The 144,179-nt window shown below is 39.1% G+C and overlaps 1 protein-coding gene and 1 long non-coding RNA gene across 7 annotated transcripts; one reads left to right on the top strand and one right to left on the bottom strand.

Moving 5' to 3' along the window:
• Positions 1-30,663: 30,663 nt before the first annotated feature.
• On the bottom strand, positions 30,664-114,489 carry LOC131678720 (chondroitin sulfate synthase 1). Of its 6 annotated transcripts, none has more exons than XM_058959006.1 (9): positions 113,670-114,489; positions 56,227-56,699; positions 33,456-33,644; positions 33,085-33,399; positions 32,908-33,020; positions 32,531-32,843; positions 32,314-32,471; positions 31,859-32,171; positions 30,664-31,803 (listed from the first exon to the last, which is right to left on the bottom strand). In XM_058959006.1, the coding sequence occupies exons 2-9, from the start codon at positions 56,360-56,362 to the stop codon at positions 30,746-30,748; spliced, it is 2,595 nt and encodes an 864-aa protein (XP_058814989.1). In that variant the 5' UTR covers positions 56,363-56,699; positions 113,670-114,489; the 3' UTR covers positions 30,664-30,745. The 6 variants fall into 6 exon arrangements, with proteins under 6 accessions (XP_058814989.1, XP_058814982.1, XP_058815020.1 ...); XM_058958999.1 differs by lacking the exon at positions 113,670-114,489 and adding an exon at positions 69,956-70,789; XM_058959037.1 differs by lacking the exon at positions 113,670-114,489 and adding an exon at positions 69,956-70,789 and having other exon boundaries at positions 32,314-32,459.
• Positions 114,489-122,050, top strand: LOC131678758 (uncharacterized). The gene is made up of 3 exons (XR_009303730.1): positions 114,489-115,046; positions 115,764-115,969; positions 121,406-122,050. It is a non-coding gene; the product is annotated as an uncharacterized LOC131678758 (long non-coding RNA).
• Positions 122,051-144,179: the final 22,129 nt, after the last annotated feature.

The raw sequence follows: 144,179 nt of genomic DNA, 5'->3' as shown, positions 1-144,179 counted from the left end.
ACAAGACGTGACAATCGGCTTCTTATTTTTCCTTCGACATTCTTCTTTTCGCACATTTTCACCCTGCCGAAATCTTCTGAACAGTGTTGCTATTTTTATTAATGAAAATGGAGTCTTGTTAATTTATTTTATACCGACAATATTTTATATCTTGAATCCACTATATTGATGAAGGGAACAGATTTTCCATGTCATGGGTGTTTAGTAAGGTTTGATGACGCCATTTTCTGATTAATTTTAGATTCTAGTGCGGTTTCTGTCGTATTTTTGTTAAACCACGTATACGGTAAATGCGTAATAATCATTTGTTTCGCTTCGCCGCACAATTTCAGTTCAATTTAGTCATTTTAACTTTTTTAACGATAATAATTTTATTTATCAAAAGTAATGACAATCTTTACCTATAAATATAGCAACACTGCCAAACATCATTTCGATATCCCTGCAGTAACATTGCATACGGTGCACAAAGTCAGAATCAACCAATCCGGAGCTGGACCATTCTGACGTAAAATTGGAACAAAAACATCCACCCTTTTGTCACGTCTAGTCTTAGATTTTTCTTATTGCAGTATTTTTTCACTTTTCGGATCGAATTTTATTTCTCTGAAAAATAATTTTTCACTATTTTTAGAATGTACACTGTGTTTCTAGATGTTTTCTATGCACTTTTATTGTCATCGGGAATCGACGGCCCGTAATGCGGGTAAAAGATTTTTTTCATTTGTCGGAATTCGATTTTCACAAACAGAGATGCCAGATTTGCAGACAAGTCTGCAAATTCGCAGACTTTTAATTTAAGCTGCAGATTTTTTCGATGACGCAGATATTTGCAGATTTTTTAGTTTGGTTGCAGATATTTGCAGATTTTTCAGTTTTGTTGCAGATATTTACAGATTTTTGAATATAAAGGCTTTTGGTTACACTAGCTTTCCTGACATTTTTGTTCTTCCCAGACTTTTAAAATTATTATTGCAGACATTTGAAAAAAGTACCTGGCATCTCTGTTCACAAACTGTCACCACTCGCTTCAGTCGAAAATATGCCGAAAAATGTGTTTATAAGCCACTTCACTTTGTATAATCGTTAAATTGCACCGTTATTCACACTTTCGATAACCGGGAGGTAATAAACTGTGCCGAAAATGATGAAAATTAACCGACCTGAAGGGAGCTCTGCGAGAGTCAACCGCTCGCGACGAAGATACTTAATCGATCTTTGCGCCCCAGGGATGGTAAAATGGATGTTAAACAAAATTCGTTTAAAATTTTACACATTGATCTCAGCGGGGCCGTATCTTTCTGATCACTAAGGATTCCAAAGAATTCGAAAGAATTAACGCAGAAATATTCGACCGTAACAGATATCTCGAAGGACGCCCATGATAAGCTCAGAATTATGATTATCCTGTCTAACATTACTGGTAGCTAGGGTGCGTCGCGGTTGCGGTAATTACCGCAACTGCGCGGAATTTACCGCACCCGCACCACAAAAACTGCGGTGCGGTGGGGCACTTTTTCCCGCGGATGCAGTGCATAAAATGAGCTTTTACCGCACGGTATTACCGCACCGCATAAATAATTGCTTAGTCTACAGTCTGCATTAAAAAGTAAATTAAAACTAATAATTTTACCATTTGAGAAGGTCGCTACTAGATTTATTTTCTTAACGAATGCTTAGCAATGTCATTAATAGGAAAATCCCTCTGTCAGAACGTTCGAATCGCATTATTTTTGCGACATAATTTGATCACTATTTATTTTATACTTCAAAGTAAAAATTTACAAACGAACCTTTCCAAATACATAAAACGCACAGTCCAATCATTGAAAAACAATTGAATTGTACTGTTAAATCCAATTTAAAAATGCATCAATTTCATTTCTTCTGATTCATCTTGGCAATCGTGGAATTATCAATCGTTTTCGATGACATTTTCTCAACAGTGAATTTTGATTAATTTGGAGAACTTAGAGATGAACTAATAATACTGAGACCTAAAAACAAACCAAAGAATGTAATTATCTTCATCAAACCAAACAAATTTGGAGGAATTGGCAGTAAACAAATGTATGAAAAGCGTCCAAAATAAGAAGAGGCTGATTACCTTATCATTCGTTCTTAAACATCGTACTGTAATTTTCTTTAAGAATTAAAGGTTATTTTTACTACGTAAATGCGAAAAACATTCATTTCATTTTCATGTGTCAAAGTCATTGCAAATATTATAATTGAAAGAAGAAATATACAACTTCATTATTCAATTTTTTTCAATTAACTGAAGGATAATTAAATTAAAAGCTTTCCTATTAATTGCTGCGGAAGAACGTATTTGTAAGTATAATGATGAAATACAGCTACATTTTATAGGACTTCAGCGCTATGCTAAAATTTAGAGGAACGACAATGTTTTACCTTGTTTCGAAAGTATATGTCTCAAAATGTATAGTATTTTATTAATAAAAATGGAAAAAAGTTGTGTTTTTTTTATAAATGTTACATTATGAGCAGTCCGTCAAAGTTAATTTTTGTGTAAATAAGAATAACATTTTATTATATATGGTTATACAAAATAAATGAATAATTTTTCAACACAATTTTTGAAAATACATGAATTTTACCGCATTTACCGCATTACTGCGCGGTGCGGTGCGGTAAATGCAGTGCGGTAAGCGGTGCGGTTTTATTATCTTTTTGCGGTTGCGGTGCGGACTATCCATTTACCGCCCACATCCGCACCGCGACGAACCCTACTGGTAACAAGTATTCAATGAAGGGCTATCACGTCTAACTGCCCGTCCACAAAGTTGAGATGGATGGTGTGGTCACCAAGTCGAGTTTGTCATGCGTGGATCTGCTGAAGATAAGGGTTAGCTGAAGATTGTAGTACTGCCAGAAACATCAAAAACCTCATGTAGGTCAACATTTTAATCAGCGATTCATCTGAACTGATTGGGTCTAGGTTAAGCACAGACAACTTTGTGTTCCATTTACTCTGTCCCATTTAGGTTGCTATGAAAATTAGAAAATGTACAATAGTTCGCTATTTTTTAATTTGAAATACATAAATAATGTTCGTTATTTATTCTTCTATCCCCTTTATGTTTGAGAACAATACGTTGGTGCATATCTGGAAATGGCACACTTATCCGGATTTATTTTACGATCTATCCTGACCAATCTATAAATCAGATCAAGATTTCAGCGCCCCCTAAGGTTGGCACTCTTGACGAGGGCCAACCCGGCGAACCGCACGGTACGAACCTGGCGTGTACTGCTGCCGGACATTGGCGGTAACATCTGGCGCATTACGGGGCCTACCTCTCATTGATGCTCTTACTGTTCTCCTTGGCGTTTTTCATCAATCGAACTTGATGTAGCCACCTAGTTCGATGAAAGCGAGCGAATAAGTCTAGCAAATAGGTACATTAGCCTCTCTCGTTCATGTTTGTATTGTTTGAATTCTATCGACTTCTTATGCGCTCTCTATTTCCGCCGAGCGCTATATCCCATCATTTTATGTAGGTACCTCTTGTGATCTCATCGTTATATATGCAATCAGGGAGGTTATGCTAGGATTGACACTATACTTAATCCTTCGGAAGTTGCACAAATGGCCCACTGAACGAGCAGCCGCTGGTGCGCTAAGACGATTTCGATAGATTTTCAGCTCAGCGTGCACTCAGTGCACTGGCACGACTTCCGGAAGGCTAATGAGGATAATGTTCAGAGCCGGATCGGCGTAAATCGAGAATGGTCCATCAAAACCAAGTACACTTCTATTTTGGTGGAGTTTCGAACGTACCCGGAGGCGCACGGCAACGTTTTATCAGATTGGAGGCCACAGTAGAACAAGTTAGAAAAGAGAGTATGGAGTGTTTTTAGTGGTGCCTCGAAAGTGAGTCCACGCTAAGCTTACCCTATGTAACGTAACAAGCTGTTTGAAATCAAATCACATAAAATAAACATCAGCGTCCGAAAGGGGCCACTAGATACGTCCTGCAAAGCTCGTAAAAAACTGGGTCAAACCAACCCCGGAATGAATCAATTTAATTATCCCTTTTTCCCCATTTTTCACACATGCTTTGCACATTTTCCGTAATGGAATTCCAATTTCCTAAATCATCATCGTCAACGCAAACGCCGCCGGTAGTAGCAAGTGCGTTGATCGTAAAACTGGAGGAAATTTTCTTCGCCCACTGGCCGCTCGAATTATGGCGATAATCACGGGCGGAAATTGTGTGTTTATTACCTTCTAAATTGAACCAGGAGAAAAACTAATAATTTTCCGATTCACACGTCACACGGCGGGCCGAGTGATAATGCGTATGGCGTTGGGTTTTGGGGTTTTACGATCGCACGCGATGTCGTGTTTCGGAAAGTAATCCGGGACTTTTTTCGGATAATATCTTGTTTTAATTTCGGCCAATCTTTACCGGAGGGCAGTTCCAGAAAGTGCGCCATGCTGTCATAAAAGTTGGCAATATGGTTACGGTGCACGCGATTCCGATTTGGTGTTTGCTCTTCTGGGGATCAGGGATTTGCTTTATGTGTTACCAAAGACGGTATACTGATTGTTTGGTAGTGATGAGATAATCAGAGCTAGATTCGTAATATATTTGAAGCAAAATGGCGCTTTATTCTACATGGATAACATACTTTTTCTAAAGAATGTAATGTATATTAACACGAAATAAATTGGAAAAAAATCGAATGTGCGAGGAAAATCTCCTAATAACATTCTCAAGACTAAAAATCTTTTCCTATATTGCCCGAGCTGGTAAATCTCCATAGGCATCACTTTAAATGGTAAAAGGTGGGTGTCACGATATTTATCTTATACTATTATTTCTAAATTCAGATCAAAAGTATACTCGAGCGATTATCTCGACATCAGAGTATCTATAGCATCAATAGATTCGGTATCCTTTGGTTAAAAAGTGCGACAGCAAAAAAACTCCTCTCTACTTTATCACAACAAAAAAATTAAACGCCAGCATGATTCCCGATCCGATAACCGGCGGATGATAAATTAACTGATATTTAATCACAATAAAAAGCCATTAAGGCTTTGTCTCCTGGCGACACCCCGCCGGCGGAAGCACACACCCTTCCGCAAATCAGCTTCCACTACTGGGTAACAAGCTGGGTCAACCTGGCAGATCCCTACCAGTGCAGTGTGTTGTCACCCCACAAAAACATAGCCCATCAAACGAGAAAAAAAAATCGCCACCCAGAAAAAACATATCTTAATTACTTTGAGTTTAGAGTCAAGCTGAAAAAAAGAATAGGAATAAATGGAATCATAGTTAACTTTATCCGATCAGGATCGTTATTCTTCATTTTTCTGTTTTCTAAATTTTCGTAATGATCCAAATATGTCTCTCAACATATTCGGCCGCTCGCTGTGTCGCCTATCCGTCCCCTTCGATTACACTGGATTCAGCTGACAATCCTGACAGTCAGTGTCCTTCCCGGAGACCGCCACCGCGACCGGATGCCTGTTTACATTGCAATTCACCATCCCTCGGTTGGGACTCGGTGCTAGAACTACACGCTAGATGGGTTGTTGGTAGAGCGGAGGGACACAAAAAAGCCTGCCAGGTGTTCGTCATTACTTCCTTGTGTACATCGCCACCACCACCACCGACGACCCTCGACAATGGACTTATTTTTATGACCAGCTTGACACCAATCCCACCCATGTCTGCGTGTGCTTTATTCGATTTTTTTGTTCTGTTCGGACTGTTTGATGGAGAAGTTATTAAATTTTGCCTTTTTTATTTGGGGATTTTTTTACTGCACGGATCTACTGCATTGGGTGGGTATGTTAAGAGCCTAAATTAATCAAACAATGAAAAGTGAATACTCTTTTCCTTTTTCAAGCACGATTCGGAAGGATTCTGTAAATTATGAGCGAATCAAAACGCACCCATCAAAAATAAAAGAATATTACAATATGAAAATATATGATGATATGAAAATGAAATGAAGGCTAAAATTGCAGAGCTGTAAATTTATGTGTTGCTAGCACAGGTAGGCAGTAAAAAAAAGAAAGATATTTAACCTCTACAGAACATTTTTAAGGTGGACATAAAAACTCGCACATCAACAAAATATGAATCTAACCGGTGATTGCATATATGATGCATTTTAGCAAATCATAATTTACGAAACGACGAATTATCATCATTTTCCATTTAATTTGGCACTGAATGATATTTGAAAATACGATAACATGATGTACATGGTGCTAAGTTAGGGAATTGGTGACAGACCTTGATACCTACCGGTCGGCTCGTTTTGGAAGCTAGTTATACCGTCGAGGACTACATAGAGTAGATCGCGACGAAGCAGGGAGCTAAATGGCTCCTGATATCGTGACAAAACTGGGAGCTAACTGGTTCACGAAACGGACATCGATACCGAGCGAAATTCCGCCACATTCTGTAGTCCTTGACCGACGGCGCACCTTGACAGGAGAGGGTGCGAGAAGCATCCCCATAGCGACCACCAGACGATTCGCTACCGCATCGGCCAACGGAACCCTGCTACTGCACGGAGAAGGACGCCCGGCAGGCTAAAGTGGAAAACGAAAGCATTCAACAAAGACCTCTTTCTTGAGGCACTTCGATTGGACAGCGGGATCGAGAGCGTTGGTGCGGCTAATCTAACAATAAGGATTGTGACGGCTTGGGACGTTACAATGCCGTGAAAACTGGAGCCACGCAGTAGACGGCATTCAAATCGAGAAAGCAAGATCGAAAAGTGAGAGAGGCAGTGGCGTTGTAGCGAGGGAGGGGGGGGGCGGTCGGGGACAAAACCCCCTTCCCCCTGAAATATTTGGAAGAAATTTGAAAAAATTGAATATGTTCAACAAAAATATGCTTAATATTTTAAATGGAATTCTCAAAGTTTCATTTGCAAAAGTTGTCTTGTAAGAATAATTCCTTGTAGTGAAAATTGGCGGCAGACCTCGACCCCTACCTGACGGCTCGTTTTGGAGGCTAGTTCTACCGCTGAGGACGACATAGAGTAGATCGGGACGAAGCGGGGAGCTAAATAGCTCCTGGTATCGTGACAAAACTAGGAGCTAACTGGTTCACAAAACGGACCGATACCGAGCGAAATTCCGCCACATTCTATAGTCCTTGACTGACGGCGAACATGGACTGGAGAGTGTGCGAGAAGTATCCCTATAGCGACCACCAGGCGATTCAATACCGCATCGTCCAATGGAATTCTGCTGAAGCACGGAGAAGGACGACCGGCAAGCTAAAGCGGAAGACGAAAGCCTTTGACAAGAACCTCTTTGTTGAGTCACTTCGGCGAACAGCGGATTCAAGTACGTTGATGCGGCTGATCTAATAAGATGATTGTGGTGGCTTGTGACGTTACAATGCCACGACAACTGAAGCCATGCAATAGGCGGCGTGCAGCTTACTGGTTAAATAAGTAGCTCAGTATGCTACACACTGCTTATCTTAGAGCCAGAAGGCGTGCTCAGCGAGCAAGATCGGAGAGTGAGAGAGGAGCACAAGCGACGTTTCGAGAAGTAGAGACGATTTAAATCATAAGATCAAACTTAGTAAGCCAGTTTGCCATAAGTAACTGTGCTGAGAAGTAGACGCTAATCCCTGGGTGACGCGTACTGTGTCGTCATGGCAAAGATGAGGGCCCGTCTACAACAGCTGAAATATCCCCGAATAAGCTAAAGAGGGCCTCTTCCCGAACCACGATTCAACGGCACGGAGAAGAAGAAGGAGCTAACACAGCACAGTGGCAAGCGACTACGAGCTTAAAGAAGCGTCGATGTGACTAAAATCAAAGAAAACCCTCTGTCTGGATGGAATACCAACCGTGGCGCTGAAAGTTGCGATCCGGACATGTTCAGGATGCTACTGCTGAAGTCTTTAGATGAAGGCAATTTCCCAGAAATGTGTAAGGTACAGAAGCTGATGTTGCTGTCAAAGTCAGGGAAATCTCCGGGCCATCCAGTCTCGTATAGGCCAATGCCGCAAAGCTGCACAAAATAATGAGCCAGATCCTGAAGAGCTACTTCCAGAGTAGAGTACTGCTGTACTAGACGAACAAAGGACAGAAGGCAATGCGAGTCTCAGCGTGCGTTCCTCTCTGTCCAACTCTTTGGAACGGAATGTACGATGGGGTCTTAACAGTGCGGCTTGCCAGGAAAGTGAAAATTGTAGGTTTCGTGGACGCCGTGTCACTAACGATGATCAGTGAGACACTTGAAGAAATTGAGGTGTCGGTGACGGAGACAATAGACGCGATAAAGAGCTGGATGAACGGGTCAAGCTGCAAATAGCTCACCACAAGACGGATTTGTTGTTGGACAGCAACTGCAAAGCGGTTCAGCGGATACAGATCACCGTCGAAGGGCTTGTGATTGCATCGAAACGTGCACTGAAGCAATTGGGAGTGATAATCGACGACTGATTGAGCTTTAACAACCACGTTGATTACACCTGTGAAATGTCGGTCTATTATCTAGTGTTTCCTAATCGATACTGCGATATGGGGCTCCTGTCTGGAGTGCGGCGCTGAAAACCAAGCAGAATCGCGAAAAGCTGAACAGGACGTTCCGGCTTGTGGTCGCACGAGTTGCGATTGGGCAATGGAGGCAGTATGCGTTATCGCCGAGATGATCGCCACCTGCATCACCCTTGCGGAGGATATCAAGTGCCACCATCAATGAAACATCAGATACGTGAGAAAAGTGATGAGAATCGATTCGATTGTGACGTGGCAGCAGGAATGGGACAATACAGAGAAAGGAAAGTGGACCTACCGGTTTATCTAAACCTGTCGACGTGGGTCAATAGAAAGCACTGAGAGATCACCTTCCACCTGAAACAGCTGCTACCGAGCCACGGCTGCTTTAGGAAGTATCTTCATCGATTCGGGTACGCAACGTCACCATTGTGCCTGGAGTTTGAGAACGTCAAGGAGACACCGCAACATGTGGTCTTTGAATGTCCCAGGTTTGAAGCGAGCTACTTAAAACGGGAGGACCGGACATCGACCCGGATAATATAGCCTACAGAATGACAAGCGACGTAAAGACGTGGAACGCAATAAACAGAGTTATGATGTAGATCATGACCGTCTTACAGCGGAAACGGCGTGATGAACATCGAGTAGCGGTTTCGGGAGAGCATTCACCGCCAGGGAACTCTCCGCAGGAATAAGCTAGATCTACCGACGAGGACTAGTCGAGTAGATTGCCACCGTACACCGAGTATGAGTCGTCTAAATGCCAGCGAACCGGACGCCACCCTCCATCCGGAATCCACGGCACCCCACTGGTTGTTCCGATAGAAATATTGCGAAAACCAAAGAAGAATCGGTATTGGGAGAGCTTTTTTCGCCATCGTAGGCTAGATTTACTGCTGGGGACTAGACTGAGTAGACTGCGACGAGACATCGCCAGTCGTGGGTCATCAGGACGCCAGTGAACCGGACGCCCTGCTTCACCGGAATCACCGTACCGACTCGGCAGTGGTGCTAAATGATACAAAAAGAGAACTAAAGGGCTTAAAGGAGTTGCGGCGCTAAATGGCACCGGTCACGGAGCCAAGGCGCTCAAGACGTTGTGGTACTGAAACCAAAGGAGAATCGGTACCGGGAGAACTTATTTTGCCGGGAGAACTTTGTAATGCCGGAGAGGAATGAAGTTTCCGTGCAAGATTAGTTGTATTAGCGGATCGGGCGACCACCCAAATCCATTCCCTGAGTTGTTGGTTTTTGTACATTTTTTCCTGCTCAGATTGCTTTTGAACTTTTTTTTCATATAAACAAAAATATCTATATACCCCCCACGCGAAAAATTTTCTTGCTACGCTACTGGAGAGAGGAGGGTAAGGCGACGTTTTCGGAAGCTAGGGCTGCTTCAAAACGAGAGATCAAACTTAGAAAGCCAGTTTGCCATAAGGAGCTATGCTAAGTTGTAGACGTCAATCCCTGGGGCGATGCGTACCGTGTCGTGATTACGAAGATGAGGGCCCGTCGACGCCAGCCGAAACGTAGCCTGGTATGCTAAGATTAATCGATTCTCTTCTCGAACCACGATCCAACTACCTGAATACGGACACCGTATGGCGAAGAAGAAGGAGCAAACACAGACGATTGTTAATTGACTAACGACGAGCTCAAAGAAGCGTCGATGCGACTAAAATCAAAGAGAGCCCTTGGTCCGGATGGAAGTGTTTAGATGATGAAAATTCCCCCGAAATGTGGAAGGTACAGAAGCTGGTGTTGCGGCAAAAGCCAGAGAAGCCACTGGGCGGTCCGGTCTCGTCTGCTAGACAAAAATTGCGATTGATTTATTGGAAGGAGATTCGTGAACACTCCCGTGGTACGTGTAAGCAAATTTCTTACCGACCACCCAACTCCTTTCTGGCCCTTCAAACAAAAACATGTTGATTGGGGTCAGTGAGTAATACTTGATCAAATTGTTGTGTTGGGACTACTCAGTGCTACGGGCGGGGTACAATAGGTGGCAATAACACATCACAACACAGCATATGTCTGCCGGGCGCACTCGGAAAACTTCTGGAAAGAATTCCCAACAAACAACGAAAGCTGAACAAGCCTTTGATCAGAGAGAATAAGCTGAACAATAACTGTTGAAGCCATTATCCAGCTAAATTGTTTACTGGGTTATCCTTAACAGGCTGACAAAACACACGGAGAGTGAGCGCGGACTGTCCAAGATACAGTTTGGATTCCGCAACGAAGTATCGACGTTGTAGGTAATTCGGGCAATGCTCGGGAGTACTGAGAAGGCATCTAAACAAAAGCGAAGAGGAGATTGATCTGCGCTGTAGTTACGATAGATGTGAAGATTCCTTCAACAGCGCCAGCTGGGAAGCCACCACTGTAGCGCTGCCCCATTCCAGATCCTAGAGAGCTACTTCCAGAGTAAAGTGCTGCTGTATGAGACGAACGAAGTCAATGTCGAGTCACAGCGGGCGATCCTCAGGGCACCATTCTTGCTCCAACTCTTTGGAATGGGATGTACGATGGGGTCTTGACATTGCGGCAGCCCAGGACGTCGGTTTCGCGGACGACGTGTTACTAACGGTGAAGGTGTCAGTTACGAAGGCAATATACGCGATCGAGGACTGCATGAACGGGGTCAAGCTGCAGATAGCTCACCGGAAGACTAAGGTTTTGTTAGTCAGCAACTGCAAAGCGGTTCAGTGGATGCAGATCGATGACGTACGTGATTACATTGAAGCGTTCACTGCAGCAATTAGAAGTGGTAATCGACGACCGGTTGAACTTCAACAACCGCGTCAGCTACGCCTGCGGAAAGTCGGCGATGTCAATGAACGCAATAGCGAGGATCATGGCAAACGTCGGCGGTCTGAGAAGCAGCATGAGACGTCTGCTAGCTAGTGTTTCGTCTTTGATACTGTGATATAGGGTTCCTGCCTGGGATGTGGCGCTGAGAACCAAGCGGAACCACGAAAGACTGAGCAGGACGATCCGGTTGATTGCTGTACGAGTCGTGAGTGCGAATAGAACAATATCGTGGGAGGCAGCTTGTGTTATAGTCGGGATTATCTGCATTGCCCTAGCGGAGGACATCGAGTGATACAATCGAAGAAATACCAGAAACACGAGGAAGATAGTTAGAATCAATTTGATGGCGAGATGGCTACAGGAATGGGAGAATACGGAAAAGACAAGTTGACCTACCGGCTCATCCTAGACCTGTGGAAGTGATTCAATAAGCAAAGCACGTAAAGGTGAACTTCCACCTGACACAGCTCCTATCGGGCCACGACTGCTTTAGTATCTTCATCGGTGCGGACACGCGACGTCACCATTGTGCCCGGAGTGTGAGAGCACCGGAGTACGTGTCTTCGAATGTCCGCGGTTCGAAACAATACGCAGGGAGATACTTGAAAAGGAAGTGCCAGACATAAACCCGGATGTCGTCCACAAAATGATAAACTACGTAATCACGTGGAACGCGGTCAATAGATTGGTGACTTAGATCATGACTGTCTGACGCGAGAGCAATCGCCGCCAGGAAACTTTCTGCCGGAGTAGACCAGATCTACCGTTACGGATTAGTCGACAGAGCACCGGGTATGGGTCGTCGAGGCCCCCGCAAACCGGACGCCACGGTCTACCAGCAGTCGCCGGCGTACTGGTAGGCCCGAGACAAAAAATATAGCGAAAACAAATAAAGAATAGGTGTTGGGAGAACTTCTTCTGCCGGTGGACTTTCCGTCGACGTAAGTTAGATTCACCGTCGGGGCTAGACGGAGTAGATAGCGACGAGACACAACCAGTCGCGGGTCGTTGGGGAACCAGTGAACCGAACACCTTGCTCTATCGGAATCACCGTACCATCCTCGGAACCTGGCTAGTGCGCACGGTTTCATGAGAACTTCTCTCGCGGGGGAATTTTTCGTTGGGGTTAGCTAGGTCCATCGTCGATGACTAACCGAGTAGTTTGCGAACAAGTCGAGAGCTCAATGAGGAAGTGGTGCTAAGTTACACAAGAAGGGAACTAAATGGTTTGAAGAAGTTGCGGAGCTGAATGAAACAAGGGAACATAGTCGTAGTTTTGAACGGTACAAGGGAGCCGAAGGCCTCAGTAAATTAGACGATATGGAGAGTGCCGCACAGATTGTCCTCGTTTGCTGCTGCGTGTTGACATCATTTTCTTTGGCGGTGAATAATTTATTACGATATCCATCGCAGCTTGGAGGTCATTCGGTCTGTCTACTTTCGCGTCATCGTTCATGTCGGTAGTGTTTTATTGCTGTTCACAGTCAGATGTTTTTTTTTTAATTTCTTGTTCCAACAGGTCACTGTTGTAAATCCGTCTTCATCAGGATTTGCTTCTTTATTAGGGATGCTGGTTAATGTTTTGAAAGCGCTTGTCGTTCTCCCTACACTGTTGGTTGATTTGGCGGCGATTTTAGTTCATATATAATGGCTGCTTGTTGGAGTTATCTGTAGCAGATGAGTTTTGACTATTTGCATCAGCGCATGTTTTTTTTCCATGGTAGGCCATCTGGTTACATAACTGACATGTAGGGGTCTGCCCGTGGAAAATGATCAGCATTCTTTGCTTATAGTTTACGCCATCTTTCGGAAATTTTCAGCGATAGTTAAATAAGAATTTCACAACATGAACACCGTTGTGAATACCGGTGAAAAACTGGCCAGGTGTCATTAGCTCTGCGGCACTCGCGCCGTTGTATTTTGTACAACACCTTCCAAAGCGAAATCTTCTTTCAGCACCAGCAGCTGCTCATTCGGGGAGCCATTCGCGCGAGTGCCGGATTATCATATCATTTGCCGGGTATTTTGGTGCTGATGTTTATTCGATGTCGTGTTGCATGTTGTTCCTCGCAATAAAGTTGCGTTAGTAAAATTTCTAAACGTAATCAAAATACAATTTTCAACGTGGTGCAGTTGAATGTAGGTCGCATTAGGGGTGCGACTCTACACAAGCAGTAACAGGTCTCCAGCTTAGGAGGACCAACAAGATTGAGTTCAAGAGGAAAACGATAAAGCTGTTATAAAGAACAAGAACAATTTCTACACTAGGATCAAGCAACTAGTGACGGGTATCAAGCCCGCCATGTAAGCCGTCGAACGCAAGCAGAGCATGCTCAGGATGCGAGCTAAGAACGCCTAAAACGCTTACTGAAGCCCAAGGGAAAACAGTACCGTAAGAAGCACTGGCGACGCCGAAGGATTACTGAATTTCATGTTCGAAGAGAAAAAAAGAGGTAGCGAAATAGGAGAACAAGTGGTTGGCAAACTGTCGTAAACCATACAGAACGAAAACAAGGAAATATGCAATCCTCGAAAAAGTTCAGGGGAATCGTACATTGTCGAGGTGGTGGAGAGAGTTTGTCCTTATGTCGTTACTTGACTTGAAATTATTTTCCTATCCTAATCTATCGTACCTGAGTATTTGTGCTGGATAATACTGTATATTCAAAACAGTTCCAAACGTATTTCACATGAAGCAACACACCCAAGTAACAATTGAAGTTTCATAGAACGGTGCAATCTAAGTTCTGTGAGTGGCTATAAAACGTACATTAAACCCAAATTGTTGCTAGGGAAGAGAACGGGGTGGTTCAAAATAATAAAGGTTCCGCTGGGAATTTGATTGTTTCAGTTCCAATTCCACTTCGAAACTCCCATATAAACACTATACTGCTTTTTGAACATACCCTAAAATTATCACAAAGAATCGCGACGAATTAATTAATAAAATAGTATAATTATTATAATGCTATTTATAAAAAAAACAATGCGTGATACAATGCACACGCAGTCTATTTTTTGCATTCAAGCACATTTAAATATCCTTAAACGTGACACACACCCTTATCTTCAACTCACCATCCTGCCGTTAGTCAGCATGCAATCAACCGTGGCAGTTGAATAACTCCAAGTGTTTCTATATACTTTGGAACATACTCGATAGTTTCGACCTCACCCTTCAGAAACAAACATATCCTCCCGCACTCCATAATTCATGAAAATGGTTCGCAACTTGCAGCCCGCATCTAAATATTATGCATCATCTGCCGCCATCCCACAACGCTCACGCTCGCTGCCAGTCCAGCCAGTGACCACTATCGTACCGACCGCCGAAACCACCACCACCACCAATCAAACGAAACAATGGTTCCACCGCGCATTGATAAAAATAAACATTCATTGTGTGGCTGTTAATAATATTTATTGATACACCATTCACGCAAGCACGTGGAAAAATCGCTCCATTTGTGGTAATACCGCACTAGTCCTTTGTATAGTGAGATGAAACTATGTTCATATCAATGGGCGTCTGCCTATTTACCCTCATCTGACAGTGACAGGAATGCCATTCGCTGATGACAGAGGAGACTGGACGTAAATTTTCCAGGTCAATGCTCGAAATTTGGCCTGCTGCCCGCAAAAGTATCGTAAGTCTATTTACGAAAAAAAACGTGTTTAATCCACCTAACAGTGTGATGAGACATTTCTTATAACTCTTATCACTCTTCGGATATTATATCGTTTGAGAGCATTTAGAACTTGATGCTTCGCGATGGTTTTGATAACACATACTATATGGGATAGTGGCAGGACTCAGAGAATCGCTCAAATCAGCATAGGACAACATAAGTCTAGAAATCTCAAACCAAATCAATGGGAAAGCGAAAAAATGGCCCATAAAATAGACATACCAACGAATTATTGTTAATGCTCTGTTAATAAAATATCTATATTGTGGTGGGAAAACTGAATTTTCCTAAAGGGGTTATATATTGTACTGAAACAAAAAAACGAATTTTTTTTGAATCGATTTGAAGTTTATATTTTACTCAAATTTCCAACGCGACTGAGAACTAAGAAATCAACGCCTTTTCTTGAAAAGGGCGATACTAGCAGTGATACCATTCAAAGAAAATCAACAGTGTATATTTCCAGACTTGGTTTTATTTTCTATTTAAGAACTATTGTATTTTTTTGCATCCTAGATTGCATGATTCAGTGATCGAAACCCAAAACTTCATAAAGTATTTGAAATTATTAAATTAAAATTTGTTTTTGCTATTGAAATTGACAAAATGATAGTATCGCCCCTTTGGCGATTGTTTACTTTTTCGGTCCCATCTATCAGCATTGAAGTATCGCCCTTACGTTTTTTTACAATAACTACCAATTTACACCACCGATTTCGTCCGGGTTTTTTCAATAGAGATCATTGTTACTATTTACAGCTGGTATCAGTTTGATAATCCTAAAAAATACGAAAATAACAGTTTCGCCTCTAAACTGCTAGCAAAAAAAGTATCACCCTGTTTGTTTGCATGGAGCGTGGAGGGCGAAACTTTAAATAAACAAACAAAAATACAGTTTCGCCCGTTGTATTTTTTGCTGTAGTTTAAGAAAGCAGTATCGTAGAATCCAAATTTTTAGGTTAATTTGTTGCGTTTCAAAGCCCTCATTCGCATGTAAGAAAAAAGCCCTATGTTTACATTTGTAAGTATCGCCCTTTTCACAAAAAAGCGTTGAAATGAAATCGCAGCTCCTGATATCACGCTATCTCTGAAGTACATGCGTGCATAGTTTCAAATTTTAATTCGACATCGACTTTTTCTAAAAGTGACTTCCCAGTAGTATTCTTGATTTAAATTATTATCGCTAATCCTAATGCAAAAGAACAAATAAAACCTCACGAAAACGAACCGTTTGGGAAAATCATCATCATTACTGGAATTTTCATTTTCACGAAACTTTTCGATAACCTTCCGTCACTTGCGTTAATGCACTGAGTGCACAGTAGGGTGACAGGAAAAAAATAACCCCTATCGGCCCACCTCTGCGTCGATTCCTAGTCCCACCAGGAGTACTTGCACCAAATTTGAAGCAAATCGGACAAGTCTAACTACCGGACCAACGGGCCTGAAATTTGTATGGGAATTTTCAATAATTTACATGGAGAAAACCCACTAGCACGCATTTTCGCCGCTAGGTGGCACTGTATGCATCGTATTATCACTGTAAGGAAAATAAGAAGGATAATTGAATTGTCTACAACTTAGTCGAAGACTGCAAGTAAATCCGACTTTGTTAAAAGAAGTTATTAAACTTTTAACGAAGTGATGTCTGAGTCAGTTTTGCATGGGGCCTAATAGTACAATAGTGGTTGTGTATCAGTACTCGATTCACACGAACTAAACATTTTTGTGAAATAATCGTTAGGTTTAGCTCAATGGTATGTTCAGAAGAATTATAGTAAATAATACGAGTCATGCTTTGATTAGAAAATTTTAGTTCCACCTGTTACCGCACAGAGGGCGCCAACACTAACTTTTCAACGGAGAGAGATAGAAATTTGGTGTCTTCTACAAAGTTATAGAACAGGTATTTTTCAGTATTTTTTCTGAACATCTTGATACTCTATCTCTCTTCTATGAAAAGTTAGTAGTGGCGCCCTCTATGCGGTCAAAGGTAGAACTAAAATTTTCTAACCAAAACATAACTCGTATTATTTACTATAATTCTTGTAAACATACTATTCGGCTAAATCTAACCATTATTTCACAAAAATATATAGTTCGCGGGACTCGAGTACTGATACACAACCATGCACTGCTAGGCCCCATGCAAAACTGACTCAGACATCACTTCGTTAAAAGTTTAATAACTTCTTTTAACATAGCCGGATTTACTAGCAGTCTTCGACTAAGTTGTAGATAAATAAAATATCTTTCTTATTTTCACTTACAGTGATAATACGATGTATACAGTGTCCCCTAGCGGCGAAAATACGAGCTAGTGAGTTTTCTTCATGCAAATTGTTGAAAAATCCAATATAAACTTCAGGCACGTTAGTCCGGTAGTTAGACTTGTCCGATTTGCTTCAAATTTGGTACAAGTACTCCTGGTGGGACTAGGAATCGATTCAGGGGTGGGCCGATTGAGTTTTCAAAAATTCATCATTTTTCTGGACAGTCTAGTGCACAGTGCTCTAAAAATCTAGCGAAATCGTCTTAGGGCACCAGCGGGTCTGTAAAGAATACTAAAAATTAATTTCTATTCCATAATTTTCAGTTCAGCTATTCGAGAGATCGTGCTCACCGCAAGCCATGAAAAATAGACTACGTTGTGAAGTGATGGTCACTATTTATTAAAAAATCACGGTTGAATAAAAAATAAAACTATTAAAAAATTTCAAATAGTTTATAATTTTCACAAACTTATTAGGAAAAATTGTATAATAAGCTTTCGTAATATTGTGTAGGAAAAAAGCTGAAAATTTGAAAATAAATCTGAGGATTGATTACAGAACTCTGGAATTTTCTTTTGGAATGTTTTCAGGCAGGAATTTGATATTAATGTATTAGACAACTGTGAAATCAAGACCAATAGATCAGTTACATATCAAGACCCCATTCCGACAATTTATCAAAAGTCCTCATGATGTTTACAACAACAAGTTATCAATGTACGGATCAGATAATTGTTATTGTAATATTGAATTAAATCAGTTTGCATCAATAAATTTTCAACTCCAATCCAATATTTTTTTTGGTGTGGTGGGGGGGGGGGCTGTATGGTGTTAAACCCCAAAACCTTCTCTTGGCTACGCCGTTGCTTGGAGTTATTTATTTCGCTTTTCATTTTCCGAAAGGTTTCAGATCGATCCGATGGTCATAAGTTAGAAAAATTGCAGTCAGAAGGTTCGCACAAATGAACATTTTTGTACTGATAAGTTATCAAGTTCCTTCCAGACAACTTGGAAATGTTCGGTGATTATTTCTAGCGGTTGTAGATAGGAAAAAAATGAAATACAAAATTCGATTTATCGAAATAATGTTTGGCTTATTTCAATGGATTATTACTATATTGAACAATAAATAGGCGACGAAGAGTAATCCACAAACAACAAGCCATAACTTTTAAAGTATTCAAAATAGATATTTGAAGTCTTCAGTAAAGTTATTCGCAAAAGTAAGAGCTACAAATTTACTGAAGGCATCATTTCGATATAATCACTTCCAAGAAAATTTGTGAAAATATCTCACTCATAGGGGGATTAATTAGTAAAAGCACAATACCAAAAGAAAGGGCATATTACTTCCATTAAATTCTCCGAAGATACAATTGACCTAAAATAAGCCGTTTTGGCGTTAATAATAGATTACATGTTTTTGGTCATATTTCTGGCAATGGGAAATGATAATAATCTTTCGTCCGCATTTAATGTTAAATATCTCTTTTGATTGTAGTCCGATTTCAACAATCTATAGCTTGTTCGAAAGGTATTCGTTAAAGCTGTCTAAAACCATATAAATTGGTAAGTTGTATTGTCAATTCCGGCAGATAATTTAAAAAAAACTGCAAAAAACTCAATTTTTACGCATTCAAACATTCATATCTTAAAAACTAAACATCAGAATCAAAAACAAATTAATAGCGTTCATACTGTTTTTTAGTTCTTTCATTTAAAATTGGTTTGGATAAGATCGGTTCAGCCATTGCTGAGAAACACGAATGAGAATTTGTCCGTTACATACACACACACACAGACACACACACACACACACACACACAGACATTGTCCCAAATCGTCGAGCTGAGTCGATTGGTATATAAGACTCGGCCCTCCGGGCCTCGGAAAAAATCTTGAAAGTTTGAGCGAATTCTATACATTTCTTTTATAAGAAATGTAAAAAGAGATATATGCGGACATTTATACACCCTATTACTATTCAGCGGTCGACTAACGGGGAGGATTGGGATTAAGGATGTCCGTTTCGGTGACCAAAAGGGGGAAAGCACGCAATAATTATGATTTACTGACTGACGCGCGCTAATTTATGAGCCAATGTGGGCCGGTCCGACAAGTGTCTAAATTCGCTGGAATACTATGGGTGATTTTTTCTTGTGTTCGAGTAGAAGCTAAGTGGATCATTGCGTTTATACGCCCGACAGGGCTGCTTCACGCATTGTGGCTCATTCATAGCTCACCGCGAGAGCGCGCTTTAGATGATAAGAAGTTTCGTAGCTTGCCATACAGCATGTTTTAAACGCAATTTTTCGAATTATCAAATTCTGCAATTTAATTTACTTCAATTATGCTGTTTCTATTATCTTTTATTCGTGTGTTTCTCGAAAATCTAGCGAAATTGTTTTAGCACGAAGTTAATTGTTTTAGTTTTTTGTAAGTCCTATTCATCTGATTCATCTGATATCTTTAGTTTGTCGAGTAAGTAACGACCGAGTAAGTAGTTTGTCGAGTGTCTAAACGACCTGTGATACAGCCAGAAATTTGCTGTGGATGTACGTAGGAGTTTAAATTAATTCAATGTCTTTCTCAAAAATCAGATCAAAGTTCTTCAAATTCGAAGAACTGCTATACAGTTTACCAAAGACATGTATCCCTTCTAATGCAAATATTACAGACTGATGCACCATTCCCGCAGTGCAGTGAAAACCCAACTGTTATCAACTGGCAAAATAAGGGAAGTGGACAAGATCGGGACATAGAAATTGGAAGCTATTAAAATATTTTATTTATAGTCCCTAGACAGACTGTTTATACTAATCATTTAGTATAAATTTCCCTTAAGGGAATCCACAGCACAAAAATTTAAAAAAAAAATGGTTTAATTATTGCATCTTTTGCATGGTTAAGAAATGAAACATATGCTGAAGAAAGGTTCACTCGAATTCAACTTGGCTCGTCTGTTTGACCTCATCAAACAGATTTTTATGCTAGGCTGATAAAATTGGGCCAAAAAGCTGACAAAATCGAGAGCTTATATAAATCACTGGCCAAATGCTACCTTTAAGCGTGCAATATAGTTTTTGAGATTTTACGACCAGTAGTTTTTGTACGACAGCCTATTTAACCGTTATGTATCTGACGCGGTACTCGGGTACCTTTTTAGGTTTCAATCAATGAAATTCCTATGTTTTATCCATAGCTGGAATTTGAAACTTTGTGACATTTTAGAACTTCACTAACTCAAGCTTTTGGGTTAATAATATTGTTGATATAGTAAGGGGGGGGGGAGTTAGAAGGGGCTCCTGATTTTTTTTACTACGTAACAGGCCGACGTTGGGTACCCGGCTACCCTCAAAACTGAAATACCAATAACTAAGGTAATTTCTAACCGATTTTGATGCTTCTGGGTGTTTTGGATTCAGGAACTCATCCGCTTTAGGACTTATGAATGAATCGGGTTACTTCATTCGATTCCCGGGAATCCGGATTTCCGGAAGCAGGTTCCAGTGCTGGGATACTATTTGTGAACTTCAATGGAATACTAGCAATATGAGTATCAAAGTTCTTGGAATTGCATCAGTAGGCTGTATCTCGTGGTTTTGGAATGATTTGGTGATTTGAACCCGAAACGGACATTCCGGTTCCCGTGGGGCTGTGAGTGGTCATTCCATTCCAATTCCATTTTTTAAATTGCCATCGGGTCCCGTAACAATAAATAACAGACTTCCGAGAAAATTTGAAGAGTTTTGATACTCATGTTGCTAGGACATTATTAAAATTTACAAATCATACTGGTATTAAAACATTACTCCGGAAAATCCGGATTACCAAGTACCAGATCCATTCATCCGGGATAATTTGACAAATCAAAAAGTGGACGAGTTCTTGAATCCAAAAAATCTAAAAGTGTCCAAATCAGATAAAGGAAGCCATAATTACGAGCATTTCAATTTGTGGGTATCCGGGTACCAACGTTGGTCTGTTAAAGGTGTTTTTTTTAGTTGGACACATAACAGTTAAATTGACATGTTGTGCACCTCGTCCAGTACGGACATTTCCAGCAACGCACGGATATTTACGGATAGCACTTTTTTATCTAAAAGGGTCATACTCAGCAGCGATTAAAACCGTACTCGATCCTGTGAACAGTGAAGCCTCGCCGTTATGTACCGTAGTAAAATATTAGGTTGCTGTATTCAAACGTGGCCATAATGACGGTTTTGACGAGAATCGCTCGACCCAAACGAGCTACCATGAACAAAAACATTGTTAAAGTTCATGATCTATTATTAAAGGGCCTTGGACTTGAAGTGTGTGGGATAGCTAAGTGTGCAGGCTTCTCAAGTGTGCAGTAACATAACATTTTAACAGCCGATTTATATATTAACAGTTATGTGTCCAACAAAAAAATACCTTATATCATTTGACTGTGCGTGATAAGTTGGGCTTGACGTTTCGAATCCTTCTGATCACCTTGATCGCGATATAGACGTCAAGCCCAAAAAGGCAAACAATGGATTTCAATGTCAAATAAAGTTAATTAGTTTTTATTCTACGGAGCTACAACAGTACTAGAGATGGGCGGGTATGGGATTTTTCGTACCCGGACCCGACCCGAACCCGGGCATGAAAAAAAATCCGAACCCGACCCGAACCCATTCATTTTTTGAAGGAAATTCGCTTATTACGTTCGAAAGCTGTTATCCATGAATTTTACAGAACAAAATGAAATGCAATATATGAAAATATATTTTATATAATTTGAGGTAAAAAATGAGAGCCATTGTCATGTGCCTAATTCAATCGAAGAAAAAGGAACTCCGCCAACTTTCGCCTTCCGCGAACTAGGCCCAGGATCTCCTATTATTACACTAGTAAACAAAATAAAAATAAAATTCTGAACTTCAATATATCACTTCCATCTTCGATGTATATTTGTGTGCTGAATCCGAACAAGAAGTTCAAAAAATTACTATACATTTTTTGAACTTCTTGTTCGGATTTAACAGTTTTAATAAAACGGCTAGAAGTTTGTAATTTGAAATTATACTGGATTCACATAGGCTTTTACGACGTATCGATTTCACTGCACTGATCCACAAAACTTCTATATTAAAATACATTACAGAAGTGTTACGTGCGTGAGTACGCTACAATAAATTTTAGGTTCTTCAAATTATTTTCAACTTCACATTTTCAGGTTTTAAAACTAAAATGAATCTTGATCGAACTGCTAGATGTTCTAGGAAAAAAAAATTAGGTTTACAAATAATTAGTCTTACAACACTTGTAGTATGTATGTAGTAAAGTTTGTATTATCATTACACAAAACATAGTCCTGCAGCTTGACTTTCAAGATACGAACTTTATGACGTGTGAGGGTTGAGTTTACAACGAATTTTGTATCATAAGAGTGTTATTTTCTGTATAACACAACAGAGTTCTTAAAGAGAACGGTTCATATTTTATGAGTCCTAGAAAAATTCGAGACGGTTCAATAAATTGACCCAGAGAAACTCAAAAAAGTTCTATTTTACAAAAAAAAAAATAACTTACGCAATTTTCATCTGATTCAAACAAACAAGTGTTTTTTTTTTCCTTGGATGTTAGCAAGCTTTCAGTTTCCCTCAAATTTTTTTTTGAATTGCTTTATCTTGCCCAAAATTTTTCTAAAGGAACGAGGAAAAAATAAGAAAAAGTTCAACAAGCTCGTAAAAACGGCCAGAACTATTAGTCGCATTAAAAGAGAATACTCGGACAACCAAAAATACATGCAATTACCCTAACCTTAACATAATAATATTCCATGTCGATACACTTTAACCGTAGATATTTGTGCTTTACTAAACGTACATTTTATTTTAAAGATGAAAATTATTTCCTCACCCTAAGTCGAAAACTGTTCTACGGTTAAATTTTTGGACTTTTTGGATTCTGGATTCAGTATATGATTTTACATTGAAAATGACTATCAATTTATTGAGTTCAGAAATGCTTATCTTTCGGCATAAATCTTTACATGTGAACGAAACCAGAAATGCCACAGTTCCAGATTCCTCTCGGCAACAGCAATTGACATAGAAGCTGCCACTAATTACGGTGCAGTTAGTGAGATGCGTGGATATTTTTACGAAACTATTTTACCTTTAAATCAGGGTATATTTTAGTTTATATGGGCTTCTTTTAGTAAATTTTCGATAAGATAAATTCTTCAAAAAACATCTAAACAAACATCAATTTTATTCTAAACGCGCTAAACTTCTGGCCATGATTGTTTTGTATGTTATTAAGTGATCTTACAATTGAAAAGGGTACAATTTATCTGCTTATTTTTGATTAATCGAAATAATCTCGTGTATAAATAAATTTTGTAGTAACGCTAAACGTTTTTGTCAATAAAACCCTTAAAAATCTACATTTTTTATGTTTGGTTGTTAATTTAAACTTTTTTCCTTAAACAGGTCGATAGAAGTCATATCTTTCCCATACACTTGTTTTTCTTTCTGAATGTTGGAAAGATAAAGGAAATATACAACACTAATACTTCGAAAATGCTCGAGGAACTTCACAAAAAGCAATGTTTCCCCGTTTAATGATACAGCAAAATTTAGATTATGAACTTCCAGTTCAAAATCTATGGATAGTCCGGTTCATTCAATACAAGCTGACCTGTAGGACGACTGTATGACAAAATGGGAATATAACGCTTGTTTTAATATTTTTCTACGAGGATAAGTTATCACTTTTTGATATTGGCGGGAAAAGGTCACCCAAACATTCAAAAATATTTTTACGGGTAAATGCGAAATATTTCGTAAAAACCCGACGCGACCCGTACCTGGAATAAATATTTTTTTAATGTACCCGACCCGACCCGTACCCGGTGATAACAAAACCCGAACCCGCCCCGATTCCCACGGTTTTGGGTCGGGTATAAGGTAAACATACCCGTACCCGCCCATCTCTAAACAGTACGCAGTAACATTGTCCCGGTTAGAGTTGTTCGGAACCTTTGGATTATGAGCAGTACAACGTTTCTGATGTGATGAAACTGGTCAAAGTCGTCATCCAACTTCAGAGAAAGCCACATATTCTCTTCCTATTCCACTTCGCCGAATCTTGCCACTTTTGAAATCAATCGATATGATGTTGAGCGCGTATAACGCCTTGAAGTTCATTCATGTTCCATCCTCGCTGTAGGAATAGAAATAACGGTTCTTTGCAAATATTTCCTTTTTTGTGGAATTTTTTGTTGTGGTAGTTTTTTTGTTAAATTGTTCAATAGAGGTTTGGTACACTCGTTCATTATAAGGGGTGTGGAAAGGCGTAGGAAATGAGCTAAATGATACATTTTAACTAATGACAATCTACCTCCTCACATTTTATAGGTGGCTAACCAATGAGCCTGAATAATTGAAGCCATCCTTCGTAAGGGAAGTGGATCATATTTCGACTTAGCGATTATCGTTTGGCCGTAAACTGAGATTTAACATATATGAACTATGGTGTAAAATTAAAATCATTTTATTTCAAGATCACAAGGTTTCTCCATAATCAGAAAAAAATTATTATTAGTGACAAGAAGAATGGGCTCGCTCCTTTTAAGCACGATATGGCGAAATTCTGAAATGTTTGAAGGTGGACCTCTCTTAGGCCACAAGCAACATAATTGGTTCTGTACCAGTTTAAGAGAGGCCAGGGATAGTGGAAAAGCAAAATTCAGAATTGTTGAATTGTTCCACATCCGCAGAACGCTTGCCAGACACAGATTTGTTGGCCATCATCTTCTGTTTGTCGCTACGGTTCGGTCCATTCCGAACTTTGTATACTTGCAGTCCATAATATGTCATTGGTTTTCCTTTGACTAAATGGAAACTTGAACCGAAATGTTCGTGTTTGGTTCAGTGCCATCCTGACCTTGCGGTTATGCGTTTCTTGCCGCTAGAATCATTCCGCTTGGATGTCTGATGCGCTTTGAAGGTTTAATCACATAGGATACTAATCAATGTACGATTCCAAACGACTCTGCTACCGATTCAATGCCAGTATCAACTTTCAACTATAAATAACTTTCAATTTAAATTTCTCCTCTATTAAAAACGCACTGAAGAGTTACAAATATTCGAGTGTACCTTTTTCGAACACAGGCGTTAAGGTTGAACAGAGAAAGCGCAAAAATCGAAAACGAAGAAAACAGTTTTTTCCATACCGTATTTTAGATCTTCATAAAAATCAATCAGCAGTACTGTAACAACATTCTACATAAGCTGATTGATTTTTATGAAGATCTAACACACGGTGTGGAAAAAACTGCTTTTTTCGTTTACGATTTTTGCCCATTCTCTGTCCAACCTTAAAAATCGGACAGATCCTTCAGCATAAGAATCGCTTAAAAATTGTTCACCCATAAAACTCGGCAAGGATGAACCTCCAGTAAAAAAATTGGTTAAAAATAAATAAGTCGTTCACAGGAGCATTCGTATATCGTGATGTTCAGTATTAATAGTCGACTAACAAAAACTACATTCAAGAGTTTTAACGTCGCAAAGGCTTAGTGTGGAAGTTTTCCGTGACTTAACTTTTTGTCGGTTCCGACAGCATGAAGTACAAAGTTACTTTACGCTTGTCCAGACATGCCGCAGACTCAGGTGATTCGCATTTCTAATGCCAAAAGATCCTGACTCCTGCGGTAGCAGACAAAAGGTTAAGTCGCCGGAAAACTCTAAGCATGCTCATATGACCCTATTCAACGCTTTTCTAAACTTTCTTACCTCAACTTTTTGCTATCTCTAGAGTAATATGGCTCTTAATATTGAAAAATATACTTCCATTTCCAGTTCCTTGCTAATTAATTGCCGTTACAACAATTAAAAAATGACTCAAAAGGTCGTTAACAAAAAAATGAAAGAAAAGAAAATACATCTTGGACAATATTGGTGTTAAACCACAGAGAACAGACATATAAGCTAGAACAAACTTTCCAAAAAAACTGTGTAAACATTTAAATGAAAATACGTTGAAAATCACCATCGCATACAGGGTCGCATGCGTGAGTCACCATTGTATCCAAGTTTGCACACAAGTCCCGTATAGCGATTGCTGGCCGATCGAAGCGCCGGCCAGTGGCAAGTTGCTACTTGCTGTTGTCATTTCAAAGCGACAGTTTTATTTCTTACACAAGTTGAAAACTTTACTTGTATGTCAGTTCTCAGTGGGTAAACTTCCGGCAGACGCGCTTGTACACAGAACGCGCGCTACTCAGAAAATCAAGCGAACTCGTTTTTCAACACACGCGCCTATTCGTTTAGCAATCCATTCACGCGATTTCAAGAGGGCTAGACATGAAGATTTCAACAGTGTATAACTTCTGAACGGGTGCTTACGGAAAAACGGTTTACCGGTTTTGTAAGCGAAACCGCGTCCAATCATAATAATTTATGACACAATAAGTGTTTTCTCATAATGATGTTATAAAAGTTCATAAAAAGACTAAAATAAAATCAAAATCAGCCATAACTATTTACAAATTATTCACAACTATTGATTTTCTTCGGGAAGTTGCATGTTCTCTGTAATGGTATAAAATTCCTTCGAATATTGCTAACACGAAAAGTTAGAAAAAAAAGTTTTCGCCCAGTCAATTGTTTTTCCAAAAATAGTTTTTGCATAAAATGAATCGTGACGATCTAATAAATCGACTGCTATTCTTCTCTTAGAGTTTAATAAATGATTTATATGGATAAACCAGTGGTATAACTGTGAACAATTTTCCATACGCATATTACCAAGCTTTCAATTCTTAGACATGCTCAAAGAAAGTAACCTCAACCTTAACCGATTTTCAAAATAGTTGTATCTAAACACATTCTCAAACTTGGAGTTATCCTAGGTTGTTCAAATTTTTAGTATACAGGGTGTTTGGTTCATGGTTAAGAATCTCTCGGGGGTGATAGACTGCCATATTTGGAGAAAAACCCAACTTTTGGATAATGGATATTTCTATAATCATACTTCATTATTTCGAGAAAATCAGCAAAAACCTCAAAACACTAACTTTTAACTACTTTACAGCTAAAAGGTAATTAAAACTAATTAAAAGACATGAGAACACCATTCAATAGGAAATTTTCTCACCTTTCGAACGGAACTGAAATATTTAAAATACAAAGTATACTTTTAAAGTTAGAGGTATTTTAAGACAAGTAAGTTTTTTACACAAAAAGTTCAATAACTCTGTAACGGTTGAGATTTGTTGGTATGTGTAGAACAATTTTTTTCTCCAAAGATGGCAGATTATCACCCCCCGAGAGATTCTTAACCCTTTCATGCCCAACTTTTTTCTAGCTCATGTAGGGTTTCAAAACTATTTTTTCTTTAAAACGGTGGGGTCAAGAAACTCCAAAAACCATTTTTCATAAAGGTAGGTGCTTTCCTTGCAGTGCTAGAAGCTGCTCAATTTTTACCTTCTAATGCTCACTGCAATTCTCCTAGAATATTTACAATAGTCCAACTGCGTGGAAAACGTAGCCAAAAATAGTCCAAATTGATAAGTTTTATTAGTTTTCACTAATATTGCAACATAAAGAAGTTATATGAAAAATTCATTTTCCGTCGTCAACGTAAACGGTCCCTGGCAGCACTGCTCCATCGGAGTTCAATCAGACTAATTGCAATAACTTCATTTCTAGAGCTGATCCGTGTAACCGTTAATACTCAAATGAAAGCCAATAGTCACATTTATTAGCTTTACTTGTTTTTGTGAGCAGATCTTGCCCCAATCAAAAGTTATAGCTGTTTAAAGACGTTGTTGTCCACAAACAACATGGGCATGAATGGGTTAACCATGAACCAAACACCCTGTATATTGGAGAACTGTGAAGATATAGCAATTAGAAATTATCGTTTCGACCAATTTTGAGGCTTGATGAGTGTTGAGATTGTCCAAATTAACCAGTCTAGACGTAATCACTATTGGGACCAATGGGCATGTTGGTGTACAAATAAACAATCAAAAACAAGTAGAACTTGAAAGAGCATGCTATAGATCGAATTGTCGAATGATGCATGTGAAGAATGATACACCCCCAAACGATCAACAAGCTGAACATGATTTAGTACTCACGTTGAATAATTTGGAACAAGGAGAATGTAATATTGTTATTGAAAAAAAAGATTTACGTATCCTTACCGATTATTGTTATTTGTTAGAACACAAGACAGTTTGAGACTCAGAAACTAACCTCGATGCTTACTGATTGTTGTCGTAGGCATGAGAATGATGTCTCGAGAGAAACGAGGTTTAGTATGTACATAACTTCGAGGTCCGGTCAAGAAGGATTTTGTACCGTTTTGAATTGGGCAATACTGAACCAATATTGCCCTATTTAGAAAGACAAAATTGCTTGCGCCCGTTTAGAAATATAGTGTCACCAGAAAATGTTTGTAGTATATATGGCTACTTTTTTCGTATTAGTGAAATCAGGCTGGACATTGTGATTAATTGTTCAAAATATTAAATTTTAAATGTCTATCCTCTTTCTGTTGGCAGGATTGTAGCACCCAGCCACGCAATATCTTGTCCACTTAATGAGGAGTGAAGTCTGTTCAAACAGAAGACGAAAATTTTGCAGAAGGATTATACAGTTAACTCTCTCTATGTCGATATTCTCTATGTCGATATTTTTCTCTATCTCAATTATTTCGTGGGTCCCTTCAGATCGCACGTATAAAAACTCCTCTATGTCGATATTTTCTCTGTCTCGATATCTCCCTATCTCGATGTACCTAGCTTTATATTTGCCTGCATTATTCTCTCTCTATGTCGATGTGTTTTTGTTTTCTCTCAGGACATCACAAAGCATATACATAATGAAATGAAAATTGGTGATCAGGGCGCTAAGTCCAATATCAATATTCTGCATGTAGGGGCAGTAAAGACATGATTTGCGGAAAGTGGATATTCAATGTTTTCCTACGATACTTTGTAAAACGAATTCATCTTAATCTGCATATATCGAGGTTTTCTAGAAATTATGCATTTTTGGGTTCAAAGTTTTGACTTTGACGTGCTATAAAAATATTTAAAATGCAGCCATCTGTAGCACTTAAATCATACTTTCGTGGTCAAAAAAATTTCAATTAGGGGAACATGGGGAGATTTGACCAAGCGCAGAATTCGATTATTGGATATGACGTGTTCTATTAGGTTCTTAAATTTTTTTCAAAAATTTTTTTATGCTAGTTTCGGTCCGTTAAGGTAATTTTAAAAGTTTGGAATGAAAAATTCTTTCCTTATAGAAAAGATTCCGTATTTAATAAATTCGCGTTAAATTATGTAATTTATCAAACCTTGTATGGACATATCTACTCGCCTAATAATTACTTCTAAAATACTCATACATTATATATACTTTATGAACTAGTGAAATGATTTTACATACATCGGAATATTTAAATAGTTATTACTAAAATTTGCACGAGATTGAACGCAATAACTAATGATGGGGAGACTTGACTAAGATTTTATGGGAAGACGTGACCAAGTGGCAATAGGCCGATGAAAAATAAAATTTATCTGATATTTACTATGCTGTCGTACCTACTGTTAGTGTTAATCACCTCACAAAAAAAATCCCACATCAAACATCAGTCTATATCTTGTTGTACTAGTAAACAAAGTTAGTAGTAATGTGGCTGATTTCGTGACGTGTTAATATGCAATGTAAGCAGAACAGTTAATCCTTAAAAGGAAATGCATTAAACACAGTCGAAATTTATGAAATGCAACCCTTTTTATATTTTTTTACTGCTACCTAATGGCCTCGACAATATGGAAAAAAAAGATTACAGTATTATTTGTCATTATTTTTTGTTCTGATTTTTCAAAATTCTCTTGGTCAAGTCTCCCCAGGCATTGGTCAGGTCTCCCCGCATTGGGGAGACTTGACAAAAAACGATCTCAAACTTTTATAACTTTTGAAAAAGTAAATTAAAAATTCCGCAAAAAATTATGTAGTAAACCTACATAAATCTCTAAAAACCCTGGTCATGTCTCCCCATGTTCCCCTACATGTGGGGCAGAATGATAAACTGCAAATAAGGGATACTTTCTCAAACGGCAAACTTGATGTTTTGCAGTGCGTGTGCACTTTACCCCGTCGGCTACTACCCTACTCCCCCCAATACGAGCATCTATCTTCATTTCCCGGTATGCATTATGATGTCCTGAAGGAAAAGTTGTCTCAAAGAAAATCATTGTGTTCTATATGTCGATCTCTCCCTATGTCGATGGTCCCTTCAATATCGACATAGAGAGAGTTAACTGTAGTACCAAGGCTTTGCTTTGATTCGGATGAGTGAATGATACAGTGTTTATCATACAAAGAAATTTATTTGATCCTACTATCTTACACAAACACGCTCAGCAAAGGGAACTCCCTTACAAGCTCCCCACTATCGACTACCCCGTCCCCTTCGTCCGTAGTTCAGCAGTTCCCGATCGTGGAGAAAACGTTGCTCCAGCGTCCGGTAGCTGCCCAGAGTATTGGCTTTCGTTCCGAGGCACATTTTGTACTGGGCCTCCTCCAGGTTTCTATCACAAATAATGGGATGAAAGATGTGCACCAGCGACGGATCCGATGCACGGAACACTGCCAGCTCCTGCTGGAGTTGCTGGCCTTGATGCAGATCCTGGAACGGATCCATTTTACCATCGGCCACATCCAGCAGCCGCTGGCTGCCTTTCAAATTGGCAGCTATTATGTTTTCGAGAAACTTGACATCTTCTAGACCCCACCCGTTGATGTCGGTGTTGAAACCACCGAGATCGGGCCGAAGGATGTCAGATTTGTAGATTCCGGCCAAACCGTAGCCGAATTGCCGGAAGTAACCATCCGTGTTGGTGACTGGATACGGTACGGAGAAGTTTCGACTACCGCTTTTTCGATGTAGATGCTCCGTCGTGATTAGTTTAATTCCTTCAGTTAGTAGACTTCTACCGAGCACTTCCGGTTGCGGATCGTACTCGCTGAAGACTATGGGTAAATATATCTGCCTATTTCGTATCACGTTGACCCGTATCCGCTCAAGCGTTTGTAGGGTATAAATCATGTCGACATCGATGAAAAATAAAATGTCATCCTGCTTGCAGAACGGACTTTTGATGGCACGATCTAGGGCTACCCCGCGGGAAAAGTTTCCGTACAGCTGGAGGTAGTTTATTCTATTGAGGGGATACTGCACGCGCAGGTGATCCAGTAGATCTGCTATCAGCGACGATTCCGATTGATCGACGTACATCGAGACGAGCAGATCCGTTCGATGGTCCTGCTTTAGGGCCACCTCTTCGAAGTTGCGCAAGAAACGCATAAACGTTTCCGATCGACCAGCGAGCGGAATGATGAATACGATTCGGTCCTTCGGCGGTTGCATCTCAAACATGAGCGGGCTGCTGATGGCAAAGGTATCCGATAGTTTCTCCCAACCGCTGTTCAGGATCGATCGCATTCGATCTAAAATTAAAAAAAAATTAGTATCTCATTGAAATTTAAAAAATACAAGTCATACCTAAACCTGTTGAATTATTCCACGGCCGGGTCACTTCACCCGGTAACCGGTGATCCAACGTAACTGCATACGCCGGAGCGACTCCCCCGGTAATCTCCCGGATCCGTATGTCCGTGAAGGATCGCTGAATGTAGAGATGTCTCCGCACCGGTACTGTCATTTTCTTCCCTCGGTATTTTTTGTACACCAACAACAAATCCAAGATCAGGTCCTGCCCGTACAGACTGTTGACCCGCATATAGCCGTACAGTAGTTCACGAAACTCAATCACTCGACCTCGTTGCCGCGAAAAGTTGTTGATATGTTCCATGATCTGTTCGTATACATAACAAAAAAATAATGTATTCATTAGCTACCACTGACATGCTCATGTAAACAGAACCGGTTCACGCATGGCGCGTATTTGATTTGCCATCGACATCAATTGGCTCATTGGCGGCTTATTTGCCACTTACCTCTCGGACAACATCGTTCAAGCCTTCCTTGAGTGAGGACTCAATCTTTCGCTTCGGATTCGGATGCATCCCCGAGTAGAGACTTTTGGCGATGAAATCCCACTCGATGACCTCGTCCAAATGTGACGGTCGATGTCGGTTCAGATCTGGCGTCAATCCTGTAAGTGAAATAGTCAATGTTGCAAGCGAAAAAACCCACTCAGTACAGTACACGCACCTAAGATGTTGTGATCTCCGAGATAGTCCGCACTGGATTCATCCGACGGGAAAATCGGAACGCCAGGTGCGAGATTTTTGTTGATCTTTGGGATCTGCAGCAGTGCTGTCATTTGAGCAATGTCCCGATGCAGGAAGAGGGTTTGCTGGCGAAGCTCCTGTGCCTTTAGTCCTAAAGTATATGTGTGTAAGCGGTACATGAAGGCAGGCTTCTTGACCGGATGCAGCGTGATGGCACTGTGGACCTCCTTATTCTTGAGGTTACCCGAGAAGGCACGACTCCCGCTAGAGTTGTGGTGCAGAATGGATTGCATCTGTAAGGGGTGGAAATGCACTATAGTAAGAACTCGATGTTTATATTTGGGCATTAAGACTTACTTCATAGTTCCAGGTACACGGAATACCTGCAAACTTTTGAACACAACGTCCTACTTCCACATCTTCATGAGTACTGTAGAGGTTCTTGAGGCATGTAGGAATGTGAGGCGCCACTGTAAGTCGAAAGGATGGCATTAGTCTATCCTAATAAATAAATTTAATCTAATTGATATTTACCCCTCCGTAGCGTCTCGCGGCTCATAATAACTCCGGGACCACCCATGCAAAAGTTTTCATCGAACTCGAGCGATAGTAACCCGAATTCTTCACTATTTCCCCGGCCAGCTTGGCCGATAAACTGCGGCTTAGAACTATCGATGGATCGTAGGAACTGTTCCAGCTTGTCCGTTCGGATGAACACGTCGTCATCTGCCCGAGCAAACCACTCGAATTTGTCGATGTAGTGCTCGTACATATAGTGAAGCATCATGAAGCTCTTCTTCTGTGGTGGATAGCGATCGTCCACGCCCTTCAGTGCCACCAGGGGAAGATCTGCAGGTAATTATAATTAATAGCGAAACAAATTTTGAAGCTTTAAGGAAACTCACAGTCCGCGATCGATTCTTCCGAGCTGAAGAAAGCAATCCTCCCCGGAATGTTTTTGCCCCAGGTGTCATACACGGCCTTGGCACGGCTTTGCAGGAAATCTTTTGCTGTCATAACGCCCACAAAGACTAGGTTGTGTTGCGAGTTGTCCGGCGTTTCCGATGGACGCAGGCCGATTATTTCGAGAGCGGCTGTGGGTGAAAAAGAATAAACAATGGCGTCATAATGTGTGTTATAGCGATGTCATTCCAAGGAAATGTTTCTACTAATTATATATCAAAGTGAAATTATTCACGTCATGCTTCGCGTGTACCGCGACTCGTTTGCGTTTGATTTCACTTTCTGCGGAAGTTTTACCCGCACATGCGTGTTTGTAGCACCCCACGCAGCACAAACAGCTGGATCGTGTGTACTGTTTATACAGTTCACTGCGCTCCAAGAATTCAATCATTCTAAACAAAACCTTTGTCTGTCATATCGTACGATTGTGGATTTCAATTGTAGGGAATCACTTGTTTTGGCTAGTAGAACTCGAGAACGCTTGTATGTACCTACTTTTTGTACCTTTGAGTCTACATAGTTGCGCATGGTGGTTAGAAAAGCCGCATTTTGAAACATCCCTAAAGTCGGTGCAAAAGTCAGAAATTGGGCCAGAATTTTTACGTGTTTCAAATATAAAACAAACTTTCGTAACGGTGTCATCGTAAATCCACCAGGTTAAGAGAAAGGGCGGGTGAGGTTAATTCGGTGGAAAATGCAATCTTTAGTAATTTTTTGGCGATACAGTTTTAGAATATTCATTTACCTTCTATATATTAATACATTATTGGAGTAAAACTTGCCAAATCTTCGTAGACACCTCGACAAGAAACCTTTACGTGCACATCAAAATACACTCAAAGCACAGCACAGGTAACTAGTGGGGGAAACCGGGGCTGGTTGGAAAATTGGCAGGTTGGTTGTGTGGCTTTTTTGAAAAGGCTATTATGCGCAGTAGCGACATCTATATTGATTTTGGAGGGGGAATTAGGTCTATATTTTTTTTTCGAAACCTAGAACCGGGACAAGAATCTGTTGACCGATCGCACAGGAGAGGCTGCAGGCAAAAAGACCTTTCGACTGCTGAACAATTTTACGAAAAAATAAAAAAAAAAGTTTTTCTGTTGATTTTATTATGGAAAAAGTAAGCTAACCCTATTCCTAGAGCTCTAGAGTGCCACGAATCATACCATTGCCTTTCTCATATAAAGAAAGGCTATGTAATCACTCCAAAAATAAATTATTGAACCGAAGCCCGGCCAATATTCATATATTATTCGATTCAATTTGTCGAGATTGGAAAACGCCTGTATGCTATGTAATCATAACCAAGTGTCGGGGTAGGCATCATACTCAACTAGGGTGATGAGCCCATTATCACTATGTTTCTATTATCACGCTACCCATTTGAAGCCGTTGGTTAGAGCAGTGTCTGCCATCTTTGTTTAACCCATTGAGTCAAATGGTAGCGCAACAATAGGGGCACTCGATTCGTGTTTTCGTTGTGCTCAAACACGAGAATTTCACTGTTTCCAGCGAATGTATGTTATTATCTTGGTACTTAACAACGAAGCAAAGCTATTGATGCCAATTTGTACGCATTCCATTGTTTGTAGGCAGAGTAATTAATGAATCAGTGAGGCGCCCTACTTAGTATGGTGAAAATAGGCACTTCACCCTATGTTTCAGTCAATCACCAGCCAGCTCAGGTTCGAAAACAACCAACTACGCAGATGAGAAGCCAACTTCAGCTGTATCTACTAGCAATCAACCAACTCCATCTGCGTCACTCATCGCATCGACGAGCCTTCCAAGCTGGTAGCGCTTCCCTTAGTAAATGACAGAAAGCGATTTAACTAGCTACTGGTGTAGTCATCGTTGACGACGACAGTGGAACCAAGAACACAGCACGCGTGCTATTAGAATCCGGTAGCAAATACTGTTTCGTCACCGAATCATTCTCCCAGCGAATCAAACCGCTGAAGAAGAAGCTCCAACGATCGCTGGCATTGGTTGATCGTCAACGCATGCCCGGCACAAATTACTCTCCACGATCCACTCTCGCATAGGAAGGTATACGACCAGTTACAAATTTTTAGTTCTTCTCAGAATTACTATCGATCTGCCGTCGATTTCCGTTGATACTTCGGATTGGAAGATTCCGCCGAGTATACTACTGACTGATCCGGCATGCTACAGTACCAACCCGGTCGATATCATCTTGGGAGCAGAAATGTTCTTCGACTAGTTCAAGGTTTCTGTTCGAATTCCACGGGGTAACAACCTTTCTGTACTCGTGAATTCTGTTCTTGGCTGAGTTGTACCAGAAAGGTTTACTCACGGTCAGCCGATTACTCTAGTTGTCGCAAATGACGCAACCGTCAACGACGTGCAATATCTGATGGAGAAGTTTTGGTCCATCGAGAATAACAACGCCTCTCCGTGCTATTTCGAGAAACACTTCCACCGCACGCTAACCCTCAACACCGAAGGTCGATAAATAGTTCGACTGCCACTGAAACAGGATATGTTGCCTACCCTTGTTGACAACCATCCCACCGCTCTGCGTCATTTTCATCAACTAGAAGGTCGTGTAGTCCGCAATCCTGGCGTGCATCAACAATATCGAGTCTTCGTCGAGGAATACCACGCGCTAAGACACATGCAGCGCGTAATGGACTACGAAAATCCTCCGATTGCATCTTCCGCATCACGCTGTAGTGTGTGAAGATAGCACGACGACCAAACTCAGGGTAGTTTTTGATGCCTAGTGTAAAATTCCCAACAGATCATCGCTGAATGACGCGCTTCTAGTTGCACCAACCGTGCAAGAAGATCTGCCATCAATTGTCATGTGAGCCCGAACACACCCAGTCATGTTAATCGCCTATACCAAGCAGATGTACCGCCAAGTCCTGGTAGACGAGCAGATTATTCCACTTCAGCGAATCGTTTGGCGAGTTTCCACCAACATTTCGATGTAAACCTTCGAACTATAGACCACAACGTACGGCTCAGCAAGCGCACCATAACTTGCAACGAGAGTTCTTCAGTAACTAGCCGACGACGAACGCAACGTGTACCCCGAAACAGCTGAAGTTCTACGCAAGTATTTTTTCGTTGATAATCTGTTTTCTGGTGGACGCAATGTAGCAGAAACAACTGATTTACGCAAGCCGCTCGACGCGCTATTCACTCAAGGGCGCATTCGAATTCCACAAGTGGGCATCCAACGAACAAACAGTGCTGGATGACGTCTCACTGGAAAATCGCGCTGTGCAAGGCTTGGTCGATCTAGACCAAGATCCATGCATCAAAATTCACTAAGAGCCGTCCATCGATCAGCTCCGGTACAAAATTCGGCTTCCGACATCGACGACAAACTCACCACTAGCAAAACGTATCGCACTTTCGTACATCGCACGTTTATTCAATCTGCTTGTACTCGTCGGACACGTCATCAAAAGAGCCAAAATCTTCATGCGACTCTCTGGAACTTGAAAGACGACGACGGCAAGATTTGGGGCTGGGACAATGAACTACCACCAGCCATCAAGGAACGCTGGCACGAGTACCAGTTGCAACTACCTCAATTGAATGATTCGCGCATCGACCGTTGCATTCTACTTCCTAAACCCAAACTATAATCAGCTACATTTCTTCTCCAACGCTTCGGAACACAGATACGGTGCGTGTGTCTATGTCCTCTCGTCAGATTCTTCTGGTACAGTTAAGGTTTCTCTGCTGACTACGAAATCGAAGGTCGCACCCCTCAAGAAGCAAAGCATTCCGCGGCTCGAGCTCTGCGGTCCCCTTCCGACTGCGGAGCTCTCCGAGAAGGTGACGTCATTGCTTCAAATCGCTGCAGAAATATTCATTTAAGTCGATTCATCCATCGTATTGAGTTCTCTGAACTCATCTCCGCCGACCTGGACATCATTCGTAGCGATTCGAATCTCCAAGATTCAAACCGCTGCACAAAACTGCTCTCGGCCTCACATGGCAGGCCAACAAAACCCAGCACAGCCGTAACTTCCGCCGCCGCTGAACCATCATTCATCGACGAATTCATCGAAAAATTCTCCGACTAACAGCATAAGGTTCAAGAACCCGCATACTATCGACGATTTTTTTTTCACACTGTCGGAAAACCTCTACAGCACGAACGGAGTCAGCACACCTCACAGTCGACGAGCCGAAGAAAGCAGAAGCGACGATCATCAGACTTATTCAACAGCAAAGTTCCAGCAACGAGTACAAGGCCCTCCGCAGGCCAAGCGCAAGCATTATCCCCGAAATCTCGTATCCGTTGCTTTCATCCTTTCGTAGTCTCTGATCAGCTGATTCGTATTGGCGGTAGATTGGGGAAAGCCAATCAGCACTACGACAGCAAACACCAGATTCTACTTCCTACTTCCATTCACTTCTTCATTCTATTCGCTCGCTACTACCACGAGAAGAATTTACTTGCATCACTCCAACTGCTGCTCACTGCGGTACTGGCATACCGGGGGCAGAAGTTTAGCCAAACGCAAAGTTCAGTGTGATTTTCTTTCGAGCTTGTCTCAAACAGTTGAAATAATTCATGGCTGAACTACACGCAGCACAAATCACCGCAGCTCGACCATTCTCTGTGACCGACGTAGCACCGATTCAGCTAAAACCACTCCATCGACGAGCTGCTCCCATCAAAAGGGACCATCCATAAATGACGTATCAATATATGGAGGAGGGTGTATTTTGTGATGATGTGTGACCACAGGGGGTAGGGGGTCATGTCATGCTACGTAGCATTTGTAAAGGGGAATAGGGGATAACCTGATGTCACAAAAATCTTACCCGTTTCACCTAACTAACATCGTTTTAAATTTTTTTTAAAATTTTTTACGGGGACAACGAGGGAGGTGAGGGGTACCGTCAAGCTACGTAATTACCAGGGGGGTATGTAGAAGTTTGTGACGAAATGCTACGATGGGGGAGGGGGGTGATAAAGATCACTCAAAAAATGCTACGTCATTTATGGATCATCCCAAACTTACGTTGCAGCTTTTGTGTGCTTTGCAACGAAAGCTGTGCATTTTGAATTAGTGGGCGACCTAAGCACCACCAGCTTGCTGAGTTACCGATCCACCGACGATTGCCGTCGCCAACGTCGGAAGCCTCCCTCGAAAGATTTTTAACTGACGTTAAACTACTTGTTGGTGTCGCTATCTTAGTACTCGTTTCTCCGTTGCACTAGTGCTCCGACAGAATTAGTGGTACTGCCATTAGCTCCCAGCTGTCCTTGAGCCCATTGGCCCCTCTGCCTCCGTTGCGACATTGAGTCAGCTCGCTTTTCAATCCTAGCTGACTAGCAGGACGACCCTGGAACTGTCACCAGCTTCAGAACCCGTCGATACGTGAACCAATCTGGAGATCAACTTCTCGACACTGCCAGTTCGCATTTGCTGCTCGTTTCTCCGCTTTCCATGAAACGTCGACCAGATTAGTGTGGCTGTCAGTAGCTCCCAGTTTTCTTTAAGCCCATTGCCTCCTTTGTATACGTTGAATCAGCTTGCTGGCAAACCTTCCACAAACCGGTCCACATAGATCGTCGCCCGCGCTGGAACCTGTCGGAACGTGAACCGATCTGGAGGAGCCAAAAGACCTGGTTCGCGTCTCTTCACGGCCACACTGGCAGGGTTTATTACCGACTTCAACCACTCGCCCGTATCGCCCATACCGTGCTAGTTGGTGTTGCCAGCTTGTTGTTCTATGCGCCACTTTCTCTGAAGTTCCGACAGTATTAGTGTCACTACGCTGCTGACGGCATTTCATGTGCCCTCGTCTCGACACATCTCTGCTACAAAATTCTCTATGGCAAGCGAACGTATATCCCTTCGCGCTGCATCGAATCTAAGACAAAGCGTCTCCGAACCGATGTAGGTACTGTTTGAAACAACCATTTTCAGACAGGAACTGCTTCCGATAGAAGGCTACTTGCCTCCTATTTACTCCACCTTCCTTTTTCTTACGAGTCCCAATGATATTGCCAGTTGGCCATCGAGTCAGCTCTCATTGTTTTCCGTATTCCTTTGGTCCCCTTCCGTTTATAGTATTTGTTATCTTCCTCTAGAATGATGCAGATAGGGATCATTCCAGCGATAACGCAGACTGCCTTTGATAAGATAGTCCTGTACGCGCTCGCGACCCGCATGGCCATGAGCCTTTCCGTTTTTTTGCCCTCAAGATGCAAGTGTAGACCTTTGAAACCTTGGCGCTAGACGAAATATAGATATTGTCGTATGATAGTCGTGACCAAGCCGCCATCTCTTCATATTAAAAACAAAATGGTCGTCCTTCCTACCATTGAACGTACTACTCAGCTTTACTCGATTCCGCTATATCTCCTCCGCCCAAACAGGGCCTCTGCATCTCAATATTGGCGATGATACGCTGGCCAGAAGATGCCTCTTGCTATTGCTTGACCCAGCGTTTTTCGGCATGGTGAAAACGTTTATAGCTTTGGCCGCCTTCTCGCAGGTATACTCGATTGACACTCAGTTTCCAATCCTGTCAATCGCCTCCATTGTCAACATTTCTACCCCTTCCGGCATTTCTCCCAGTACCATTATTACGATATCGCCTGCGAACCCGATGATCTCTACGCCCCTAAGCAGCTTAAGATTCAGCACGCCGTTATACATCCCGCTCCAATGCGTTGGACCTAGGATAGAGCCTTGCGGGACTCCTGCCGTAATTCTAATCTACTTTTGTCCCCCGTTAGTCTCATAGATCGGGACACACTTTTGGAAATAACTCCTTAGAATTCTACACAGGTAGCTAGGGACCCACATTTTGTGCAGTGATTCCGTAATGAATTACGCTATTGAAGGGGTTTTTGATGTCTATCTTTCCGTTTCCGCAAAATAGCGTCCACCGTAGACTTGCCCTTCCGAAATTCGAACTTGTTTTTTTGATAACCATTGTCGCTTTCCGTAAATATTGTCAGCCTGTTAGAGTTAATCCTCTCCAAGAGTTTTCCGAGTGCATCCAGCAGGCATATTGGTTTTTTCGACGATGGATCCTCTGGTGACTAACCAGGTTTAGGCAGTAGTACTAGGCCCTCTTCTACAAGCTTTTGAAACACTTTTCAGAATATATCCAGGAGTGTCTGGATTGCTGCTCTCAATGCGATGTTGAGGATTTCATCTGGTACATCTGGGCGTTTGTTAACCTTTAAACTTTTTGAGAATGCGACGAGTTCTGGCCATATCATTGGATCATGCTTAGTTTATTAGGGTACCTCTGATCTTCACCATCATCACACGGTATGCGTCGCCCCAGGGGGTGGCGTCAGCACCCTGGCACAGCTCTGTCCGCTTCGGTGCTAGCTCTCTGGGCGTACTTCTGGCTCTAAGGTAGCTTGAGCGGAGGGCTCCAAGCTCCTCGCTCCACCAGTACGCCGTTTATTTCTTGATTCTAGTTTCTTGGCATTGTGGTGTCGCATACACTTGCTAGCGTTTTTGTTATTTCTTCCGCTTTCATGTCAGAGGAGTCGCTCGCTGGCTGAAGAGCTTGCACAAAGAAATCGATGTCAAATGACTTCACCTTCCGCTTCCGCTCGTGACCTCTCGTCACCTGTCTTGTCGCTTGGTATCGTTGACCAAAACTGTACCGGATTGCCAGGTGGTCAGTATGCGTATAGTCCTCGGAAATTCTCCAGCTCATATTTGCCACTAACGACGGGCTACAAAAGGTAGCGTCGATATTGGATTCCCCTCCACTTCTTCGGAAAGTTGTGCTGGTGCCCTCATTGCATAGCATGACATACAGTTTGGCTAGAGCTTCCAACAGGCTCTTGTGTTGGTACGTCTGCTTCCCCACTCAGCTGTCCAAACATTGAAAATTAGAGAGCTGGCTGGACGAAGAAATGTCTTCGATGACTACCAGCTCTCCAATAGGCTCGTCTAGAATCCAATAGAACTGCTCTACGTTCCATCTATGGAGTACGTAGTCACTACATATAAAGATCGCATTAATTTTGGCAATCACGAAACCTTCGAATGAGTTTGACACCATTTTCTGTATGGGGTATTTGCCCATTACATGAATAGCAGCCGTTCCTGTTCTATCCGCCGCCCAGTTACCGTTGTCGATAGGGATTCGCAATAATTGCAACATTGAATTTCGATTCTTTTGTCGACTGCCACAACAGTTGCTGTGCAGTGTTGCAATAATTGAGGTTTAACTGGGTCACCTCCATCACCTCTGGCAGTCCATCGCCTTTTGTTCGCAGGGCGTATGAAGCCTGCCGTCATGTGGTCTTTTCTACCATCCTTTGTGCAGAGCTTCCTCTTCGGTTGTTTCGTGCGGTCTCTTGCAAAGTGTCCCTTCTCCCCACGTTGTCTGCACAGATCAGACCTGTCCGGGCCTTAGCAATTTCTCGCCTGGTGACCAAAGCTCGTGCATTTGAAACATCTTTCCATTTGATTGGAAACTCTAGGCACAGCCGTCAGTGAACTCACTGACCACCAAACCTTAATTCGGACTATTTCCAACTGTTTATTAGCTACGGTCGTGGAAAGCCGTATCGTCGCCGTGTGCGTACCGCCATATGCCTTCCTCATCCGGTTTACCATTGGTGTATTTCCTAGATCACATTCCTTCAGCGCATTACCTCTTGTTATTTCGTTCAGGTTCCTGCACTCAATCAGTCACGTGGGCCAGGGCCGGTTGCCTCCTCGCCTAGCGACTTTTCAATGAATGCCTTGAAGACTATGCTCTGGATCGTCAGTTCGAAGAGCATTTCACCTTTCTGAGTACGGCGGGTTTCCATCACATTCTCCCCCAACTGCTTCAAGTCCGGATAATCTCTCACTTTCTGAAGAAACTCAGCGTACGTTTTTCCTTCCTTCATCTCAACGATTAATGCTTAGCCCGTATTTTTACCCCGACGGGGCTTGGGTATACCTTTCTTTTCCTTCTGCAGTTTTGACTTCCCCTGTTGTTTAATGACCGTTCGCCAACAGATTGCTTGCTTATGATCAACTTCTTGCTCACTCTTTGGTTTTTCTTCTCTTCCTCCTCTCCAGGTGTCTCCCTTTTCCGTTTCTCGGAACGTGGATTTTGGGAACTCTTCGGCGTCGCTAATGCTTCCTCAGACACTGCTTTCGTCTTGGCTATCTACTCTCGTTCGACGACATTCATGGCGGACTTAATACTCGTCACTAGATGGTAAATCTTAGTGTAGACGTTGTTCTTGTCCTTTACGAACTTGTAGAGCTCTTCTAGTTTCTTCTTGAGCTCCGCTGTGTTGGTTCTTTTAAGCTGCAGTCTTACTTGGGGTGTGCTATTACTAGTTTTGGGTGTAAACGTCGGGCTCGGCACAAGGCCTACAGCTCCTCCTGCTGCATTTCACAACGCTTGTCAGACTCGAGGTGGTCACCTGGTCAAGATTGAAAAACGTATGCACGTATGTGTGTATGTGTCTTTAAACTCACACAAGTTTCTCAAAGATAGCTGAATCGATTTACACAAACTTATGTCGTTTTCGTTTTTTCTTGGTGCTACACCGGTGTAGTGCAAAGAAAGAGATATACTGATTACACCCAAGTTTGAATGAGTGTAGCACCGACTACACCGGTGTAGTGCACTGTCAAAAACGAATATGCCATTAAAAAAAATTCAACTCAACACAGCACGAAACATTCCACCACGATTTCGAGTCGGTTTTTCGTTTGACTGTGCTTTATAGCTGGCCCAGTGTGAATCGATCTGCGAATGCAAAAACAAATTTGAGAACGTGTCGTGTTAAGCAAACTAGGGGTAGGTCAAAGTCTCTTTAAACGAGGTCCTAGCATGCGTCAAAACTGTCAGTGGTGAACAGCCTATAAAACGTAATATTGATGACGTAGACGCTACTATTCGCCGTAGAATTTGACACACATACGAGCACATAGGCAGTTTTCGTTTTGACGCATGCTAGGACCTTCCTATAGAAGGACTTTGGGGGTAGGTAATGCCCGAAACATAACCGGAGTGTTGATATATGACAATTATTTTGTGCGAAAGTTTTCTGTTAAACCTCAAAAAATCCCTACTAAAATATGCTACTTTTACCAATAATTCGTCAAATTTAAATTTCCAATTTCTGAACCAGTCAGCATTTCCTTACTTTCATCGGCAGAAATTTACCGAAATTTATGCGGAGAATAAGAAAAAAAATTGTTTCTGAATTGATTGTCGAACGGGATACTATTCAAATCCCCAGGAAAATTTTACTGATCCCGGTGAATCAAACTTAATTACTTGATATGTAAATTAAGCCATTTGAAAGAGAAAGAAGCAGTATGTTGCGCCAAAGAATAGTCCTACGTCAACACTGCGGTTATGTCTCGGACATTACCCACCCCTAGTTTTGGAAACTAACTTTCCTTTCATCGGGCTCATTATTTTAACTTTAACTATGGCTGTCCAATTAATCAGAAGTAAGAAAATATTTTGTTGAGTAATGTTTGACAGTTGAAGCTACCGAGTTGTTCTTCGACGTCAATTATTGCCGCTGTTCCAAATGGAATTTATTTTTGTGCGATCTGTCAGAAAATATTCTCATGATTGCGTAATAAATTTCGCAGGGGATACGACCACCAAGAATTACGATGGAAATGATTGTGAAAAAGCATTAGCTGTGATTTGATTGGTGGCCTACTGTTCAACTAGCAATCGAATGCAATTCGAATTTTCACTGTTACTAGCGGTTACGGAAAATACTCAAAAAATATTGTTTACTTCATGGTAGAATCCTGAAAAGGGCTATACAATCAGAATAACAAGACGATCCACTACCGCTATACTTTAAGAATAGGTTAATTTATTATCTAGCTTGGCCCAAGCAAATGTTTTCGGCAACAGTATCCTCTACTAACCCGCACGGAACAAATTTTTCCGATGCAGCTTCTCAATGAACGGCACACCTGCCACGCACGTATGTTCTGTTCTGTGTCTCACACACCTCTGGCTTTGAGAAAATGTGTGACACATATATTTGTAGGCTCTAGAATTTATGTTGATTCGCATTAAAAAAAATTCAACTATTTAAACAAGTTTTACATTAGGGCATTGCAAAAAAAAATTTTTTTTTGAATTCTCGAAGGCCCCCTCTCATATTGTGACAAATGTCAAAGTAAGCTCTAATGCCAAATTTCACATCATTTGGACAATTTTAGACCCCCGCCCACTTCGCTTGAATTTTTTTGAAATGGGTACTATGGGAAAATATAAGGGAAAATTACATTTAATGCTATAACTTTTGAAGTAGCAATCAGAAAATTACAATTTATACCTCTTTTGAAAGAAAATAATCTTAGTATTTGAATGGAGATATTTTTGTTTCTAGAAAAATACGGGAAAGTGGGGTACTGGGTCATTTTTGCCCCAAAATCCCATATTTTTAATGATTTTTCTGCTCCGTGATGCAAATCATACATATTTTGTAGTTTTTCTTATGTGAAAAAATCTTAGAAATCGAACGGAACCCCTTTGACCTTTGTCAGAATACGAGAAGTTGGGGTTATAGGGCTTTTTGTCATTCATATTAAATTTTATCATATTCTCATGTATATATCTCTATTATTCTTCAATCAATTTTCATAAAATGTAACTTGTTGAACGTGTAAAATTCTAAGAAATAAAACAAAAATAAAAACGTTAGAGGTAAATTCAGAAACATCAAACTTTTTTATATTTAATCTACAAATCTCATTTTTTTCATTATTTGTCCTGATACCTCAACTTCCCCTATTTTCCAGGAATGAAACTTTTCTCATGTGATCCCTAAGCATATTTTACACTAAAAGTAGTAAATTAAATAAGAATTATGTCGTTAAATGGAGTTAATATGTGCGATGTTATGATAAAAATGTGAAATCGACACTATATGTCAGATAATTTGATGTTCCTGAATTTTACCGGTAACGAGTCTATTTTTGTTATAATCCTAAGGATTTTCCACGTTCAACAAGGTATAGTTTATGAAAATTGAGTGAAGAATAATAGAGATATGTTTACGAGAAGATGATGAAGTTTAATATGAATGACAAAAGACCATTTAACCCCAACTTCTCGTATTCGGACAAAAGTCAAAAAGGCTCCGATCGATTTTTGAGATTTTTTCACATTAGAAAAACTACGATATATGTATGATTTGCATCACGGAGCAGAAAAATCATTAAAAATAGGAGATTTCGGGGCCAAAAGAACCCAGTACCCCACTTTCCCCTATTTTCCTAGAAACAAAAATATCTCCATTCAAATACTAAGATTATTTCCTAACAAAACAGGTATAAATTGTAATTTTCTGATTGCTGATTTGCTACTTCAAAAGTTATAGCATTTAATGTATTTTTCCTCCATATTTTCCCATAGCACCAATTTCAAAAAATTTCAAGCGAAGTGGGCGGGGGTCTAAAATTGTCCAAATGACGTGAAATTTGGCATCTAAGCTTACTTTGACATTTGTCACAATATGAGAGAGGGGGCCTTCGAGAATTCAAAAAAAAATTTTTGCAATGCCCTATTTTACATATCAAACAAAGTTACGGTAGTAAGCGTTGAACGTTCTCCTTTCGATTTGTGTAATAAGATTAATAATTTGTTTAGCAGGAAGAAAGTTATTCAGGTTCAAAGTGTACGTAACGCTTCCATTTTGAAAATATTGAAATGACACCCACTATAGTAAAGAAAGACGTAAGTTCTACGTCAAAAAGCTTTGTGTTCTCAGAATAATATTTTTTTACACTATCCAATGCATGATATAATTCCTTTACAATTTTGCTGAAGAATGTAATATTCTATCTCTCCACATTCAGAAAATAATTTTTGAAACACTCTAACAATTAGAACCACCCTAATACCATCAACATTTGCAGATAGCCTATTCGATACTAATTATTTGTCCTAAAGGCAACGTAGCTCTAAAATATAAGGTATAGCTACAAAAAAATGTCTTCCTAAATTGTGAATTCGGACCACTGTGCAATGTAATATCCAATTCTGATGCTAACTATTCTACGTTTTATTTCTCAATCTCCTTCCATGAACCGAGCAGCCGAGTGCCTCCATCCCTAGATAAGCAATGTGTCATAAAACAGTACAGGAATTCTAATTTGTACACAATAAATCTCCGCAGCATAAGAGCGCTCCATTAAACCCCCATTCAGTAGCACTAGGCAAAAATCAAAAGTCACCCCCCACCAATCCATCACCCCAACCGAACAGATAGGTTAATCGACTGGAGTGAAGAGTCCCTGTGAAGCTAGACACATGGAAAATTGCTTTTTTTTCTAACTGCTCCGCTGCATGGAACCATTCCGGCACAGGCCCTTGAAGAATACTCAAAGACCGAGACCGTATCAATCTATAAATACGGCTTGGTAAGGGTCTGGCAGGAGGGACTCATGCACCTAACCTCAAACTAATGGAACGCAGCTATCTCGAGCCGTCGACATAATATGCGGCAATCTGCCTGAGCTGAAAGGAATTTATTCTGTGTTCTTACAATGCGCTCTACTGCCGCGTGTTGCCATGCTTTGATACACGACAGTCGGATCGGATTGAGTCACTATTAAGTGCATGTGATTATCCAATAAACAGAGCTAGTGATGCACTGCAACTGGAAGACGGCCAGTTAAGATGTCTCGGCCGAATGTCGCTTATGACGAACCTAAATTCGCAGAAACTCGTAAAGATTTCTCCAACTCTATACACTGAGGTAAACATCACAGGGCATCATCCAGGATGTATGCGGATTTCCTTGTTTCTTCGCGTGATCGCAGTTTCGCAGACATCGGAGCCACATGTGCACCACAGCCCGTTTTTAGAAGAAGCAAGTACTTGAAACTCGTTTTCCCAAGGGATCAGATTTCCTTCCCAAGCGCACATGCCGCCTGTTTCTCATCTGGGAGGTCGTTGTGTTTCATAAAAGTGTTTGTGTAAGTTCGGTTGAATTTTGTTTAAAATCAACATTCCTCTCAAGGCGTTTCGGATTCAGCGCGATGCGATTGATGCATTTTTGCACGAATGTTTGGAATAAACATCGGCGAGTTTCGCCAGATAAAACAACGTACCCCCGCAACTCCGGTCTGCAGGAAAACATGTGCTCTTTTGATAATAAATTTGTCGTTTCACTATAATTAGTTCTGATTTATAACTGGTTAGCGGTTGATCTGAGCCGGGTCCATATCGGCTGTCCAAAATTCACTTGAAACAAGATCACTCGCAAAAAAGAACTTCATACGTGATACCAAATTTACTTTGCACTTGAAACCACCCAATTGAAGGCTGCGATGCGCGGATGTGTGGTGTAATAACAGAGAAGTTGCCGCTTGTGAGATGTGGAGAAGGGAAAACACGCGTTGAAGCAGCGAAGATTTGTTGAAAATGAAGAGTGGATTTTGAGTTTGAAAATGCTGTCAAATGTTATGGTACAATGGGTTTCAGGAATTTATTGGGCTTTTTGGCTTTTGACATTTGTTTGTTACGGAATAACATGAGATAACGATAATACAGTCTACCTATGAAACGAATATTCGTTAACAATTGCCCGTACGATCCGATTCGTATTATACAAAAGAAATATATAAAAACGAAGGCCAGAACTTTTGGCCCACAATTTCCAGGCTCATCCCACAGTGCCAAAAGTTATATATGTACATCGTTTGCAAATTTCAACAGCTGACGTATGTTCGCAAATTCAAAACTAATTTACTTTTTTAGTATGAAGAAAAACTTTAAATTCGATTAAACATTTTTCCCTCCCATAGGCAGATTGAATTGACGGTATTGCAAACATCTTCAAGCATGTATCAGTTGGAGTAAACTTAATGCTTCAATTAGCAACAACTAATACTAGTTTATTCGTGTGTCAACTAGGAAAATACCTATAATTGCATTTCTTCATATTGACTTCAAACAGAAATTTGCTTTAAGACGTTGGTTGCGACAAATTTTGTTATGAATGCTAATGTTAATTTTTTCATGTGCTGTCACAATATCCAAGGTCTTTCTCGAATATGGTTTAGTATATAAGTCATACGTCCATCTAACTTCTGCTTAATGAATGTCTAATAAATGTGCTGTTCCTTCTTATGCGACTTCTTTCTCGGCGACACTCAAAAGCACACGCACTGAAAGCCATTCGATGAAAAAATAACAAAACAATTTCTTGTTTTCTTAATTAGTTGATTTCAACAGAAAAATGAAAAACGTAACTAAACTTTCTTTTAATTTTTCGAGATTATTAAATAATAGTTATTGAAAATTATTATTGATTTTGACTCAAGACGCACATCATGCGAAATGACAGCAAACTAGCCAAGTTGCACACCTTACTGAAATACATCAAAGTAGCGACAGCAACTATGTTCATACACGCCGAGCATAACGGTTGTTCAGGTAGGTAGTTGTCTCAGCTTGAAATGCTTGTTTTAGCCTGGACGCAACTACCTGAACCAGTACATAACCAACAGAATTTCAACTGACCTCATTGTTGGTTTCAACTAGTTTTTTTAAACATTTCAATAAAGGAATGGTTTTGGTTGACACTTTTTTCAATACTACTATACTACTGAAGGTTGAAAGTATTGTCGAAAATTGTGAAAATCTTTCAATTTCAGATTTAGCCGATTACATAGTAAAATTTCAATTATTAACACATTTTGTAACATGCAATATGATAATTATTTTTCATTTTTTGAGATGCTAAACTAGATGTGGAATAAGTATGAAGTGCTGGCTGACTAAATAAAAGTTATAGCTTTCATCCGAAATTTAAATCATAAATCCTTAAATATCTTTGGCAATTTCGTCTCTTTTAAGAGTGCAGTTCATAAAAAGATAACATTATGAGAAATATGACTCAATATTATATTTACGTGTGAGTTACTGGCATACGGAGTATTCAATAATTGAATTCCATACCTTCATCCGTCGGTCGGTGGAACAAAACGTATGAAAAATCCTATGTTGTATTTTAAGATGAAGCAGTTTAATTCAACAATGCGATCAGTTGAAATTCCAGTCGTTTGTGTCTTGACTGAAATGGTAGTGTAACGGCATATGCAATTGTGTCCGGACTGAAACAAACGTTACGAGCTGAGACAAGCGTTTCAAGCTTTTGCTCGGGCAAGCATTTCATGTTTTGTGCTAGGTTAAAACGTTCGTATCCAGACTGAGACTGACAACATAAAATCAACAGCGCTGGATTATTGTTTTTAATAAAAACTTAGTTCGCCCAAATGTCAACTAGACGAAACCAAAAAATCAACTAATATTTTAGTTCAAATTGTGATGAATCGATTTTCCGCGCGGGAATATGAAAACGACCACACGGTTCTAAGCACGCATTAGTAAAATCAAAATTACAAACACGCCAGATTATGCGATATATAAAAGCTCAAGCGATAAAAAGAACGCGCACAATAACATGCAAACGCTCGAGTCTTGCGCGATAATACAAACCCGAACACTAACGTGAACATTCACGCATATCTACGCCCACGATCTCCAAATCTTGTAAACGTCCCGGCGACTAAGTCTTCATGGTGATGCTTACGAATTCAAAAACGCGGGCTCAAGTGCGATTGTACTTACGCCCGATCCGACACTATTAAGAATCCGTCACGTGCCGAAGCCCCAACCATTGGTCCTGGTAGCCAATAGGCCCCTTTATAAGAAACATTTATTTCAAGTACCAGGGCCGGATACTCTAGTGATTTGGGGAAGCTCACTCCCTTCCAGATCTGCCGTACATTGAAACCAATAGTTCGCAAGACCATTCAACCGCACTCATGAATGTGCAAGAGGTTATACGCTACAAACGAATTCATACTCGCGATCAAACCAAGTCACATACAAACGTTCGAGCCCTCCGCGGTAATATAACCCTGGCCACAAACGTGAACATGCCATTGCGATCTCACAAACATAAAAACATAAACATGATTAAGTGAATGTTTCAACATCTACGAATTTCTAAACGCAGTCCCATATGCGTGATCCCATCCAAATCTGAACTGATAACTTCCCAACTACCCTCGGTACTAGCAGGTCCATGACTTCAGGATGACCATTCTCAAAAAAATACCCTCATATCTACTAGACAAAAAGTTTGAGAGCGACAAATGCCGGCAATTCTAGTGATAAGCGGGTATTTACATTATTCTAGCATCTGAATTGTACATTCAAAATTAAACATCGCGGGCCGTACTAAAATTCAAGAGCCCACTTGAATATGGCCACACGGTTAGACAATCGCATTTATTAACGCGAAGTTTTATATAAGCTAGCACACACTACATACACACGCTTACTCGATCGAACACGGTAACATACATACAAACGCTCGAATCGCTCGCGAACAATCATGTACAGCCACACTAAAAGAATATATTCATAAATCAGCTACAAATAGGTTTCGTGCAGAAAACTTCAGTAAAAATCCAATTTTTTCGTACATATTATGAATCATTCGTAGTTTTAATTTTTTATTACGATTTTTTCGTAAAAACCACGAGATGACTTTCGTAGGCTTATAACGAATCGCTTTCATTACTCAGACGAATTGTTTAATGAAATGTACAAACTCTTTCTATTATTTACGAGCATCTTTCGTATTATAAACGATTTTCTAAAAAAAATCCTTGCATTGAATGCATGGTAAATGGGGCCTATTTTCGCCATTTAAAGCAATTGGTCAGAGCAGCGTTTGCCATCTTTGTTCAACGCATTGACTCAAATGGTAGGGAGATAATTAGGACACTCGTTTCGATTTTTTGGTGTGCTCATTAATACGAAAATTTCAACTTCTTCAGGCCAATTGTATTATTATATTGGTTTACAATAATGAAACAAAAATGTTGATGCCCATTGTTACGCTCCATCGATTGAAGGTTGAGTTATTAATGAAATAGTGTGGCACCCTTCATAATGGTGCCAAAATAGACAGTGTTTGTTATTTGGCATATTCACTGTACGTTGCACGAAATTTATAGTATATGACGAAAATATTTTTTGTGATTTAAACGAAATGTTTCGTTGCAGAGAACGATGAATGGATTCGTGCATTGTGTTTTCGTTCTTTTTACGAATACATTTTAGTACGAGTACGCTCGCGGTCTCGAAAGTTTTGAAATGGTCCGGTGATTAGATGAAGATAATACACCTATAAATTTTGAAAGCGCGGTCTTAAACGCGAACATACATTCGTTCGTTCTCACGCAACAAAGAAATGTTCACGTTCCGACCCTAAACCGTACGCTTAATACCACGATCAGAACCCCGGCCCTTTGCTATTTGCCTTAAGCATTATTTAAGTTTCCCATCTTGTTCACAATTGAAGTGAGTGATTCTGACATGGAGCCTCTCCGAGAACCGAGTTCGACAGGTCAGAAAGACGCCCAAAAATTTCGAACTGTTTCTTTGTTCTACTACTACGTTCAGGCTAGAGCCTTGTTGGCTCTTGCTGTATGCAGAATCCGTCTCCACTCCACTGGGTCCATTGCTGCTTGTCGACAGCTTCGCAGTCTTCGAAGGGTCCTCAGGTCGTCCTCTATCTGGTCGATCCAGCGGACTCGCTGTGCGCCCCGTCGTCTTGTTCCTGTAGAGTCGCCTTCAAGAATCATCTTCACCGGGTCGTCGTCTGACATTCTTACGATGTGTCCAGCCCACCGCAAACGTCCTATTTTAGCGGTATGCGCGATAGATGGTTCTTCCAGCAGCTGATGCAATCCATGGTTCATTCGCCTGCACCACGTTACGTCTTCCATCTGTACGCCACCATAGATGGTACGCAACACCTTTCGTTCGAAAACTCCAAGGGCGCGTTGGTCCTCCACGAGCATAGTTCAGGTCTCGTGGTCGTAGAGGACCATCGGTCTAATCAGCGTCTTGTAGATAATCACCGTCAATCCGCACTCGGGATGGGAGGTTCACATTGTCGTCTCGAGAACCTCTTCCTCTCATGTATTTTGTCTTCGAAACGTTGATGGCAAGTCCAATCCTGCTGGCTTTAGTTTTCAGTCTGATGTACGTTTCCGACATCGCCTGAAAGTTCCGTGTCATTATGTCAATGTCGTTGGTGAAGCCAAGAAGCTGGACGGACGGACTTCCTGAAGATCGTGCCACTCGTGTCTATCCCCGATCTCCTAATTACACCTTCTAACGCAACTTTGAACAACAGGCACGATAGACCATCACCTTGCCGTAACCCTCTTCGAGATTCAAAGGGAGTCGAACAACGCACATCACCCGATCCATCGTCGCTTTGACTAATCGTGTTAGCTTATCCGGAAAACCGTACGCTTGCATTATCTGCCATAGCTGATCTCAATCGATTGTGTCATATGCCGATTTGAAATCGATGAACAAATAATGTGTGGGCATGTTGTATTCGCGGCACTTCTGCAGAACCTGCCGAAACGCGAATGTTTGGTCCGTGATGGCGCGGGAACCCATGAATCCCGCTTGGTAGTGCCCCACGAACTCCCTTGCAAATGGTGACAATCGGCGGCAAAGAATTTGGGAGAGGACCTTGTAGGCGGTGCTAAGTAGTGTGATCGCGCGATAGATGCAGCAATCCAACTTGTCACCCTTTTTGTAGATTGGGCAAACGACACCCTCCATCTACTCCTCCGGAAGAATCTCCTCCTCCCACATTTTGGCGATTACCCAGTGCAGCGCTCTAGCCAGTATTTTACCTTCGTATTTTAATAGCTTCCGTGCTGCAGCATCATCGCCCGTGCTGCATTTTTCTCCTCTATTAACTGCTTACATTCGTCATCGAACCAGTCGTTTCCTCGATTCGGAATCGCTGTACCTAGTGCCGCCATAGCAGTACTTCGTATGGCGGAACGGATTTCCCTCCAGTCATCTTTAAGAGTAGCTGCACCCAGCTATTCTTTCGTGGGTAGTGCTGCTTTCAACCCCTGTGCGTAGTCTTGGGCAACCCCGGCGTCCGGAAGTGGCGCGATGTTGGGCCTTGGCGCCCGACTTCCACGAGTGTTGTACACCGTCGAGAGTTTTGAGCGCATGCATACTGCCACTAGGTAATTGTACGAATCTATATTCGCACTGCGGTAGGTACGAACGTTGGTGATATCAGAGAAGAATCGCCCGTCGATTAGAACGTGATCGATGTGGTTTTCGGTGCGTTGGTCAGGTGATCTCCAGGTGGCTTTGCGCATACGCATCTTTTCGGGGGAAGAAGGTACTTCAGAGTACCATGCCACGGAAGGCTGCGAAGCTCACGCATCGTTGATTTTCCATACCTTTTGCCCTGTCTAGAAAAGTTCCTGCAGTGCTACGACTTCAAAGTTGCGTGGTTGGAATTCATCCTAGATTATCCTGTCGAAAGCTGGAGAGCAGAGTGACCTGCAGTTTCATGTTCCGAGTTTCCAATCGTAGTCCTTATTTCGTCGCGTAGGTATTTGCCGATTGTTCCGATTCGTATTTTCTTCTGCATTGTTCGTAACAGTAAAAAAAAATTTATATTCTATGTCATAAAATTTATGTTTTACTGAAAGTTCGATTGACGGCACACACTTTCCTCTCAAACGGTTTTTGCGAAATCTCGTATATAGGGTAAAAGGTCCGAATTGGACCAGTCCGTATTCTATTATTCACACACCGATTAAACGAAAACAGTTGATCGTCTCACCCAAAACCAGATATTAAATAAAATATATTGTCCGGCAGATCCATAATTATGGTAATGTACTTGATTTAATAAGTTGTTGTTGCCAACAAAAATCTTATTTTTCGTCTTACACATTTTTCAAAAAGTTCGCTCCGAAAAGAAATTCGCCCCTAGCGCACGCACACGAAAACTGAGAACCGCAAAATTTTGTGAGATAGAACAGAGCTATATGACAGCCATGAATGAGCTTTTCATAATATTACCATAACTGAGAAACAGCTGGGGGTTCAAATTGGCCAGCGGTCTGAATTGGCCCATTTCCCCTTCGCGCGATCATGAATCGGTTATGCCCAGAAGTCCCTACTCTCGGCCATAGTAGCATACGTCCAATAATGCCTTTAGGTGGATCAAACAAAAATGTCGCTCATATACACTAAACAACACGATCAATGTCGACATGACCAGGAACTCTAGTGATATGAGAGAACCCACTCTCTTCTAGCATCTGAACCGTACACTGAAAATGAAGTATTAGATTAACGATCCCCGCAATCTTCTAAAACACACGCGAATCTGCGGACACACGGTTATAAAATCGAATTTATACACGCAAAGTCACATACACGCTACAAAAACGTTAACATACAAATGTATACGAATATACGAATGGACACACGGCTATAAAACATAATTTATACACTAGAAGTTACATACACGTTAGTACATGCGACATACAAACGCAAGCGCGATTGAACAGATTAACTACAAATGCTCGAGCCCTTCGCGATGATACATAAGATCGTGAAGTCCCTACGCCCGGACGTATGTAACGAACACATTCAGAATCGCAGTCCGCTGCAATTGGCCTAAAGCAGAGTTTTAGTGGGTGACATTTCCCGTATCGTCTGCAATTGTACTGAGTGATTCTGACGGGGTGCCCTTCCGAGAACGTAGCTCTACATCTCCAGTAGGATAACTCGCAAAAACTTGGCAAAAACTTTCTCTATGACACGCAAAAAGTAAGTATTAGGTGGTACAGGTATATCAGGAACTCCTTTGTGCGATCGATGGTCACATACATACGCAAAGTGTATTTGCCAAACTCGTCGAAATCAGTCGAATGATATAAGAATTTTGGCCCTCCGGTTCTATGTAAAAACTCGATTTTCGGAATACCAAAACTTATGGTAGTTTAATCATAGTTTGATGTAGGTCATGAACATTACTATAAAAATGTATCGATAAAGCCTAAAAGTTTTAAGAGAACCTTGGAAAATGCTCTTGAGAACCTTCTAATGTATACGTCTCTTTCGCTTCAAAGGGAGTTTAAAGTCTTGAAGCAGTTTTACAGAGTAGTTGGTCATATGTTCGATTTTATGAGTCTAGTCTTGAAGATATCTTCAAGTGTACCATAGAAGTAAAATTGTTACTGGGGCAATATTAGCAATATAGAGTTTGTAAAAAAAATAGTAAAATTAAGCCCTACGACAATCGCATAGTTAATAAACAAAACTGTTCTGTAAAGTTTTTATTGTGTATTAGAAATATAACGTTTGTAGTGACTCTTATAAGGTCAAAACAATCCGACTCACTTGGCAGTTTTTCTCAATAAACACTGCTAGATGAATTAAATCTATTCTTACGTCTGATAAGAGTCACTCCGAACATTTTATTTTCCATCCACGACAAGACCTTCACCGAACATCTTCAAACGAACAGACAATAAGACGGACGGACAAACCCAGACGTGGTTTTTTTCGGGACCGGGTTTGTGTTTCGCGGAAGAAAGCCAAGAACCGTCGACGATGGCCGAACAGCAATTTTCTCATCAGCTACAATTTAACAATCATAGGCGGCGGTAAAATATCCAGACCCACACTCGTCAGCCCTCTCAAAGTGGATGAAGTAACTCGTACCCACACGGCCACAGACACCAGTGCGGTTTGCGGTGGAAACTTTAAGAACGACAGGTAATTTTCTCATCAAACTGGCAGTGATGATTTGTTCTCCCTCCGTGAGTCTCGATTTTCTGTTGGTAAGAATCACTTGATTGAAATACTTACACTTCTGTTTCATGCTGTTCATTGAGTTACACATGCTGACGATCTCGAGCGTTCGATAGTTCCGGAAGAGAGCCCCGACGCACAGTCCAATGATGATCCCGAACAGTCCGTACAGAATCTTCTTCCGCTGTGACATAATTCTAATAAGTCTTCTATAATTCAGCTTAACCGTGAGGTCACACACTCACACTAGTTCACTACACTCAGTAACACACTAATCACAATTTAACACACAAATAAAACCATCGCTTCAATATCGTCCCGGTACTGGAGCACATCCGCGGGATCGAATCCGGATTATCTCCTTTCGGTAGAAGGTTTTCAGCGGGCAATCCAGTAGGCAGTAACAGTTGGAGTTCCATTTGTTGCCGAGCAGCAGAAGGCTCCAGTGCGAAAATGGCAACGTGGAAGAGGCTATAGCTATAGACGACACCGAGGCTATCCGCTGATCGATGCACAGTATCATGTTAGATCTGGAAGAGCAGAAAGAGCGGGCATTTATTACTAATTGGGATTGGTTGTAAAAAACAAAAAAATAATGATCCTAATCCACCCGGCGGTGTAAGTATGCCTTTCTCACATTTACAAGTTTCAGAGCAACGAAGAATCTATACATGTAATTCCAAGAATTTCGATAATCATATTGATAAGGTTTGGATATTATTGCATATGGAAGCGTTCGTAGTGCTCCAAATCTGTCAAAAGCAACTAATTTGGCTAAAGAAACATAGTATCTTCACAAATATTCTAATTTGATAAATCCACGAACAATGTCCAATGGATCCCACAAAATTGACCGTGATTTCGTTTGCAATTTGAGATTCGCGTCAATCGCATAGCTTTTCTGATGTGAGAAAAGCAAAAAAACGCTAATCGTGAGAGATATTTATACGCTTAGGCCTTGAGTCGACCTGGATCAGCTACAGAGCGTCACGGTAGTCGATACCGGTATTAATCACAGCGCCTAACACCCGGCTTAGCCCGGGGTCTGTAATTACGTTTTTTCATAATTATTTATGTTTCACTTCACCCGTCACCACGATCTTCAACACTGACGTTAGGGAGGGTAATTTTCTATAAGATCTGATAGTGGTGGGTAAATTGTGCAAGTCGCGGATATATCATTTGAATTCCGAAGTAGGTTAATTGTGCCCACCAGATCACATCCAGAGCAGCGGTGCACGAGGCACGAGTCATAACCCTTTCCAACGATGGTAGAAAGGATTGAATAACCTAATTTGGACTTAAACCCTGATTGGTTCGAATTTAATAAAATCTATACTAAATACATGGAAATGAATACAAAATCAACCGTACAGTCGGACAGCCGACTGTACTCGTTTGCTAGGTGTATTGACGACATTCGACCTTCCCATAAAAACTACAATTGTTATTTTTGCCTGCTTCACCTAATTTTTCCTGTCAGTTGTTCTCAGGCTCAATGCACTTATCTAATTCGCCAGACAGAGCTGTCTGTTTCTCTTTCTCTCTGTCGCTGTCTCTATAGACGCGACACGACTGACCAAGTTTCCAATTTCGTCGCGCGTTCGTCATTCAATACATGTAACAGTGGGACCTGATTAGAGTAGAATGCTGTTGTTAATTTTGTCGATTTCAAGCTAGGAGACATTCAGGGTCGAGTGCGGTAACCATTGGACTTCTGCCGTAATGATTTCATTTCCTTCCGGTGGGTGTGGAAATCCGATCATTCATTTGTTCATTCATTCATTGGGCATTTCTTTCGCGGCCGCCCGGCTCATTATTAATCAGCTTGTAAACGTATATGGATAGAATGCAGGCAGAACAGTTACATTAGCGTGCTCAGGTACAACTGAGGGCCATTTTAAGGCGAAAATAACGCGCGGTATTTCCGCGACCATGTGTTGTAAATGCATATTGAAGAAATTAATTTTTATTTTTTAATTTTATTTTAATTTTTCATTTATTTATATATCATCTGACCTAGTTGGTCTTAATTGAATAATATGAGGATGGGGAAAAGTCAATTTGAGTGAAACATCAAATCAGCGAAGAAGTATGTACAATACAAAACTTACCAATAAAAAAATTTAAAATATTGCAAAACAAACTAGCACACCGAAATAATCAAAAAAACAAAAGTAGGAAAGAAAAGCGGCAAATTAAAACAGATTAAAATGTCATCAGTAAATATCTGACCGGTCAGAAACTCATTCATAGCCGGTTCTTGAAGGTTTTTCACAATTCACAAACAAATCGTTGAATGTGGCAGACATGAAGCAGATAGGATCATGACCAACATACAGGGAGTCTTTGTGCTCCAACAGCAAAAAGGTTTGTTGAGGCGGCGCCGGTGGTTGAGTGGTAAGCGTGACCGCCACTCATCCCAGTTGATCTGGGTTCAATCCCAGTCGAGGTCGTTGAAATTTTTCTGAGGGTAAAAAATCTGAGGCCACGTCTTCCTCCGGAAGGGAAGCAAAGCCGTTGGTCCCCGGTCCATGAGTTTGATGGATCGATATCTAGTCCAGATAGTGGAGTCAAGTAGAATCCAACTTCTATACATAGTAACTCCCGTGATACTTGTGGAGTGCGCAGTAGTATATACGGCCTCTAGCAAAAGCAAGAATCCGACTAACATTCCTTACCTTTCCTTCCGCGATCTACGTTCTGGCTTGGCTGGTATTGATGAATAAGCACTTTAGGATTACTAGGAGTTGCACATTGAAAAATGTTTCGCTACTCCCAAGCATAATTATTTACTTATTACCTGTGTAACTTCAGTTAGTCTAGATCGATAACGAAGTGGCCACGGGTGGTCGCACAAGCTCAAGCTCAAGCAAGCTTCAATAGCAAAAAGCTTTGTTGATGGAACACACGTTCCGGTGAATAAATGTAGGATTAACTCAATAATTTCAACGAATCTGACTCTCCTAGAAGGATCTTAGCGGCGAAACAGGTTGGGCTACTCTTCTTCTCCTTTCAAGCGTGTGAAGATCTAATAATCTACACCGGTCTATGTATAGCAGAAAATTAATAGTGCCCAGCCGCGGAAGGCGTCTCCATGCATAACGAACGAATTTTCTTTGAATTGCTTCAGTTCTGGCTATCCAAGTCACTTGATACGGACACCGTATTATGGAGGTAGATTCCAATATCGGCCGTACCAATCCATAGTACAGTGAGCGAAGGCGGAGAGGGTCATTTTGCGGTTTGCTTTGTTTATAATAAAGTCGGAAAGTGACTGCAAAATCCAAAGTGACTCCAAAGTCACACAATTGTAGTACACGCGCAAGATGCTGATCTACAATACAGTAGTTGACTTGTGCTTACGATTATACCACACACTAAAAAAATCTGAATTTTATCGTTGATGTAATTCCAAAATTGCCACAATCTACCAAACCGTAATTGACGAAATGACGAAATATAGTAGTGTTCTGTTTAAGTTTAGATGGAAGATGCGCAGTGTCATAAAATACACTCTTCAACATTTTAAACGAAATCAAACGTAAAACTTTGTCTATTTTTATGCTCGTATATGCCATGGTCAGGAGACGTAAATTTACACTTTTTTCTAGGCGTGCATATTACACTGCAGTTGTGAATACTAATTGTTAGCGAGTTTTAAGATCACTATTAATTAACAGTGTACAAGAGCTGTTGTTAAGGGAAGTAATCTCTGATATACTTGACGATCATGTGTAATTCTACGTCATCAGTGTAGAATATACTACATCACAATGGTAATACTATAGCTCAAACATTAATAAAGAGTGTGAATAGAGTGGGCCCAAATTACTTCCTTGAGGAGCACTCGAATTAGTCGAAAATGGAGTAGAGAACACGTAATTAATTTTTTTCTAAAAGTTGGCAATCTCTCTGATAATCAATTCGAATCAAAGAATCAAATCACTTATATTAGGTTCAAACGTTCCAAAAGTATTGCGTTGTCAATTCTGCCAAATGTTGATTTCAAGTCGGTAAATATTTTATTGATCTTAACACCAGCGTTCCTATTACGTAAACAGAAAGAAACGATCTAAACGAGATTCGTGGAGGTTGATCTTTTTGGTGAATCCATGTTGATCAGGGGAAAATTAGCTTTGGCAAGATGCAAAGAGCACATCGTTCATTATGATCTCAAAAACTTTGGAGTAGGCACACAACGATGTAATTAATCTGTAGTTTTCAACATTTCATCGATCTCATTTTTTGAACACAGGGAATATAATCGGCCTTTACCACCTGGAGGAATAACGACACTGCCTGAAGGAACAGTTGGATAGAGTAGTCAACGGTAAAATTGACGCATCCGCGCATTTCTTGAGAGCACATTAAAGTATACCATCACGATCTGGAGTGACTGAATATTATTGTGTGGCGAACACTTCTCCGAAGCCAGACTAGCAGTTCGTTTCTTGAAAAACATATCAGTTCATTTCCTTAACTTTCTGGGATTATTGCCTCTTAGAATAAAGTAGCAGTTCTTCATTAGCACCTCTACGACCCGAACCCTGTGTTAAGTTGGATACTGCTCAACTGGTCCCAAGTGGTGAACTTAGTCTACACTGGGTGAAAGATCCTCCCGAAACCCGATTCGTGGTTTTTGACGGCTTTGTCACCGGTGGTGCTACTTTGTTGGTCCCTTAGTTACTTTCTCTGCAGCTCGGAGAGTACACTCTTAACCACTCTGTCGACGGCATCCCAGATATGCTCGTCGTCACACATCTCTTCAACGATATTGTCGGAAAAAGGGGTGACGATGCATATCCAAACCGATACAGCTACTTCCGGAAGCATCCAAGTCCGCCAAAAACTGCGTCAAATGGAAGTTCACCTCTCCATGCTTCCTATGCACCCAAGACGACACATTTGGGATGAGTCGGTGAGTCCACCTACCATTCTTCGCGTTGTACCACTCTTGTTGCCACTTAGCCAACGTGTCCGTTCTGACCAATCTCCTTGGAATTCGTGGATTTCTCCGCTGGTAGCATTCCACGTCTTCAGCCAGAGTGATTCAGATGCGGATCATCCCGGCAATTTCGCATATCGCCTCCGACGATATCGTTCTGTACGCACTCGCGACACAAACAGCCGCTAGGTGAAACGTATTTTTCATCTTCATCCGGCCCCACTTTGAGTTCAGCGCAGCTGCCCAGACCGATACGCCATACCTCAGTATTAAGAATGAGACGCCCGCTAGGAGATGTATCGCGCTGTATCTTGTTCCTCCGTTTTTCTGCATGATCCTTGCCAATGCGCTAGTTGTCATTGTTGCCTTCTCACACACATAGTCGACATGGCTGTTTGTAAATTAACCGGTCTTCGATCATCACACTCAGGTGCTTCAGCGCACGCATCGATGGGATGGATTGTCCTATTGTCTCTGTCGTCAACATCTCCACCTCCTTAAGGGTCGTACTGGTTATGGTCGTAACAACGTAATTTGCAAAGCCGACGATCTCGACTTCTCTGGTCAGTACCTTTCATTGTACATTAAATTCCAATTCGTTGGGTTAAGCGTGGTACCCTGAGGTACTCCCGCCGTGACCCTAATCGACCTCCGCCCCATGTTCTTGCACAGATATTCCAGAACCCGCATTCTTTGCAGCGCTGTCGCCACCCAGCTGGCACTATTGAACGCGTTCTTCACGTCGATCGTTACCACGGCACAGTAGCGATTACCCCTTCTCTTTTACTTCAATGCTTTCTCCGTGCTCACGATGGCTGTGCGAGTGCAGTACCTTCGAGATCCCTTTCCATAAGCCGAACTGCGTTTGCGATAGTCCGTTCTTTTTTCAGCGTAAGTCGTCAGCCTGTTTCCAGAAGCATACCAAGAGCATCCTGCAGGCATATAGGCCGATACGATGGTGGATCTCCTGGTGGATTCCTCTGGTTTCGACAACAACGTCAGCTTCTGGATTTTTTTTATCTATCTGGGAAGAGGCCATCGTCCAGGCAATTCTGTAGGACTATCCCAAACATGTCCGAAAACGTCTGAATCGCGGTCTTCAGTGCCACGTTGGGGATACCGTCCGGTCCGGAAACTTTCCGCTCTTTTGCCACAATAAGGAACTGGTCGCTGGAGGCTTGATGTCACCAGCATTCCCACCGTCCTCATCGACGTAGGGTGTAGATGACCATGAGGTTGGGTCGTGCTTCGGGAAAAGACTTGATCTTGGTTAACACGACACGGCAAGCATTTGCACCAGCGGTTAACGTCTATTTCTCTACAGAGCTCCTTGCAGCAGATGGACTTACTTAGCACTATCTCGCGTTTAAAAGCGGCCCTGGCCGTCCAGAATGTTATGGAGACAGACCATGACAGCAGTGACGCCTGTACTTATTTTGGTGTTAAATATTAATCTATAAATGAACGAACGCCCATTTAATACCTACCCCCGATTTGAATGGGGCACGCAGGGATCTGACCTGATTTTGTGATCAGTGTTGTTTGAATATATATATATATATATATATATATATATATATATATATATATATATATATATATATATATATATATATATATATATATATATATATATATATATATATATATATATATATATATATATATATATATATATATATATATATATATATATATATATATATATATATATATATATATATATATATATATATATATATATATATATATATATATATATATATATATGACTTGTATCCAAATTTAGGTAGGAAGGAATATGTTTCTTCATCTGGATTCTCAACACAATTCCATTAAGGAGCTCCAGGTTAGTGTGCGGTGCAAATCGAGATAGCTCGATTTCATCATCATCCATATACACCGGAATCATGATTCAAACGTAGTTGTATTCGATGTTGTGTTACATGACGTTCTTCACAAGGATGCTTCCAACCTCAGCAAAACTTATGACGTTTTTATCATCTTTAGGAATTGTTTCACTAAGCGCACATTTGGTATAATTGAAGATTGTTTAAAAGTCAGTCTCAATGGTAATTCTCACCTTTCACTTCTGTAGTTTTTTTTTGATTTCACTGTGCAGGCAGAGGAACGATACTGTACTGTTTGTGCAGTGAATGAGAAACAAAGCAGTAATATTGATTGCTTGCTTTATTGGTAGCTTTAATAGTAATCTTTCGCTTCTGCTCTGGACGAGATCAGAAGGTAGACATGAGCAAATGAAAGCTTACCAATACAAGTATATTTTTTAACATTTTATTTCGTTCTGGTCTTTTTTAGTTTACTTAAAATATTCCTGTACCGATGTTTTACCAGTACTAACGGTACTGCTTCAGTGCCGTAGTACCGGTACTCACCTAAAAGGTCCGGTACTTGTAATCCTAGGCAGAGCTTGAAAAAATTGACATCCCTGCGTGAACTTGAAAGAAAACGAAATTTAATTCATCCCTGTAGCGATGAATGAAATGCACATACAGTTTCGGACATACAGTTTCGGACATGTTCAGTTTCAGAAGCAAACTGAATTTTCTTCCTATGTTAGCTCTGAGAGGAATTATTGAGCAAAAGTGCATCAGATATACTACGCAGTTCACTTACGCTTGATGTAGAAGATGCCAACTTTTGCCTTCAAACTGTCCACATAAGAACAAATGAATGCTTTGGTTAGCGAAGAAATTTATGTTTCCTCTGCACTATAGCATTCGATTCTACATGAAATTTCAGTCAGTTGGAAAGTTAATGAATGAGGTAGGCGATTAATCTGAATGTCGGTTTCGGTAAATGCACGCCGAAATAGTTAACTTATTTTGAAATTTCGCAGCACTGATCCTAGGCAGCTCCAGCTACTTGAATCAATCCGCCACATTTTGTCTAGCGACACCATTTCAGAAGAAACCCTCATTACTTGACGCGATTCGAAACTAGGCACCGACATAACCACAACAACTAGAGCGGTTCTCAGACCTGAATCTTAGAGATATGAAGAGGTTCGCCCACTGACGTTACACCGCAATCTACAAACCGACGGAAATCCACCAACTATCCATCTACAAGACTTACGGGTCCTCTGTCTCGTCCATTGAACCAGGAAAAATTATCCGCAACCACCTTATTAATACTCGGAATACCAAGGGGGTCTAAAAATGGGAACGCTTACTTTGACTGGTCATATCTCAGCCGTTACATAATCGATTTTAAATCTGTCTTCACCAATAGAAAGATTTGTATTTTGTGAATACGTCGAATCAAAAAAATAGAAGAATAGAGTTGTCTACCGTAAGTTACAGTAAAAAGAGTATAACAAAGTCAGTGAGAAAAAAATGGGAACGCTTCTTTGACTTGCCATATCTTAGCTGTTTCCTCACCAATTTTATTTCTTTCTTCACCATTGGATAGGTAAATCTTTTATAAACACAGTGAACAAAGAATGATGGAAAACAAATTTTTATATCTGAAGTAATTGTAAAAACAGTAATTGAGAGTCAGTACAGACGAAATGAGTTTTTCTGTTCAAACATTCGTATCACGACCGTTTGTCAACCAATTTCAACTTTCCTTACACCAATGCAATCCTTAGAGCTTCTAGACTTGTAATATATGCAATAAATAGTAGATTTTAAAAAATTACTATACTTTTCGAGTTTTTAGGAAATAAGATTTTTACAATGTATGTGGCATACGGTTGATTGAAATTCTTTGCGACATGTTAGTTTTATGGTTTGAAAATTACTTGTTTACTCAATAGTTCTACATATTATACATGGATATTATTATATCAAAATGTTTGCACAAACGTGGAGAAACACAATATTGTATGTAAGTTCCTAAATTATAGAGCATGTAAGGACGATTCAGTAAATACGAAGAAGTTCAGAATTTTATAATATTCGTCATATAACTTTAAATTTGAAGCGATGACCTATGCATTTTAATACACCAGTCGATTGTAATTGATGGCGGCTACAATTTCTCAAAAAACACATTTTTATATTTTCTCAAAAAATAGCCAAAAGTACGTAGAAGTACAGAAATTTCATTTAGTTGGCAAATAACGTCGAATTCAAAGTGATGGCTTATACCTTTTTATATACCAATCGATTGTAATTGATTTTGGTTACAATTTCTGAAAGAACATATTTTTATTTTTTCTCAAAAAAAGCCAAAAATACGTATAAGCACAGAAATTTCATTTAGTGGGTAAATAACGTCGAATTCTAAGGGATAATTTATACTTTTTTATACACCAATCGATTGTCTTGATGGCGGCTACAATTTCTGAAAGAACACATTTTTTTATTTTCTCAAAAAATAGACAAAATACGTACAAGTACGGAAATTTGATGTAGTTGGCAAATAAGGTCAAATTCAAAGTGATGGCCTACACTTTTATATATACCAATCGATTGTAATTGATTTCGGCTACAATTGTCGCAAGATAAACTTTTTATATTTTCTTAAAAACGACAAAAATACGTAGAAGTACAGAAATTTGATTTGATTGACAAAAAACTGCAAATTAAAAGGGATTACCTACACTATTTATACACCAATCTATTGTAATTGATGGCGGCTACAATTTCTGAAAGAACAATTTTTTATATTTTCTCAAAAATTAGCCAAAATACGCAGAAGTACGGAAATTTTATATATTTATTTGGATAAAACATAAAAATTGTTTTCTCACAAATTGTAGCCGCCATCAATTACAATCGATTGGTGTATAAAACAGTATAAATCATCCCTTAGAATTCGACGTTATTTACCCACTAAATGAAATTTCTGTGCTTATACGTATTTTTGACTATTTTTTGAGAAAATACAAAAATTTGTTCTTTTAGAAATTGTAGCTAAAATCAATTGCAATAGATTGGTGTATAAATTGCATAGGTGATAGCTCTGAATACTTGAAGTTATTTGTCAACTAAATGAAATTACTGTAGTTCTACGTACTTTTGTCTATTTTTTGAGAAAATATAAAAATCGTTCTTCCAGAAATTGTAACCAAAATCAATTATAATCGATTGGTATATAAAAAGGTATAGTTCATCACTTTGAATTTGACGCTATTTGCCAACTAAATGAAATTTCCGTACTTCTACGTACTTTTGGCTATTTTTTAAGAAAATATAAAAATGTGTTTTTCAGAAATTGTAGCCGCTATCAATTACAATAGGTTGGTGTATAAAAAAGTGTAGGCCATCACTTTGAATTTGACCTTATTTGCCAACTACATCAAATTTCCGTACTTCTACGTATTTTGTCTAGTTTTTGAGAAAATATAAAAATGTGTTCTTTCAAAAAATTGTAGCCGCCATAAATTACAATCGATTGGTGTATAAAAAAGTATAAATCAACCCTTAGAATTCGACGTTATCTACCCACTAAATGAAATTTCTGTACTATATTTTGAGAAAATATAAAAATATGTTCTTTCAGAAATTGTAGCCAAAATCAATTACAATCGATTGGTGTATAAATTGCATAGGTGATAGCTTTGAATACTTGAAGTTAATTGTCAACTAAATGAAATTACTGTAGTTCTACGTACTTTTGTCTATTTTTTGAGAAAATATTAAAAAATTTCTTCCAGAAATTGTAACCAAAATCAATTATAATCGATTGGTATATAAAAAGGTATAGGCTATCGCTTTGAATTCGACGTTATATGCCAACTAAATTAAATTTCTGTACTTCTACGTACTTTTGGCTATTTTTTGAGAAAATATGAAAATGTGTTTTTTCAGAAATTGTAGCCGCCATAAATTACTACCGATTGGTGTATTAAAATGTATAGGTCATCGCTTCAAATTTAAAGTTATATGACGTATATTTTAAAATTCTGAACTTCTTCGTATTTACTGAATCGTCCTAACACACTCTATTATTTAGTAACTTACATACAATATTGTATTTCTCCACGTTTTTGCAAACATTTTGGTATAATAATATTCATGTATAATATGTAGAACTATTGAGTAAACAGGTAATTTTCAAACCGTAAAACAAACAAGCCGCAAAGAATTTCAATCAACCGTATGCCACGTACATTGTAAAAATCCTATCTCCTAAAAACTCGAAAAGTATAGTAATTTTTGAAAATCTACTATTTATTGCATATATTACAAGTCTAGAAGCTCTATGGATTGCATTGGTGTAAGGAAAATTGAAATTGGTTGATAAACGGTCGAGATACGATTGTTTGAACAGGAAAACTCATTTCGTCTGTACTGACTCTCAATTACTGTTTTTACAATTACTTCGGTTATACAAATTTGTTTTCCATCATTCTTTTTTCACTGATTTTATAAAAGATTTACCTATCCAATGGTGAAGAGAGAAATAAAATTGATGAGCAAACAGCTAAGATATGGCATGTCAAAGAAGCGTTCCCATTTTTTTCTCACTGACTTTGTTATACTCTTTTTACTGTAACTTACGGTAGACAACTCTATTCTTCTATTTTTTAATTAGACGTGTTCACAAAAGATGTACCTTTCTATTGGTGAAGACAGATTTAAAATCGATTATGTAACGGCTGAGATATGACCGGTCAAAGTAAGCGTTCCCATTTTTTTTACCCCCTTGGTATTCCGAGTGTACAAGATATATTGATCACTGATGAAATCAATTATGGTTGCTTGCGATGGTCGCTTTACGTCGGATTGTGTCTACGTTCAAGCTAATAACATCGAGATACAGGGCGTGGTTACCGAAACGATACCGGGGATACTCCTCTGTTTGAATTGGAGTTATTAATTTTTATTTATTAAAGGCATCTTCAAACGTCTTGTATTTTATGTGATTTTTTAGCAAATCACTGTTGCACTGAAAAAATATTCCAATATTATTTTCTAAGTTATTTATGCATAGTAAATATATAAAAACATACACAAGACTGACGTTGAAAGGAGTTGTACCGCTTATATTTATAGAGTCGAGTAATTTTAAAGTTTCGCTTATATCGAAACCTGCCTCAACAGCAATTCGATCAAAAAGAGACAATACAACAAAGAACCGTGTTGGATTTCTGTAATAGCGAAAGTCAGGATCGCAAATAAGTGAATGTCAAAAAGATAAATATAGCTAAGTAGGATTTCAAGGGTTGCGAGATGCTGACAACTGGTTGCGAAGTGGGATGTTTATTGAAAGCAAAGGTGAAACACTTCGAGTAGAAACGATATTCTTAGTTTTTCAGTTAAAAGAAAAGAAATTAAATCGAATTTAACGATAGTTGTTTAATCGAACAACTATTGCCAGCAAGACCGGTTGAATAGTTTTACGGTAATCATGATTTAAAGTTATCACTACTCTTGGAAGGCGTGGAGCGCTTTAAAGTGTTGTATGAAAATTTGGGAAAATACACTCAAAGAGTGCTCGTTTTTGAGATATGGTGCTCACTGGAACAGAACGAGAAAGCAGTAAGGCACTATAAGTTACTTTAGACAAATTCCCAATTTTCGGATCTAATTGTTTATTTTTATAAAATTGTGCTACATGCGAGCAAAAAATAAAAAAACCTTTCTTAATTATGACCAAAAGAAGTAATTTTTGATAAGAGCTGACTCATGTAAATTTGCAAACTTTTTGAAAATGCGAACAAATCTACAAGGTTCGTAACAAATTTTGGCAGTATGTTTCGAATAGCAATTTCTCCCGGTTGCGGAACATGATTCAGATTTTGGCAGCATTGGATAGCTCATTCTGTCAGGTATCAGATGTAAATAAACAGTAATGAGCCAGGTAATGAGTAAACGTAAAATGTCCAAACAAGAGAGCAATCGGTACGTAGTTGTCGCTTTATTGCGCGTAAATGCAGGCGTAAAGGAAATAGTTCGGTCGCTAAATGTGTCGGAAAGGACAATGTTTTATAGGCCTGGGGAAGTGACAGACTACCGTACACACTCACCTGGAAGAAATATATACAAGCTCCGTTTCAATACGCCGAACGGAGCGGGAGTAGAAAAAAAATATTAAAAAGATTCCAGCAAAGATGGGTTTAATACCACGGGTTTTCGGTTTTGGATATAAGTTATGCTATGCAGGCGTCAATTCATGAATGTTGAGACTAAATCACGGCAATTATAGAAAGCTGATGTTTTTAATTAAATATTAAAAAATTACCATATGTTACAAAAGAAAATGAACCATAAACACTTCATTGCAAATATGATCAACTGTTCTAATTTTTCCAGAACATAGTATTTCCAGCAAAAATTCGTCATGCATCCTGCAGTATTTAAAAAAACGAAATAAAATTTTAAATCGAGTACCCCAATTTTTGCCCTAATACGCAAGACTCATTTTTTTTAAATTTTCATTGATTTTTCATTTAATTCATTTCACAATAAAGATCTCAGTTGCCCTTGCTTCTATTCATTGCACTGCGCAGTCGAAAAGTTAATAGATAAACTCCCCAAAATCACCGCCTCGCTTCGCCACTGGATTGTAAACTAATTTAGTGTGGAAAGATACCACGCGGTCAGACAGTATAGTACGTAGTCCAGAGGTTCAGCAAATTGTTTGCTCGTCGCTTCCACCACTTCACGGTGTGAAACCCGTAAAACAAATGAAGCACGCGGCATGAGTATTTTTTCCTGGAGATACCACTACGGCGTAAGTGTTTATGACATAACTCAATAACGAAGTGCTAATTGCATTGGCTGACTGTTAGTGATTTTGGCGATTTCATTTGCGATTCATGGAAATACGCTTTGATCACAAGTTCTTCCACTACTAAGCATTTCACACATGTGGTCCCGTCATATCCGTAGTCTACATCCAAATCCTAGTCGGACTTACCATATCTGGTACGCTAATTGGTTCACATTGATCCCACATACACTGTTCCGAAGAATTTTAATCCTTCTTAATAAACTCGGATAATCCCGCGAACGCCCAACCTCCAACACGACGTCTTCAGGCCTCGAACTAATCACTCGTAATCAGGATGATCCGAAACGAAAACAACATAATCGCGCACAAAACCAATCGCAATTTGTCAAACAGCCACACAAATCAATTATCGAAGTGTCCCGATGCAACTGAACAGCGCTCTCCACCAAAAGGGGCCGTCACGCGATGACGAGCTCGCCGACTTATGCAGTTTGTGTCCACCTTCGCAACTGACCGGCCAACGAACCACCATCCAAGCAACCGACAACCGACGACTCCAAGCAGAAGCGACTGCGTTGGCAACTTGCCGTACCTTGACATTCACTGGTACCGGCGGCGGTAGCGATAATGTTTTCTTTTTCGCAAATTAATCAAATAATCAATCCAGCCAGCAGCAGCCGGGGCCTGTCAGGAGGCAATTGCACCGCGAAAAGGTCGACGAATCAATAGCTTTGTGAGTGACGATGCGGGGCGAATTGATGCCCCGTAATGCGAGCACGTTTCGAGCGATTCGAGCTTGTAAAGAACGTTCCGACGATCGACTGGCGACTACGACACACCGCTTCATTTTTCGGCAAAACCGTTATCATGGGTTAGGAATTTTTTATTTCATTCGTTTCCCGTGCTCTAGTTATGTACACTTTCTGACGTGCCAATTCGTGCTGACCTGATAACAGGGGGAAAAATCGACACCGCGCGAAGATAAGAGGATTGACCTGTAATGAGGTGATGTGGAAGCTCAAGGATGTAGAGCATTTGTGTAGGTATTTTTTTACTTTTGGCGGGTAGGGTATTGGGATTATAGTGAACTTATTGGAAGCAGTTTGCATGAATACAGATTCCGTTTTTTTAATATATCTGTGTGGGTCCAGTCGGTCTGCCACATACTGATGAGATGAAGTCGAAACGCCAATCCATGCTTTACTAAATTGATAAGGAATGTGTTTTTCATGAACAAAACTGCTTACATAAAAATGTCTCTCTAAGAATTAAGGGGTCATAATTTACACGAATTATGATAGCAAAATTTTATAAAACAAGATTTTCAATATAAGATTGTGAATATTACAAAGTTCTAATAAAATTTCAATTTTTTTTTTCAACAAAAAATTTTCATGATCAACGGAGATTAGGGATTCGCCCCAAAATGCTCCTTTCCATCGCTTTCGGTTCCCACGATATCTCTCGAATGGATAAAATGAAAATTATGGGTTTCGGTAACTCATTAGTTAATAGAAGTTTTCAGTGATTTAAGGGTTCTGAGAATTTTTTTTCGAGAGTTGATCTTTTCTAAAACATCGGTTGAGAATGGTGAGGATTTTTCCAAAAAGGTTGGTTGAAAGCATTTTTATTTGATTTTGTTTGAAAAGTTTAGTAATAATTATTCAAATTGAAATTTTTTTGTTGAATCACTGGCTATTATGATTATAAATAACCTTTGAAAATTTCAGATCGTTTAGTTCAAGAGTATTTGACATATCTTGGTCTCCGCGAGATCACTTTTCAATAAAGTTAATACCGAGATAATCGCGTTCAAAGTTTGAAGTTCGAAGACACTTCTGATGTAGCGGTATTAAGATCTGTAATTTGAGTTATAATTCTCGCCATGTAAATTTAAGTATACATTATTGAGAACATGTATTTTAAATATATCCAAAAAAATCCGTTTTTTTGGCCAAGCACAACATATATAACCACTTCATAGAACAAAGTGGAACGCATCTCGTTATGATAGTTATGATAGTTCCGTTACTTTGCACATCAGATCTTTGTATCGCACATTCGAGCGCGATGTTGAACAATAGATTAGAGAGTCTATTGATATAGAATATTTTAATTAGCGTAATATTGCGGTTTTTTAATTTATAACTCTTGAGCTGGTGAAAACGGCCCCTTAATTACAAATTTAATAAACCACTTTATTTTCGAACCTTTGGATACAAAAAAATCAACATCCATATTAATTACGATAACATTCTACCTTTTCGAATGTTTAGTTTTACCAAATTTGGTTTTACCTACTTAGGAGATTAGGCGAATTTTCTTGGCTCCGATATAACCCAGAACTCGCAAGTTATGGATGAAAACATTTGAAACTCTATGTTTACATGTGCATCGAAAAAAACATTGGCAGTTAATTTTTAGTGTTGAAGCATTCTTCCTCTCTTCGTTACGTGGAATGTTCCGTGAAAGAAGGGACATCCCTAAGGGATTGCACGAACCGTTATCGTTGGATTATACAAGTAAATGTTAAACATTTGGATTATAATTTATTTGTACCTATATGTGGATGAATAAAAAATAACCAATTGTTATTTCGTGTAGCTTAAACTTCTCGTCAGTTGCTCAGAAAAAAGGTATTTTAAAAGATTTTTTTTTAAATGAAAACAACAAGAGAAACAAATTAACGAATTTTACGTATTTTTGAACATATATTTATTGAACAAAAAATAAGTTTTTGTATGTCAAAATAAGAAAAAAATAGTGGATTTATAAACAATCTCTCACCAAAGCTCACCACGGACAACTCAAACCCCGTGCAAGATTCAGGTGGGAATTTTTACTTGCAACAAAAAAGTAAACTACTTCCTTATTCGGAAGGCTTTTCTGCACAGGATAAAGGTGTTTGTAAGTTGAAATTTTAGGTATTTTAGTATTTTTTTAAATAAAGTGGTCATGTTTTCGGCCTTTTTTGTAGCTCTAAATGCGTTAATAACATTATAATATGAGATTTTTTTAATGCATTTTTTTAGTTCAGTCGCAATTAAATTATCTACAAAACAATGTTTTACTTGTATCCATAGCATTTGCCGTATTCTTGTAATTGTGCACGAAATTTTGAAAAACATTGTTCTCTGTTAATAATTCTAACGGTTAAAGCAAAGAATCGACTTTTCGTAGCTGACAGATTAGCAGACTTCCTTAGGTATGATGCACATATTCACGGGAACCCAATTAGAGTATTTTCAAATTTCCGCCTGAAGCAACTTTTTCTGGCAGGGCCGCCAATAGTAAGCACCTAAATGGATCAATAACAAACGATAGCTTACAAATAGAGGTATCTGTTTGCATCATTCGTTGCTCGCATGTCAAACCAGCAACATCATGATTGTAACGTCCGGGCGGTACAACAAGTGCTAATCGCTATGGACCTTTGGAAGTGTTGGCATTACCCCGCACACAGCCAAACCGTGTACGAACCTTTCGGGTACTAGTACCACTTGCACCCGCCTCCTCGCTGTTGGACCGGAAATCTTGCATATACGAACGAGTATAGAAATGCGAAAGGATCGAGCCGGGTACACACGATCTGCAATGTTGGAGGACAGGAAGGCTCTGGATTGAGTGCAGCACTGCAAGGTGCAACGTGTGTGCGCTTCTTGTGAGCTTACGTTGTGTTATTTTTATACTTGTGTGTGCATTGGGTTGGAATTCTCATGCCAAAATATTTTCGGCCTTTCGTAAATACGTAGGATAATATGCCTATTGGCACACACGTTTCACAGTTCGGATATACGGGACGTGTTTTTTGCCTTTCTCGATAGAAAGATATATAAATTGCTCCAAAAATGAACTTCTTAACCGACCATTCGATTCAGTTCGTCGAGTACGGAAAATCTCGGTGTGTATGTGTTTTTGTCGAGAGGGAATCTTCAAGAGACGTCTACCGACTTGGCCGTGGTACTGCAGCTCTTTCTCCAGTAAGCCTACCGACTAAACCGTTTCGATGAAACGTCAACCGAATTAGTGTGACTGTAAGTAGCTGTCAGCTATCCTTGAACCCGTTGCCTTTTCTGTACACATTGAGCCAGCTTGCTGGCAAACCCTCGCTGCGTAACCAGTACACATATGACCGTCGCTAGATCCCTTGTGGACGTGAACCCGTCCCCCAAGGGAGCCAAAATACTTGGCTCGTGTTCCTTTAATGGCCACACTCGCAGGGTTTATAACCGACTAACAACTTGTTCATACTCTGCTATTCTATTTGCCACTTTTGTTGAAGTTCCGACAATATTAGTGTCACTACTCTGCTGACGGCATTCCATGTGCCCTACTCTCGGCACATCTCTGACATAATGTTGTCAACGTTAAGCGAAGTCATCTTTCTTCGCGATGCATCGAATTTAAGAAAGACTAGGACCACACATTCCGGTGTTTCCTCGACGTTTATGCACCCCGGACAAAAGGGTGACACTGCGTGTCCGAACCGAAGTAGGTAATGTTTGTAACAACCATAACCAGATAGGAACTGGGTCAGATAGAACATTAATTCACAAAGCCTTCAATTTGCCCAGGTTGAGAAGACTAGTGTGATCAACTTTTCTTTTCCCGACGAATTCCAATCTTGCTGCCATTTGGCCATCGAGTCAGTCTTTTCCATATTCCCTTAGTCCACTTCCGCTTATAGCATTCGTTATCTTCCACTAGGATGATGCCGACAGGGATCATTCCAGCGATAACACAGACTGTGTCTGATGAGATACTCCTGCACGCGCTCGCAACTCGCATGGTCATGAACCTGAACGTTCTACTCAGCTTTACTCGTTTCCACTGTGTCTCCAGCACCGAAATCCAGACAGGGCAGCCGCACCTCAGTATTGATGATGATACGCTAGCCAGAAGACGCCTCATGCTACTGCTAGGCCTGGCGTTGTTTGGCTTAATTCTGGTTAAAGCGTTGATAACCTTCAGCGCCCACTTCGAGACAATGACATGCTCCCCGCTAGCCATCACTGCATACACTTTACAATTGCTGACCAATACTTCCGTTTTGTGGTTGGTTATCTGCAACTTCACTTTTTACATCCAGTTTCTAATCCTGTCGTTTGCTTCCATCGCCAACATTTCCACCTCTTCCGGCGTTTTTCCCAGTACCGTTATTACAATGTCGTCCGCGAACCCGACGCGACGATCTCTACGCGCATAGGCAGCTTAAGCGTTGAATCCAGGATGAAGCTTTTCGGGGCTCCTGCCGCAACTCTAAGCGATTTTTGTACCCTGTTTGTCTCATAGATCAGGATCCGCTTCTGGAAATAACTCCTTAGAATTCAACACAGGCAGCTAGGGACCTTCATTTTTGCAGTTATTTCGCTGTGGCTTCCCAGCTTGCGTTTTTGAACGCGTTTTTGATGTCTTTCGCTATCACGGCACAGTATCAATTTCCTCTTCTTTTCTGTTCGGCTCTCTCGATCACTATCCACGCGGCGTCCATCGTAGACTTGCCCTTTCGGTATCCGAACTTAACTTCCGAGCTTAGGTTTAGACTGGTTTAGGCAGTAGCACTAACTTCTGTATCTTCCAGTTATCAGGGAAGTGGCCCTCATCTCGAAGCTTTTGGAACATTTTTCTGAAAGTATCTGGGAGTGTCTGGATTGCCGCTGTCGATGCGATGTTGCGTTCTTCACGTAACCCCTCTACCAATGCGACGAGCTCCTCGTTAGAGACTTGTATCACTTCGGCTACCTCGCCATGTGGTATAATCCGGAAAGAGCCCTTCTACAATAACATTCAGTTCATCAGGGAACATTTGCGGAGGCGTCATGGGCCCTCTGATCTTCGTTATCGTCACACTGTCTGCGCCAGAGGTTGGCGTCAGGACCTTGGTACAACTCTTTAAAGCAAATCAATTTACTTCGCTTTATCTCGCGTTTCATCGGGGCGCGGAGCAATAGGGTAAAGTGATTATTTTCACCATACTAAGAAGGGTGCCTCACTAATTTATTAATTTCTCGGCCTACAATTAATGGAATGCGTAAAAATTTACATCAAAAGCTTTGCTTCGTTGTTAAGAACCAATATAATAACATAAAAGCGCTGAAAACAGTGAAATTCTCGTGTTTGAGCACAACGAAAACTCGAATCGAATTAAACAAAGATGGCAGACACTGCTCTAACCAACGGCTTCAAATGGGTAGGGTGATAATAAAAACATGGCGAAAATGGGCTCATAACCCTATATTACATTCCTTTCTTTCAGCTTCGGTGCTCTCTGAGCGTATCTTCTTGTTCTAAGGCAGCTAGCGCTGAGGGCTCCGAGCTCCTCGTTCCACCAGTATGCTGGACGTTGTCTGTTCCTGGATCTAGTGTTCTTGGCATTGTGGTATGCTCTTGCTAGCGTTTCTTATAACTCTTTCGCGTTTATGTCAGAGGAGTCACTCGCTGCCTGCAGCGCTTCCACGAAGAAATCGTTGTCAAATCCCTTTACTTTGCACTCCCGCTCGCGGGCTCTCGGTCTCTGTATTGTCGCTTAGCATCGTTGACCAAAACTGTACAGGATTGCCAGTGGTCGCTATGCGTGTAATCCTCGCAAACTCTCCAGTTCATGTTTGCCAATAGCATCGATGACGGAGCAGTTGATTCATAATACATTTCGATTCATTTTTGTCGCAGCATCCGTTTTTATAAAGAGTGCACGGAAAACATCCTTTCATAAATTCATGAACAAAAGATTTTGTGAGCTGAACGATTTACGCCAAGTTCCTGAAATTATGAATAATAAACCTCGTTTTCATAGATCTATTTGTGTTTTTAATAAACTAGCTCGCCCCGAATATGTACATGGCGTTACACTCGAATGTTTGGTTGGGTTACTGTTGTTGTTCCCTGGACATGTTTAGTTTTTATTATGATTCTTGTTCATAATTTGGGAATACACAGTCGATAGTCAATCGATGCGATTTTTGTGACCGTTAATGTGCTATTTTATGCTTGAGTTTACTATCGGATTTTTCTATCAGATTGGCGAGATTTGTACTCATGATTTCAGGATCTTTGTCACAAATTTCGTAATTTCTATTCACGTTATCGTCATATTTTAGCCATGTCTAGAGTGGTTCGTATTCATGATCTCGATCCCAGTGTCGATTTTCTATATTTTAATCATGAGTTATGTGATTTATGATCATGATTTTAGGAACTTTGTCATGATTTTCATTATTCACGCTTAGAGATTTATGTTCTTGATTTCAAAATCTTAGTGACGATCTTTGGCATTTTTGTGATTTTTTACTTTTGTTATTTATGTTTATGATTTCAGAATCCTAGTCACATTTTTTGAAATTTTTGTTCACGTTATCGTTATATTTTATTGTAGAGCTCACTTTCGAAATTGACTCATGTTCATGATATCAGCAGTTTTGTTCTGTGCACTTAATCACGAACAGGATTTGTGGTGCTCAACGAAGTCCGTCAAGACACGAACCTAAATGAATAACGATGTTCGAGGTCCTGACAGTTTTCTTATATCTAATGCTCGTACCTACTACCGGTCGCTAGCAGCTCGACATTTCATGAAAAAGTACATGGAACAAAAATGATTCCATGAATAATACTCCAACTTTTGTAAAAGAGTTCGTGTGAAAATTTTATTTTCACCATGTTACATTAAATTTAAAATGAATATATTGGGAATATATTCTAAATATTACAAACACACAAAATAGATCGCAAATCATACTAGGAATCGTGAGCTCGTTCACGAATTTATGTTTAATATTTCATGATTTTGTGAAAAATTTAACGAGCACGAATGGTCGGTTGTGACTGTTGTACTAGGAGTATCGAACGAGTTTACAAAAACATAAATAATATATTATGATTCCGTGAAATATTTTACGAGCATAAACGGTAAGTCGGTACTATTATACTGTTCATAATCACATATCTGTCCCATTTTCCATGGGATTTCCTATTTTTATGGGACTAACTTGCGATCTTAGGCAGTATACTAGGATTCAAGAACCTTGAATGAATATTTTATAATTTTGTGATTTATTTCACGGGTACGCATGGTCAGTCGTGACTATTAAACTAGAAATTATGAACCAGTTCATGAAAATATGAAAAATATTTCATGATTTTTTTAACTATTTCATGAACACGGATATTTATTGGATCGTGAAAAATAGATTAGGAATCATGAATTAGTTCACGAGGAATGAATGGATTCATGAAAAAATTTCCGAGTTTCGTGAAATAGTTCACGAGAAAATGTCCATAAATTTTGTGAACTAATGTTCCTAAATCAATGAATGTTCAGGAATCAGTCAACCTTTGGTTTAATAAATAATGTTCATAAACTTGTGAACTAGATTTTAACGACATTCAATTAGCTAGAGATTACTGGGTAGGGAAAGTTATGAAAATTAGAGCCATAGTACTCAAGTGAGAGCAAGCATGTTAAGTAAACAGATCGAAAAACTAGAAGTGGCAGGGTTATTAGAACAGGCTTAATATCGTACGGGCTTAATCTTTGTCTTCTGCTAATGAGGGTCGAGCTTAGGCAGCATAACTACGAATCACCCGAGTTCACTAGCATGTGTCCTTCTTTGGCTGTTATTATACTTATATTGTGCTTGTTCAAAGTAAGATTATATTTTTATACAGTGAAGTCCCGATTTTATCTACCCCCGATTTTATCAGTTTTTTGACCCGATTTTATCAGCTCCATATGAAAAGTGATAGTTGGTACACTGAAACCTTCATTTACGAACTCTTTTTTTAAGTAATATTCGATTTACGTAACTTTTTTTTTACTAAATTCGAAATAACGAACTCCTTTTGGAAAGTTTGAGTTCGTACATTACAGCATGAAGTTATGTATTCTTAATTAATTGTTACTAATATAAGTTGGGTATTTTCGGAATGGGGTTGACGAGTGCATGACGGAAATCGATGTCTTGAGCCGTTTTGGAATCCAAGATGGCCACTTCTGGTTTAGATAAATTCTCTATAACCTCAACAATATGGGTATTTTCGGGATACGGTTGACGAGTACATGACGGAAATTGAACCCATATTGTTCGTTATCAAGAATATTGCTCAACCGGAAGTCCCCATCTTGGATTTCGAGAAGGTTCGAATTGTCCATTTTCAGCATCTACTTGTCAAGTCCGTTCCAAAAATACCCATATTGTTAGGGTTATCGAGAATATTACTCAACCAACAAATATTAATAAGAACGTGAAGCAAACTGTTTTTACGAACTAAATCCCAAATAACGAACACTTTTTTTACGAACTAATTCAATTTACGAACCCCCGGTTTGGTTCGTAAAAGGAGGTTTCAGTGTAGTTTGATGGGCTCTAGCAAACGAACCAAGTTGAATTCGAGTAAATCCTTTCGTGAGCATATTTTTCTTATCGTAGAGATCCGAAATGCGCAAAAAAAAATTTCATTTTTTTTTAATTTTGCGCTGTCAGAGGGGGTTTAAGCTAAATAATCAGGAAAGGTTATGAGGCAATATCTAAGGACTACAAAAGAATATTTTAAGATCTTCGTTTTCTTAAAAAGAAAGCAAAATGTATGTCCCGATATTATCAATCAGCCAGTTTTATCAGCCTAAAATTCACCATGGGACTGATAAAAACAGGTCTTCACTGTAATAATGAGATCTTGTAGCCCAATTGATATAGGGAAATGCAAGCTCATGCAATGTGATTAGCTTCTCCATTTCATTAAGAAAGCGTGGCTTGGTTGTTATTACAAAAACAACGGATTTCGTTTTTCACCTACCGGTGTTTCCTAATTCCATCAGATTGTATTCATTGGGATCTTCTTCTCAGATATTTCGTTTGAAATTTTTCGTTATAAATTTGACCTGTGCGTACATGCTTCCGACACATTACAGCTACGCTCACCGATTGGTGATATTATCGTGACTCTGCTCACAATATCAGCTATACGACATTTTCTGTTTTTACGGGAAGTCGCACCAAGGCCGTTTGATATACCCAAATATCGCTTGGACATGGATAAGCTGACCAACCGTACGGAATTTGGGAGGACTGTACGGATTTTCCGACGCATGTCCGGAAAAAATACCTGTACGGATTTGTCCGGAATTTGTGCGGAATTTCCGAGCTTAGTGGAAGTAGATGTACTCCCGGAAAAATACAAATTCTTACACAAACAACAAAATAATGTTAATGCATTGGGTCGGAGTCTCAAAGGTTGCAAGTTCGAATCTCGTCTCTGGGGGAATTTTTTTCGCATGATTGCTTAGCTTCACTCGCCATTTTCGATCGTTTTTCCCCGTTAGATACCTCCAGTCCTAAATATGGTCGCGAACTAGTTTAGCAGGATCTAAACTGCGATTTTGGTGGTAATAGGCAACCAGTAAATGAGAGTAAAAAAATCGAAATTTGAGTTTTTTTCTGAGCTCTGGGAACAAGAATATTTTTTGAATTGTCCCTAGCACAGATAAACAAATGAACAGTTATCTGTCTATCTACTATCCGTCCCGACCTGTCATTTAAACCATTCACGCAAGTTGGGTTATATTTTTTGAATTTGGATAGCTGGCTCGAAGTCGAAGGTTCCTAGAAATCCGTTTTGTGAGAATCGGTGCCATGGTACTGAAGCCCTCAGTATCGATGATATTCTTGTTTTCGAAGAATGCGAGAAACTATTTCTTTCTTATTAGCGACATAATTCAGCGCAATTCATTTCATTCGATTATCATTTGCCTGGTTCTTTCATTTGCACTACATGGCTCTTTAATTATGTACCAAATATGCCAAATCGGTGTACGTTCCTTTATCGATGAAGATTGAGCAACACACCAAAAACAAACGTGACGCCACAAACTAATTACATCGGCACACAGCGAATAATGGAAATTAAGCGAAACTTTGCTTATGAAACATTCTAAAAAATCATGCTTTTCGTTACATTCTGTTCCTTGAAAATACTTTAAAATTTGACACAAAATCGATTTAATTATTTTGACCAAGTAGTTAGAATATGCCTTTCGCTACGATAAGAATTAATACCATTATTCTCATGATGCCATCTTGCAGGTTAATGTTTTGAAATGGGCTTCTATTTTAAAAGGTTTGATCAGGGGTGAAATAGGTTAAAAAGTGAAGCTGTACGGTAACGTTTTTTGAAAGTATATGTTTACGCTTGAGACTGCGTTTATAAATTTGGAAGTGCTAAAACGTTCACTTAATCACCGGGATATTTTTCATGTTTGCGAGATCGCTGGTGTAACAGTGTGTGGATGATCGCAAAGGATCCGAGTGTTTGTATGCTAACGTATTTGATAGCGTAGGCGTTTGTTTGTCGCGTATGTTAATGAGTATGTAACTTCGCGTGTAAATTCGATTGCAAAACCCTTTGGTCACTTGGATATACGCGTGAGCTCTTGAATGTTCACGCAAACCGCGAGTCTGACGTTTAATTTTGAATTACGGTTTAGATGCAAGAAGAGATTAAGTTCCGTCATATTACTAGAATGGCCGGTTTTGTCGCCTTGAAACTTGTTGTCTAGTGTATATTGGGACTTTAACCTCGATAGGTCATTCGCCCTCGCGGGCGTTGGTTTGCATGGATGATCGCAATTGTATGTTCGCGTTTGTGACGAGAGTTGTATTATTGCGCAGGGCTCAAACGTTTGTAGTTTAACGGTTTTGAAGCGTGAGCGTCTGTGTGCCGCGTGTATAATTTTTTTTTGAACAACCGAGTAAATTCTTGCATTTTCACGTAGGCTATTGAATGTTTGTACGAACGGCGATTTTGAGTGTACGCTTTTTATCTAGGGATGAGTTCCCCCATATCACTGGAGTATCCGGCGATAACGCCCTGAGATTACTAGTGCATTTGAATTTTTTGAGACCAAGATGGAAGGCATGGACCTAGGCTGCTAGGAATTAAGGGAGGGGTTTGCGCGAATGATGGCGATTCCATGTTCACGTGCGTTACTAGATTTAATTTACCGTGAAGGCTACAAGCGTTTTTACGTTAACGTGTTTGATCGCGTGGGTGTGTGTATAGCTTCACGTATTTGAATTCGTTTATATAACCTTGTAGCCGTTTACGTGCGGCTTTCGAATGTTTACGCGGCCCGTCATACTGTGGTATGATTTTAGGCGTACGGTTCAGATGAAAAAAGAAAGTGAGCTCCCCCATCTCACTGAAGTCTTTAACTATGGCACCTTGAGACTTGTTGTCTAGTGTATATAGGTTTCGTATTTTAAAGTGGGAACTCCCGGACGAGTACGATTCAAGATTGCGTTTGTGTGTTGGCGCTTGAGATATCGTTCATAAATCCGTACATATTCATTATTACGAGATCGTGGACATAAGAATGCTACAATTATGTTCAAGGGCCATTTTTCTAGTTGAATTATATTTTTTAAAGTAATATCAAAAGTTACAGCTGTGGGTTTTTTCGCTTTGGTACTTGCCAGGTGGAACATTTTCCAAGAGTTTTCATAGCCAAGCCTTCCGAAAATCATCTCCTTCCAATTCCATCATATCATTCAGTTCATTTTGATTATTTGATATGGAAAATATTAAATAGAAAACATTTTTCCTGAATTGTTCAAAAGCTTCCGATGTCGTGGAATGATCGAGCTAGGTTTTGACGGCAAACTAATTATATTTAAATAACAATACTCAGAACACACAAACTTTGACATTTACTTAATGTGCTCCATCACTCATACTGAATCCAGAAAATATTTTGTAAAAATGCAATCGCCAGAGGTAAAATATAGGGAATGTGAGAACTACTAAACAGCCCAATAAATCAACTTTTGTGTTCTCAATTTTGAGCTGAAAACTGTACGGAGTTTTCCAAGCCTACAGTTGGTCAGCTTAGACATGGATATCACTGCAACATGCAAACAATATAGGTACTGATTCAATTTCCGCGATCTTATCGTGCAAAGTAATAAACCAGATTTTTGCTTCGCTTGCTTACGAATTGTGACATAAAATTTTCCGTCGAGTGTTGTACGCAGAACTCTTCTTTCAAACTCACCAAGCATTCTATAGGCTGCTTCCTTCAATGCTCCTGCCTCATGGTCGTACGGAGCAACAGGGATTATCCGCGATTTGTATAGAGCAAGTTTTATGCACGTCTGTAGAATACGGGATTTTAACCGAATACACAACCATAGAATGTAACTTGAGTTTTGTTATGCATTTTTTATGTTTTTGTATGCATGTCTAGATTATTTTTTTCGAAGGTATGAACATTTAAATGGCCGCAAAGAAGCAATTCTTTTTCAAAAAAGTTTGTTTTCAAGACGTCTAACGATATCGACGGCTATTCTAAGAATATTGACATCAAAAGACTGCATTTCTGAACTCAAGTCTCATCTTGATTAAAAAAATTTAAAAAAAAATCTTAAAAATGATTTTTTCAGGACATGTCATATATTTCTAAGACATCTGGCATCAAAAAACAAGTTCGATTTACAAAATATCAAAGGTGGTTTTGAACTGATGAACATTTTCGTTCCTTGGTACCCCTTAATCATGTTCGATTGAGGTCAAATTTTGCCTAAGAACTGTTTACGAAGTAGTTTTGAAAATTCAGTGAAACCATTTTTAATAGCACCATACTCCCTAGTTCTCAGTTATTAATTAGTTGCACAAAGCTTCCATCACACCTGCTGCACCGTGTCCCTCTCCTCTTTTCTTCGCCGTTACCGCAAAAAAATGTAAAATATACCTTATCGCAGTAGCAGCAAAATCAATATTTATAGACACAAGAGTATGGCTTCCCTGGCCATTTATGCGGCTCGTTCGTTCTCACCAGTCAATATTTTCAAATCGTATGCATAATCATGTGAAAACAATTCCGCATCGATACGCAAACTCTGTCTTTGCAAAACTAATTGCAGGCTACCTGCGTTTGCACGAAAAAAAAACATACCGAGGTCAACCGCGAAAATGATTTTTTTTTTGTTTTGAAAAATGCAAATCAATCACTTCGATTGCAAATCGATTTTTCGACTAGGCAATGCAGCGGTAGGTATTTCGAAACATCGGTGTAAGGTGACAACCTGTCTGAGCGATCCGATTAAATGGCCGCAATATAAAACCAACAGATAATTTTTGTAGCACACTATTAGTGCAATGTATCTGCGATTTCCATCATACAAATTGTTGCTACTTTGGAGTTGATTGTGTCACTCCCACGTCCGACAACCGGAACAGCCGATCGTTAGTGATACTTTACCGAAATCAGCACCGCCGCACGCGAGTCTAGCATCTTTACTGTATACCTAGTAATTTACAGTCAACGACAATAAAAGCAACAAAATCCCAATCCTGGAGGTAGGACGGTAGAAATTCACTCATTGCTAATCTTCCCGCGGCTGGTGTTCTATTTCCATAAATTTCAATTATAATCGTTCAAAGTTCTGCGAGTAACGAAGTCAGTTCATACACCGACGCCGACGGTTGTCGACGTCAACGACAACGACGATGACGATGTACGGACCGATTACAACGGCCTTCAGCTCTGGCTTCTGAATCTCGCTGATAAGGGTTGTATTTCCGTAATGGTTCGAATTAATCGAGTGTCAGGGTTGTTTCGAAATATACTTTAAACCTTCCCGCCCCATTTATCAGACGGTGTTTGGGGGACCATTTTCCGCTGCTTTACCTTGGCGTATGAGCTTGAAATGAGCTTTGACCAACTTGTGACAATATTGATTGGCATGCTTGATTAGGTTATTTTTTTGTTATCTTGCAAAAACATAACTGGTCATTGAACTTTAGACTTCTACACTCCGTATAAACACGTGTTATTTTTGCCATCCAAGTTGTGTATGCGACTGTATTTCAGGAGTAGGGTCATTCCACATGTTAATCTGGGCTTACATTGATATGAGTTGAGATACCCAAACATACTTTTAGTGCATCTACTCAGAATCGGAGAGTAATTCCAATAATCCTCAGTACAGGAAGATCGTGCGTTTTGTTTTCCTGCGATTTTTTTGCGAATTGAATTATGGGTATGACGACGACTGTAATTTTGGCGAGAAACATACAAATAAATATTTGATTGCAATGTAAACATACACGAGCGAGCGCGAGCGCTAAACAGTTGTCTTGTTGCGCGTTCAATCGCTGTTTGATCAGAGTGTTAAATTCGAATGCGCGGGCCGCTGGCTGGCTCGCTGTCGGTTGGTTGACGCGATGTCATCTTGAGTTTGATCTTCGCGCTTTGTTTTCATTAGATTATTGTTTGGGAAAATATGAGTTGAAAACCATATTTTATTGTTTATTGTTCAAGGTACAGTGACATTTGTTGACATTAGTGGAGACTCAAGTGCCAAGGACGGTATAACTCGAGTGGTCGCTTGAGGCAAGATTTGGTGGCTGAAATGCAATGTCGATAAGCGTTAAGCTTTGGAATGCACAGTAGACAACGATTCGCCATGATGATGTTACGCTATTCCAAATTTAATGTCGATTGCATAAGTGAAATAAAATTATTATTATTTTATCGTATTTATTTTCCGTCGGTCTTTACTCGTACTAAGTGCTTATCGCCGATGGCAGAGCGGTGACTTCACCATCTGGACCCTAGATATCGGCCATCAACAAATGGACCGAGACTAACGGACTCACATCTCTTTCAAAGAAAAACGTGACCACAAATATTTAAGGCTCAAGTTACCTCAAGGCTTGGTAGTGTGCGTAAGAAAAATTATGCTCAGCTTTGCCACCAGATTATCCATTTAAACCTATTCAAAACTCTAAAAGAAGAATATCAGTCGATTTATTAGATCATCACGATTCAATTCATGCAAAATACCTGCCGGAAAAACCATCGGCTCAGCTGTATGGTGCTTTTGAAAAAGTGGCTGTGGTTTTTTCATTGCGCTGTTGTGTTGCGTACCCCAGCACGGTGTGGTAGTGTGACGAAAAATCACAGCCACTTTTTCAAAAGCACCATTTAGCGAAACCGATAGTTTTTCCAGCAGCTATTTTGCATGATTTGAATCGTTGTGATCTAATAAATCGGCTGATATTCTTCTTTTAGAGTTTTGAAAAGGTTTAAATGGATAATCCAGTGGCAAAGCTGAACACAATTTTTCCTACCCATACTACCCAGCGTTCAAAACTAACACATGCTCAAAAAAGGTAACTTGAACCTTAACCTCAAAAAATCTCATTATTTTTATCATTATTTACTGGCCTTAAATCGCAAAGGATCACTTGCTCAACTTCTTTGTATTACTGTTAGTATTGATGTTGTTAATATTTTGGAAGAAAATATTTGTTTACTGTTGTACTTTCAGGAAATCTGTGTCAAAAGTCTTATAAATTTCATATGATGATTTGTTGCGGTTTTATGCATTGATGAGCTGTATAAAATTTGGATTTTTAAATTAATGAAGAGCTCTGAACTTTTTTGAGCGGAAATTCGACTGACGATTTCGTAATTCTTCAGCCCATGATGTTTAATCTACCTTGATTTGACAACGAAGCTATATAAAACAGTAGTACCGATGTTCAGGGCATTCTCACGTAAATGAATGTTTACGTACAACTTATGTCATTTTATCTGAGTTTGCACAAACAAAGGAAATGTCTATTAAAATTTTGATGAAAACCAAAACATAAAAAAATCTCTAATCATGTTGTAATAAGAAAATACCCTAGACAATAAAGTACCAGGTAATCGTGTCATACAACAAACTTTTGCCATCGGTCATAGCTAAGCTGATCAACTCTGACGAAAAAATCCGGACACCTTTCAGCAACGAAGCGTAATCGTTCACCACACTCAGGTAGATGGTTCGAATGGTGTATGGATTTTTTCGACAGAATTGGTCAGCTTAGTCATAACCCATATTTCTTTATTTATAGCAATTCCACCATAATTTTTACAATCACTCCCGCATGATTTTCGCTATTTCAAATTGTACAAAATATCGGTTTGGTAAATGTAAAATCAAATCGCCTTCCACTGCCCAACAATAAAAATGGAACTAAAGAGAGTGAAGAAAAGTGACAAAAAGGAGCAATTTTTTTCCAACAAAGAAACAATAAAGATTGGAAAAAATGAAAAACAACGGCAAAAACAAATTTTAGTGACACTTTAACATTTTAAAAATAAAAATGAGGGAACAGGAAAAGTATGGCAAAATTCAAAATATTAAAGCATCAATTAAATTTAAAAAATGCGAAATTATACATATAAGAAAACTAAGCGAAAGTCAAGAAATAAGAAAATATACAAAAAAAACACTAAAAACGAAAAGAATTGTGGAAATAAAAAAAAACAAAGCAATATTATGAATATAAAACAAAATTACGAGACAACATTAAGTCGGAAAATTAGAAAAAAAAAAATCAATTTATAAAATGTGAGAGGTAAGTCCACACCGCCGTGCGTCAAAGAGTCATTTTTTGAGTCAGGAATCAGTTGCGTCTGGCTCAAATGGCACGTTCCTCATGTTGATCGGAGATTTGTGCCTTGCCAAGAATCGTCTTTTCATCATTCTCCTGATGGGAAGGATTGGGGAAGTGGTAAGGTTAGGGGTAAGGAAAACAACGACACAGAACAATTAAAACAGAGCATTCTGCACCCCCGGAGTGATGCTGAACGATCTGCAGGTGCTACAACAGCAGGAATAAAACTTCCAACCCCCGGAGGGATTTAGAACCTCTACTCAAACAGTGAGCGTATATATCAACACCCCCGAGGGGATATTTAGATAACAGAACGACAACACCCCCGAAGAGATATTGTCATTCAAATACGGCTAAAAACTGTAGCTCTTTACCACACTGGGTTAGGAACAAAAGCATATCCTTAAATTTCAGCTCTCTGTACATAGGTTCATCTATGTATGGAGAACCAAAAATCCGGATGCGCAATTGCATTAATACAGGACAATTGCATATCAAATGATATGATGTTCCGTAATCGGATTCACAAAGGTCACATGAATAATACTCAGCGCGCTGAATAGCAGCCATGTGATAATTGAGTTTGCAATGTCCAGTCAGTGCCCTGACCAGAATACTGCAGTTGTGTTTGGAAAAATGCAACAAATTTCTTGACATTTTCGGACTCACATCCGGCAGAAAAGCTTTTGTTTGAACGCAAGTTTGCAAGCTACGCCAATGGTTGGCATGTTGGAATGCAGCCCAAGAGCGAATCTTGTGCTTTATCCAACTTATTGACAGCGGTAGAACTGGTTCTGGACCAACGAAATCAGTCGCAGCACCAGCTCTAGCCAATTCGTCCGCCCATTCATTTCCAGTAATACCGGAATGACCGGGTACCCATAGAAGGTAGATAGCATTTGAAATGCTAAATTCTTCGAATTGAGTTCGACATGCGATTACTAATTTCGATCTCGAATCTGCCGAACTAAGTGCTTTCAGGGCAGCCTGACTGTCAGAGCAAAAATAGATTCTTTTACCGCAAATTCCCTGTTGAAGTGCGGATTGTACGCCACACAGAATCGCAAAGATTTCTGCTTGGAATACGGTACAGTATCTACCAAGCGAATGAGATTGGTTTAATCTCATCTCATGACAATAGAAACCAGCACCGGCTCGGCCCTCCAACAAAGAACGTATTCTTCAAGTTGTCGCTCCATTCAGCCAGACAGCCATTCCTCACGAAGAGGAATTCTCACATTGAAAGTTTTAGAAGGAAAACTACATGTGAGTGTAAGGTCACTGGGAGCAAGTGTATATTCATCCCAAGTAACCATTTGGGGCCACAGTCTTGTGTGGCTAGTTACACGATCTATTGGGTTACTGTTCCAGAGCTTAGTAACCTTAAGACGGTATGCACAAGAAAGTGCTTCTTGTTTCAGAAACACATGTAGTGGTTTTATGTTGAAGAGTGCCTCGAGAGCAGCAGTAGGTGTTGTCGAGAACGCACCAGTCATCGCCATCAAGACCATCCTCTGAAGATGGTTTAACTTTGATTGGATTGTCATGACTTCTCCCTTCTGCCACCAAACAAGCCACCCGTATGCCAGTATTAGTCTAACAATTGTTGTGTAGATCCACTGAATGTATTTGGGTTTGAGTCCCCAAGATTGGCCGAAAGCCCGTCTACATTGGCCAAAGGCCATGCAAGCTTTCTTGATCCCGAAATCGATGTGAGCTGTCCAATTAAGTTTTGAGTCGAGAATTACCCCAACGTACTTAACTGGATCTTCGACAATAATTTCAGAGTCAAAAAACTGCAATGGACGAGCTCCGGTTGTAATCCTTCGTTGCGTGAAAAGCACCATTGAGGTTTTATTTGGATTAACTGATAGTCCAACATGAAGACACCACCGCTGAACAACACATAAGGCTTGTTGCATCAAATCAAAAAGTGTGTTAATGCAAATACCGGTGATCATTATATGATAATCATCGGCGAAACCATACGTCAGAAACCCAAGCTCATTTAGTTTTCTCAACAAGCTATCGGCGATAAGGTTCCATAGAAGTGGTGACAGCACACCACCTTGAGGACATCCGCAGACACTCAGTTTTCTCATCTCTACTTGTCTTAACGATGAGCACAGATGTCGGTTGCTAAGCATTGCGTGTATCCAGTTCGTGATATATGAAGGTACTCCATGATCTCGTGCTGCTTCCAAAATGGATTCGAAAGACACGTTGTCAAAAGCACCTTCAATATCGAGAAAAACTCCTAAACTTGATTGCTTTTGTGAAAAAGCTTTTTCAATGTTGTAGACAACATTGTGTAACAGGGTGATAGTAGACTTTCCCCGCTGATATGCATGTTGCATTGCATGCAGCGGGTGCTCGCCCAAGCTACCATCCCGAATGTAGTGGTCGATTAAACGTTCCACTGATTTGAGAAGGAAGGAGGTTAGACTGATCGGTCTAAAGCTCTTTGCCTCCTCATAAGTGACGCAGCCACCTTTGGGAACGAATTTGACAGTTATTTCCCGCCACGCTAATGGAATGTATCCTGTTGCAAGACTGCAAGTAGGAACCTTTTTCAAAATATGCTTGAAGTGTTCATATCCTTTTTGTAGTAGAACTGGAATAATTCCGTCCTTTCCCGGAGACTTATACGGAGCAAAACTTTCAATCGCCCATTTGATCGATTCGGTTGTCACAATTCTACGAGAAAATGCCCATGAATCAGAACTGCCTGAAAAGAACTCAGGGGCAGTCGTCAGTGATGGCCCCGTAAAATCTGGAAAGTGTGTGTCAAAAAGACAGTTGAGTACTACATCTTCGTCAGACGAGAATTCACCATTAGCAGTTCTAATGGAACTGACATGAAAGTCTTTCGATTTCGGAAGTAACTTATTTAATTAGACGTATTTCTTATTTATGTTGTCAACAGTCATATTTACCATGACAGTACAAATATCACGAGTTGTGAGGTCCGATATAAGACAATCGTCAATTGCACTATTTGCAAGTATACATGCACGAGGCATTTCACGTGGATTTGTCATGCCATTTTTGTTGAAAGCTACGAAGACGGGGTTAAGTAGCTTTCCAACATAGAAGTTTCCTTTATGGAAATACGGTTCTTGAACCAAAGCTATGGAAGCTTTCCCTTCCTGCACAAGGCGAGATAGATTCATAGTTGCTGTATGTTTATGCTGAAGATTAATTTGCGCTACTCTAACCATATTCGATTACAGCACTACACATTTCATCATCAGCACTTGTTGTACAGCAACTAGAAGATGCCAAACACGTTGGCTTATAATCGCATATAGCGAACCCCGAAACGGGTATTAGGGACATGAACATCATTTGAATCCCACGATTTGCGAAGAAACGAACGTCCACTGTGTCAGAGATTCGCATAACACAGCAAGGGTAAGACCCACGATACTCCGTGCGCGACTGGCATATTTTAGTCCTGCCAGCCATTCAGTCCTCGGCACGGAGTAACACCTTGACTTGAGGACTCCTGTTTTCAGTCGCCTCCTAAGACATGGACACAGGAACCCAGTGGATCAATTCTTGGTTGACATACTTCAACCCGCCGGATACCACACGGCCTCTAGGCTGGTTTTATCCGGAGAAAGATAATAGAGTTATCAACCTTCTAGTGGACCACAGCCAGTTACTGGGGAGTTCGCCCGGCTCTTCCCAGGCTCCGTTCGCCATTGAGAATATTTTAAACCCCCTCAACAATTTTACCCATAGCACGGGTCGCATGACACTATGGAATTGGGGTTCCCTGTTTGGTGTTACCACCGGAACAGGTAGTCCGTAGTGTAATTCTAAGCCGGTTGCATCAACCACTACCGACACTACACGGCTTATCTAGGCTGTTCGGAGAAAGAAGCTGACATTGATGGACAGCTCCCATAGATGGCCGAACAGCCGGCCAGTCAAGAAATAATAAAATATACAAAAAAACACTAAAAACGAAAAGAATTGTGGAAATAAGAAAAAACAAAGCAATATTATGAATATAAAACAAAATTACGAGACAACATTAAGTCGGAAAATTAGAAAAAAAAAAATCAATTTATAAAATGTGAGAGGTAAGTCTACACCGCCGTGCGTCAAAGAGTCATTTTTTGAGTCAAATTTGCTTTTCAAAAATAAAGATTCTGGATCCATAACCTAAGAGCAGGCATTGTAATTCTCTCTCACTCACGTGAGAAGTAGCTTATCCGATGTCCAACTTTTCCGAGATAAGATGAGTCGTAAAATTCTCCGTCTCCACAAATAGCGTGAGAATGATTTTCCGGATAAAATTTATTTGACTTTTTCCTTCTCACCGGAGAAGGTGATAAAATTTTAATTTCGTGGAAATCAATTACAAAGAAAAGCGGCAAAGAAGTATGATAGACTTGTTTTATCGTGTTTTGGAATAACGACAGCAATGCAGGGAACGCAAGAAGGATACCGTGATAAACTCATTCACTCATTCTCCGACTGTTTTATTTAATAACACGTTGTATTTATCCGGAGAAGTTGTGTGAGTGTCAATAACTTTTCGTGTGAAAATGTGAGTTTTTATTGTCGCAGTAGCAAACTATCCGGGCGCATTTACTCATATGAGCGATAAATGCAATGCCTGCCTAAGAGAAAATATTTTGGTAGCCCATATCGGGCGAACTGGTTGTAAACCAATTATTTTTGAGTCGGAACAAAAATCCATTTTTTTTAATGTTTATTATATACTGAACCACGCAAGCAGCAATTATTTCATTGAAGTCTACTTCTTTGAGCAAACGTTATATATAAAATTATTTATGAAAAAAATATTTTATTTCCGAAAAAACACTACATGGTAAAATTTAGAGAAAGCGTGCTCAAAAAATATGATACGTATCACGTTAAAACCTCGCTTCATTGTCCACATTCAGTCGGCCGTCTTATGCTTTAAAATGATTTTGCATTCAGTGCACTGCACAACTTCCGCGGGGTTCAATAGCAGTATAGAGTCGATGCGAGGTGCCAGTCGCAAACTGCCAAACTCCACCAGTTCGTGATTGTTCCTGTCGACGGGACCATTCATCTTATTCAGATATTATAGGAAGGCTTTAAGCTGACAGAAAAAGAGCGACGCCTAGCGCTAGATAGTGGAGTAAGACATCTTGAAGCATAAGCATAAGCATAATTATAAGAAATCGCCCGTAGTTGTTATTCCGTTATTGACCAGAACCAATTGAGATTGCAAAATGTTCATTAAAACAATATACTTGTGAATAACACGATGAGCCACCTTGTGCAATTTATATTGATCCCTGCATGCTGATCAATACCGACGCAGACCACGTACGAATACAGACCTTCTGAGAAAGGAAGGAATGTGAGTCCGATACACGTCGCTGCTAGAGACCGAGGAATCCTCTACATCTCCACGTGTATCACGGGAAGGGGAGAGTTGTTAGTAAGTGTACCAACAGCGCTATCGTGTAATAATTGCTCTGGGCAGCCAACTGCCGAGAATTTGGGAAATTTATCATTTGATACGATTGGCCAAATAAGCGACTTGTACTTCAGATAGATATTTTTTAAATTTGCGTCGCGACTACCTTTTAATAAATGCTGAGAAAGCAAGAATTCCTATCGAAACATCAGGTACGGAAATCGACAGAATAAATGTTATGAATACAATTCACAAAAGAAAGACAAAAATATAAATATTTAAAATATATGAATATATGAAAAATTAAAAATTATTCCTAGCGGGAAAGCATTCAAAATAAAAATATTTAAAAATAGAATAAACAGAAATATGGAAACACAATTAAAAATAGTAAAAGAACAAAACTAACAATATATTAATTGTGACGAAATGATAAAAAAATAACAAAAGTGAAAAAAGGAGTAGAACCTGTAATAAGTTTTAGACACAATAAACAACAAAGAAACAGAAAAGAACAGTCAAACAAGTAAAATTTCTCAAGTCAGCAAGTAATAGAACAGGATTTTCTTGAGAAATATGATAATGAAAACGAAAATAACAAAATTGTAAATAAAAAAACGCAAAAATTTATAAAACAAGAAGGAATGTAAAAATATTGACAAAAAATGGAAAATACTATTTAAAACGACAGGAAATAGAGAAACCGTAAAATTGTCAACAAAATACCAAATTGAACAAAATTAAAAAATTTCAAAATATAAACGTGAAGAAACACGAAAAAATTCAAGCGAACAGTAAAAGTCGTTAAATGAGAATAAACAAAACCATATGAAATGCAACGAATTAAAAATGGGAACCACAGAAAAATTAAGAAAAAAATATTTTTAAAATAATGAAGATGATTGAAATGCTGGAAATGAAATTACAATAAAAGAAATGCAAATATGAAAGTAACCTAATAAATGTGACTAAAAATAAAACATACCAAATGAATAAATTTGGCAAATAAACGCATTGAAAGAAGGAGAAAAAGTAAAGTAGAGAGATTGAAAATAATTTAACGACATTGGGTTAATAAACAAAAGGAAACGAAAATTCGGTGGAATAAAAGAAATGAGAAAAACAGAACATATTGAAAAAGTTCATACAATGGAAGCTGAATAAAATAAAACAAATTGGACAAAATAGAAGATAGCAAAATTGTAAAAATGAATTCATAATAGAAACAATAGAAATAAGGGGAAAAAATAAATGCTGAGCTAATGGTACTACGACAAAAATAATATAATGGTAAAAATACCAAAAATTGTAAATTTTAACAAATAGAAAAGCAAATAGAAAAATGGAAGAGGTAAAATATGAAAACATGTCAGAGTAGGTAATCTAGACAAATAATGGAAAATAGAAATATAGGAAAAGAAAAATAGATAAAATGGGAAAAACAGATAAACTGAGATCTAACGCAAATTGAAATAAAGAGAAATTTAAAAAAATTAAACAAATGAAAAAAAACTATAAAAAATAGATAACTTAAATAAAAATTGTGTGAAATAGGGAAAAAAAACTACGTAATTGAAAAATGGAAAACGGAGAAAAGGAACCAAATGTGAAAGAAAGGAAAAATATCTTGTAATGGAAATATAATTGAATTTAAAAAAAATGAAATTAAACAATTGCGAGCGTTAGAATGCACAACATGTTTAAAACATGCAAGGTTGCATATAGTATATTTGAGCACATAGACATGTATTTCGCGAGACCGGGCCCTTCGTTTATTTCATTTATAATATTAGTAAAATGGCTTACATGGAAACTTAATTGATTAAAAATCAGCGAAAATTTCTAAATTTCGTAACTTAGGTATACCAGAATAATGCACCCCGAGTTATGGTACAAAGGGCCGACTGGAAAGCTCTTAATTTTTTGGAGATTTCAGCTGTCAGCTGCGTCTGTTGCTCGGATGCCCTGCTAGGTTAGTGTAAGTAAAACCGCAGGGCAGTCCAAAAGGGACAACCTCCCTGCGTTACTTCTTAATTGATTGCGCCTTTACCTCAGGTGTTTGGCAGTTAAAAAGTTCTAGGTTATGGCAGGCAGAGCTTCGGTAGTAAAAAGAACTGGGATTTGGCAGGCATAGCTCAACCAAAATGTCTTTCATGAGAAGTCGATCACTAAGCTCTTTTTTGGGTTTACGCACACACACAGTTCTTGCAACATAACTATCCGTGAAGATTAAATGCTGTTGTTGAAAAAACGGCAATCTTGAATTTAGCGGATGACACGAAATATTTTGAGATTGTCTGTGCAGGAGCAGTGAGAAGTCGTCAGCACTAAATACATGTTATTGAAGTAAAGCTGAAACATTAATCTCGCTGATGACAATTAAGGAGTTCATGAGGCCGATTTAGATCCAGAAAAAAATTTCGGATGGAGTCCGAAATTTCAACTTTGAAATGTTCATTGTACAATACGTGATATGTAATAACCTCATTTAATTAAAATCAGTTTTGGTGGTCGAATCTGGTATGGAATGATTTTGAGCTTAGAACGAATTTAAAATAGAATGAAGATCTGCAGCAAGAGTGTCCAGTTCATCGACGAATGACCTTTTCACCGTGACATTTTCCAGTCGATGTGTGTTGAACCGTCGGTCAACTCTCTCCTCCGGCCCAACAATGCGCGCATTGCACAGGCGTATTTTACCGAAGTGGAGATGATGATCATACGCGGTATAGATACTACGTGTATTCTGCACATCAAGACGCAGATGAGATTAATTTGTTTTTCAGTAATCACCATGACCACAGAACTCTGTGGGCAGCAGTCCATTTTTGCCCATTTTTCCGAAACCAGGGCGTCTCATAATGTAGTCATAGTTTGAGTTGCCATCCGATATTTGCTAAGAAGTCCCAATACAGCTCTTGATATCACCCTTCAGAATTCTATATACAAAAGCATTGAGTTGACTGTAGAAGTTTTCTTGAGCTTGACGATCGGTGACAACGGTTGACGCATTATATTGACTTGTAGTACCATTTCACACCCACGAGCTGAATCGGACAACGAGTTTCCTTAAATTTATAGGTCCTCCTTTCATAAGTGCAAATGATGCCTGGGAACATAGCTATGATCCCAGGAAGCGGACTAAAATAGCAGAATTTATACCGATGGCAGCTCAGTGCAAGAAATATATAAAATTATGATGATTAAATGCCGAAGCGAGTGAAACTTATATTCAAAAATTTTGGAAACATAATTCACGACTATACGTAGTGTTGATTATCATTTAATAATTTTCTTTGAATATATCAAAACGGGGAAAATCGTACTTTTTCTTCGTGAAGGTATGAAAATAGGACACCGTATTCTCATTTAACCTGCCATAACAAATGAACAAAACTTCCAAATTTCGAGAAAGATCGTTGATTAAACTTTAAAACAAACCCTGCAAATTTGGTACAGTTTGTTGAATAGAAAAAAGTTATCCCGAAAAAATAAATTGAACATACCTATACATGTGGGGCATACTGTAGGCTACAGAACCAAGCTTACTGTGTACAAATCGCCAATATTGTTTGTCTTATATGTTAGGATAAGCAGATAATCCAAATTAGTGTCGATCCTTTATATTTCTTGGACTTTTTTGTCATGAACATGAGGACAACTCCACCAATGGTACGCATGATGCAATTAGCTAGCTTTTTACCCTGCACGCTGATACGTACATTTCTAGGACAACTGTACAACATTTTAATTGAATAAATAGCAATCGATAGCAAAAAATACAATCGACAGCAACCTGATGTTGCGTATTTAAAAACTACATCAGTACAGTGACTCCGCATAACCTACCTACCGTTATTGAGTTTGACAAAAAATAGCCCATAAAATTGCAAGTTCATCATCATTACAAAACAGCAAAAGGTTCCTTCCATTACGACACCGCTGCCCCTTTTCCCCCAAAGTACTCCGGCAGCTCCATTGACGGAGCCCGGACACTGACTTATTACTGCCATCAAAACGCAAAATTAAACGGCAAAATGAGAGCATCGTTCTGTCGACGACTGAACAAAATGGAAGAAAAAGCGTAGAATTTGAAATCGCCGAGTAAGATTTCCATTAGTCTCATATTCCAACTTCCTCCTAATTGCGGACACATTAGCTTACACTCGAGTTTCGTTACTCGGTTTTATTTGCAACGAGCGACGCGCGACTCGATCGTCGTCACAGCAAAAATACACAATCAGACCTTTCGCGTTTGGTTGGACCTGGTCAGAACCAGAGGCGTGCTCGCGCAGTGCCCTACTACTGCTGTGTGCCGTTGCGAATCGTTTGAGGTTAGCTTCAATTAGCCATGATCTGGTGATCAGAAGTTGTGTGAGTTGTTTTTCCATCATGTAGTGAGCCTGTAGGATTGAATTGGACGAGACATTGTAAATGTTTTTACTATTCACTGTCATGTTTTGATAACATTGAATAAAACCGCAAAAATTTAAAACGGTTCATGAGAAACAGATTACAGTCTCTTGAAGAGAAATTGAAATTCGTTTAAACTCGTCTATGAGATCAGAATTTAGTAACGTTTTGGGGTGTGAACACTTTGCCTAATTAGGCATAGAAACAATTCTGACTGGTGAACTCAATCGTCCCGATATACTCTCGCAGATTAATAAGAAGTTTAAGATCGTGGGATCTTTTTAACCGTTGTGTGTCCGACGCGGTACCCGGGTACCTTTTTAAGTTTTAATTAAGAAAATTCCTATGTTTTATCCATAGCTGGAAATTGAAACTTTGTGACATCATAGAACTTCACTAAGTCAAGCTTTTGGGTTAATAATATTGTTGATATAGTAAGGGTGGGAGTGAGGAGGGGCTCCTGAATTTTTTTATTACGTAACAGGCCGACGTGGGTACCCGGGTACCCACAAAACTAAAATGCCCGTAACTAAGGTAATATCCAACCGATTTCGATACTTTTGGTCGTTTTGGATTCAGGAACTCATCCACTTTTGGACTTGGTAAAAATGAATTGGGTTACTTCATTCGGTTCCCGGGAATCCGGGTTTCCGGAAGTAGGTTCCAGTGCAGGGGTACTATTTGCGAACTTCAATATAATACTAGCAATATGGGTATCAAAATTCTTGGAATTGCATCAGTAGGCTGTATCTCGTGGTTTTGGAACCATTTGGTGATTTAACCCCGGAACGGACATTCCGGAGCAGGTTCCCGTGGGGCCGTGAGCGGCCATTCCATTCCAATTCTATTTCTCAAATTGCCATAGTGTCCTGTAACAATAAAAAACAGACTTCCGAGACAATTTAAAGAGTTTTGATACTCATATTGCTAGGACATGATCAAAATTTACAAATCATATCCTAGTACTGTAACATTACTCCGGAAAATCCGGATTACCAAAAACCAGATCCGCTCATCCGGTTCTGTTGTACAGAATCAAAAAGTGGACAAGTTCCTGAATCCAAAACATCTAAAAGTGTCCAAATCGGTTAAAGGAAGCCATAGTTATGAGCATTTCAATTTGTGGGTACCCGGGTACCCTCGTTGGCCTGTTAAAGGTGTTTTTTTGTTGGACACATTGACTTGACTATAAAAGTATTTACTGGTCATGGACAGAAAGGGATAAGGTGATGTAATTCTCTGTGATATTATATTATTCCTAGTAAAAGACCTAATAATTATCTAATTTGTCTGAAATATATCTCCAGTTGGGACATTTAAGACAAAATCTAATTGTTTTGGTATAGAACCGAAGCAAGTACCTCTTGGAACACATGCCTAGTGCGACGGTAAGATCGAAGGGAATAATGAGTGTTTTGACGCTTATGAGGAAGCGTGGTGGTAAACCACCAGAAAAGTTGACCGTTTAATTTCGCGTGAAAAAAACAGACGACGCGATGGGTTTTTTACTTTGCTATACAGAAAATTGAGTGCAACATATCGCCGGAAACTATGGAATCGACTCACCTTTTTCGATTATGGAAGTCTCAACTGCGCTCCAGTCATGCAAGTTGCTTGGTCGGATGGAATGAAATTCATTTGAATAGGTGTTTGGTGCAGAACATTGTTCCACGTGACTGGAGACAAGTGAGAGTGATTGCTATCCGTAAACCGCTAGACCCAACCTCCGACCACAATTCGTATCGGTTGATTGAATATTTGTTGTATCCAAAAATTCGGAAATCCGACATCTTACGATGTCTCGATAATTAGTTTGATGCGAACGGCTTGTTAACAGACACTCAATTTAGCTTCCGCAAAGGAAAAGCTTGGTTTTCGTTCCGAACGATTGTCTTGCGCTGCTTTCATTAGAAATTTAAGTGACATGCATTTGCAAATACTTTGTTGTTGTTTCATTGGAGCTAAACTGACTCGGATTTTCAATTGCTGTTTTTATTTTTTTTTATTGTTGAATTACGGCATTCATTAAGTATTCGCTATAATGCACAACTTTAATTAATTTGAACTTTAATCTCGTGTTTCTCGACATCAATGAAATGTCACTTAATACGTTTTAACTTTACACCAACCACGTGTCCTCCTATCTTCAAAAAAGCGATACACTCGATCGTAGTAACCATCGCATCAAAACAATTATCCGTACCGCTAATTCGACACTCTCCCGTGTTAATATTAGCAGAATGCATTCGTTGGTTGTGCCCTTTGTCGGCGTATATTAAAAGAAATTAGAGTAGGGCGATCAACGACGGACCAGATATTAATCCTACACGGAAAAAATCTGTTCATAAATTCATGAAAACAAGATCACGATTTCGTGAACTGAAGGATTTACGAAAACCGTGACCAAGTTCCTGAAATTATGAATAATAAATCTCCTTATTCATGGAACTATTTGTATTTCCAAAAAACTAGTTCGCGTCGAATATATACATGGCGTTACATTTGAATATTTGGAAGCTCGTCGCTGTTGTGCTATCTTATGAAAAACGCCATTTTGGGGTTTACTTAGATATGCCTCATTACTGGTCTAACGAATCTCTACAAGATGGCGTTTCCAGAATTTTGAAATTTTGCTTGGTTACTGAAATATTGCGAGAAAAGTGATTAGAAATTGTGAGTTTTTTGCTTCAAATCATTATATCTTGGAATTGGCTCTAGTTATAATGAAGTTTTATTTGCTTTTATGTGTAAAAATGTCGTATGAACACAATGGCATAATAATTTTCAGAAGAAAAATACATGTGTTGGGAGAAAAACGAAGTTTTAGCTTTAAACTGGAAATATTGCCTGTTTGGCAGCACTGTAAACAAAAATAAATATTTTTTCTAGATTCCCTGACTCATTTCCTTCAAAATACATCTAACCGATTGTTTATAGACCAAATTAAAACAAAGATATGAATAAAAGTTCATAATTGGTGATTTTTTTCTATGGAAAATTTTCCATGCACGATTATGACACGTCATACAATTTTTTTCATCAATACACACCTATGACACGTGTGAGTGCGACTTTTGTTTACATTTTTAGTGAAAACTCGCAACATAGTCAACCGATCTTCGTAATATTTGAGAGAATAATACAGAATAGGTAGAAGCATCAATTGTCTTCTCTGAATTGTTTCTACCATTTATAAGTTTCAAGATATTCAATGTTAAACTTTAAAAATCGTTTTTCTCGAAATGTGCTAAATGGCGCTTGTCATAAGATAGCACAACAGCAACGAGCTGACTGTGGTTGTACCCTGGACATGTTTAGTTTTTGTTGTGATCCTTGTTCTCAATTTCGGAATACACAGCCAACAGTTAAACGATGTTCATGATTGCAGGAGATTATTCGCGATTTTTGTGATTTCTCGTCAAGTTACCATGATATTTTATTCATGAGTTGGCTATCGGATTGTTCTGTCAGAGTAGCGTGATTTATGTTCATGATTGCAGGGTCTTAGTAATGACTTTCGTAATTTCTATTTCGTGGTGTTTTATTCATGAATAGAGTGATTCATGCTCATGATTTTAGGATATTATTCACGATTTTTGAGTGAATAGTGTGACTTGTAATCATGATTTCAGGATCTTTGTCATGATATTCGTAATTTCAATTCACGTTATAGTTATATTATAGTCACGAGTAGACTGATTTATGTTCATGAATTCAGGATCTCAGTCACGATTTTTGATATTTCAAACAAGTAATGTGTTTTATATGCATGATTTCAGAATCGTAGTCACGATATTCGTAATTTTTATTCATATTATCTTAATATTTTAGTCATGAGTGAAGTGATTTCAGGATCTTTGTCACGATTTTTTTTGTCGCGAATAGTATGATTTATGTTCTTGATTTTAGGATCTTCGTGACGATTTTCATAATTTATTTGCACGATATCATGATATTTTATTCTAGAGTATGCTTTCGAATTTGACACGTGGAGTGACATCAGAAGTTTTATTGTGATGTTAGTAATAGCTCTGCGCCTTATCGCGATGTGTTATATTTTGGTTATTATCCGTTTTGTACTCGGAGTCTCACGACAATATAAAAAGGAACATAAATGTGTGACTAATAAGCGAATCTTGTTCCATGAACTATATCACTAACACGATTTGTGGCTCTGTAATATGCTCAGCGCAGTTTTCTTTTTCTATCAAGACATCACACTGAACCTTTTCAAATGAATAGTGATGTTCTAGATTTTCTTATATCTACTGCTCGTGCCTCTTGCTGGTCGCTAGCAGCTAGACATATATGACATTTCATGGTATAGTGCATGGACACTACGAATAATACTCTAAATTTTGTGAAATAGTTCCCGTTAAAAATTCATGTAATTGAAAATTGTTGGTGATATTTTCTAAATATCACAAGCACGCAAGATTGATCCTAAGTCAGGTAATAGGAATCATGAACTTGTTTACGAATACCCATGAATATTGTAACTATTGCACTAGGAATCATTAACCAGTTCACGAATACATGAATAATATTTAATGATTTCGTGAACTATTCCACGAGCACGAATGGAATCTCGTGACTGTTATACTAGGAATCATGAACCAATTCTCGAATCCATGAAAAATATTTCATGATTTCGCGAACTAGTTGATGAGCACAAATGGTAAGTTGTGACTTTCAGTTAATGAATAGATGAATAATATTCTATCATTTCGTGAACTATTTCACGAACATGAATAGAAAATTGTGGCTATTATACTAGGAATCATGAACTAGTTCACGAATACATGAATCGTGCTGTAAGATTTCGTAAAATATTTCACGAACGCGAATGGCAAATCATGACTAGTATGCTAGGGATCATGGTCCAGTTCACGAATACACGAATAGTGTTTCATGTTTTCGTGAACTAATTCACGACCACGAATGGTAAATCGGGACTAATATGCTAGGAATTATGAACCAGTTCACGAATACATGAATAATATTAGATGATTTTGTGAACTGTTTATCTTAAGCACGGATATTGGATCGTGACTAATATATTAAGAATCATGAATTAGTTCACGAGGTTTGTATGGGTTTATGAATAATATTTCTAGTTTTGTGAAATAGTGCACGAGGCTGTTTTGGGTCTGTGAAATAATGTTCCTAAATCTATGAATAACATCAAAAGTCAACCTTTGGGTTTATAAATAATGGTCTTAAAGTTGTGTACTAGTTCACGTACAGAATCGACTTGGTAATGACGTGGTGGAAAACATGACTCGGGGGATCGAAAGAACGTCAATAACTACAGACGTATCTCAACTTTATCGGTGCTTAATAAAATTCTGGAAAAGCTGTTAGCATCGCGAATTACGAGTTTTCCAGAGTCATCGAAGCAGATATACACGCATCAATATGGGTTTCGTCGGGGATGTAGCACACTCACAGCGCCGAGTGAGCTGATTGATGACTTATATGGAGCCATCAATAACAAAAAAAGTTCGGGAGTTTTATTTCTGGATCTTAAAAAAGCTTTCGATACAATTGACCATAATCTATTTCTTCGGAAACCCGAGTATTACGGCATACGAGGCGTTTCCATGACACTTCTAAAAAGTTATCTGTCAAACAGACACCAATTTGTGTCTGTCAATGGAGTCAAACTTATCCAATACCGAACCAATATATGTGGATGGAGTTTTCATAGAGAGATCAGTAACTTACAAATATCTTGGTCTTATTGTGGACGAAACATTGAGCTGGAATGCACATATCGAAGGACCTAAGCAGAAATTGACTCCAATTTGCGGGGTCCTTAGGAAAATCTCATCGTTCGTGCCTGTATGTTGGATGAAGTCATTATATTTTGCTTTGGTGCACTCCAGATTGCACTTTCTCGTTGGAATTTGGGGAAATGCAAGTAAATCAAGGGTAAAAGAACTTCAATGCATTCAAAATCGATGTTTAAAAGCAGTACTGAGGAAACCACATCTATATGACACCATTTTCTTGTTCAACGATGTCCACGATTCATTCCTACCAATAAAGGCATTACACGAGTTCCAGATCGCCATCCAAATGCAGCGATACGAATAGTCTTAGCAACTTTGTGTTTGATAGAGCATTCACCGGTCGCTCCTCGCGACAAGCAAATCATCTTAGGATGGCTAAACCTACCTCAGAAGCGGGAAAGAAGAGATTCAGTTACGCTGCAAGTAAATTATACAACGAGCTAGCGTCCACTGTAAAGCAATCCCGCTCTGTCCAAGAAAACAGGGTACAAGATACAGCAATATAAACAGTAATAACAATAACAACTACAACAGCAAAGATAGCAAGTGCAATAAGAACAGGAACCGCAATAAGTACAACAATAAAAATAATCACAACTACAACAAAAATAGAAACAACAACAATAGCAACAAAAACAACAGCTACAAGTCCAATAATATCACCAACAACTTCAATAGAAACAGGCACAACATAAACAATAACGACCACAACGGAAACAGAAACAACAACATTAACAGCAGCAACAACAATAATCACATAATAGTCAACTACAACAGAAACAGCAACAACAACTACAACAGAAATAACAACAACCACAACGAAAACAGAAATAGCAGTTACAATAACAACAACAGAAACAGCATTTGCAATAGAAACAACAATGGTTTTAACAACAATCACCACAACAATCAACATCATTGATCATCTTGCTCCTGTGAACTTTCGTGTTTTCGCCAAGCATGACGCAGCTGGTAACAGTACAATAGTTTTAAATAATATTTTTACGCATTACGAATCACAACCAACTTCTTCGAAAGCCACTGAAATTTTGGTTTACTGTCAAAATTTTAATAGAATGAGGAGCGCCGTAAAAATGATCGAAATCCATAAGAATATATTAGGCCCCTCTTTTTCGATAATTCTAGGTACCGAAACAAGTTGGGATTCGAGTGTGTATCTTCGTCGCGAGCGGTTGACTCTCGTAGAGCTCCCTTCGGTTAATTTTCATCATTTTTGGCACAGTTTGCTGTCTCCCGATTATCAAAAGTGTTAATAACGGTGCAATTTGGCAATTATACATAGTGAAGTGGTTTGTAAAGGCATTTTTCGGCATATTTTCGACAGACGCGAGTGGTGACGGCTTGTGAAAGTTGAGTTCCGGCAAATGAAAAAATGTATTTTCCTCGCATTACGGGCCGTCGATTCCCGATGCAGGGACAATGGGGGTGTACGGAAAGCATCTAGAAACACAGTGTACATTGTAAAAATAGTGAAAGATGGTTTTTCAGAGAAATAAATTCGATCCGAAAAGTGAAAAAATATGGCAATAAGAAAAATTGACATTCAAATAATTGGCGTTTCACCAGCGACTAGCGACTACCAGGTGTCGCCCAAAATTCTTCGCCCGAAAAATAGGTGGCAAACAAGCCGGTCGGTACTCAGCTAATTTCGTCCGCGTCCCTTGTCACCTATTTTTTATTGAGTGTTTCATCGGCGGTGCTATCTTTAAAAATGAGCCGCCTTGGATATTCAACTTTTTTTTGCTGTATTATTTTATTGCAAATAAGTAGAGGTTTTGAGTCTTTTATATTCGGGATTGCAGATATTTTGTCGCAAGGAAATTTTTGGGTGTTCGTTGATGTGATGGCGCTGTAAGGGAACACGTATCTGCCGGTCGGCAAACTTTTCTTTGGACTGAGCAAACTATTTTTTATGTTTCTTTAGGGTTTGTTTTACCAACGGGGGAACTGATTCACAGAGCATTCAATGTACTTTAGGTAAACAAATGGCCTTATTTGAGTGGAATGATGACTTCAATCATGTATAAGGTTTGAGCATTGACAATTCGCGAGAGGGATCGGGGACCGGTTGGCAATTACCTTCAGTAATGTCAGCACGAAGAAAAAGTGTTTTGCTGTCATTTTCATTGCTTAGTTTTCTATTCTATCGCATGCCTCCACGCGAGTCTAAGTCTATTGATGACATTTGGTCCTTAGACCGGCGACGACTGGGAGCTATCAGCCTTCTGCCGATAGTAGCAGAATGAGAGTATGCGATATAGCCGAGAAAACAATACCGTAAAAGTTGTTCGGAAATCAGCGACAATAAGACTTTAATTTGACTAGTATCGATGATCGCGGGTCAATACGTACTGAAAATTCGCCGCGTCTGTTTTAATGAATCTAATTTCAAGTTCCGTTATTGGTAACAAGCCCGTGCATCAGGTTAACAATGCTCTGTATTTCCCTTCAATGTTCGATATAATCGTTCGTATATGTGTATTTCACAAACAATCCGATATTAGAAATAGGAAATACTTTCGTTGATTTATAACATCTAGAGCTATCATAGCTCTTCGTCTGTATAACGTTTTATCACTCGGTAGTTTGCAACCCAAAAAATATATCGTAGAGAAGAGGAATAGCGAAATTAGTCTAAATAATGTCGCAATAAATAGTGATCCGGCCCATTACACAGATAAGATTAGCTTTTCTAGGCAATACTCCCACGATCGGCTGTGTGGATGTGAAATTGCTTTTGTTTAGAAAACATAGGATACTCTCGGTAGATCTTATTTTTCGAGCGATCGTGTTCTCGAAAACTAACTGAACTACTACCTAATAAACTATGCTATACAGGACGCATCGCTTGCTTGGAGCGAATCCTAGACCCTGTTCCCTTCCAAACCACCAACTCCGCGATACCTGTGGAAGATTCTGATGAACCTTCTGTATAAGATTCCTCATTTTATTCAAACGATCGCCGGGTAAAATCAGCACCGACACGATAGAAACCACGAAAAAATTCGTTGTGTGCTTGAATATTATTAAAAAAATATAAGCAGTGTTCCTTATAGCCGGCTATCCGGAGTTCAAGGTGCTTATTTTGCTAATCGAATTAATACAACAAATGATAAATTTCCCAAATTCTCGGCAGCCGGCTGCCCAGAGTAATTATTACATGATAACGCTATTGGCACACTTACTAACAACTCTCCCCATCCCGTGATACATGTGGAGATGCAGAGGATTCCTCGGTCTCTAGTAGCAACATGTATCGGACTAACATTCCTTTCTTTCCCAGAAGATCTGCATTCGGACGTGGCCGGCGTCGGTATTGATCAGCATGCAGGGATCAGAATAGATTGTACAATGTGGCTCATCATGTTATTCCCAAGCATGTTGTTCCAATGAACATTTTGCAACCTAATTTGGTTCTGGTCAATAACGGAGTAGCAACTACGGGCGATCTCTTATGCTATGCTATGCTAATTCTAGGTACCGAAACAAGTTGGAATGAGGACGTAAAAAGTGAAGAGGTTTTTGGTAGTGACTATAATGTTTTGCCTTTCTCAATAGAAAGGTATTGCATTTGCTCTGAAAACCGACTTTTTAACGGAGGCCCGGAGGGCCGAGTGACATATACCATTCGATTCAGTTCGTCGAGTTCGGCAAATGTCTGTGTGTGTGTATGTATGTGTGTATGTATGTGTGTGTATGTGACCAAAAATGTCACTCATTTTTCTCAGAGATCGCTGAACCGATTTTGACAAACTTAGTCTCAAATGAAAGGTGCAACGTTCCCATAGGCTGCTATTGAATTTCTAATGGATCCGACTTCCGGTTCCGGAATTACAGGGTGATGAGTACGAACACGCAGAAAATGTCGATTTTAATAAATTCTGCAATGAATGTATAAAGGTGAAAAATTTTCCAAAATATGACCACAACTGCTTCGATTTGTAGTATTAGGTCACTAACATCCATTCAAAGTTTATTTGGCCACATTGGCCACCATCCTCGGTTCCGGAAGCCACGGCGGAAGTATCTAAATTCGGAATAACAGTCACATCGGTTTCTCGGAGATGGCTAGACCAACTCGACTAAACTTGGCCTCAAGTGAAAGGTATTGCGTCCCCGTAAATGGCTATTTAATTTCATCCCGATACGACTTCCGGTTCCGGAGTTACAGGTTGTGGCGTGCGATCACATAGCAAATTGTGATTCAAACCGATACTCCGATGAAAGCAAAAAAGGTAAAAATTTCGCTAAAATGTCTCTCAAACAACTTAAATTTGCTGTTCTAGGTCACCGACGGCCAACCAAACTTTCGTTGACTACATTAACCACCATAGACGGTTCCGGAAGTGCCCGGGAAAAGCGGCCATCTTTCAAAATTTACGAACTCACATCAGTTTCCCGGAAATGGTTGGGCCGATTTTCACAAACTTAGTCCCAAATGATAGCTATAATATATAGATGTCTATAAAATTTCGTACGATAAAATTCCCATATAAGCCGGAACTCAATTTTTTTTTCAGAAATCGAATTTGTATTTTGATGCCAAACATCTTTAAAATGCATGAAACGTCGAGATTTTATGTTATCTCGAAAAATTTTTTTTTATAAAAATCGACTTTTTGGGACTTAGCCGATTTTGCACCTTTTTTTAGTTCAATATTACCGTGGCTGTTTTTTCTTTTTCAAAATTTTAGAACTCGAATAATGATTTATTTTCCTGTATATAGTTGTCATGTGATGTATAATAATAAAATGTAATATATGCATTTAAAAGCTTTTAATGAATATAAACAACGCACACATTCTCGTGATTCATGATTGAGAAAGGCACAATTGCACCGCTAGGTGGATTAAAATAGGTTTTAGAGATGATCGTGATTTACGACTAACCCAAAGAATGTCCGGCGGAGGAGTTCTCATCGCAGTTTCATCTATATTTAATTCCGATCTTATTGTCTCACCAAAATTCAAAGAATTTGAACATGTATGGGTTAAAGCACATATCGCTGATGAAATCCACATTTTTGTCTCAGTGTACTTTCCACCGGATCTAGCTTGCAAATCAACATATGAGATTTTCTTTCATGCAGCTGAAGAAATTATCTCTAATTTTCCTCCAGAATTTAAAGTTCATATTTATGGTGATTTTAATCAGCGCAACTTAGATTTTATTCCTGACTCTGAAAATGATAGCATTGTACTTCCTGTCGTTGGTGAAAACGAAACATTACAATTTATGTTTGAGAAAATTGCATTGCTAGGACTCAATCAAATAAACCATATAAAAAATCAACACAATCGTTATTTAGATCTGCTATTAACAAACATTAATGAAGGTTCCTGTGTTGATGAAACTCATTCTCCCTTATGGAAAAATGAAACGTTTCACACAGCAATTGAATTCTCTATTTTTGTACACAAGAATCATAATTCCATCGATTGTGACTTCGAGGACGTCTTCGATTATAGAAAAGCAAATTATGAAAATATTAAATATAAATTAAGCAGTGCTAATTGGTAGTCCCTTTTAACCCTTTCATGCCCAACTTTTTTCTAGTGCATGTAGGGTTTCAAAACTATTTTTCCTTGAAAACGGCTGGGTCAAGAAACACGAAAAGCCTATTGTCATAAAGATAGGTGCTTCCATGGCAGTGCTAGAAGCTGGTCAATTTTTACCTTCTAATGCTCAATGCAATTCTCCTAGAATAATTACAATAGTCCAATTACGTAGAAAACGTAACCAATGACAGTCTAAATTGATAAGTTTCATCAGTTTTCAATAATATTGCACCATAACGAAGATATATGAAAAAATCATTTTCCGTCGTCAACGCAAACTGTCCCTGGCAGCACTGCTCCATCGGAATCCAATCAGACTAATTGCAATAACTTCAGTTCTAGAGCTGATCCTTGTAACTGTTAATACTCAAATTAAAGGCAATAGTCACATTAATTAGCCTTACTTGTTTTTGTGAGCAAATCTCGCCTCAATCAAAAGTTATAGCTGTTTAAAAACGTTGTTGTCCACAAACAACATGGGCATGAATGGGTTAAAGAATCAAGAGAACATTGAATGTGCAGTGGAGATCTTTTATAATATTTTATGGCAAATAATACAGGAGGAAGTTCTACTCATGAAAAAACGACGAAATCATGCATCCAAAAATCCAGTTTGGTTCAACAAGGAAATTATTAATTTGAAAAATCGGAAGCAAAAAGCTCACAAAATTTACAGAAAACACAATAATCAGGATAATTTGGAAAAATACCTCAACATTCGTGACCAACTAACTTTGGCTATTTCTTCGGCACTAACTGTATATAATGCAAAAACTGATAATGAGATCAAGTCATGCCCAAAAAACTTTTTTAATTACATCAAAACTAAGTTGAATTTATGCAACTTCCCATCAAAAATGTCTTTAGATGGGAAAGAGGGTGAAACTTCAAAAGATATTTGTAATCTCTTCGCAACATTTTTTCAAGAAACTTATTCTAACTATTCAGACAATGATCGTGACTTTGAATATTTTTCTTATTTTCCTGATTATTCAAGGGATGTTGCTGTCAGTCACATTAATGTTCAAAATATCTTGTTTGGTCTCAATGATCTAGATGCCACTAAAGGCTCAGGACCTGATGGAATTCCACCTGCTTTCATAAAGAATTTAGCAACTGAGCTTACGTCACCTTTATTCTGGCTGTTCAATAAGTCACTAGAATCTGGTATTTTCCCAAAAGATTGGAAAACATCTTTTTTAATACCTATCTATAAATCGGGTAAAAAATCTGATATTCGCAATTATCGTAGAATTGCCATTCTGTCTTGCTTTCCCAAACTTTTCGAATCCATCATAAATAAAACCATTTTCAACCAAGTCAAACATAAAATAACAAATTCAAAACATGGGTTTTTAAAGGCCGTTCAACTAGTACAAACCTTTTAGAATTTGTTGATTACTCGTTAAATGCCATGGATAAAGGAAATCATATAGAAGCTCTTTACACTGACTTCAGCAAAGCTTTCGATAAGCTGGACATTCCCATGTTAATATTCAAACTTGAAAAATTGGGAATCGAGATGAGACTCCTCAATAGGATTAAGTCGTATTTAACAGATCGTCAGCAAATCATCTCATTCTTTGAGATGAAATCTGATATAATTAAGGTTACTTCGGGGGTTCCTCAAGGTTCACACTTAGGATCTCTTCTTTTTATTTTATATGTCAACGACATCTCTCTTATTTTAAAAAAAACATTAAAATTCTCATATATGCGGATGATATGAAGCTATTTTTAGAAATTAGAAATAATAATGACTATAAAGTTTTTCACAATGAAACACAAATCTTTATACATGGTGTTGTAAATGTTTACAGGAATTAAATGTTAAAAAATGTAATCTCATGACTTTTAGCAGAAAACAAATCACGGCTTCCGTGTCAATTACATAAGGTAATCAAACTGTTCAGAAATGCGATAAAATAAGAGATTTAGGAGTTATCTTAGATAAAAAATTAAAATTTGTGGAACATTACAACATTGTTCATAGAGCTAGTAATATGCTTAATTTTATAAAACGATATCACTTTCAAGATCCTTACACAATTAAAACTCTTTACGTAGTATATGTTCGGTCTATTTTAGAATATTGTAGTATTGTTTGGTCACCATTCATAAAAAAAACACGAAGTGAGAATTGAGTCAATCCAAAAACAGTTTCTATTGCACTACGCAAATTAAGATGGACAGTATTCCCTCTTCCATCTTATGAAGCACGTTGTATGTTGTTAGATATTCAAACATTGAAAGAACGTCGGGACTATGCTATGATCTCGTTTCTAAACGATATCGTCATGCAGCGTATTGACTCATCTTACATATTGTTAAAATTAAATTTATATGCTCCTACTCGTCAATTACGCAATAGAAATTTGTTCGCGATAGGTCATCACCGTACAAACTATGCTAAATTCGGACCACTAAACCAGATGATGGCTGTGTATAACGAGCATTTTGAAAGTATTGCCTTACCATGCCCGAACAAGTTTAAAACAGTTTTTCAACTCTTTACGGCATCATAGTACATAGAAATAGTTTACAGGATAGTATATAAGCAATTAATATTTGTATAATGTAGTCTACAATTTGATTGACGAATAAATAAATAAATAAATGTTTCAAACGCACTTTGAGATCACACCTCAAATCCAATATCATCCGCTATCTTCACTGAACTATAGCAAGACCAGTTCAAATGCAGTCGTGTTTTCTACTACCAATTCGCCTCCAGGAACCGCCGCCACCACCACCCGCCATAGCCACCCACAATAGCTGCAATTACTCACTGCTGCTCAATCTTAATATTTAGTTATTAATAAATTAATTAAAAATAAAAAAAAGTTCGCAAAACGAAAACAAACATTTCCACTAATAAAAGTGTTACGCGGGCGCTACTGAAGAGAAATTGAACATAATTATAAAATCCATGATTTCCATCATCTGTTTGTGGATTTCAAGGCAGTGTACGATTCAGTGAAACAAATCGAACTGTGACAGATAGTGCTTGATCATGGCTGTCTGACAAGGCTAAGTAAGTTGATTCGTATAACACAAGAAGATTCGATTTATCTTTTTTCAACATTAGAAATAATATTAGATCTTTTATAAATAAATCGCATTAAAAAGATTAGATCATAACGGCAAGTCTTCGTAAAACTTTTATAAAGACAAATAACAACAAACAGCTTATTCTCCCTTTTTTATAGTTCACAACTACCTGTTTTACGTGCCGATTTTATATATTTCAATCGATCCAATATTTCCAATGCCAAAATGAATTATTCAAGATACTATTTGTAAAATTCAGAGGACTTTTATAAACTTCGTTCTAACATTGACAATCTACCGTTGTTCAGGGTAGTTTCGATGCGACCAATATTCTTGCTTACAACTTTCCATCCTCGATGTATTTTCTCGAAATAACAAGCGAGAGCATGAAATTTAGTTCTCCCAGTAATTGTAGCTGGCATCCATTAGTATTGATTACAATATGAACATATATACGCCATCGAACTGAATTCAAAGTTATTTGCTAAATAAGTGATAAGTTCACTTCCATAAATTGCGGTTTTCAAGAAGTGAAATTTATGAATTTGTACTTGTTTTTGTAATTATTTTTAGAGAATATGAAATTTTACTCTTCAGAAAAGTGTAACATTGCATTGAATTCGAAGTACAATTTCTGTTTTTGGGGCGGGCATAGCGTAGTGGGTAAATTGATTGCCTTGTACGCAGCTCATCTGATTCCCAGCTCCGCACATAAGGTTAAAGATTCTTTCCAAAAGGCATTTCTCTAACCCGAAAAGAGCCGTTAAAGCCTTTATCATCAAAAAATTGTGTTTGCTACGTATTTTCGTAATTATTTCTAGAAAATAACAATTGCGTCCTTCCAGAAATTGTAGCTGGTATCAACAAAACAATGTTGTCTTCGATATTGGTGTGTTATGTAATTAGGTAGTACAAAATTGTTCGAATAATCTAGTCATTTTCTACGGATAAGGATGGTTTATAAATTACATAATTTATGGCAAAAATTGCCCAAAATTGACTCCCCCTCCACCCCATATAACAAATTGACTCAAATTTGTTTACCCCTCCTCCCATCCTATAAGCGTTACGTAATTTATGAATGACCCCTAAAAGTTACTGTTCATCGAACCTGGCATTAATTATACATAACTGGGTATTTTATTTTAACCGTATACTACATGCCTCTCTGTTTGGTGGTGCCGATTTCTTGCCATCGTAATAACTACTGACACATTGTATAAATACACGCACCATCAAACGTGTGTTTTTATTTTGTTTTCTGCGCAACCAAGTCACCTTAAACTTACGCGATCACCGGAACAGACGCGAATTCTTCCGATGCGTATTTTCTCCCTACCTGCCTAACTGCTGAGCTGAACTTCGCACACAACACCACGCGAAACACTACCTACGTCGTTCTCCAACATCCAAGGGTAACGAATAGCTCTTCAAGGTCTACTTGAACTCTCCACCAGCGTCAGCGACGCTGCTCACCTGGTCAAAGTCTCTACCAACATATTCATTGGTATAGCTATATCTATCGTACATCGCTACTAGCGGAGATGCTGCTGTTTGTGTGCCAGTGGTGGTAATGGCGATGAAAAGAAATTTGCGAATAAAATTTAGTTCAAGCTCGCGCAAATATGACCGCGCAGCCTCTTTCCGATAATTTCGCGGTTGGTTTTAGACACTCGGAGATTTTGGTTCGGAAATTTTCAACAATAACGGAAGTGAAGTGATAGAAAAAACATATATTAATATTGGGATAATTTGTCATAATCAAGAGTAATTGATGGTTGTTAGGTGATTGTGTGACAAATGGGACTAAACGATGTTTTCAGTTAGAATATACACGGAAAGAGTGAAGAACGAACTGTGAAACCGTCACGTATTTTCACGTTACGAAAACAAAACCATAAACAAAAGTCGCGTGTTTTGTAATGATGTACCAAATTTCTCAGTAATATCTTTTACGTAATGATCTCTTTGCCAAAACTCCTAAACATCTCACTAAGGAAAAGTAATACTAATTACATAACGCTTCCTCGGATAATGAATCTTTTAAAATCTGCCGCTCACGATATGGACATTCCGGAACACGAAAGCATCACCCTTGACGAAAACAAAACTGTCAGACTCACCCATAAATGATGTTCCACCCAGGTTTTTCCACCATTGCTTTCTGAGATTGTAAATCGATTTGTCTTACCTCCAGCAACGATCACCGACCGCACCGCCGACAGCTCAATGTTCCCGTATGTTCCATGGCTGTGATTCCCGATGACAGACTAAACGCATTCAAAGTCGGCACGCAGCAAGCTAGCATTACGCGTGGTAGGATTACTGTGACCGACCAGCGCGCGTCACCAAATAGTTAAGCCCTACGAGTTGATTGCTATAGCCCTGTAGATATTCGGGGACTACGATTCAATGTCACGCATTCAGACCCGGATTGCGATAGCTTATCACTTCACAGGTTCGTTTGTTCAATCGTTTTTACGACTAGTACACACCACCGTGTTTTTTCGGTGGTTGGCCGACTTTTGATTATCGACTTCCGATAAGTGTCACACCATCGTCGCCAGGGTGCCGTGCGTGTGTCTCTGTTGCGCGTGAAACGGGTATTCAGAAAAAATAAACCGGTATATTTAGACTATATACACAATGTACACATTCCCTTCCCGTGTAACCGCGAACCTTCATCGAACGGATGAATGAATGAATGAATGGATGTCTTCAAATTGCACGCTTAACCGAATCTCGACTGTCATATTTGGCTGTGGCTGACCGAGCACACCAGTAACAATCACTACCTCCAATTCCGTTCAATTATTCACTTATTTTCACTTCAAAATCCCAACCGATAAACACCCCGAGATAGGCCGAGGATCGAGTCAGCGAGAGATCTGCTCAACACATTGCGGCTGCGGCTCAAGATCAAGAAACACTGACTGGCGACCGGTCGACGGTTTTGCGGCAGCATCTTCCTTCTCCTATACATATGCTTAAGCGGTCGTTGAGCGGCGGCAGTTGGAATCAAGCATATTTTCGAGAAATTGCATAGCTAAAAAGAAAGACCCTCGTAGCGGGTGAGATATATGTAGACTGCGAGAAAAAACACCCGAGTGTGTGAGAGACAGAGAGCCGAGAAATCCGCCGCCGAAGAGATCGCGTTGTGCGTGTTCACAAACCGGTTTCTTAAGCTACACTGATTCATAACCGGCTCGTCGAGCCGGCTCTGGCTTGTGGTAGATTAGATACTACGTTCGCTCGCAGGTTCAACGGTCGGAGGGGTCTTACGATGGCGTTTTGTTGGTTTTGAAAATTAATTTAGAGTTTATCAAAAAATAATTTCCTTCTTTAATAGCGAGATTTTGTGTTTCAATTTTGATGAAACTTTCAGTGTTGATTTATGCATATACAGGATGGATTTTGGCCCAATATCACCTTCCTAGTGTAACGGAAAGTGTGATAAAACGGGTATGGAAACTACCAATAATACCGCCAGGCTCATGGTGTTTGACATGAATTTTTGGAATGGCTGCAATCCATCAAAACACCATCACCATGGTCCAGTAGATACTATGTAAATAAAAACAACATTTTAGGATATTTATGGGTTATTGCGACTATTCTAAGATATTTTATGGCTTTATATTTTTCAAGCGACTAAGTGTGAGAATTTGCTTGGGTGCTCTGGAGAAATTGGTCGCTATTTCAAAATACCTCCAACTCTGGTCTAATTTGATGAAATTTTATTCTGTTTGGTTTTTCAGGAAGCGTTGTGAATATTAATGACAATTTAGAAAATATTATAGTTTGTAACAATCTCATTGATGGCAAATTTACTTGATCAAATTTAAGGGTAAATCTATGGCCATAAGTATGTATAAATAACTTTTTAGGGTCAATCAAAATTCACAGAATAAAAAATGTTTACAGAAAATTATTAAAAAAAATTATCTGTGATTCCTTTTCAACTCAAAATTCTGTTATTTTCGCTTTGCATCAGACAATCTTACCTCAAATTTGAGGTTCAGCACGATCAGAAGTCTTCTCTTAGTTCAAAAATAAGTTATCATCTTTTCAACCACTATGTATTCCTTAGCAGATAGGAAAGAAGCAGATATAGGCAAGAGTAGCACACTATGAAATTAAAATAGCAAAAATCGTGAGGAATACTACAATAAAAAATAACAAAAAATAGTTTCTTCGTAAGCATATTTAAAAACAATACTATTTGCTTTCTTACAAAAAAATCGTTTTGGTTCATAAACTCATGTTTTTTCTATTTACTTTCTAGCTAGTCTTACCAAGTACGCTAACCAACATTATTCTTGGGTTCAAAAGTACGAAGCCGCTGAACTTTTACCATACCACATTATCACTGAAGGATATTTGAGTTAAAAAGTTGGTCAACATAAGATACCTGACAATTCTCCCTGCGACATCACAGTTATCTAAACTTTGGAGCAAATTATCAAGCGATAATAATATGGCGATGTGCAGGTACACACAAAAACAAAAGAATTTTATCATTGACGTAATTTCAAACAATTTAACAAACCGCAATTCACGATATCATGAAATATGACCGTGTTCCATTCAATTTTACATGAAAAATGTAATTTCCATGCGCAGTGACAATCAATTACACTTATAACAATATAAAACCAGCACAATATCTGGAGTAAAATTACGTGATTTAAGAAAATCAACGTCATGTAAAATTATAATCAAACGTAAAACTATGTTATATTTGATGCTCGAATATGTCATGATTAGAAGATGTAAATTTACACAACTTTTTCTAGGCAGAAAATTTTAAGTTGTTACAGAAACTTCTTTACACGGAAAAAATTGTTCCCAAGCTCGTGACTGAACTCTGGAACAATTACGTTTTTACGTTACGAAAACTAGACCGTGAACAGAATCATGTTTAAAGTTATATTAAATTTTTTATCCGTGACACCTGAATAACGGATTATTGGTGGAGAAATATGTTTTTGTGAAATTCGCTATGACCCAATCAATATGGGTATTTTCGAAATGGTCTTGAAAAGTAGGTGCCAGAAATTGATTTTTGACGCCATATAAAAATCAAAGATGGTGACTTCCGGTTTAGCGAAATTCGCTATAACCTAATCAATATTGGTATTTTTGGAAGTTGAAGTTGTAGTACAAATAGTTTTAATTAAACAGTTGAATTTACTTAAATTTAAGCAATATGTTTAATTTGAATAAATTCCAACCCCCAACTCACACCACAAACGTCTCTTTCTTCTCTCTCTCTCTCTTCCATTCTCACCGTACTTTCCTGGATGAACACATAAAAATATTTTGCATTTTGCTGGTTTATGATTTGATCTTATACAGTAAGATTCCGTTTTTGGCACGTTCCGCTTTTGGCATGCTCCATTTTTGGCAACAAAAAAAGTTCCGTTTTTGGCAACATTATTTTTGTTCATAGTAAATCTTTTGAAAAATGCTCAATAATCATTTTGTTGTAATAATGGATATCGCTTTTGACTTTATTTCCAAACATAGGAGTCATATTTGCTATATTTTATGTGGGCGGGCATAGCGAATGAAGTTAAATTCGTTGATTTTTTCTATTATTTCATTCCATTTCACATATTCTTTTATAATTAATGTTCTTGTAACATTTATGATGTCACAAATTTAAAATAAAAGCTTTTAAGGTAAGGTTCCATTTTTGGAACGGTTCCAGTTTTGGCAACTGAAAAAAAATTGTTGCTGAAAACGGAATCCTACTGTATTTGAGGGTGATTTAGATGATTGCCCAAATTTTTCATGCGAGAATTTCGGTAAATCGAAAGTCGCCATCTAGAATTTTAAAATGACGGCAAACATCGACGTTTGTCTGCTACTCGTCAAAACCATTCCGAAAATACTCATGTTGATTGAGTTGTAGAGAATCTCGCGAAACCGGAAGCAGCCATTTGAGATTCGAAAATGGCGCCAAAAATCAATTTTCATGGAAAACCTTGCGGGGAAGGTGCAGATTTATTTATTTCTGGCACCTACTCGTCAAGACCATTCCGAAAATACCCATATTGATTGGGTTATAGTGAATTTCGCTAAACCGGAAGTCGCCATCTTTGATTTCAAAATGGCGTCAAAAATCAATTTCTGGCACCTACTCTTCAAGACCCTTCCGAAAATACCCATATTGCTGGGGTGCGGGCCATAAGGAATCTTTCAGACCCGTCTCTTCCATCTTTCCTAAAATCTTCTAAGTCTTTTGCATTCAAAAGGACTTTTTGCAAAAGCCGTGTTAATTGCGAAATCCGCGCAAAAAAAACTTCCAAAAATATTCTAAGTCTTTTGCTGAGAGTTTTTTTTTGCGGATTTTCGAATTACCGCGGTTTTTTTTACGCGGATTCTCCAATTAACGCGGTTTTTTTTACGCGGATTTTCCAATTAACGCGGTTTTTTTACGCGGTACGTATCCCCCGCGTAAAAAACCTGGGTGTATCCTCCTCCCGAGGTACTTGTGGAGTGCGCAGTAGTATATACGGCCTCTAACAAAAGCAAGCATCGAACTATCCATTCCTCCCCTTTGCTTCCGTGATCTACGTTGGGGCCTGGCCGGCACCGGTATTAATCAATAAACATGGCATGGCATGGCAGAAAAATATAGTGACAAATGTCAAAATAAGCTCAGATGCCAAATTTCACATCATTTGGACAATTTTAGACCCCCGCCCATTTCGCTTGAAATTTTTTGAAATTGGTGCTATGGGAAAATATGGAGGAAAAATATATTAAATGCTATAATTTTTGAAGTAGCAATCAGAAAATTACAATTTATACCTCTTTTGAATCTTAGTATTTGAATGGAGATATTTTTGTTTCTAGGAAAACACGGGAAAGTGGGGTACTGGGTCATTTTGCCCCCAAAATCCCCTATTTTGAATGATTTTTCTGCTCCGTGATGCAAATCATACATATTTTGTAGTTTTTCTAATGCAAAGAAATCTCAAAAATCAATCGGAGCTTTTTTGACCTTTGCCCGAATACGAGAAGTTGGGGTTATATGGCCTTTTGTCATTCATATTAAACTTCATCATTTTCTCGTGAATATATCTCTATTGTTCTTCACTCAATTTTCATAAACTATACCTTGTTAAACGTGGAAAATCCTTAAGATTATAACAAAAATAGATTCGTTACCGGTAAAATTCAGGAACATCAAATTATCTGACATATAGTGTCGATTTCACATTTTAATCATAAAATCGCACATATTAACTCCATTTAACAACAAAATTCTTATTTAATTTACTACTTTTTGTGTAAAATATGCTTAGGGATCACATGAGAAAAGTTTCATTCCTGGAAAAATAGGGAAAGTTGAGGTATTAGGACAAATAATGAAAAAAATGAGATTTGTAGAGTAAATATCAAAAAGATTGATGTTTCTGAATTTTACCTTTAACGTTTTTATTTTTGTTTTATTCCTCAGAATTTTACACGTTCAACAAGTTACATTTTATGAAAATGGATTGAAGAAAAATAGAGATATATGCGTGAGAAAATGATAAAATTTAATATGAATCACAAAAAGCCCTATAACCCCAACTTCTCGTATTAGGACTAAGAACGAAAGGGTTCCGATCGATTTCTGAGATTTTTTCACACTAGAAAAACTACAAAACATGTATGATTTGCATCACGAAACAGAAAAATAATTAAAAATATGGGATTTTGGGTCCAAAATGACCCACTTTCCCTATTTTCCTAGAAACAAAAATATCTCTATTCAAATATTAAGATTATTTCCTTTCAAAAGAGGTATAAATTGTAATTTTCTGATTGCTACTTCAAAAGTTATAGCATTTAATGTATTTTCACTCCATATTTTCCCATAGCACCAATTTCAAAAAATTTCAAGCTAGGTGGGCGGGGGTCTAAAATTGTCCAAATGATGTGAAATTTGGCATATGACCTTACTCTGACATTTGTCACAATATGAGAGGGAGGGCCTTTGAGATTAAAAAAAAAATTTACAATGCCCTAATAAACACTGTACACGCATATTCAAAAATACTCAAAATTTGAGTTCAGAGCACTCAATTTCAAAACTAGAAGCATTATGTCAAAAAATGAGTTTCAATTTGAGTAGAATCAAGGAAAATACAGAAGTTGGAGGTACGAGTAGGAGGTACAGGTAAGCGACTTATGAAGTACCAATAATGTACTTTTTAATTATATAAAAAATGCGAAATGGTTTTTTTTCGTATTTGCTTTTTGAGTAAACTGTACTCAAATTTGACATTGACATACCAAACTCAAAACTGAGTAGACGAGGAGAACTCAGTTTTTGACTACGTGCACTTTTTATGAAATTGAGTGGCTGGCCACTCAAATTTGAGTTTATATGATTGAGCGTGTAGGATTATTAGAAATTGAACATTGAATGTTTCACAATTATCTGCTTATTCCCTGTGCAACTTCAGCTAGTCCAGATCGATAACGGAGTAGCAGCCAAGGGTGGTCGCAGAAGCTCAAACTCATCGGTAATAGTTTTGATGAAGGCATTAGGCTAATGAACCTTGAACTGGTAAAGTTTTAGTGATTTGTTGAAGTGGAAAAATTCAAATTGAACATTCCCAAAGCCAAACATATGATTGGTACTACGCGGCAGATGAATGAACAGTTGAAATAGATGGAGAGATGGTTGAACAAATTGCAACTAGTTATCAAATAACTTGGAGTCACATTGGACGAACATCTGAGTTTTAATGAGAACGTGAACTGACTGTAGTCAGGAAAGCTACCAGAAAGTTTGGCGTTCTTTGAAAGAAAAATAAGTTTCTCACATTTGACTCAACTATAACTGTTTACAAGACCATTATAGCTCCTCATTCTGATTACTGTGCTTCAATCCTGTTCTTAGCATGCAAGAATTCGATTATTACTACGATGGGACAGACTAACTCCGCGACATTTAATGCTCAATTGTTTACAATGGATGTCAGTTCAGCATCATGTTGAATATAACACTCTTGTTTTCATCTTCAGAGTAATAAACGGAATGACACCGCAGTACCTGTGTAGCACTGTTGTGTACGGAAGAGATGTGCATCGGTATGAAACCGGCAATCTGAAATTGTTGAGTGCTAAGAAATCGTACTTTGGATAAATGAGAAAGGCACAATTGCACCACTAGGTGGATTACAACGGGTTCCAGATTAAAATTTATTTTGCGAATTCCCATTCCCTCCACCCTAGGATTTTAAAAAAAATCAAGGAATGTTAGAGCAGTAAGACAACAAATGATGATTTGACAAAGATGGGGCGACATTTGGCAATAAAAGTTTCCTGACGTGAAACTTTTTTTATCGAAATATAATGTTTTAGAGTAAATAATAAAATATTTATGTAATAAATTTTGATTCTTCAAGTTATTTGCAATATGAATGCTCATAGTAAGCAACTGCTCAGATACAGCCTTTTTCGAGATATTTTAAAAATAAAATTCTGTAAAATCGATTATTATTTTCTAATATCGTTTTTTTCCATTAGTTCGTCGTGATTCTTCATGTGCAACAATGAATTATCCCGAATCTACGAGCAATTGTCTCTCTTCTGCGCCTCACCAATTAGTCAAACATGAACCAAACAAAAAAATGAAAAGTTTTTGTTCATTTGTTTTTTTTTATTACAAGATAAATTTAGTAATTCCAATTTACATTCAACGAAAACAATCTAAACTTTAAAGTTCAATTTTCAAAAATCGTGGGACCCCTCATATCTTCCTCAAACCAAACTCATGCATACTTTCTGCATCGTCGCGCTTGATTTTTATGCTTTTATGTCCATTTTTTGTCTGGTTCTACATCAATATTATGTATACATATTCCTCCAATGTTTATTCTTTTTGTTCTTTTTCATTCTTCGCCTTTGTGACATCGACAGCCACGTTTGACAAACCGGGCGGCGACGGTTTCTCTGCAAGTTCCGCGAGAGTACATCACGGAGAGACGCTGGCTTAAACGTTACCCTAAGCCTGAGGCGATCGTGTTTTCAACCGGTTCGCAAAGCGCGCAACTAGCGGTTCGAGATCTACATACCTACGGAGCGAGAGAGAGAACGTGCTGACTCTGCGGAGAGATTTGGTTCTGAGCGCGCGCAAGAGAAATCTGAAGATAATATGCTAATGAGCTGCTTGGTGGTAGCATTTTAATAAATCCGTAGACAGACATGCGTACAGTTGGACACATGCTTTTTTTCTTCTTATTTTGTTTCGGAGAATGTGTCCGGAGTTCAAATAGGAGTGCACTGCTAACGGAGAGAAATCGCGCACAGAAAGCCGGTCACCGTGTTTCACTGCTTTTGCGCACACGTTTTACCTATTTCGCGATCGTGTGGTGTGCGGTAACAATACATGCCATTAGCCGGTACGGTTTCAGATGAAGCGCGATCGGGCCACCGACAGAAAAAATAAAACAGCGCCAGGCTGCAATTATTTCTAACCGAGAGTGCAGATTTTCGGTAACGATGAGCAATAATAGGCTGTTACGTATTTGGCGGTAAGTGAAATTTGGGAGTTTCGGTGTCGAAAATGGGTAAGTATGCTTATATTACAAATGATCAATAAAAAAAATCTATTTTAAAACGTCTTATTATTTATCTTTGTGTGCTCCATTTCCGCTCGTCGACGGTGAAGATGGTTGAAAGCGGGAAATCGTTCCTCAAACAACTGATTCTAACTCAGCAGTCACGATTGCTGGAGTTGAGTTCTGTCACGTATTCGGTTGGAAACTTTCTCAAGTCTGGTTCGTTTTCAAACATATTGCAACGCAGTTGGCACAAACCGCAACAATTTATCGCTCCTTTCCGGTTCTCCTGGGTGCAACCTTCTTCAGTAGCACATTCCCGCATACATTTGCCAGTTTCGTCCAATAACAGGGACTACTATAAAGTGGTCGTTGCTTCAACTTTGTACTGTACTCATTGCTGGGAATTGTTCGGTCCTTTCGTTTTCAAGTTTACAAGCAGAATCGACACATGATAATAAAACAACTTTGCCATGTGTGGACACTATATTGTGGTCGAAAAAAAAGATTTCGCAACAATACTTGTCTTAGGAGCTGGATAGCTGTAGGATTGTTTTGGACATGCGAGAAAGATGTCATCCCGGTTGAAGTTATTTTTCTAACCTTATTTATTTTTTTATTTCGAGTATATGCAGTCACATTTTCTTTTTTACATTTTAAAATTTAGAGCCATAGTACTCAAGTGAGAGCAAGGATGTAAAGTATACAGATCAGAAAACTAGAAGTTGCAGGGTCATTAGAACATGCTTAATATCTTACGGGCATAACTTTTGTCGTCTGCTGATGGTAGTCGAGCTTAGGCAGCATAAAACACTATTTCCAAATCACCTACCTGTTATTTTTTCACTGTTATTTGTTGCTTTAAACACGGTTTTACCATTAGAATGATTTTTGTTTTGAGAATGGCAAAAAAGGAAACACGTTGTATCTCCTTTCTAAAAATCCCAAGAATTGGATTCAGCTGTCAAAATTATTGTTTTAAAATAGCAGTTCCTGGAATATACACGACAGTTGGAAAGTCTTATGATTTTCTGAGAAATCGAGGGGGTCCGAATTACATCCACGGTCTTAAAAGCCCCTATTTTAATTGTAAATTGAAATATTTAATTGACAGTTATGTATGTGTGATGCCTATTAACCTTTATTATTCTAGCTTAAATCTCTCATATTAATTATCTCTCATATTCTCTCATATTCATTCTTTAACAATTCTCTTATTTTCATTTTAGAATACATATAGACTCAGGTTTTTTACGCGGATTTGACAATTTGACAATGTGGTTTTTGCAAAAAAGTTCTTTTGAATACAAAAGACTTTTTTTCTGAAAAAATATTCATTTTAAATGCAATGTACTTAGACAAATTTTGGCAGTTTTTTCGCACAGATTTCGCAATTAACACGGAATCCGGCAGATCGCAAAATATGACCATCAACGATTCGAACGAAACTTTACATTTGTGTTCGGTTTATGAATCTCCATGATTTTCTCTGGTAATTGCAGTATTCTAATACAAGGGCAATTTTTCAAAAGGGCGTAGACGTTTCTACGTGAAATAATTTCAATTTTTTTTTGTTCGATTAGACTATTTTATACAGTAAAACTATCTAAGAAGGAGTCACAAGGAATGAATATTTCTGCACGAAAAAAACATACACTGAAAAAAATGTTATGTAATTTTTCACAAAAACAAAAATTTATGTAATTTTATTTCAGAATATGATTCTAAGTATCATTTTAAATCAAAATGCATTAAACAAATACCTTCCAAAATGCGATAGTTTTCGAGATACTTAGAATTTTGCTCCAACAAGAATAATTAATTCATGTAATTATTTCCTTTTTAAAAGTTATTCGCGTTACCCCATCCTAAATTGTCAAAAGTCTCATGTTTATCGTTTTACCGGCATAAAAAAAGCTTCCTCAGTGTATTTGGATCATGGAGAAGCTTTATATAAAAAAAAAATTTCTAACATTTTTTGACAAATTTTCATAATTCATACTATTTACAGCCAAAAATAGAATTTTATTTTTGAATATGATTCTGAACGCCATTTTAAATCAAAATTCTTATAACAAACATTTTCTGAAATGTAGTAGTTCTCGAGATATTTTAAATTTCGTTTCAACAACCCAATTATATTGTTTTATGACGACCTTTTCAGAAGTTATTCGCGTTTCTCCATCAACAGCAATTAGTTTTTCGTAAGGCCCATAACATTTCCTGTAGCTTTCCCATTCACATCACGGCGATATTGTAAACCATTTGAAAGCTACATGCTACATTTTATTGACAAAATATAAAAAAATTTAAACAAATTGGTTTTCTTGCAATTTGAATTTTTATCATAAATTTTTGTTTTTGTGAAAAATGACAACACTTTTTTCAGTGTATATTTTTTTCGTGCAGAAGTATTCATTCCCTGTAACTCGTTCTCAGATAGTCTTACTGCATAAAATATTGTAATCGAACAATTTTTTTTTCAAACTGTTGCGCGTAGAAACGTCTAAGCCCTTTTAAAAAATTGGGCTTGAGTCAAAATAATCTTATTGACTGTGGAAAATGTTTAATGAATTAATATATTGTCTTCGAATTAATAAATTTTCGTAGGGTAAGGTGGGGCAAATCCGACCGTTGGGTAAACCCGACCCCCCTCTGTTACCGAAAATCAGAAGCACTACGCGAACTAATATCGATGCTGTGGTGTAGAGCATCGAAAATAATCATAATGGTGGTATGACAGCATTTCATTAGTCTACATTGAGATGCTCAAACGACAAAAAGTGTGTTTTTACAACTTTTGATTTGGCTTTTGTGCATCATTTACTACAGGACATTTCTGATTGTTAAAGTGATTGCATAATAAATGTAAGTGGATTTAAATTCTTTGATCAAAGTCCTACAAAGTGCGTAGAAGAATTTAGTTCAATCTTTTTCATATTTTTTTTAATTGCATCGTAAATAAAAATGACGCGGGGGGGCAAATCCGACCACTAAATATTGGGGTAAATCCGACCGCTTTTTTGCTAAGAAAATATTTATTTTTCAAATTGAAATATATTTTTATTGTTATTATTCATTATTTTTATGCAAAATGGTTAATAATTACAAACGAAAGACACAAAAACGTGATGATTATAGTATTCATCGAGCAATTACTCCGATGCAAATGGGAATATCATTACGTGCTACTGCTCGAGATTTTAGCATTCCAAGGTTGACATTGAACTCCATTTTCTTCATGTTACAATTCAATGACACAACATTCATTGATTTATCATTGAAAAACCATAAAATTTGGATAATATCTGCACTAAATCAACCAAAAACATAGGGGGTCAGGTTTACCCCACCATTTTTGAAAACAGCAAAAATGAACATTTTTGTAAAACGCTTGTATCACAAGATATTTCAAAGATCTAAATGAAATGCTATATATAGAAAGTTGCCCAAGAGTCTCACCTTTAATTTGGTATATAAAACGACTTGATCCGATGTAAAATGAGCATTTAACAGCCAAAACCATTTACTAGGTCGGATTTGCCCCACCTTACCCTACAGACTGAAATACTATACTAACTTAAACCTATTTTCAATTTGAACATTTCTCTACTTAAGTTAAAGTCAAAATGATGAAAAACGCTATTGAAGAGCTGACAGCAAACATCTACCGGGTTATTCTGGCTGTACTGCGTGCGATGAGTAGAGCGCACAGAGGAGTAACTAGAACAAATTCTTGGCCAATAACCAAAAAAAAATTTTTTTCGGTTTTTTATTTATTTATATTTTGTTTAGATACCTAAAAGCATACTGCATATTGTGGCAAAATAAAGAGTTTGCCAAAAATTGCTACAGATTTTTTAAATGGATGCAAAATGGTGATATTTTAAGGGGTTTTTAATCATTTTTTATTATATATTCAGCAAAATCGCTTTCTAATGACGATGACTGTATTAAATAAGACAATATTATAACAAACGTAATTGAACACAACTATTTGTGTAATCTCAGCTTAAAAACAACCGAAAATAGTAGTGTTTCTGTGAATTGGACCAGCTTTAGAAACACCCTTTTTAAACTTTTTATTCCAAATTTGAATGATAAAAAAGTTACATTATACGGCAAGATCCGGCAAAGTTGCTGAAACAACATTACAAAACAAGATTCCGGCTATCCGAAAAACAGTCAATCTCGTCCGATCGTTTCCGATCCACAAATTCCAAGCGATTTGAAAATATTGATATTTCCACTAATTTGAGGTACAACAAAATGCTGTAGGGCCAAATACTATATTTGGCAAAATGTATATCTATGAAGATGTGCACAGGTATCCCTTTTTTCTTCTTTTTCCACTGACCAATTGTTCATGCATCGGGAAAAACAAATGTATTCACAAAGATGACCTCGAAAATACTAGTATTCGGGAGGATCTAGAAAAATTACCTCTGCACTGGTAGGTGGATGGATGCCAAATTGTCCCAAAAACTAGTTATTTACTATTTTTAGTTCATATTAAGGCATAATAACAGCAATAGCCGCAATAAATAGTTTTGGCCAGGATTCGACCCCAGTTACTCCTCTGTGGAGCGCCGAAAGAAGTCCATTCTCCGCAGAGACCTACCAGGAACGTTGAAGTCCAGCTTAGCGAGAAGCAGAGGGCAGTCAATGTTGTCAGCGAGAAGATCGAACACAAAAAGTCGCTGCAGAAAAACTCTCCTGTTTCGTAGCGTAGGCAGGTTGATAAGAGCACAACGATGCTCATACGGTGGTAGTTCAAATCGATTTCGCCAGGGAAGCCGTCGAAGGGCATACCGCACGAAGCTCTTTTGCACCCGTTCTATGCGATTAATGTGTACGGTGTGATACGGGGCCCAAACGATAACTCCATACTCTAGAATGCTGCGTACCAGACTGATGTACAGTACCTTCAGGCAGTAGACGTCGTTGAAATCTTGGGTATTTCGTTTGATGAGTCCTAGTACTGCATAGGCTTTACTGTTAGTTACTGCATTGAAGTGTTCGATGAAACGTAGCTTACGGTCAAGTATAACACCAAGGTCCTTGATTGATGAAACTCGTTTTACTGGGGCAGCGCTCACTGCATACTTAAACATAATTGGCGAGAGTATTCGTGTGAATGTGATTATGTTGCATTTCTGAATGTTTATAGTCATTCCGTTTCTATCACACCAACTCATGATCCTATCTATTTAGTCTTCCACGCCGGTTAAATCTGTAAAGTTTTATCTGAATCTAAGATGGTCGGTCACGATTTTAGAGATTTTCGGACGGATCTTTGTGGAATTCATCAAATGTCAAAGACGTAAAAGATTTTCGGAGAGATGGAAATGTCGGGTCTGGAAGACTGCTTCTGGCCGGCACCTCAACGATATGGGTATTTTCGGAATGATTTTGACCTCAGACGAGACATGCAAGTTGCAAAAAATCGAACGTCAAATGCAGCCAGTCCATTTAAACTTTGTGAGGTAAAAAGAGAGACTATGTGAGACGAACGATAGAATGAACAGAAAAAAAGAAAAAGAAAACATCTTATGGCAAGTCCCGTTCCAGGTCTTGACGAGTGGGTGTCAGAAATTGATTTTTGACATCATTTTGAAATCCAAGAAGGCGACTCCCGGTTTAGCGAAATTGTCTATAACCCAATCATTATGGGTATTTTCGGAAGATGAAACTGTAGTACCAATAGTTTTAACAAATACAAATATTTGTATAATTTGTTTTGATTAAACAGTTTAACTTGCTTGAATTTCAGCAATCTGTTTAGTTTGAATTAACTCAAACCCTGAACTCACACCACATTCTGCTCTTTCTCCTCTCACTTCCATTCTGCACGCCCTGGTTGAACAGATAAAAATATTTTGCGTTTCGGTGGTTTATGATTAGATCTTATATTCGAGGAAGTTTTGGATGATCACGCAGGTTTTCTAAACGGAAGATAACACGACAATTGAAAAAATCATATTTATTGAGTTATAGAGAATTGTGCTGAACCGGAAGTCGCCACCTTAGATTTCAAAATGGCGTCAAAAATCAATTTCCGGCACACACTCGTCAAATCGTTTTCCGAAATTACCATTTAGTATCACTTCCTTGTTGAACTCCAGACTTGTTCACCAACTACTCGGTCTAGTCCACGACGATAGGCCTTACGTACTCCGACGGAGAGTGCTCCGACAAGAGAGTCAACCTGGTAAATGCCAGTGTCAGAACGGCTATTCCGGGTGGAGCGAGGCGTCCGGTTTGCTGGCGCCCCGATGACCCATATCTGGCGCTCTGTCGCTGTCTACTCGACTAGTCGCTTGTGGAGATTGCTCTCTCGAAACAGTTGCTCGCTGTTCGTCACGCCATTTCTGTTGTAAGTCGGTCATGATCTGTGTCACCATTCTGTCGACCACGTTCCACGTGTTTACGTCGCTTGTTGTTCTGTAGGCGACATTATCCGTGTTGATGTCCGGTCCTCCCGCTTCAAGCATCTCCCTGTGCGTCGCTTCGAACCTCGGACATTCAAAGACCGCATACTACGGTGTCTCTTCGATGTTCTCGCGCTCCGGGCACAATGGTGACGTTGTGTGCCCGAACCTTTGCAAATACTTCCTGTAGCAGCCGTTGCAGGGTGAAGTTCACCTTTTCGTGTTTTCTATTGACCTATCTCGACAGGTTTGGGATGAGCCGGTAGGTCCACCATTCCTTCTCCGTATTGTCCCATTCCCGCTTCCACCTCGCCATTCGTTTCTGGGGTTTCTCTGATTTTAGCACGCCATATCCTCCACCATGGTATTGCAGATGGGATTCATCACGGCGATAACGCATACTGCCTCCGACGATATTGTTCTGTACACACTCGCGACTCGTACGGCCAGCAGTCAGAACGTCCTGTACAGCTATTCACGGTTCCGCTTCAGCGCCATATCGCAGAATCGATGACGAAACACTAGATAGCAGACGTCTCGTGCTGATTATCGGGCCACCGACATTTGGCTATGATCCTCGCTATTGTGTTCGTTACCTTCATTGACTTTTCGCAGACGTAGTCGACGTGGTTGTTGAAGCTCCGCCGGTCGTCGATTGTTACTCCCAATCACTTTTGTGCACGACTCGATGCAATTACGTGTTCTACGACGTCGATCTTCATCCGCTGAACCACTTTGCACTTGCTGATCAAAAATACCTCCGTTTTGTGGCGAGCTATCTGCAGCTCGACCCCATTCATCCAGTTCTCGATCGCGTCTATTGTCTCCATTACAGCCGCCTCCAGTTGTTTAGGTGTCTCGCTGATCACCGTTGTCTGCGAAACATACGATTTTCACTTTCCTGGGCAGTGTTAAGACCCCATCGTACATCCCGTTTCAAGGAGTTGGATGGAAAATGGAACCCTGAGAAATATCCACTGTGACTCACATTAACTTCTGCCCTTCGTTCGTCTCATACAGCAGCGCTCCGATCTGGGAGTAGCTCTTCAAGATCCGGCATAGATACTCGAGGACTCTCATTATGTGCAGTGCTACGACAATGGCGCTGTTAAATACATTCTTCACATCTATCTTTACCGCAGCACAGTATCGACATCGTCATCGCCTCCGTTTAATTCCCTTTACGAGAGCGGATCACCCGGTGGCTTCCCTGACTTTGGCAGCAACACCAGCTTCAGTTCCTTCCACATTTCGGAGAAGTTGCCTTCATCTAGACATTTCTGCAGCATTATCCCGAAAATGTCGATCGCAGTTTTCAGCACCACTTTTGGGATTTCATTAAGACCGAGGGTTTTGTTTGATTTCTGTCGCTTCGTTACTTTTGCAAGTTCATCGTTAGTCACTTACCGATCGTCCATGTTTGCTCTTTCTTCTTCGCCATACGGTGTCGGTGGCCAGGTAGTTGAATCGTACTATGGGAAGAGACCCTCAACGGTTATATTCAGCTTGCCCGAGCAAGCGTCGTCGAGCCCTTTATTTTCGCCATCACAACGTGGAATGCGTCGTCCCAGGAATTTCCCGCACAGCTCCTCCTTGTGGCAATCTGACTTGGTAAGCTATATCTCCCACTTTAAAGAGGCCCCAACTTCCTCAAACACCACGTTGCCCTCTTCTCTATCTGGCTCCGATATTGCTCTCTGAACCCGCCTTCTAGCTCCGAGACAAGTAGCCCGCAGCGTACTGAGCTTCTCGTTGCACCAGTAAGCTGGACGCGTCTAATGCGTGGCTCCAGTTTACACGGCTCTGTGGCGATACAAGCCGTCGCAATCCTTCTTGTTAGATCAGACACGTCCACGTTCTTGGTCGCACTTTCTGGCCGAAATGCCTCAACGAAGTGGTCTTTGTTGAAAGCTTTCGTCTTCCACTTTTGTTCGCCGGTTATCCTTCTCCGTGCTGAAGCAGGTGTCCGTTGGTCGATCCGGTAGCGAATCGCCTGGTGGTCGCTATGTTTCGTTTACTCTCCAATCCATGTTTGGCGTCAATGAGGGACTAAAGAATGTGACGCTTATGATAGACTCCCTAACGTCTCTCCGAAATATGCTAACAGAACCTTCATTGCACAATCGTACGTCTAACTTCACCTTGAAGGATCGTAACAGCTGCACACGAAGATGCCGTTGATATTGATGATCACGAAGCCCTCGTATGCGCGTTCTACCACTCCTTGAGGGACATCTGCCCATAACTTGTATCACAGCCATTCCCTGTCTATCCGCCACCCAGTTACCGTTATCAGGAGGTACATTATACGGCTCTGCAATCAAAGTAACACATAGTTTCTGTCGTATACTCAGATTTATCTGGGTTATCTCTATTACCGTTGGCGCCTTCTTGTAGACAATGCATTTAAAGCCACCCGTCTTATGTTCGTTTCCGTCAGCTGGAGTGCATAGCATGCACTTCGGCCTTTGCGTGCAGTATCTAGCAAGATGGTCCGTTTTCCTGCATTTCCAGCGCATATCGGATCTATCCGTCTTTGCAAACCCCTTCCAAATGTTTATTCACTCAAGGGGCGACTCTCAATGGGCATCTCGACCAACCATAACTTTGCCTACACCCAGCACCTTGTCGGCAGCCGTTACCGGCAAACGAATCATCGTCTTCCACCGCGATCTCATGCATGTCCTTGACAACAATCACCGTCTCCGGGTTTAAGGCTTTAACCTTTGCCTTTTCACCCATGTAATTAGTAGTAGTTTCCTGCACGGTCGAGCTGTTAATCGTGAGTTCCTCCTTTAACGCGAAGAGCATCTCACCTTTTTGGGTATACCTGATCCTTACCACGTTTTCCCTCAAAACCGTCAGCTCTGGGTCCACTCTAACCTTCTCGAGCAGTGCTGCTTACGTTGTCGCGTCATTGACGACCACGTCTTCTTCCTTTGGCGCATTCTGACGAATCGGAGGTTTTCCTTCCTCCTTTTGCTCCTTTTTTCACTCTTTCTACTTTTGCTGTTTCCCGAATTTCTCCTTCCGACCTACAACGGTACTCTTGCTTTCTGACGTCCTTTCCTTCGGCAGTGACAGCGCCCTCGCGCATCTGCTTCTTGGGCACGCCTGGTCTTCCATTTCCTGGCGAGACTCTTGCCCTTTTTGGGGTCACGGAAACTGGCATGTTCTCCATTCAAATCTGCTTCTCCTTCCCCTACTTCGGGGTGTCTAGGAAGATAATATCCTTAGCTGACGTATATGCTCGCTCAGCTACATCAACCCTCCGCATTTCTGCGTCATACTTCTTCACGGCAGCCACTAGCGACTTTCGGATTCTGAGAACCATCTTCTTAATGTCCTTATGCACATTACTTCTCGCGTCCATAAACTTGTGGAGCTCCTCCCACTTCGCTGCCACTACTTTTGGCATCTGTGGGGTGTAACTCCTTCCGCTCTGATCTGGCTGTTGTTGTTGCTGCTGTTTCTCCTCCTCCTGCTTTTGCTGAATAACTTCAGTTGCTGTTGGTTGTGGTGACCTCCTCAAACCACCACCGAACGGATTCACCGCGCCTGCTCAGTATGTGTGAGTTTCTTGTTTATTCTCCATTTTAATCAATTTTAACCGCTAGTATCGTAACACCTCAGAGGCCCAAAATCTATTGGAATGGTTACCAAATTACATCGATTCCCAGGTCTACATCGCTGATTGCCAATTAAACATTATTTGAATATATTGTACTCTATCGACAATTTCTGCAGTGTCGGTTTATGAGTATAATACCCAGTTATAGTCACATCGATGCTTCGGTAACTTGCACTCTACTAGCCCTCCTTCCCGACACCCTCTTCACTTCCAAATCCATTCCCCAGCATTTTAAAATATGATCCCAAAAAGATAACATTGAACTCATGCTGATTAAGATAATTAAAAATTATAGGGGAATGTGTTCGGTTATCGGCACACTTTTGTTTTTGGCACACAACAATTGAACAATATATGGGAATAAGCATACCAATGGAAAACTAGCAGCCTTAGCTAATAACTTATGAAAGAATTTAATTTATTCTGTCAACATGAAAAAACTTATTAACAATTCAATAAAATGATAGTTTTTTACCAATTTGAAAAGTGTGGTCGGTTGTCGGCACCCTACGAAAATTTACTAAGAATGGAAAAATATCAATTAAAATCATCAAGATTCAAAGAGAAAAGAAAATTTATTCCTTTACCATCAAAGGCATTATGAACATCATTCTTCATCAGAACCACAATATATGTATGTGAAAAACTGGTGCGAATATTATGCACTGCTAATGAACTGACGGATCGCATTCACTGCAATTGAGTGAGTTTCATGTATTCCATTTTTTACCAAAGCTTTCTGGTCGTGATAATCTGGTGTATACAGTGCTAGAGTGGTGGAGAAAATACGACCAGGTGGACTTTTTTTCATGTAAATGTAAAACGCTAAACCGGAAGTCGCCTTCTTGGTTTTCTGAATGATTCCAAAGATCGATCTCTGGTATCTATTCGTAAAACCCGTTCCAAATATATCCATATTGATTAGGTTATTGAGAACTCAGCATTTGCCACAAAAAATGGGGTGCCGACAACCGATTTTAGTAACCTTTTTGAAAACTGATAAAAAAAATTGTAGTAAACATTTCGGTGCCATTCAATGTTGAATCACAAAATAGAATAAACTCATATCGTAAATATTCAATGCGCATACTTTTTCGATCGATTTAGTTCTTTCTATAACACTAAGAAAATCATCAAAAAAAAATTTTTTTAATTAGAGTTTCACTTGTTCAAAAAATATATTTGTTGTAGAACAGAACATTCGAGTTTGTTTGCTTCAGCAATCAGCTCAAAATGATCGTGTTAATATAACACACAAATAATATTTATCAAAATGTCCATGTCTGCTTTTTGTCAAAAGTTACGTAGGGGTGCCGACAACCGACCAGTGCCGGCTACCGACCACTTTCCCCTACTTTTTTGTTTAAAGCGTCCGCGTCGATTCTCGTGGTAGTCGTGGGATACGTGCTAAATGTAATAATAATGTAATAGACAATGCCACCGTTATATTGAACATAATCAGCTAATGAATCGTAGTTTAGATAAATGAGAAAGGCACAATCGCACCACTAGGTGGATAAAAACAATTAATTGCGAAATAGTACTTAAATCATAAAATGAACAAGAACATTTATTTTTCAAAACAAAATATTTTAGGATACATTGTGTAGAAAATATTGAAGAATGTTTAAATAATATAGTTTGATTAATAAGTTAAAAAAGAATGCCTCTCTTGTCCAGCTTTGTGTTCTAGCCACTCCATAGAGCGACGTCGACAATGCTCCACTGTCTAGGACAAGAATCTCCGCCCGCAAAGCTAAATTGCGCGCAAATAAAAATATGATTTTTATTATTTATATTCTTGTAAATATATAAAAGACCCAGTGCTCTTTTAAGCTCACACAACGACCCGTGTCAAATGAATTGAAAAAGGTATGGCCTCATATATCTGTCGCATTAGAGGTATGTGGTACAAAAAGACTGCGATTTTCGCTTTGCTTAAAATATGCATCAAATTTCTATTTTATGTGTAACAGGGACTTTTCTGTTTATCTATTCCTCATTTAGCAATGATATGGTACATTTGGATATAATAATCATTAGCATGGGAATAAATAAGAAAGGTATAATTGCGTTGTTAGGAGAATTGAGATAGATTATATAGAGATAGGCTAACACTAATACTCCACAATTCCACACTACAAACTACGTCATATTCTAAAATGAAATTCAAATATAAACTGATACGGTTAAATCATGCTAGGGACAAGCTTACCACGATGTACTTTTTCAAACAACGCTTACAAATTTAGTTTAGCTCCCAGTAAGTTTCTCTCTGTCCCGACAGCAGCGCGGTACACCGTCAGCGCCGAACACCGAAATCACTGGTCGCACAGCTAGCGAAGCGCAAAACCGAAAACTCTCAGCAGCTCTGCAACCAGCATCACACCACTCGAGCGTAATTCACTTGTTGTGGGTTAGCATCGTGGCTTTTCTTCGCCTTCATCAAATCATCCGCGCCCGGGTTCGTTTCGGTTTCGAGCACTTTTAATCATCTAATTTTCCTCCTGATTAACGACTCATTAGAGTTGGTCTCTCAGAAACGTGGAAACGTTCTTTCCCCGTCCCCCATCTGGTGGGAGGGATCCGTTCACTTGGGACGAGAGAGAGAGAACCGAGTGCAGCAGTAGTTCCGTAATTCACGGTCCGCTTGGTTCGTAAATTGAATTACCACGGGATAACTCGTTACAGAACTCCCTTCGGCTGGTTGCACCTGAGCTCTTCGGATGAAAGCCAACTTGAAAGGAGTCATCGACAATCAGTCTCTTGCCGCGGGGCTAAATCCTGCAGCATTTTGCGATTAATTAACGCACAGGTGGTTCACAATTAATTTTGTTCCACATTCGCCTCCCGGCGGAATCCAATGGCTGTTCAATGAATCGTTTAAAAAAGTATTATTCACGCACTTTTTTTTCCTTCTCTCACTCTTTCTGCGGCGAGCAAATTTTAATTGTAACGTGGTGGAAGAAGCCCGTATTTAGTGGAAGGAAAGCAAGGAAAGAAAGTCATTACACTTTGCAGAGCGTTGCGGAACCCTTCATTTTGTGCTCCTGCACGCAACTTGCGTGCTATTTGCGTAAATCCTTGATGCGGATTTAATCTCTCGACTAAGAAGAGCTGAAACAAAGGAATCGATGCGCCCTTGCGGGACTGGGATTGCCTGGTTGGTATTATTCGAACTAGAGTGGCCCAAAGCTGCATGAAAAAAATGCATAGTGCATAATTTCAAACCTTGCTCCTGAAAATGATAGTTTGGGTGGCTCAAAAGCTTCTCTGAAAATTTCAGCTCATATGGTACACTGGATGTAATTATAAGCCAATAGAAAATGAAAATGGCGCCCAAATGTTTTAATTTTCAATTCTGTCACGGCGTCTCTTAGGTGAACCTCAAACTTTAAACTTGTTTTTTTCTCGAAACCACTTTTTCTAGTTGACCGGAAATGTAACACGAAGAGATCTTTTTTATTGTTTTGAGCTTCTCACAGTGCACAGTGGCGGATTTACCTAAAAACCTGGCCAAAAGTCGAAAATGGTTTTGATTGACCTGCAAAGGTGCATAATACGGTTTTTTTGTGACGCAGATTACGATTTTGATGTTAGATTTTCAAAATTCAAAATGGCGGATGCAAAATGGCCGACATTTTAATATAAATATAAGTGAATTTTCACGAATGAATGGTTTTAATGGTTCCAGTGTATGCCAATAACGTTTATAATGTATCGAACTTTAAATGGTGTGTAGTTAAATCATATAATTTGTTGATTTGCACACAATAAGATGTTTGGGTGTCTAGATGATGCAGCTTTTATGAGAATTGAGAGAGACGAGAGAAAGTTTTATAACTATGTTGCATAATGAGAATTATACAACATAGTTATAAAACTTTTCAACTCTCTGTACGATTATTATTCAATTCCTGTCCGTTGCACATATTTCCCAAAGAACGAAAAATAGTATTTTTTAAATTATTTTTAAGCCGATTCTGCGACGAAATGGAGTGGAATCGGCTTACTTGGAGTGAAAATTGACAACAAGTTTGCATGCAAATTGTAGTAACTAAAAATGAATATGACAAAAATACGAAAACAAGTGAATTTCATTAAGATTCATAGTTTTATTTAAATTGTTAGACCGAGGATTTGTCTAAAGTTCATTATTACGATGAAGCGTCCATTCAAAAGCATGCGTTATACTTGGTCAGAACATGCTTGTACTGCTTCCTGGTATAGTTTTGAGCAACCACGTTTTGTTGTCATGCTTGCTGACATACTACGACTGACAACCTTCTCGCAAACAAATTTTCCAAGCTGGAGTGTACGCCAAAGTGAGATTTTTAGCCAAACCACGGCATGAGCACCCAGTATTCTTTTACACTACTTTACTGATTTTTGCTCGTAGGCTCCAGTCATATATTCCACCTCTATATTTGTTTTGTTTTGCATGATCAAACGTCATAGTTTCCCGGCAACGTTTAACCATGGTATTCGTAATCGATTTTTGAAATTTGGAACCTTTGGCGATCACCTCTGTTGACCTCTTTGGGTTTCAATATGAACGATCAAAATTATTCACGTCTTTTGCGTTCGACTTTTGATAACTTTTGAAAATGTTTATGAATCTTAATGAAATTTTCACCACTAAATAAACAATTCTGTTAAAAATGCAGTATTATGCGACTCGCTATGACAACCGGAGGTGCAGCAGTAATTAAAAGTACGAGTCTAAAATTTAAACTGAAAACCTTATAATCAGTCTCCGTCTCCACTTAATCAAAGATTACTCAAAAACGGGCAAATTCGGGCAAGAATTCTATAATTTTCCAAACGGAGAATTGTTCAAGGAACACAAATTGTCTTGAAACATAGTGGACATACGTGGACAAAAAAAAGTATTTCAATAATTTAGCAAAAATGTGTGCTGAAACCGTTTGCTACAAAATCGTGAAAGTTATTGACATTTTCTATGAACAAACAAAATGGAATCTTTTGACATCAATACATATAAATAAAGTACGTACCTTCGGCATAACTTTCCATTATTCCATATTTGAAACCGGCAGTTTTATCAAAATCCAGCTACATTTGAATAATACTAATATTTCGAGCGCTCGATAAAAAATATAAGCAAAACGTGATGGTTTAAACTGTTTGGATATGCCAACACCTCAAATATGGAAATTTTGGAGCGTTTCACTTAAAATAGCATGCGGCTGCACCATCTGAAGGACAATATATGTGCTAGAACTCAAAGTACTACCATGCAATTTTCGATTTTTGGCCAGGTTTTTAAGCAAATCCGCCACTGTGCAGTGTGTTCACTATTGCTTTCTCCGACGAAATACAGAGGATTTTATATAACATTTCTTTTGTTTTTGTGTCGGTTTGGATGATATTTCAGCGTCCTTTATCTGTGTTATTTTTTGTATAAATCGTTATATATTCCTTTCATGGATCTTAATTTTTATATTTACGTTTTGATAAGTTTGATGAATGGAATATCATTATTTTTTGCTAAATCATAATATATTATCTTCCTTGCTTAGTAACATTTTATTCCAGCAGCACGTGCATTATGCCATTATCATCTCATTTCATCATATTCATTTCATGTATTATATTCATTATATGTATTAGATTTCTTACATTTTACTTAATTTTTACTTAATTATTAGTTATGAAAATAATTAATTCTTGACGCACGTTATTATTTTTATTTATTGTTGGCTGGCATTTGTTAGGAGTTATTTTGTGCATTATATACATTGTCTTAATAATATTTCAACCACAACAATACTAACACGCAGAATATGAACAATCGAAATTCGTTCGACTCATGTAAGTAGATTTGAATGTGGAAACCGAATGCGGATTTCAGGTTTTAAGTTCGGACTGAACTGCTTTTGTTAAACAATATTATATACTATATAGTGACATAATTTTTATTACACCTATAAATTACATTTTAGTCCATATAAGTGTTTCGTAACTTTTTATTATTATTATTTGAACTATATTAATAACAGTCGTTGTATGCATTTTTGTGATATTTATTTCATTAATAGGGTAGGGAGGGTGCATTAGGGTATCATATGAACTGTGTCATGGATTAGGGTGCGTGGATCGCCTGTTTCTAGTCAATTTATAATGTCTGCGCTGACTTCCTAATTTTTTGGAATTATGTAGTTTTTTGTTGATATTCCTATCTGTCATGACATTGTAAGTTTGACGCGCTCTTCTCACACAAACCATCAGGTAGTGCCATAACAAGTATCGCAAAAGCCGCTATTAAAACGTCTGGATTTTCTTGTTGGAAGGAGATTCTTTGTGCCTGTGGAGTGCGCATAAGAGCTTCTGCTTATGGATCCAACCCTTTTTGGCCCTTCACTGCCGTTATACGCTTAATTGCCCCATGCTAGCAACATTTTGGCTTTGCTGTTAAAAGCAACTGCAGACACTGGCGTAGCCCTTGCACTGATGGTGTGTTCACTACATCATCATCATCATCATATCCCGAGCAAAGTCGAATATCAAAATTACAACCAGTAGAAATCATATTTTGATAATAGCATCAAATTGAAATCTTATTTTGCTATCAGTTTTAGATTTTTTAAATATGACATCAAATTTTGATCTCAGTTTGCTATTCTTGTTTCTTAGAAGAATTTTCTATGTTTATATTTCTTTGTTGAAACATCAAAGTGAATACATATTTTGATATAAAAAAAAAATCAACATCTCAATGAGTTTTCAATTTACTCTCACTGATAGCAGAATTAGTTTTCTGTTTGATGTCATAGGACAATTTTTCTGCTCTCCATTTTGATCTTTTAACCGTTAAAACGACCAAAACGACAACAGCCTGAGTAATCATTTGCCGAACATCACAACATCAAGTTTAGTTTTCAATTTGTTGTCAGACTCTGCTCGGGATGGTACACTGGAAGTGGCTCTGCAAACGGCTCAAAGTTTGTATGGGAAAAATTGACCAAATGTATGAAGAAACGCATCAGTTTCACATTTTCAGATCTAAGTGGCGCTGTAATTCGTGAGAAAAATTAAGAATCCACTTGTAACAACAAACCGACTCCTGAAGACAATGCCGGTGGTTAAGAGGTAAGCGTGACCGTCACTCACCCCAGTTGATCTGGGTTCAGCCGAGGTCGTTGGGATTTTTCTAAGGTGATGCAAATCTGTGGTCGGAAGGGAAGTAAACCCGTTTTTTTCGGTCCACGTGTTGATGGGTCGATATCCCAGATACGGTGGTCACCTATCTGGCGACGGTGTTTAGCCTCGTAGCGGAAATAGGCCGACGGAAAATAACTAGAACTAGAAGAAGAAGAAGCACAAAAACTGAAAAAAAACTATAAGCGCGCAAATCTGAGTGTGTCATGGCATGGGTTGTAGTTGGAGTGGCTCTGTCGAAAGCGGCTTACGATGAACACACGATTTGCATATTAAGTAGATAACTACATAAATTTCAATTTTTAATAAAATGAAATGCTGGCGATGTGGAAGGGTGGTATCTTCGGCAAACTGAACCAGAATGTCAAGGGCCTTCCGATTAAGTACAGGCTAATGCAGAAATATCCCAGCAGGTGACGCTAGGAAGTACGCAAACGACCTATAGTTAACTTATGCATTGGGTTATATCTCATGATCGGAAATACTCAGCGGGGTAGACGCTTCAACAATCAGGAATCAGAAGATATTGGCTTAAATGGAGTTTTCCCCCATATGTAATCGGGGGTTTGTGCCTTTCCGTGTATTTCCATCATTTCCTGAGCGGAAGGAAAGGAGAAGTAGGTGTGGGGACTCTTTACCACATTGGATAAGAAACTTTAGTATGTCTCTGAGTTTCATTCGTCCAAACAAGGTGGCGTCTGTGTAAGGACGGCCAAAAATTCGAAATCACAATTGCGCTACTACTGGACAGTTGCATATCAAATGATATGAGGTTCCGTAGTCGGATTCACAAAGGTCACATGAAAAAGACTCAGCGCGCTGAATAGTTGCCATGTGAGAATTGAGTTTGCAGTGGCCGGTTAAAGCCTTGGTCAGCATTCCGCAGTGAAGTTTCGAAAAATGTAGTAGATTTTTCGAAATCACGGCGCGTTTGTAGATTTCTCCCATAATTACGGTGCTCGGACAAAGCCCAGGACCGTATTTTTCCCTTATACAACTTGTCGAAATTGGCAGGGCGGGTTCAGGACCAACGAAGTCAATTGCTGAACCTGCCCTGGCCAATTCGTCAGCCCATTCATTTCCAGTAATACCAAAATGTCCGAGCACCCAGACAAGGTAGATAGTGTTGACAATGCTTAGTTCTTCGATTTGGGTTTGACACGCGATCACTAGCTTGGACCGTGATTTATCTGAGCTAAGAGCCTTAATTGCAGCCTCACTGTCGGAGCAGAAGTTTATAACTTTGCCGGACAAACTCAGTTGAAGGGCCGATTGTACCCCGCACATAATCGCGAAGATTTCTGCTTGGAATTCAGTACAGTATCTACCCAGTGAATGAAATTGTTCTGAACTCATTTCACTACAGTAAGCACCAGCACGTCCCTCCATCAGAGAACCGTCAGTGTAACAGACCACTTGCGTTTGTAGTTGTCTTTCCATATAACCAGACAACCACTCCTCTCGAGAGGGAATCTTCACATGGAATGTCCTGTAAGGAAAACTACAAGTGAGTGTAATATCGCTGGGAGCAAGAATATCTTCACCCCATGTAACCATTTGTGACCACAATCGTGTATGACTAGTAGCAAGATCAACATGATTACTGTTCCATACCTGCAGTCTGTATGCACCTGATAGTGCTTCTTATTTGAGGTGTATGTATAATGGTTTGATATTTAGAAGTGCCTCAAGAGCAGCAGTCGGAGTCGTGGTGAAAGCACCAGTCAACGCCATGAGCGCCATTCTTTGCAGATGGTTTAGCTTTGACTGGACTGTCATCACCTCTCCCGTCTGCCACCACACAAGGCATTTGTATGACAGTATTGGACGTACAGTTGTCGTGTATATCCAATAGATGTATTTAGGTTTGAGACCCCAGGTCTTTCCAAAAGTTCGTCTGCACTGCCCGAAGGTTATGCATGCTTTTTTGACTCTGAACTCAATGTGAGCCGACCAATTCAGTTTGGAATCCAATATATCTCCAACGTATTTCACTGGATCTGCACGCAGTAACTCAGAATCAAAGAACTGCAAGGGACGAACCCCGGTTGTTATTCGCCTCTTCGTGAAAAAAAATCGTTGAAGTTTTGAATTAACTGATAATTTAACTTGTCGACACCACTGTTCCACAGCTCCTATCTGTCATGACATTGTAAGTTTGACGCGCTCTTCTCACGCAAACCATCAGGTAGTGCCTTAACAAGTATCGCAAATGCCGCTATTAAAACGTCTGGATTTTCTTGTTGGAAGGAGATTCTTTGTCCCTGTGGAGTGCGCACAAGAGCTTCCACAGCTCTTAATGCTGCATAAGGTTGTTGCGATGGAAAGTCTAGTAATTAGTATTTGGTAATCGTCAGCAAACCCGTAGGTTGGAAATCCAAGCTCGCCACCCTGAGGACAACCGCCAATACTCAATTTCCGTATCTCAGTTTGTCACAGTGACGAACAAAGAATGCGGTTACTAAGCATTGCGTTTATCCAACCCGAGATACATGCAGATATACCATGATCACGCGTCGCTTCCAGAATGGACTGGAAGGACACATTGTCAAAAGCACCCTCAATATCTAGGAATACACCCAAGCTAGATTGCTTTAGCAAGAAGGCTTTCTCAATGTGCTAAACAACATCGTGAAGCAGAATGATCGTGGATTTTCCACATTGATATGCATGTTGCATTTTGTGCAGTGGATATTCAACTAAACTAACGTTCCTGTGATGATCGATTCTCTGTTCCAAAGCTTTCAGAAGAACCTAAGCTGATAGGCCCAAAACTCTTGGCTTCTTCATAGCTTGAGCGCCTCCCTTTGGGAATAAATCTCACCATGCTTTAGGGCTAAAACCGGTAGCAAGACTAGAAAGCAACATCTTTCTCCAGCTATGTTTGAGAATATCAAATCCCTTTTGCAGTAGCACGGGAAAGATTTCATCTTTTCCAGGCGATTTTTACGAAACAAAGCTGTCAACTTCCCACTTGATCGATTCTGTGGTAGCCAATGTCTGTGCTAACGCCAACAAATCAACAGAATGAGATCTGTGAACTTTGTTCAGCTCCGGATCGACATAACCTGAAAGTGTGCGTCGCAGAGACAAGTAAGAACATCTTTTGCGCCCGTCACAAAAACACCATCGCTGACTTTTATGGAGTTCATCTGCAAATCTTACGATTTAGAGAGAATTTTATTTAACCTGCTAGCCTCTTTTAGACTAGAGATATTACTGCATAGTCAGCCCGCTCTGCTGATCTAAGACATTTCTTATATGCACTACGAGCTGACCTGAAAGTTCTGGAGTTATCACGATGACGCCGGTTCCAGACTCTTCTCATATCCTTCTTCGTTCTTTCAAGCTCAGCCCTCCACCAAGGGGTTCCCCTAGTCGATTTAACAGTACGAAGTGGATAAGCTTCTTCGTAGTATGCTACTACGTATGAGTTTGTAGTATCCACGACGTCACCCAAGCCATCTAGTTGACTAATTGTTGGAAAATATCCATGAAATTTAGTCGCCAAGTTTTCTAAAAAGAGGTCCCAGTTTGTAGATTTAGGATTACGATATGTTACCACATTGAAGGTGACATCAAAATGATCGAAAAATATATATTTATGATCGGATAGAGACAGTTCATTTGGAACTTGCCATCATGTGAAATTCTTTCCGAGCAAAGCGTTATGTCTAACACCTCCTCTCTCCCAGATCTCGCAAAAGTTGGTCGGTTTCCCACATTCAGAATTGTACTACTTATGTACTCCATCAGTTCAGATTGATGTCTGAGCGGCCCCAAATGATGTAATGAGCATTTGCAATACTGCCGATAATGATCGGAAGCCTATTTTTGCTACAATATGATGCAACGCTTTTGAAATCATCATAAGGAGGCGACGAGTTATGCGGTAGATATGCTGGGCAATATTTAAACCATTTGTCTATGATACCGACAGTCAGTGTAATTGTGACTGCACAGATATCGCGAGTTATGAAACACACGTCAATAGCCTCATTAGCCTGAATGCAAGCACGAGGCATTTCACGTGAGTTAGTCATGCCTGTTTTGTTGTAAGCAATGAAGGCAGTATTAAGTAACTTTCCACTATGGAAGTTTCCTTTTTGAAAATACGGTACTTGAAGCAATGCTATGGAAGCTTTACCTTCCTGCATAAGTCGAGATAGATTCTTAGTTGCTGTAAGTTTATGCTGGAGATTGATTTGTGTTATTCTAACCGTTGTTGATTAAAAAACTGTAGATTTCATTTCCAACATATATTACATAACATCTAGATGACACCAAGCAAGTTGGGATGTCAACACATGTTTCGAGCCATATCAGGTTTAAATGGGACATGATCATTTAATTCCCACGATTTGCGAAGAATGGAATTGCTCACTGTGTCAGAGTTTCACAGAACACAGCAAGAGCAATACCAAAAAAGCTCCGTGCGCGACTGACATATTTTAGACCCTCCAGTCATTAAGTTCTCGACAGAGAACTATATCTTGACTTAGGGACTCCTGTTTCAGTCGCCTCCTACGACATGGGAGCAGAAACTGAGTGGCTTAATTCTTGGCCGGATAGCACACGTCATCTGAACACATTGAAATTTGATAGTCGAAACCCAGCAAAATTTCAAACCCCCAGCCAACAAAATTTCGGCAAAAAGATACCGACATTGGCAAAAAATTTCAGTGCGTTAAGTGAACTTTCTGCTGCGTAATAAAGCATACTGAGGAGTTCTCGCGACTCTTCCCCGGCTCCGTTCGCCATTGAGAATATTTTAAACTAATATGTTGAGAACAATTTTAACCATAGCACGCACAACACTATAGAATTGGGGTTTTTTACCACTGGAACAGGTAGTCCGTAGTGTAATTCTTAGCCGATTTAAACAACCA

The sequence above is a fragment of the Topomyia yanbarensis genome, chromosome 1 (assembly GCF_030247195.1).
Source record: "Topomyia yanbarensis strain Yona2022 chromosome 1, ASM3024719v1, whole genome shotgun sequence".
NCBI lineage: Eukaryota > Metazoa > Arthropoda > Insecta > Diptera > Culicidae > Topomyia > Topomyia yanbarensis.
The sequence above is the reverse complement of the archived record's forward strand: the minus strand, read 5'-3'. Positions and strand labels throughout refer to the sequence as shown.

Excerpts from the sequence above, each read along its gene's own strand:
- LOC131678720 (XM_058959006.1), bottom strand. The coding sequence starts at position 56,362 with ATGTCACAGCGGAAGAAGATTCTGTACGGACTGTTCGGGATCATCATT. Across the intron at positions 33,400-33,455 it reads GGAAGAATCGATCGCGGACT|ATCTTCCCCTGGTGGCACTG; the intron begins GTGAGTTTCCTT and ends AATTACCTGCAG. Across the intron at positions 31,804-31,858 it reads GAATAATTCAACAGGTTTAG|ATCGAATGCGATCGATCCTG; the intron begins GTATGACTTGTA and ends TTTTAATTTTAG.